This window comes from Trichosurus vulpecula, chromosome 1, assembly GCF_011100635.1.
Source record: "Trichosurus vulpecula isolate mTriVul1 chromosome 1, mTriVul1.pri, whole genome shotgun sequence".
Lineage (NCBI taxonomy): Eukaryota > Metazoa > Chordata > Mammalia > Diprotodontia > Phalangeridae > Trichosurus > Trichosurus vulpecula.
The window spans coordinates 36,199,484-36,322,958 of NC_050573.1; the positions used below are offsets into that span (position 1 = coordinate 36,199,484).

Consider the following 123,475-nt stretch of genomic DNA (forward strand, 5'->3'; position numbering starts at 1 on the left):
AGCCCGTCCCCAGGGCATCCCCCCCACCCCGCAGCCCAGGCCCTCGGGCCTCCGCCCCAGGCTGGGGGAGAGTAGGTGGGGGGGGGGTGGCCTTGGCTGGGGGGGGGGGTGTTGCAGCGCAGCTGCTGCGAGCGCCAGGGGGAGAGGAGAGTGGAGGAGGAGGAGGAGGAGGAGGAGGAAGGAGGAGGAGGGTGAGAGATTGGGTCGGGCTCCATAGCGGTGTATTGTGGGATGTGCGGGGACTGGGAGCCGAGCCGCTGCCGCCAGCCGCCTCCTCCAGCAGCGGCAGCAGCAGCAGCAGCCGCCGCCGCCGCAGCAGCAGCAGCAGCCTCAGCTAGCCCCCGGTCCGGCCGCCCCAGCCTCGGCTCCCGCGGGGAACACCATGTACAGGCTGGTCGCGCAGGGAGGCCGGCGCCCGGCGGGGATGTAAGCAGGGGCTCCCTATTTCCCCCTCCCCCCCCTTCCTCTCCCCTCCCTCCTTCCCCTCCCCTCCCCTTCCCTCCTTCTCTCCCTCCCCCCTCCCCGGGAGAGGCCAGCGGAGGCCGCGGCGGAGCCAGGCTGGGGGGGTGGCTGGGAGGAGGAGGAGCGGGAGCGGGCTGGTGGCGGCGGCGGCCCGCGACCCCCCAGCCCCGAGCCCCAGCGGCACCATGGCCTTCCGAGGGATCCGGGCCGGGGGGCGAGGGAGCAGCCACGCCGAAGATCATGGCAAAAAGCAGAGTTCAAGTGAGCTCCCCCCCTCCTGCCCCGGCCACCACCGCCACCGCCGCTCATCTCGGGCTGCTGCCGCTGCCGCCACTGCCTGCTCCTCAGCCCGGGATCGCTCCCGTCCGCCCGGGCAAGGGGGCAGCGGGCAGCCTGGTGGCTGGCGGGCGGGCGGACTGGCTGGCTGGCTGCTCTGCTCTCTTCTTTACAAAAATAATCACCCGGTTTTTTTGGAGACGGGGAAGGCTCGGGTGGGAGCGGGGTGGAGGTTGGGGGGGGGGGGCTATTTTCTTTTTTAATTTTTGAAAGCCGCCCTTGCCGCTGCGGGAGAGACACAACTTGGTGTCGGTCGTTTTTCAGGTTGGGTTAACGGCATGGAGAGCAGTAGCCACCACCACCACCAGCAGCCTGGACCGTCGGGGGAGAAGAGAAACCACCATTGGAGAAGTTACAAGTTGATTATTGACCCAGAGCTCAAGAAGGGGCAGCACAAACTCTACCGTTATGATGGACAGCATTTTAGCAAGGCTGTGAGTGGAGTGGGGGGGGGGTCTGTCTTTCCTTCCTTCCTTGCTGAAACATACATAGCACCCCCCCTTCTTCCTCCTGCTGTTTCCAGGGCCCAAAGAGCAAGAGGACCTGCCGGGACCTCCCCCCTCCCCTTTCGATGGGAAACGTCAGGGGGAAACCTTCAGTAGCCTTCCTCCCCCACCCCCCCAGATAGTGCTCAACTGTCAGGTTCCCAGCCCATCTCCTTAAGGTCCGGCTGGGTTGGTGTCCCCCCACCTTCTTTCAGCGCCTGACTTTTGACACATGGGGGAGGAGGGAGCATGGAGGGGAAGGGGCTGCTTCCTCTATCCACATTTCCCTGGAGTTATGTGTTTCCACCCCCAACCCCTTCAATCTCAGAACTCTATTTTTCTTTCCCTCCCTCCCCCCCAGACTCAGTGCTTTCTCTCGGTGAAAATCGAGGACCCGAGAGTCAGAAGGACATGGACAAAAACCAAGGAGTTGGAACTTCGTGTCCCCAAATTCAAGGTAGTGACCCCTCTCCCTAGCCAGGGAAGTTGGGACTTATGGGGGGGGGGGTTACCCCGAGTTCTAAAATACCGTTGGGAAAGACATGGCCCCTGTTCCCGCCTGTCTGTATGTGTGTATGGGGAGGTGGGGGGCAAACTGGTGTTTAGAGCACCCGGCTTCTGCTGTCAACATTGCAACAACCACCCAGATTGTAGACTAAGGAGGGAGGCTGGCTGTGGATACTCTGTCCCACTGGCCTGGAAGGGGTGTGTTTCCAGAGACATGCCCTGGGGGGGTGGTTCAGCTCTTAAGGTAGGGGGTGTCCCTGGCACCAGGGAACACCCCCCCCCCCCAGGGCTGTCCTCCCTTTCGATTTAAAGGGGGAAAGGCCCCTGAGCAGGGGGGGTGGGCAGTACGTCAGGGAAGCAGGGGGAGGGGAAGGAGAGAGAAACTGTTTCATATTCCCCCCTTCTTTTCGAACCCGAGGACTTCCACGTTCCAAACGATTTAATCCTCGGCTTTCTGTCCCCGCCCGCGTGCATTTAAAAAAAATGTATATATATTTATTTATTTTTTTAACTCCTTAAGGTTTGGGACAGGGGGGCACTGTGGTGGCATGGCTTGCAGGTATCAGCCTTCCTTTTGAATTTTAATTTTTTCGATCTCGATTGCTCTTCCTTCCCTCAAAATCCCCCCCACCCCCACCAGATCGATGAGTTCTACGTGGGCCCTGTGCCTCCCAAGCAGGTGACTTTTGCCAAACTGAATGACAACATCAGGGAAAACTTCCTGACCGACATGTGCAAGAAATATGGGGAGGTGGAGGAGGTGGAGATCCTTTACAACCCCAAGAACAAGAAACATTTGGGCATTGCCAAGGTGGTCTTTGCCACTGTAAAGGGGGCTCGGGAGGCCGTGCAGCATCTACACAACACCTCGGTCATGGGCAACATCATTCACGTGGAGCTGGACACTAAAGGTGGGTAAATCCTGGGGGAGCTAAGAGAAAGGTGAGGGAAAGCACTTGGAGGAAGCTGCTTCTCTTGATCGTTCATCTTTTCTCCTCAAACTGCTTCTCCTTCCCGCTTTTCTCACTTAGGGAATGTTGGGTTTTAGCTCCATTTTTTCCCCCTCTGAAACCTCCCCTTTTTTGCCCCCTCCCTCCCTAACCCTGGGCAGAATCACGTGGAGCCCAATGTGTTGTCTGTTGCTAGGAGACAAGCTGTAATTTACAAAATGCTCCAGCCCTTGGCCACCCCCCCTCCCCACCGGGACCACTCAGAAAATTAGCCCCAGTTGGGCTTACCCTGCTCCCCCAGCGCCTCCGTAGCTCCCCCCATCAACCTTTGTGTCTCGGTTTTAAATGGTCCCCTGTGCTATCGAGGCCCCCTTTTGTTTACTGGGGTGTTTATCTTTTGAAGGGGGGGATGATTTTACATGTTGGGAGTGACTAAGGGGTCCTTCGGTAAATAAAGTGATGCAGTGAAATTATGGTCTCTCCTGGAAGGGGAGCCAAGCTACCCCATTTCCCAGTAGCCAACTGGGGCAGCTATTTCATTGATAAATAGTGAATGATGAAGCCGGGCTGCTTCAGGATCCTGCACAGGGGTTGACAACTGAGTGTTTCTTTTCTCACTCCCTCTTAAAGGGATAGCAGCACTTCCTCTCTGCAGGAATCCCTCCACAGTGTGAAAAAAACATGCCTGTGCACTCCACCTCTAAAAACAGGAAAGAGGACAAACTGGGTGGGGGGGGGGCAACGGCTATGTGTTGCTTGTTTGCCCCCATTCTTTCTTCCTGGATCCTGGTGGCTATCCCTCTGGCAGGGATCCCTAATACCCCCTCTTCAAGATTTGTCAGTGAACTTTTGCAGAGAGTTTTAGTCCAAGTGGTATTTTCTTTTCCCTCTTCGGGGCTCTCATGTACCCAGCGGAATTCTGATCCAAATGGAAAATGCAGACTGAGTGTGCCTGCTTTCCTGTTAAGCCTCTCCTTCTGCCCCGAACCCAGGAGAGACTGGGCAGAGTTCCCGAGTGTTGAGCGGTTTCCTGGGTGGCACAAGTCTGGCTGGGTGTGAGATGGCTCGGCCTGGTGACTCGTAAGACAGGACTGGCCTTTCTAGTTTTCGGTGAAGACACCTGGAATAAGAAAAGAACAAGATGAAGAATCGAGGGGGAAAATCTTCTTTCCTCCCTCTAGTCTAGAATAGACTAGTCCTTGCTAGATTGCCAGAGAGTCCTTCCAGCTCTTAGATTCTGGGATTCCTCCCCCTCCATCAATTAACAAGTACTTAATGACCCAGTGCAAGGCACAGTGATAGGACCGGGGAAGCATAAAATGTCACTGGAGGTGGAGGGAGTGTCTCATCCTTCTTTCCAATTTCCATTGACTTTACAATTTGGAAGCTCTGGGTCCAGATCCAGCCCCATTTCTTCAGACGCAGTGGGCTAAGGGGTGGTCTCTTAGCAAGCCAAGAGAGTTCATATCCTGATCCCCATACACATACGTGCACTTTGTTAATTAAGCAACTCTGATTGCAAAGGTCCTAAAGATACCAGTAAATACACAGTTCGTATTTCAAGAAAAGAGGAAAGTTTACTGTAACTCAAGGAATGGAGGTGCTTTGCATATTTCAAGCCTGTCCTAGAGGGGTCATGGGTTACATAAATACTGATAATTAAGGTTTTACCATCCGGTCTGGGTTGTCTGCAGCTGTGAGGCTACATGGGCCAGTAATTCTGGCAGAAGGGGCTGATACCTTTCTAGCTTTAGGGATTGGGGTGAGGGGAGGGGTTGGCTCAGGCAGAGATGCTGGAATAGAGGGGAAGAAGGAAAGCCAGTGGGATCTTTGCAGATGTTAATAAATGAATGTTGGAATTTGGACATCTGCTCAGGTGTGGGTTGGCCTAGGTGACCTCTGAGGCTATGTCTAGTGTTTGACAGGCTTCGATTGGCAGCTTCATAGGACCTAGCTCAAACTAAGCAAGCCATTTCTCCAGGCCTTAGTTTCTCCATCTGTAAAATGAAGTCAGATGAGATGGCCTCTGAGGTTCTTTCCTAGTTTCCCTTTGTGATACTGTGGTTCCTTTTCCTACTGTGTGGTTCTAGTATATCTTAGCTCTCCCTTCCCCCCATACCCCTGAAAAAAACAAACAACGCACCTAGTAACGTATGTATGCTCCTGGCTTTTTGCCCTCGCCCCAGATTTCTTTTGAACAATATCTTCCAAGTCAAAGGGTTTAAAAAAATAGTCTGTTAGTCTGTGGGATTTAGACTGGTCTCACTCATTCTCATCTCTAGATCTGAGGCACCTGTGTTCATTATAAAGTCTTCCAATGGAATGCAACTCCCTTGGGGTCAAAGGCTGTTGCCTTTTGGGGACAGTTGCTTTGTCAGTCCCCCAACTATATGATTTTAAAAGCCCAGAGAGTAGGGTACTTGATCAGACACCCAACTTTTGTCGAGGGAAGAGGCATTGGGATGCCAAACTTAGCTTCTGAATGTCTGGAAGTGGGACGGGAAGGTAGCTGGAGAGAGTAACTGAGTTATCAAAGTTCGGGGTCACTGGGAGAAAGGCCATCTGCCCCAGCAAAGGGGGCACCTGTCTTGATCCCCACAGCTGCTTGGACCATAAGCCCTTCAAGGAAAGGGAGAATAAGGCTCACTCAAGGCATCAGGGTCAGGATGCCAGCCCTCAGAGCTCACTTAGACCTACCCTTTCATTTTGTTGTGATTTGTCCATTCTCAAAGAGGACCGTGACATCAGGAAGGTGATGCTATGCCTGGCAAGTGAATTGGATTTAAGTGAGGCAGGGCTGTGCAGAGTCACCGGCCTCGCTTTCTCCAGAGAAGGGTCCAGTAGCCAGATATAGATCAGAACGACTGGAGATGACCCCCTTTTCATTTTGAAAGGGAAGGCAATGACTCTCAGTCACCCATCCAGCTGATGCCTTCCCACTGCCTTTACAAACCCAGGTCACACAGCTGGTAAGTGTGTATCACTTGCAGTTGGGGTCAACAGAGAAAAAATAGGTATAGAGACTCTTTTCCCTTCCCTTTCCTATGCTGCTCCATGCCTCATGTCTACAGCTGTCCCTCTAGAGCCTGGGCTGCCCTGGGTAGTCCCTGGCAAGAAGGCATGCAGTGCAGAGGTAAGAGGCAGGGTCATCCTTGTTCACTTAATGAGATGTCTTCTCCCTGTGGTTTGCTCAGGAGAAACTCGGATGCGATTCTATGAGTTGCTGGTGAATGGCCTGTATACCCCCCAGACCCTCCCAGTGGGCCTCGAGCTGGACACTTCCCCAACAGTCAATAAAACTTTACAGGTGAGTTGGCGATTCCCCATGGGGGCCCTACGGTTCCCTTCCTTTCTCCCAATTTTCGTCAGCCTTAGCGGACCATTGTGGGGCTGGGGTGTCTGTGTCTGTGTGTCTGTGAGGGGTAGAAGAGAAAGTCATGAACAAAGTGGCTTTAGAGAGCTGGCCAGAAGGGCTGGACTTGGAGGGAGGAAGACCTGGATTCAGACACTGTGTGACTATTAGGCACAGTTTTCCCATCTATAGACTGAGAGCGCATTTAGGGTTCATACTACTTCTGTCCCTGTGATAGTTGTAGCATTCAGATAAGCGAATGTGTGTTTAAAACAGACTCTTCAGAACTAGTTCAAGGGGAAAGGCGACGGGTGGGGAAGGATTCCGCTCCATCCTTCCTGACTGTGGAGCTCCCATTCATCATGTGCTCTGGAAAGCAGTTCCAGCCTCGAGGGAGGGTGCTCCTTCCCCGGATCTCCAGTCAGCACCTGTGTGCCCCATCCCTGTGCTAGGCACTGTCCCCAGCGGGGAGGGGGGAGCTCACAGTCTGGGTGTTCCTAGTCAAACTCTTTGTTTTAGACTTGGGTAAACTGAGGCTCACAAGAAATGAGATTGCCCTGGTGCCCACAGGGGCAGGATGTGGCTGCTGAGCTTTCTGCTCCCAAAATCTCATCAACCCCCATTGTTAGGTTCTGAGCCACCTCACCCAAGACACAGGGATCCCCATGGAACCGGTCCAGGGACCCGCTCTCTCCCCTCTCCTCCCCCCTTTTTGAGGGGGAACGGCAGGGCAATTGAAGTTAAGTGACTGGCCCAAGGTCTCACAGCTAGTAAGTCTGTCAAGTGTCTGAGGCTGGATTTGAACTGGGGTCCTCCTGATTCGAGGGCCGGTGCTCTACTCACTGCACCACCTAGCTGCCCCCTCCCCTTTCTTTTTAGAAACTACTCACAAACAACGAGAAACTGTGCCACAGTGGGCTTTTCCCCATGGTCAGAGATCCCAGCTGAGCCTCGTGTCTTTCCAGCCTAGGAGGGTCCTATCCCCACTTCCCATAACCCCCTCCTTGGCCCAGCATGGAGGGCTCAGCTTCCCAGTAGGGCCTTTTTTGACCTGTAGCTTGGAGGTGCAGTGGATCGAGTGCCAGACCTGAAGTCAGGAAGCCATGAGTTCAGATCCAGCCTCCGATCTGTGCTAGCAGTATGACCCTGGGCACGTCACTTGACTACTGTCTGTCTCAGTTTCCTCAATTATAAAATGGGGAGAATACATCCTTCCTAGTGGTGTTGTGAGGATCAAATGAGGTAATTGTAAAGCTTAATAAATGCCTCTTCCTCTTTTCCCCCTTATTTCCCAAGAAACTTAACTAAAAGCCTCCAGGCTTGGAAGAAAAATTCCTTCCTCTGGGTGTTACCCTTTCCTCTGTCCCTTTAAGCACTGACCAATATCCCCCTCCAGCAGACGTGTCTGGAGCCTGGAATGGATCCATGGAGGGCCACTTATCTCAGCAAAATCTCTTTCCTCATCACCCCAGGGCTGTTAGAAGTCCTTAGGAACCCTCATGGGATCTGGCCGAGGTGCCTCTATTTCTGATGGTGTCCTGTCATTGGGGCCCAAGTGGTCTCATCCACCACCCTTCCAGTCTGCCTTTACCTCCTTGTGGGGGTGTTGGGGGGCTCCCAACTCTATCCCCATTCATGGACCCTGCCCTGTAGGAGGACCTGTGGTGGCGAAGAGGGAGCAGGACTAGAATTCTTCAGGTGCTCAAACCAGCCACCTACCTGCCTTTTTCTTTTTCTCACTAAATATTATCTGACTTCCCTCGAGGTCCTCCTCCACAACTTCTCTCCTTCCCTCTCCCCCCTCTTCTCTCTCTCTCTCTCCCCCTCTCTCTTCCCCTCCCCCCCCCACTTCTCTCTGTTTCTTGACATAATCTGGATTCTTTTTCTCCTTCCTCCCCCTCCCTCTCCCTCTCCCCAGTTCCTGGAAGTTAAAGGCACTCCTCCTTTTCCAGGCCGAATTAGTTGACAAGTGTGCCTCAGTTCACCCAGGAGTTGGGTTCAGGAAGGGCTCTCCTGTAAAGGAAATCCTTTTTTAAATATTTTGGGAAAAGGAATCTCTGCTTGAAACAAGTCTCAACTCTAGGGAATTTGGGTCAGAAGCCCTGAATGAATGAATGAACTCAAGTTTTAAGACAGAGAGAGAGAGAGAGTGCTGGAGAGCACCCACACTTGTGTGCACTTCCAGCTGGGGCAGCCTATGAAGGCCTCAGACTAGAGGATCCCACCCAGAGCCCCCACATGGGGGGTAGGGAGCAGCACCTCGAGAGGGACCCCAGACCCCTGTGCAGGAAAGTCTGTTCTCACCCCCAAATGCTGGCCTTTGCCTCCTCTGAGTTTTGTCTTTACCCCAGGCCTTCCACTCGCAACCTCAGTGGCCTTGGGTAAGTTATTTTCTCTCTGGGATTCAGTGTCCCCCTTCCCCTTTTAGCTCTAAATCAATGCTATTGGTAAGTCAGTAAATTAATTACTTCAATGGCTTGATCTCCTGGGGCCTCAGTTTCCTTTTCTGTAAAATGAGTAGGATTGGCTTTGCTGGCCTGTGGTGTTTCACCTCAAGATCCATGATTTCATAAGCCTGTTAAAGATCTATAGACATGAAGAGACCAAGCTGAAGTCCAGATTGTGTTCTTATTCCCTCTTAGAAAGGAGGGGTTGTATTTTCTTATTTCACTTTCCTGAGCCTTGGTTTTCTCAGCTGTGAAACGGGTGTAACAGTAATAATTGGGCCTTCTGACTTGGCAGGTTTGTTGTGAGAAAAGTGTTTTGTAAACACGAGGCCTGAGCTGTTACTGCTATCTTACTGCTTCTTGTCCAGCCTTTGCCAAGACTGGCATTGGTGGGCAGGGATGGGTAGGGGAGAAGATGACGTCCCAGACCTAGAGAGAGCTGCCTGAGCAGAGATTTGGGGAGCTGGGAATTGCTTGGAGAGTATTCTTATCTGATTTAGAACTGGGAGGGATGCCTCCTTGGCGGTACTCTGGTCCAGAGGAAGGTAGAGAGAGTCGAAGTGATTTGCTGCATATCTCACAGAGAGGCCATAGGAGAGATAGGCTTCAACAGTGGGTTTCTGGGCTCTGGACCTGCCCCTGAGGGATGGCAAATATTTCCCAAGTGCCTCCTCTGTGCCAGGGGCACCAAGAGAAGACAGTGCCTTCAAGAGGGGGCGATGACATGTACGTATAGCAATGTCTAAATGCACGTAACACATTGAGGGAGCTTGTTGGAGAAAGGTCTAGCAGACAGGTTGGAACTTCTTGTTCTGCACACTGTACCAAGACTTGGGAACCTGGCTGCCTCCCTGGCTCATGCTTCTTGTTCTCCTTCTCCTCCATCCAGTTAACGGATGCCTTGAAGCGCCTGAAGGATGGTAGCAGTAGCGCAGCCTCGGCGGGCTCCTCGGCATCGGTCACTCCCAACAGCAGCACGCCCTTCTCCCACGATACCGCCTATTCGAGCAGCCGCCTGGACACCCCCAACTCCTATGGCCAGTGCACGCCTCTCACACCCCGCCTGGGCACCCCCTTCTCCCAAGACTCCAGCTACTCCAGCCGCCAGCCCACGCCATCTTACCACTACAGCCAAGACTCGGGCTACAAGGCCCGCCGTCATGAGACCAAGTTCACCGACGCCTACAACCGCCGGCATGAGCACCACTATGTCCACAACTCGTCTGGGGCTTTCCGCTCCTCTGAGCACACATTTGGTGCTGTGGCCGCCTCTGGCAGCGGGAGTGGAGGAGGCGGAAGCAGCTCCTATAAGCCCCACCTACAGCCAGAGGCCCCCCAGTATTCCCATACTCCCCCCTCGGCCCCCCTGGGCCACACTAGCTCCAACTACAAGTCAGCCTTCTCCCCGTATCAGGCTCCGGCCCTGTTTGCCCCGCACCCCGAGGAGCCAGCCACTCTGCCAGCCTTTGCCCAGGGGGGCCGGGACAGTGGAGAGTACCGCCGGACACAGCCCCCGGCAGAGCCCCCGGCTGTTGTTGCTCCTCTGGCCAAAGAGAGACCCGAGACTCCTCCTGGGCCGCCGCCACCGCCACCACCCCCTGAGCTGAACAGCCTGGAGCCGGGTGGGGGCCCTAACTTTGGGTGGAGCCCTGAGCGTTGCAATAGCCCTGGGACACCGACCTTGGAATCATCCCCATCAACCTCAGAGAAGCCTCACGACAGCCTCGATTCCCGCATCGAGATGTTACTGAAGGAGCAGAGAACCAAACTACCTTTCCTGCGGGAGCATGATTCAGACACGGAGCTGCGCATGGAGGGCAGCCCCATCTCTTCCTCCTCCTCTCAGCTTTCCCCACTGCCTACCTTTGGCTCCAATTCCCAACCAGGCTTCCGAGGCCAGACCCCATCCTCCCGCCCCTCCAGCACAGGCCTGGAGGACATCAGCCCGACCCCCCTGCCAGACTCGGATGACGAGGAAGACCTGGGCTTGGCTCTGGGCCTGGGCCCCCGACCCCCACCTGAGCCAGGCCCCCCCGACCCAGCTGGTCTTCTGGGCCACGGGGCCGAGACAAGCAAGGAGATGTCTGGGGAGAGGACGCCCACTTCGGAAAAGATGGATGAGGTAAGTGTGACCGCCAGGAGGTGAGGAGGCGAGCACCTTTCACAGGCCAGAGCCCCTGGGGAGCCCGCTTAGGCTGCAATCTCTGGTGCTCTCTTACTCTTCAGCATAAGCAGGAGAGTAAGTCTCTAGGCCCTGAAACCTCCAGGAGACTTTAGGATCCTAGACCTGAGATGAGGCGACAGGCCAAAGGTCACATGGCTGGTTAATGATAGGCTTCCCTGTGGGAGGGTCTATGTGTCAGGTTGGACAAAGCTCAGTGGAGGAATCTCCTTAGCCTTCCTGCTTAGTTCCCTGGGATCTGGTCCAGATAGAGGAGTCAGATGGGGATGCCTTGACCTGGTTCTCTGGGTGGCCAGATCGCACCCCCAGCCCCTCTTCCTTGCTTGAGCTGTTCACAGCCTTTCTGCCTTTCACTCTGAATGTAGACCAGAGAGTGGGGATCCCGTCCCCTTCCGGGCCCCCTGCCTTGCCAGCCTTGCCAGCCTTGGCATCTAAGATTTCTTAAACAGAGAAGTTCAGAGATCCTGGGGGGGGGGGTCATTTCCTGGTTTCCTTCCCTCCTCCCCTTGTTGACAGAAGGGAGGGAAGAACAGCTGTGTTCCTTATTCAGCCCACCCCAGCTTGGGGGTGGGGGTGAAGGGCTCTCCCATCTCATGTGGTCACAGAAGAGGCTACGAGTAGAAAAGTTCAGCCAGAGGGCCCACCTGCTGACACTCTGTATACCTAGGGTACCTTGGCTGGGGTATCCATCCCTGGGCCCGAGCCAATCGAGGTGCTTCCAAAGTGGTGCATGGGAGATTGCTCCCGTGCTTCCGCTCTGGCCTCCCAACTTCCTGCTCCCCTTCCCTGTTGGGGCAGAGAGGAATGGACACAATGGCCCTGCCTCCTCAAGGTGGGAACATACCACCTTCCAGGCCATTTAAAAGACCTCTGGATCACAGAGTCCTGGCCGTCCCTGGAGAGCTGTCTCTGGTCCTGTCTGGCGAGAGGAAGGGAGGGCCAAAGGAGCAGGGGTCAGGTTTAATGGCTCTTCTTTTCCCTTTGGCCTCCCCTTTGCCCGCTATTTGGACCTTTCTTTTCCTCTTTGGACTATCTCTCCCCTTGTCCTGTTCCCAGCCGGGTTATCCCCTAGGGCCCACCAAGGAGACGGAGGTGTACCTTCTGGCTGGGATTTCCTCACGCACCCCTCAGCCATATCTGTTAGGTGTCCAGCCTCCTGGGAGTGGAGCCATGAACATCGAGGACCTGGGACGTCCCGTGGGAAGTTTCTGGTCTGTCTAGTCGGGTCTAGATTCTCACACTCCTGGGTCTGGAGCTGGAAGAGACCTGAGCCTCCTTGCCCCACTGCATTTTACTCATGAGGTCACTGATTAAGTGATCTTCGAAAGGTCCCCCAGATAGAAGAGGGCAGAGCCTGAGCCCCCTCCCAGAGGGGGGCCCTTCTGAATGCTGAGGTGGGTGGGATTCACTACCCCAGCCAGTCCCCTAGCACACTGCCATCCCAAAACAGACATCCCAGCCCTCTTGAGGCTAATGCTGTGCTCAATCAGGGCACCTACGGACACTGCAGAGGGTAAGCTCAGAGACTCTTGAGGCCGGCAGATCCAGCTGCTGCAGCAGGGGGTGGGGTGCTTTAAGGGACCCTCAAGGCAGGCTGCAGCAGGGGGTGGGATGCTTTAAGGGACCTCTTCCCTCCCTCCCCCATTCTCCTAAAAGAGGCAGGTGAGAGCGGGATGCCTGGTGCCCCCTCCCATCCCCACTCACTCATTCAGGGTTCTGGCCACCAAACAAGGCCTGGCCATCCATGTGCTGACTTATCTGGGTCTTATGGGCCCATTTGGAACAGGATGATAGGATGAGAGAGAATTTTCCTGACAGGCTTGAGTAGGAGGTCTGCCATCTCTCTGGGGCGCCAATAGAATAAGGCTCCCCTGGGGATGGGTGAAGGGAGTTGTCACTCTTGGGGACAGAGGAGGGTTTGTGGCTGGGTTTGGGGGGGGATTATCTGTGGATTTACGTTGTCCTGGCTTCTCCTCATCCTTCGTGCCTGAACGTCTCAAGCCCTCTAGTGCCCAGCAAGAGCACCGGTCCTTCACACCCCAGGGCCATCTGCCTGGGGGGCTAGGGGTGTGGGCAGTGTTTCAGACCCAAGGATGGGAGCACTGCGCTCCCTATGAGTGGGCTGCCGGCCTCAGGAGCCTTTGATTAAGGTCCCAGAGCTCCCACTGGGAAAGAACGCTGTGTCCTTTTTGGAACCACTAGAGAAGGGTTAGGGGCCCATATGCCCGGGTGGATCCTGCCTTAGGTTGGTACTTTGTGGTGTTCCCGCCCCCGCACCCCCACCCACAGGGTGTCTGTTTTGGGATGGCAGTCTGCTGGGGGACAGGAGCCTTGGACAGGGAAAGGGTTCCATCTTCTCCTCACCTAAGACTAGTCTGACCTGTTTCTTTCAGTGATATAGCCTAAAGGGTCTTAGGGTCTTTTACCCCCCCACCCCACCAGCTTATTGCCCAGGTGTGGGATAAGGGACCGGGTCTTACCCTGAGATAGGGAGGGGGAGAGTGGGAAGGAGATGGGCCATGTATAACCTCATGGGTGTATCTGGGTCAGTGGATAGAATGTGGCCCCTGTGGGACCCCCAGGGCAGTTTCCAGATGGACTTTGGGCCCCACCCCCCAGTTACATCCTGTGGGGCCTTGGGCTACCTCTGACAGCCAAACCTCCTGTTGTTCCAAAGGCCTTCCCCAAGCACCCCACGAGAGACAGAGTCAGGGCAACTTAGTCTCACTTTACAGATGTGGAACTGAGGCCCAGGGTCACCCCGGCTAGCGTGAGAGGATCTCAAAAGTACCTGACAGTCATAGAGTATCTTAAGGTTTCTAAAAGATCTGATGCATGGTGCTGGGGGGTGGAGACAGATGACCTGGGTGCAGATGCACCAACACTTATTACAGGCTGAGTGCCCTCTCTAGGCCACATCTTCCTCATGTAAAATAGAGCCCAGAGTCAAGAAGACCTGAGTTCAAATCCAGCCCCAGACACTTACTAGCTGTGTGACCCTGGGCAAGTCACTTAACTTGTCTGCCTCAGTTTCCTTATTTGTAAAATGGGAATCATAGCACCTGCCTCCCAGGGTTGTTGTTAGGATCAAATGAGATCATAGATGTAAAGTGCTTAGCACGGTGCCTGGCACATAGTAAGTTCGGTACAAACGTTGGCATTCTCGAAAGCCTAGAACAGGCGTGCTGAGCTTGGGTCAGAAACCCACTCGAGGCCCCAGGCAAAGATTTCAGGGCATCTGTGAGCCTGGTGGGAAACAAAAGGACATTTTTATTTCTGCTAACCTTTTGTTTCCTATGTAAGTTTATATATTTTAATCAGTAAGCATTTATTAAGCACCTTCTGTGTGAACACTGGAAGCATTTAAAGCCGCGGGGATGTCCATGACTGCCCGAGGGATCCAGGGCCCTCCCCAAAAGGTTAAGGACCCCTGGCCCAGCCACTTCCAGCTCACAGTCTGGGGTGCTCTGATCACATATGGTGCTGTGAGGTGGGCAGGGAGGTCTAGTGACTTGACAGTGGTCACACGGCCTAGTGAGGGTTGATGTCAGGATTCTCTCTCAGGCCCCAACTCCAAGGCCAGCAGTTTAGGCACAGTATTGACCTTCAGCTAGGATTGTGGAGATTCCTCCCAGCTTACAACTCCACTGGCCCCTAGATTCTGTGACTTAGTGTTGGGGGGTAGGGGTGCCCCCAGATACCTGGCTCTCCTCCCGTGACTGCCTGTGCCCTTAGGTGGTACATCAAGGGCAGGTAGCCAGACCTGGTTCTCCAGTGACTACTGGTGTGTCCTTGGGCAAACAGCCTGACCTGGACCTCACTTCTCTGCGATATTAGAAAACTGGACTTGGTGCCTGTGAGGTCTCTTCAGTTGTGACCTATCTGGGCCTCAGTTTCTCTGTTAAACCAGGCTCTTAGGCTCAATTTCTTATGAGATGCCTTCCAACCCCAGTTTTAGGATAGGACCTCCCTGGGCTTCAGTTTCCCCTTCTCTAAAACTAGGTCTTTGGACTTGATATTCTTGGTTGTCTGGTATTAGGGCTCAGGGGTGCCCTGGGTCCAGTTATGGGGGGGGGCGGGGCAGATTAGGCAGAAGTTTAGTGGTGAGGAGCGGGGATGGGGATGATGCTGACCTAGAGGTCAGGGAGTCTAGCCGGGGCTGGGGTGGGGTGAGGTTGGAAATGAGGAACTCTGAAGGTCCTCGTGCTGGCCTCAGAAAGGAAGCCCAACAATGCGATAAGGCCTGGCAAGCAAGGGTTTCCCTCACTCTCGCTTCTCAGTGGTTTGATTCGTGGCCAGGAAGAGGGAGGTCCAGGCCCACGTGCAGGCCCTGGGAGGCAGATACCTGTGTGGCCTCACTGCCTCAGGGTGCCTGAGGCCGGCTCTCCTCATCCTCCCTCTGCCCTCCGTCTGCCAATGGTGTCCCCAGGACAGAGGCCCAGGCAGACAGGGCCTTGCCCCTCTTTTTGCCAGCCTTTGGATGCAGACCTTCCCCTCAGAGGGGAAAATCAGATCCTACATAAATATAGAGCCAGCCCAGATCCAATCTTCTCTCTTCTCTCACTCTCCCCCCCCCCCTTTCTTTTCTTTCTCCCTCATTCTCTCTGTCTCTGTCGAGAGAGTTTGGGAGTTCAGCTGCTTCCTTCCTCCCACTCCCCATCTTCTGCTCCCTACTCCAAAGTAAAAAAGAAAAGGGCTTCCCTCCTCCTCCAGAGTGTCAGTAATAGGACTAGGCCCCTGGGACCCAGGGAGCCAACCTCTCTTCCAGGTTCCCTAAAGCATCCACTTCTCTTGGGGCCAGATCCCAGCACTCCCGGAGCTGGGCCAGGGGAGGGACCTGTCTGCAGGGCGTGCCCAGAACCTGCCAGGTGCCTAGAAGGGGCAAGGTTGTCTCCTCCCCCCTAATCACCCAGGCCTCATCGTCCCCTCCCCTTAACCAGGGTAATTAATGAGTCTATAATTAGTATGGGCTGGCTGTGAGCAGAGGAGGGGCCCCGGGAGAGGCTGGCGGAGATAAACAGGGTGGATGGAGGGTCAGCAAAAGACACTTTGGAGTTGGGGGGGCGGGGAGGGGGAGGTGTTGGCTCTCGGGCAGCTCAGGCCAGGTCAGAATACTAGGAAGGGGGCATTTGGAGGTTCTGACTTGGCTCACGTCATTCAAAGCCTCCCTGCCCAGCTGATAGATGTGGCTCAGGGGGGAGAGAGCGGGCCAAGTTGGGGGGGGGGTGCCGGTGTCTGGGAGCAAATCCACACACAGCGGGCCTTCCTGACTTCTACAACCATAGTCCCCGCCCAGTATCATACCCTGCCCTGCCTCCCCTGGGTCCGTGTATTTTAACAGAGTGATCTCCACAACCAAGGGCTCGTTGATCCTCATACCACCCCTGGGCTGGAGGCAGAGCAGGGGTTGTTGGCCCCATTTCACAGACGGGGTGACTGACTTTCTAGGGTGAAGTGGTTGGATGAAATGAGGAAGAAAAGGTGGGGGGAAAGAGAGAGAAGCAAGAGGAAGATGTGGGGAGGGAGGGAGCCTGGGAGAGCTTCCCGGCCCTGCCTCCACCGTCTGTAAGAATCTGTCCGTAGGCAGCTAGGGATGGAGAGACCGGACCCCCACGAGGCAGCTGGATTCTCTCCCTGCTACCTGCCTGTCTGACACCAGGTGCTCCTACTCCAGGACCTAATTAAAAAGCAACACCTGTGCCCCCTGTGTGCGTCTATGGGCCGGGAAAAGTGAGGGGCTGGGGACAGCTAGCTTTGGCCTCAAGCTCCCGTGGCATTGGAGACCTGCTTTGGCATGCACGTGCTGTTGGCTAGGAGTCAAGAGGCCAGAGGCCTGGGGAGTACGGCTGTCCGCTCCGTGTGTGGGTAGCCCCAAGGAGGGAACCTGCAGCTGTGCCCACATCCCGGCACCTGCAAGCCCGGGCGGCCCCAAGGACCTCCAGACTCCAGAGAAATGAGCAAGTTTCTTCAGGGATCCCTCAGATCAGCTGTGGGCTGGGGAGGAGAGGGTCGGGAGGGGGGATGGGGAGGAGGCGATACAAACACCCCACCCCCACCCCCCATGAGGCCTCTCCAGCAACCCCTTGTCCCCACTTGGGGAGGCAGGTCTTTCTAGGGGTATGGGGTAGCAGGGACATTCTCGTGAGCCTCAGCAACTGTGTGTGTGAGAGAGAAATGTATTTACTCACACACCTTCCCACTCTTCCAAGTGCTGCTGACTACAAATGGAGGATTTAAATAACCCAGCAGATTTCCACCCCCTTCCTGACATGCTTCCCAAGGCGGGAGCTAGCTGCATGTCTGTGGTGGGGGGGGCGGGGAACAGCATCAGCCAGAGGCAGGTTCTTGAATTCTCCTAGTGGATTGTACACTCAGGGCCCAGGGCCAGCTGTATGGAAAGGTCAGGGCATCCCTCATCCCGCATATCTGAGCCATCTCTGCCCATAATCCCTGTTTTTACCCAGAAGGCCACTGAGTGGGCAGGATGGGGGCAGCATTTCTAAACTCTTAACTTCAACTGTGTGAGGCATCCTGGTGTAGTAGATGGAGTGACAAGACCTAGAGTAGGAAGACTTTAGTTCCAATGTGACCTCAGATGCTTAGCTGTGTGACCCTGGGTGAGTAATCTAACCTCTCAGCCCATTTCCTCATCTGTACGATGGGGAGAGAATAATGCGCCCACCTCATGTGGTAGTTTTGAGAATCAGATGAGGTATTTGTAAAGCACTTTTCAGACCTTAAAGCATTATACAAAGTAGTCCTAATAATAAACCTCTCAGTACCCCCAGGCAGCTAATTCTCTATGACTTATCAGTAAGAGGGAATTCCCTTCCTAATATCCAGGTTCTCCTTGGTCACTTCTGGAGATGGGGGAGAGCCTCACTTAGACAGGTGGCCCATCCCATTTTGACAGTGCCCTGCTAAATAGACAGGCTGGTTCTGGCCTGTGGAGCTGGCACAGAAGTCCACTCCTAGCCCACTGGAAAGAGCCCTGGTTTTAGTGTTATGAAGGCTGCATTTAAATCCTTTCTCTTCCTCTTTGGTATCTTAGTGACCTTGACCGAGTCACTTCCCTCCCTAGGCATCGGTTTCTTCACCTATAAAAGGAAAGTGTTGGAGAGAGAGAGCCCTCTTAGGTTCCCCTCCCTCCCCCCATTCCCTCTTGGTCTCAGTCTGTGATCCAGTCAGCTAGGTGGGGGAATAGACAGAGCCATGGGCCTGGAGTCAGGAAGACCCAAGTTCAGATTCAGCCTCATGCTTTTTAGATGCATGACCCTAGGCAAGTCATTTTCCTCTGTAGGCTTTGGTTTCCTCACCTGTAAAATAAGGGTGTTAGGAAGGCCTCTTAGGTTCCTCCCTACCCTGGGTCTGAATCTATAATTCCATGATAAAATCACTGGTCTGGACCAAAAGAAACAGTAAGTTAGGTGGCCAGCTCCTCTGTCCCATACAAGTGCTTGGTTGCTAGTTACTCAGTAAGCGTCATACTCCTGGGATTCCTCTTGCTTTAGAACAAGCCCCAACACACTGAGAGCCAGCCCTCCAATTTACAAGCCAGACAATTTTTTTTATACTTTCCAGGAAATATTTTTTAAGGATGTTTGTGTGGTGGTCCCGGGTGGGTGAGTTGGGGAGTATTCTCGGGCCTCCAATCCAGGGAACCTGGGTCCAAGAAATAACTGAGCACATCTGCATTTCAGAGGGTCAGAGCTGGAAGGGGCCTCAGAGGCAGCCCAATCCAGTCAAGGAAACAGAGCCAGGGGAGGTTGTAAGTGACCAAAGCTGAATTTGAACCCAGATTGTCTTAACTTCAGATCCACTGGGACCTCCTGGTGGACTCATTTTCTGGTCTCCTCTCTAACCTCTACCTGACTTCTTCCCCCTCCCCCATTTACCCAAATCCCCCCTGTCTCACCTACTTGATTTCCCCCTCCCCTTTCTACCTGACTTCCCCTTCCCCCATCTACCTGACTCCCCTCTCCCCCATCTGCCTGACTTCCCCCTGAAGCCACAAAGGTCCGGCTGAAGAATGAGCTGGAATATTAGGGACCTCCCAGGTCCCTTCCACTGCTTTACTGAAGGGCGCCACCTAGTGGTTATCCAAGCTTTTTTTTTTAAGTGGTCTTGGTCTTATCCCTAGCTCTAGGGCCAGGAAAGGACCTTAGAGGTGGTCTGGTCCTACCCCTGATTTGACAGATAAGGACAATCTTAAATGAATTTCTGATAGAATGCTCCTTAAGAACAGGGATTGGTTCCTTTTTTGGGGGTCTAGCACGGTTCCCAACACACTGATGACCTAGAGACAAGCATAGCCCTGGACAGGGTCTGGGGGATGAGGGAGGGAGCTTGGGCTCCTGGGGAACCACTGACCCTGTCTTCTTTGTCTTCAGGGTCAGCAGTCCTCAGGTGAGGACATGGAGATCTCAGACGACGAGCTGCCCTCTGCACCAATCACTAGCGCTGACTGCCCCAAGCCCATCGTGGTGAACTCGTCAGTCACCACCCCGGCAGTGCTGGCGACAGCCATCCCCCTGCCACCCCCTGGCTTCCCGCCACCACTGCCGCCTCCGCCACCCCCTCCTCCCCAGCCTGGTTTCCCCATGCCGCCCCCATTGCCCCCACCGCCACCGCCACCTCCGCCCCCCACCCACCCGGCCGTAACGGTGCCACCCCCACCCTTGCCGGCGCCACCACCTCCCCCAGGGGTGCCCCCGCCCCACATCCTGCCCCCGCTACCTCCCTTCCATCCGGGCATGTTCCCCATGATGCAGGTGGACATGATGAACGTACTGGGTGGCCAGTGGGCTGGGATGCCCATGTCCTTCCAGATGCAGACACAGATGCTTAGCCGAATGATGCAGGGTCAGGGTGTGTGCCAGTACCCACCATTCATGGGTAGTGGTATGCAGTTTGTGAATCTACCCCCCTACCGGCCCTTCTCCATGGGTGCCACGGTGGGACGGGGCCAACAGTGGCCCCCGCTGCCAAAGTTTGACCCCTCGGTACCACCTCCGGGGTATATGCCCAAGAAGGAAGACCCACACAAGGCCACTGTGGATGGCGTGCTGTTGGTGATCGTCAAGGAGCTGAAGGCCATCATGAAGCGGGACCTGAACCGTAAGATGGTGGAGGTCGTAGCCTTCCGGGCTTTCGATGAATGGTGGGATAAGAAGGAACGGATGGCCAAGGTAAGGGGGCTGGGTGGGTACTGGGGCATGGGGGTGAGGGTGGGAATAAGAGGGGAAACAGGACGTGGGAAAAGGCCTCATCCCTGCCCTCCCAGGGCTCTCAGGCCAGCTTGGGACTGAGATCAGTGCCTCACCGTTCAGTATGAACGCCTTCTGTGCTTTGGCTCAGCGCTTCTTGCCATGGGCCCCTGAGCAGGGCGGGACAGGTAGTGTTCATCCCAATTTCAGAGAGGAGAAAATGGAGCCTCTGAGAGGAGGCCAGTAAGTGGTGAAATTGGAATTCACACTCAGGACGTCTAGCAGAGAGCCTTCCTCTGAGGCTGCATTTTTAGTCATTCAGTTGGTTATAGCCGATGCTTATTAGATCCCTGCTGTATACCGAGCATTGTGCTGGGTGCTAGGTGTTCAAAGGGAAATCAATTAGACAGTCCTTGCCTCCGAGGTGCCCTTAGTAAGTGACGGTCGAGGGCAGTCTGGTCCAAGTTCTGAAATGGAGGGGCCAGATAGTGAGCTTGGTGGCCTAGTGAGTAACCAGTTGGGCTTGGACCTGGGAAGACCCAAGTTTGGATCCTGCCTTGGCCACCTTCTAGTTCTGTGACCCCGAGCTTCAGCTTCCTTGTCTGTGAAATGGGATAATAGGAGCCCCCGCCTCACAGGGCTGTTGTAATGACCAAAGGAGATAGCACAAAAGTGCTTTGTAAACCTGGAAGTCTATGAGTGTTGGTTGCTGCTGTTATAATAATGATAACTATCATTATTTTGGGGGAGGGGGCAATTGGAGTTAAGTGACTTACCCAGGGTCACACAGCTAGGAAGTGTCAGAGGCTGGATTTTAACTCAGGTGCTCCTGCCTCCAGGGCCAGTGCTCCATCCAGTGCGCCACCTAACTGCCCCATGACTATTATTATTCAGAGATGGGGGGGGGTCAGTCATCAGACAAGGGTTTCACCAAGGCCATGGGATTAGTAAGCTCCATTGTTGGAGGTGGATACTGAGACCAGCTCCCAACCGGGGGGCATCCATAGTAGGGGTCACCTCCCTTTGCCCTGGGCCCCCCCCAGTGGTGCCCCTCTTGCACAGGAAGGGCAGGGGGCTAACAGACCAAGAGCTGGAAGGAACCTCAGAGGTCCACTAGTCTGACTCTGTAATGTTACAGACGAGGAAACTGAGTCCCAGAGGGGTCGAGCGACGTAATGAAACCGTAGCTGTTGACCCGGGAGGGATCTCAGTCTTCCAGTCCAACCCTCTTTCATTTTGCAGATGGTCCCAGAGAAGGGAAGTGAATTATCCAAGGTCACACAGCAGGTAGTAAGTGTCCCGGGGAACATTTGACCCCAGACCCCGTGATTCTGGAGCCAGGGTTTTCCCCCGGCTGTCCCCCACAAGTCTGCAGCTATCATTCTCTGGTCTCTCTGCCCTGTAGGCATCACTGACCCCTGTGAAATCAGGCGAGCATAAGGACGAGGAGAGGCCAAAGCCCAAAGATCGCCTCACATCCTGCCTGCTGGAGACTTGGAGCAAGGGCGAAGGGCTGGGATACGAGGGCATGGGGCTGGGCATCGGCCTTCGTGGGGCCATCAGGCTGCCCTCTTTCAAGGTGAGCCCCTCCACCCTGGGCCCATGGGGGGAGGAGGAGTGGACTGTGGGGTCTGGAGGCCAATGGTGGGAGGTGGGGCAGTCTGACTCCTCTTGAAAGGCCCCCTGCCCTCTCCATCCTCATCTCAGAGCCCTGGAGCTCCGTGGTCCCCTCTGAGGACAAGGACACAGTGGCATCTCCTCAGTTCACAGACGCTGGTATGGAGGAAGGCACAGATATGTTTCTCCCTGCCTCCAGCCTTCCCCCATACCCTGTACCAGTCAGCACTTTTATGTGCAGGTAAAGAGGAAGGAACCACCAGACCCAGCCTCTACTGGAGACCAGAAGAGATTGCGGCCCTCCACCTCTGTAGATGAGGAAGATGAAGGTTGGTTTTTTTCCCCCACGGAACTGATTCCCTTCTTCCTTCCCCAAACAAAGCCTTTCCCTTATACCTGTCTTTCCTTCTCTCACCTTCCGCCAGAGTCAGAGAGGGACAGAGACATATCTGACATCCCCTCAGACCTCACCAAGAAGGACCCCGATGGCGTCAGTATCCGGAGGCGGCCGGCCCGGCCCCTGGAGCTGGACAGCGAGGGGGAGGAAGAGGATGACAAGGAGGAGTCCTCTTCGTCATCCTCATCTTCGTCTTCATCATCGTCATCGTCCTCCTCTTCTTTGTCATCATCGTCATCGTCATCCTCAGAGAAAGAGGAGGATGAGGAGGACGGGCTAGCCAAGACCTCCTCTGACAAGGTGTGGGGTCAGTCGGTGCTCCGGGGGGTCCATCGGCCCACTCCCATTAAGGGCTGACTCGGTGCCAGGCCCCGTGCCGAGTGCCGGGCTAAGAAAGGGGCAAAAGCTGACCCGCTTCCTACCCTCAGGGCCACATTCTAAATGGGGGAGGTGTAGAGGGCCACATGCACCATCTCTACAGAGTAGATGGAAGTTATTCTCCAGGAGAAGGCGCTAGTGGCTGGGACAAGATGGGGACCGGAATAGGTGGGATCTGAACAGTGTCTTGGTGGAGATGAGGAAGCAGAGAATTCTAGGTGTGGATTCAGGAACAGCAATTCCTTGGTCATGGCACTCCAAGTAGGCCCATGGAGGTAGGTCTTGAGGCAGCTAGGTAAGCGATGGGCTTGGAGAGAGGATGACCCGAGTTCAAATGCAGCCTCAGAGACTTACAGGCTGTCACTTGGATGAGTCACTGAACTGCTGTTTGCCTCAGTTTTCTCTTTAAAATGGGATTAATAGCATCTCCCTGCCAGTAGCTGTTACTGTCAGAAGGCCAGCAAGGTAGGAAAGGACCAGGTTATAGAGTTGTTGTTTTTTTAATGAATTATTTGAGGGGGGCAGGGCAATAGAGGTTAAGTGACTTGCCTGAGGTCACACAGCTAGTAAGTGTGTCAAGTGTCTGAGATCGGATTTGAACTCCGGTCCTCCTGACTCCAGGGCCGGTGCTCTATTCCTTGTGCCACATAGCCGCCCCTGGTTATAGAGTTTAAATGCCAGACACCTTTCGATCTGATCCTGGCAGTATTAGGGAAGGCGCTGGGGCTCCTTGAGCCCCAGGGGTCCCCTGGTCAGACCTAATCTTTAGGAAAGTGACATTGGTGGCTGAGCAGAGAATGGATTGGAACAGGGAGAATAGTCGAGACGGGGACCCCAACCAGAAGGCCAGAGCCATAGTCCAGACACGAGGGGATGAGGGCCTGGGCCAGAGTGAGTGAAGGGCGTCTGTGTTAGAGATGACAAAATCTGGCGTGAGTGAGGGTAGAATGGAGGATACCAGCTGGGCCGAGAGGCTGGTTGGCGGTGCCCTCTACACTAACAAAGAAGATTGGAAGAATAGAGGGTTTTGAGACAATTGGAAAGGGAGCGAGGTTTAGGGGGCGAAAAGCGATGATTTCTGTTTTGAATTTGAGATGCCCGTACGACGTCCAGGTTAAAATGGCCGAGAGAGAGATATTGGGGATATGTGACTAGTTCATCTGAGAGACCAGGACTGGAAATACAGAACAGGGATGCCCTTGGGGACACAGCTAGATCTTGACCCCATTCTGTGCTTTCTTCTCTCTCCACCCCCAACTCAGGAGGAGGAGGAAGAGGAGGATGTCGATGAGGAAGAGGATGAGGAGGAGGAAGGGGATGAAGAGGAAGATGAAGAAGAAACAGCTGAGGTGGAAATTAGCGAGAAAGAGGAGGAGCTGGACTCTGAAGGAGGTAAATGTCTGTCTTTCCCAGGCAGGTAGAAACAGGGAAAACAGCTGGGGCCCCTGAGCCAGCACATTGGCCTTGCCTTGGCCGGATCAGCATCAGCCTAGCTGTAGTACCCATCAAGCCTCTAGTGTCTGTCATTTTAAGAAATTACTACATTTTATTTAGAAGGGGAGATAGTGTGATTTCAGCCTTAGAGCCAGGAAAACCTGGTTTGAAGCGCTGCCTCTGACATGTGCATAGTGGCTGTGTGATCCGGTCACTTAAACTCCACATGCTCTGGACAGTTCTCAAAATATGAGTTGGTAAGAAGGTGCCAACCTGCATTGGTAAAAATGAGTGTCCTCCTCCTCCAGGAGTCCCCTATTAAAATGAAATGCCACGTCTGCTCTCTGTCCCCCTTTCTGTGTGCGCATCTTTTCTTCTTAATCATCTTCTTGGTCAAATGTTTCGCTTCCACCCTCTGCAGTAACAACCACCAATATAATGAAAGTAAAAGGCAATCTGGTTGATTGACGAGCATCTCTTGGCACTTACTACGTGCTAAGAGCTGGCGAGACAAAGAAAAAGCAAAACCAATTCCTGCCCTCAAGGAGCTTTTGTTCTAGTTAGGAGAGAAACCATAATTGATGAGCGCAGTGTTATGTTCATTGCGTTCATGTCCCCTCAACTTGCAGCCGGCCCCAAATTGATGGGCATCTCTCTACTGGGTTTTTATTTTTTCTTTTCTACCTGAAAAAAAGGACTACACTGAATATTTTGATGCATATGGGACCTTTCTTATGGTTTTTGACCTCCTTGGGTTATATGGTTAGCTGTGGGATCTCCGGGTTAAAGGGGTTTGACACGTTAGTTCTAGTCTGTCTTGCCCTATCCTGCTCTCCCCTCCCAGTCCCCCACTCACGGCTCTACTTCTCCCCTCCCAGAGGATGTTGGAAGCATGACCTCTTCCAAAGCAGAGGCTGTGTCCTCCGAAGAAAGCGAGGACTCTTCAGATTATGAGTCCAGTTCAGAGTCTGAGGAGGAGGATGAGGAAGAGGAGGAAGAGGAAGAAGAGGAGGAGGAGGAGGCTGAGTCCGAGGAAGTAGTAGAGGAGACAGCAGCTGGGGAAGGCCAAGACCTGCCGGGAGCTGGGGAACCGGCCATGGAGGCAAGAGCGCTGGTCGAGGATGATGACGAGGTGGTGACCATCCTGGAGCTGACGCCGGTGGTGGATGAGCCAGACCTGCCCATCTTGGGGGCGGAGGAGACGGCAGGAGTCGGGGATGCCCCGGAGTTGCCGGGCCTCAAGCAGGTGGGAGAGATGTTGGCAGAGCTGCCTGCTTCAGCTGGTCCCCCAGAGCCACCAAGGCACCTTACCCCGTCACCTGTGGATGCTTCAGGTAAATATGGTGGTGCCGTCTGCCTTGGCTCTCCCCTTCCCAGGCCCCTGAGGTGGCTTGATGAGGCCTCCTTCCCTTCCCCTTCTTGTCTCTCCCCATTCCATATTTTCCTGGTGCATCCATCCCCAGACTAACGACAGCCTCCATGTGCCTGACCTTAACCTTCACCCCAAGAGGCCATCTGATGTGTGCAAGAGAGAGACCTGGGTTCAGATCCCAGCATCAGCGCTGACTCAGTGTTTAATCTTGGTCTGAGTCTTAGCTTCGTCATCCGTGAAATGAGGATGGCAACACTTGTACTCCCTACTCCACAAAGAGGTTCAGAAGAAATCACAGTAGAGACATCAGAATACTATGAAATGTGAACGCTCATCTTTCTCTCTCTCCCTCCCTCCCTCTCTCTCACCATCTCTTCCCTCTAACCCCCTTCCCCCTCTCCTTCCATCTGTTTCTCTCTGTCTCTGTCTTTCTCCCTCCCTTCCTCTTTTTCCCTCCCTCTCTCCCTCCCCTCCTTCCCTCCCCTTTGTTTCCTCTCTCTCTCCCTTCCTCTCTCTTTGCCTCCCACTCTCCCTCCATCTGTGCGTCTCTCTCTGTCTCTCTCCTTCCATCCATCCCTCTCTCCCACTACCCTCTTCCTTGTAGGGGAAGAGTTAGAGACGGACCTGGAACCTGCAGAGATCCCCAAGGAGACGTCTTTGCGGCAACTACAACGATTGCCCAGCCCGCCTGGCCTCCCCCCAGAGGCCACACCTCAGCAGGCCAGCTTCCTTCGGGAGGCTGAGGTGGAGGGCCGGCCCCACACCCTAGGCCCCAAGGTGGTCCTTCCTCTGGAGCCAGAGCCCCTTAGGCTTCAGCCTCTGTTTCCTGCCAGGCCTCCCCAGCCACTGCCTCTCCTGGAAGAGCCGCTACCTGAAGAACCACCGCCCCGGACGCCAGGCCGGGACCCTCTGGCAAAGTCCCAGAGCACAGAGACTGTGCCAGCCACACCGGGCAGTGATACTCCCCTCACTGCCAGCAGCCTGGCCCTCAGTTCCCCCCAGGTTCCCAGCAGCCCCTTCTCCTACCCGTCTCAGTCCCCAGGGCTCAGTGGCGGTGGCATCCCTCGGACGCCTGGGCGAGACTTTAGCTTCACACCTACTTTTCCGGAGCCTGTGGGGCCCCTACCGCTGTCTGTGTGCTCCCTTCCACCTGGCAAGAAGCTCCCTGGGGATGATCGGCCAGGGCCTGGTGCTCCAGCTTCTTCCAGTCCCCTAGAAACCAGTTTCCCCCTGCCCGTCTCTCTCCCGGTGCCACTTTCAGTACCAGTTCCTCTGCCAGTCCCTCTACCTCTTCCTCCAGGTCCACTGCTACCCCGCTCCTCCACCTTGCTACCTCTGCCCTTGACTTTGCCCCTGGCTCTTCCTCTGGCCCCTTCCCTACCAACCCCCTGTCCTCCTCCCACGAAAAGGAAGCCAGGGAGGCCCAAACGTTCCCCTCCAGCTGTGCTCACCCTGGACGTGCCTCCGGGAAGGCTCACCACTTTGCCTCCTGAGGCAGCGGGCCCCAAGCTGCTGCTGCTGGCAGGGCAGCCCCCTGCCGCTGCCTCCTTCCACGGGGCACCAGACCCCCGAGTTGTGACATTGGACTTTAGGAACGACGGGGGCCTCCCTCCCCCACTCCCGCCCCCACCGCCACCTCCACCCCCGCCCGATGAGGCCACCAAGCTCCCTTTCAAAGAGCTTGAGAATCAGTGGCTGGAGGAGCCACCTCCTCCCAGCCGAGGGCCAGAGGAGGAAGTGGAGAGTGGTGACGGAGGGGGCTTCAGCAAACCCAAATTGCCTTGGCGCCGACCTCCTAAGAAGCGGCACGAGGACATGGTTGTGCCCCCCCTGCCGCCACCTTCCCCCGACTTCTCGTCACCCCAGCGGCCCCTCTTCCGGCCCCGCTCGGAGTTTGAGGAGATGACCATCCTGTATGACATCTGGAACGGTGGAATCGATGAGGAAGACATCCGTTTCCTATGTGTCACCTATGACCGGCTCCTCCAGCAGGACAATGGCATGGACTGGCTCAATGACACGCTTTGGGTCTACCATCCCTATATCCTCCACCTGCCCTGGGGCCAGCATCCACCAGTCTGCTCAGTCAGTAGGCCCCTTTTTATATATGTGCCAGGCACTGTGCCAAGCACTGGGGCTACAAAAAAAGGCCAAAGACAGGCCCTGCTCTCGAGGAATTTACAGTTCACAGGGCTCCGGGAAACTTTGGGAAAGCAAGGCAGCTTCAGAGTCAGGGGATATAGGCTTGACGCATAGCCCAGACCCTTGTTAGCTTTTACTGGGTAAGCCATTTTGGGCATCTCAGGGTTCCTCATCTGTAAAATGAGGGGACGTATGATTTCTTTTCTGGTGCTGCATCTGTGATCCTAAGCCCCTCAGTCTCTCTGCATGCCTCAGTTTCCTGTTCCTAAATGAGAGATTGGACTAGATAATTCCCAGGGTTGTGGTAGCCTCCAAGTAATAACACCAATGGGTGGCAATTATGTAGCACTCTTAAGGAACTCTGAGACAGGGTAGGGGCTGTTATCCCCGCTTTACAGTTGGGAAAGCTGAGGCAGGCAGCAGTTAAGTGGCTTGTCCAGGATCACACAGCTAGGAAGTGTCTCAGGCTGGATTTGAACTCAGGGCTTCCTGACTCTAGGCTCAGTGATCTACCTGCTGCACCACTGAGCTGGGCTAAATCTATGACCCTGTGAGGTGAGGCAATAGATATTGGTAGAAATGTTATGAATTTGATAGTTTTTTCCTGTGAAGTATTTGGCACCAGGTGTATGTGGGTCTTGCCCTCCAGTGTGGGGGAGGGCAGGAGTGGCAGGGGAGTGTCCTTTAGTGTGTCTGGGTGTCCTTTTGCATTCCTGTGTCTGGTCCTTGACTTGTCCCCACCCACCAGCTTCTCTACTCCCAAGAAGAAAAAGCGAGAAGACGGCATTCGGGAGCACGTAACCGGCTGCGCCCGCAGTGAAGGTTACTACAAGATCGACAAGAAGGACAAATTAAAATACCTCAACAACAGCCGAGCCTTTGCCGAGGAGCCCCCAGCAGACACCCAGGTAAACCAGCTCTGCCCCAGGTGTTTGTATCCATGTTGCCCTCATCCTCTCTTAGCCTCACTGCTTCAGGGTCACAGGAGGCTTAAAAACATGAGCGTCCTGCCTCTCCACTCCTGCAGCATGCCCATCAGTGCATCTAACATGCTTATCAGTGTTAGTTTCTAGCAGGTCCTTTAGGATTTCTAGCAGGCCCTTCAGTGCTTCTCATATGCTCATCAATGTTTGTTTCTAACAGGCTCTTCAGGGTTTCCAGCATCTAACCTGCTCATCAGTGTTTGTTTCTAGCAGGTCCTTCAGGATTTCTAGCAGGCCCATCAGGGTTTCTAGCAGGCCTATCAGTGCATCTAGCCTGCTCATCAGTGTTTGTTTCTAGCAGGCCCTTCAGGATTTCTAGCCTATGCATCAGGATTTGTTTCTTCTCTCTCTCCCCCACTCCAGGGCATGAGCATCCCTGCCCAGCCACATGCCTCCACTCGGGCAGGCTCCGAACGCCGCTCGGAGCAACGGCGCCTTCTCTCCTCCTTCACGGGAAGTTGTGACAGCGACCTGCTCAAATTCAACCAATTAAAGGTAGAGGCACGGGAACCTCTGTCACCCTCTCCCCTTGGGGCAGCTTCATTTTCCTCTCATCACTGGGGGTCCTCATCCCCCATGTGTAAAGAAGAAAGGCTGGGACAACACAGAATGTCAGAGCTAGTGGAGAACTTGGAATATGGAATGTCAGAGTTGGAAGAGAACTTAGAATGTGGAGTGTCAGAACTTGAAGAAAACTCAGAACATTCAGAGCTGGGGGAGAATTTAGAATGTAGAATATCAGCTGGAAGAGAGTTTAGAATGTGAAATGTCTAGAGGAGAACTTAGAACATGGAAATGTCAGAACCGAAAGAGATCTTAGAATGTGGGAGTGTCAGCATTGGGAGGGCTTTTAGCGTACATATTGTCAGAGCTGGAAGGGACCTTGGAATGTAGACTATCAAAGTTGGAAGAGAACTTAGAACTTGGAATGTCAGAGCTGGAAGAGAACTTAGAACATAGACTGTCAGAAATGGGGGACAATTTAGAATGTGAAATGTCAGACCTGGGGGAGAATTTAGAACATGGGCTGTCAGAACTGGAAGAGAACTTAGAACATGGAGCTTCAGAACTGGAACAGAACTTAGAATATGGAATTTCAGAGCTTGAAGAGAACTTAATCTATACATAGACTGTCAGAGCTGGAAAAGAACTTAGAACATGAAATATCAGAGCTGGGGGAGAACTTAGAATATGGGCTGTCAGAACTGGAAGAGAACTTAGAACATGGAGCATCAGAACTGGGAGAGAACTTAGAACATGGATTGTCAGAGCTAGGGGAGAACTTAGAATGTGGACTGTCAGGCCTGGGGGAGAATTCAGAACGTAGACTATATGCTGGAAGAGAATTTAGATTGTGGAATGTCAGAGTTGGAGAAGAACTTAGAACATAGGGATGTCAAAGCTGAAAGGGATCTTAGAACATGGAGTGTCAGCATTGGGAGGGCCCTTGGAACACATTGATGCAGACTGTCCCAGGTGGGGAAGGACCATAGTTAAAGTAAAACCTCTCTGTTCTAGATAAGGACATCATAGCTCCGAATTATTCTAGGGCCGTCCCTCCATCCTGGCTTCAGGGTCAACAGTAAAATATAGACAAGGTTGGGGAACCTGTGGCCTTGAGGCCTGGTATAGGACACCTGGGTTTATTTTCTTGAGTGGGAAATAAACATGGTCATCATCACTCTACTCAGCAGCTATGGGGGACAAGCTAGCAAAACACAACTTAATTAAAGTCCCCCCTTCTCCCAAAAATAGTTATGTTTTTAAAGTGCACCTGCATCTGTGCTCCGCTCCCCTTGGGGTATCATCAGTATCACTTCTCCTCCCTGGCCTCTCCTCAAATATCCCTCAAACAATGGGCTAGGATGCCCACCTCTGTTGTTTGTTCTCATCCTTGTTTCATCAGCATACCTCAACTGAGTCCTGCACATGCCCAGTCTATGGACTCAGAGCTGACTCCTGGAGGGATTTGGGAGAGAGCTCCAGCGAATCCCTGTTGTCAAGCCTCCATCTTAGCTTTGCCCCCCCCCAACTCCTCTGTTGTCTTGGTAACCAAGGTGCCTTCCATCTTGGGGTTATCCTAACTGATCCCCCTCTAACTTGGCATTCCTGTGGCTCTGGTGAGGACAGACCTCTCTTGCTGATTATCCAGCAAATCTTGTTTGTGTCTCTGGTCCAAGGTTTCTGCGCTTCTACCTCATTCTTGAGCCAGGACGCTTGGTTAGGTCAACCTAAGTATAAGCCACGGCTTCTCACGTTGTTTCTAAAACTTGTAAAGGATCCATCCTTAGCCTTGGACCCAAAACCTCTCCCCCATCCACAAGGAAAACGTATGGGGGTGAGCCCTCTGGCCATCCTGGTCTCACCAGATTTCCAGGTTAAAGATCATCTGGTGCAACCCATACCTGAACAAGTGGTTATCCAGCTTTTTGAAGACCCTCAGTCAAGGCAGCCAGTCCCACTTTTGGGTCGCCCTACTGTGCTTTGCCACCTCCAGATGGACCCCAATGACTTTACCTTGTCTTTCACTCCACTTTGCCCTGTCCGGTCCTTCAGCCATCCCCTTCCTGGAGGGGAGGGGTCCCATAATCCTCTACTGCACCTCCCCTATTTCCCTCCTTGTGTTCCCCTCAGTGATTTTCTCAGAACCTTGTCTAGGTCAGAAGTTAACCTTTTTCTGTATCCCAGCCCTCTTTGGCAGTGAGTCTGGTAAAACCTATTGATATGTTCTGAGAATCGTGTTTTTAAGTGAATAAAATAAAAGACATAGGATTACAAAAGAATCTAAATATCGTTTTCCTCTCACCCAATTCACAGAGCCCCTGAAATCTAACCATGGAGCTTCAGGCTGAGAATGTTGGCCTAGGGGCTATTTGGCGGGAGTATCGTCCAGTATCCTATTAAGTGAGGGCCTACCTTTCTTCCCCTCCTTCCCTGTCCCACTCCTGCCGTTCATGCTCACCTGGGCTCAGCCCAGACTATGTCAGTAGGGCATCTCATGGTCCCTTGTCACGGTGGCATGACTTTCTCATCAAATACAAAAAGGAGCTCCTTGCTACTTGACATCCTTCCCATGATGCTTGGCATTCTCTCTGCATCAGTTGCTATTAGCCAGTGGCTGGTGCTACAATGTTTCCCAAGCCTTGCCTCTGACTCTGCCTGGGTAAACTGTCCCATAGGTCATCTGCCTTCAGGGAGCCTTCATTAGCTTGCGCTGAAGCCCAGCTTCCCTTGTGGTGGTTGCCGAGGGACCAACTACTTCTGTTAACCAGTCCAGCTTCTGATCCTGATTATCTCCTTCAGCTGTCAGCTGTTCCCTCTTTGTGATTTTCTGTTGACACCCCCAGCCCTCCCCGCTCCCACTCTGGACTACCCAAAGGACTCTTCTGTCTTGTAATCACAAAGGCCACAGTGTTAGCCAATAAACTTTGGAATTCCTCCTTACTCCCAGGAGCACTCTATCCTTTTCCCAAAGACAAGAATCCCCTGCCTGCCTTGTTAACCCTTCCAAGGCTCATGGTGATCTCCGTCTGTTTGCCATCAGAAACCCTTGCTGCTCACGTTAACTTCACGAGGTGTATCTTTACTGTAGAAATTTTAGTAACTTGCCAAGTCTTCTAAGTTCCTTCCAAACCCCCCATACCATCGACTTCCAACAGTCAGAGCACAGGGGAGCTGAGTTATAGTCCTGGCTTTGGGTGAGTCACTCTCTAAGCAGGCCTCAGTTTTCTTGTCTGTAAATGGGGGCAGGGGGGCAGACGAGACGGCCTCAGAGGTCATTTCCAGTTGTATATTTAGGATCATAGAAATACACCACGTTGTCGATGTTTTGTCATGGCTTCAGGTTCATAGAGGAAATCTAGATTTCGCCAGGTGGCTTATCAGCCCACTTGTGGTTCTGGCTACACATCGATTAACTGAAAATTCCCTTTTCTCTCAGAAGAGAAGCATTGTAGTGTGGTAGCCCTCAGGACCAGAAAACCTGGATAAAAGTCCGCCTCTTAACGGGTGTGTTTAACCTCGGGGCTCTAAGCAACTTTCTTACCACAGTAAACTGCAGAGAAAGTCCCTCTGGCAGTGACCTCACTGGTCCTAGACCCTGTGCCCTTTTCTCGGAATTTTTGTGTTCAGTAAAAGTGCATGTAGGCTTGTAGGCGGCTTCTCTCTCCCCAAACGCCACTCGAGCAGTGGTCCAGGATGATCTGCCTGTCTTCACTGTTTGGTTCTTACTTATTGCTTTGTCATGTCTGACTCTCCGTGACCCCATTTGGGGTTTTCTTGGCAGAGATACTGGAGGGGTTTGCCATTTCCTTCTCCAGCTCATTTTACAGATGAGGAAACTGAGGCCAACAGGGTCGAGTGACTTACCCAGGGCCGCACAGCCAGTAAGTGCCCGAGGCCAGATTTGAACTTAGGAAGAGGGATCTTCCTGATTCCAGGCCCAGAGCTCTATCCACTGGGCCGCCCAGCTGCCTTTTCTCCTCAGTCTAACATCACTAATATAATCTTCCGCATGCCCAGTATGAGCTCTGGAGAGCAGACTCCTTGGTTGTCCTGGCACATTATGAATTCAGTCCAACTCTATTCAGCACCTACTATGTGCTGGGGATTCAAAGACAAGAATGAAGTGGGCCCAGACCTCAGGGAGCTTGTAGGTACTGGTGGTTGGAGGTGGTGGAATATGACATGTAGACAAGGAGATACAATGTTTATACAAAAGACAGCCTACTAAGGAATGTAACCTATAAGCAAGTTAAGTCAGGGCAAATTACAAACAATGTAATTTCGGAAGGGAGAGAGCTGGGGAAGAGGGATCCGAAAAGGCCTTGGGTAGGAGGTGGGTGTGAGCTGTGTTTTGAAGGAGGTCGGGGATTCCCAAGAGGAAGAGATGGGGGGGAGAGAGGGCATTCCAGGCATGGAGCACAGCCTGGACAAAGGCCTGGAAGTAGGATATTGTGAACGGAGGCGAGCTGTCAGGCCAGAGGCAATGAAAGGTTGGAGGGAGCCAGATTGTGGAATGCTTTTAGGTATCTCTAACCTGGTCTGATCCCTTAACCTGCCCCTGGCCAGTGAATCTAGGTATCTGGTCCAAGGGCTGTCTGTCTGTGCCTGTACTTGAGATAAGACAGTTATAAAAACAAGGATGGGAAGTTCTGTATTGGCCAGCTGCAGCCACCAAGGGGGGTTCACAAGCCATAGGGTGCCACCCCGGGGGCTGTGGCAGCTGGGGCCTTCCTGGTGGCCCTGGGGGGTGGGAGTCGAGGGCCTAAGCCTCTTTCTTGTATAAAGCAGCAGGCTCAGCTATAGAGAGATTGGAACCAGGCTTCTCTAATTTCTTTGGCCAGAACCGTGACGATCGTCTTGTGTGGCTTTAGTATAGTAGAAAGACCCCCGGAATTGGAGTCAAAAGATGGCAGTTTAGGAAGGAGCTAGGTGGCCCAGTGAGTAGAGCAGGGGCCCTGGAGTCAAGAGGACCTGAGTTCAAATCCGGCCTCAGACACTTGACACACTTACTAGCTGTGTGACCTTGGGCGACTCACTTAACCCCAATTGCCCTGCCTTCTCCTCTCAAAACAACAAAAAAAAGATGGCGGTCTGAGCCCTCTCTCTTTTCCCTTGCGTGAACTTGGGCAAAGCTGTCCTGGATCTCAGTCAATGGAGTGGCTACACGTAGGTGGTCTCCAGTTCTCTCCCATTACAAATTTCATGGCCCTGTATGATCACTGGAGGCAGCTAGATGGCTCAGTGGATAGAGCTCGAGGCCTGGAGTCAGGAAGATCTGAGTTCAAATGTGGCTTCAGACACTAGCTGTGTGACTCTGGGCAAGTCACATAACCCTGTTTGCCTTGGTTTCCTCATCTGTAAAATAAGCTGGCAACCCACTCCAGGATCTCTGCCAAGAAAACCGCATGGACAGCATTGGCGTGCTGTGGTCTGCGGGGTCACAAAGAGTCGGACACAGCTGAACCCCTGAACAACAATAGAAGCATTGGCATAGAAGAGACTTCGTGCTCCAGTGAGAAGAATGAGGGGTTTGAGTTCAGAAATCCTAGCCCCTTTCTGAACCTCGGCTTTCCTATCTGTAAAATGGAGATAATCAGCCTCAGATCCCTTCCCTCCCAGGGAACTCTCTAAACCTTCACAGCACCAACAGCGTGCATTTATATGGCGCTCTAAGATTGAACTTTATATACGTCCTCTCATTTTAACCTCCCAGTCTAATGAGATTAAGTGATTTGCCCTCAGGTTACATGCAGAGCATAGCTTGTAAGTGTATTGAGGCTGGATTTGAACTCTGGCCTTCTTCAAACTCCAGGTCCACCATCTAGTACGCTATCTACAACCTTCTCTCAGCTTCTATGTCAGAAACACTATATCAATGTGAGCTGTTGTTGCTGTGTTCATTAAACAGCTCTCTGGGCCTCAGTTTCCCTCTTTGAAAATTGAGGGTGTTGAGTGCTGTGACCGCCCTCCTCCCCCCAATTCCCTAACCAACTCTTAACTCCTGATAGTCAATTCAGCTTTTACCATCTGGAGAGACAACAAGCAGCGGGTCAGCTAGCATTTATCAAGTGCCCACTGTGTGCCAGACGCTCCTGGGCACTGGGGGGCACAAAGACAAAAATGAAATCGTGCTTTCCCTCGAGGACCTTACCTTCTCCTTATCCGAAATCAACCTGCTTCTGCTCTTGTGCCCAGTTCCGGAAGAAAAAGCTGAAATTCTGCAAGAGTCACATCCACGATTGGGGCCTTTTCGCCATGGAGCCCATCGCAGCTGACGAAATGGTCATCGAGTACGTGGGACAGAACATCCGGCAGGTAGGACCCGACAGGCGGCCCGAGGCCTCGTCCCAGTGGGGGTGAGGGGGCAAGTTAGTGTTGGTTCTGGGAGGTTGGCTGCCTCTCTTTCCCCATAGGACAGACATGGAAATTAGGGCCATGAATTCTACTTCCCTTCCCTTCTCTCCACCCCCCCCCACCAGGTAATCGCAGACATGCGGGAGAAGCGCTATGAGGACGAGGGCATCGGGAGCAGCTACATGTTTCGGGTTGACCACGACACAATCATCGACGCGACAAAGTGTGGCAACTTTGCCAGGTTCATCAACCACAGCTGTAATGTAAGTGGCTGGGGTCAGAGGTCATTCCATTCATCACTCCCCCACCCACCTTGCCTCCTGCCAGAGGACATGCCACCACCACCCCCAGACAAGGTTTTAGAACAGAATTGAGCTGGGAGTTAGGAGGGGTGTGCTCCCTCTCTAGGCAGAGCAGGGAGGACCTGTGGGTCTCCTCAAGCAGCCTGAGTCATCCTTTCCCCACCAGATCCAATTTTAGGTAAGAATCTGCAATGCCAACCCAACCTCCAAGCTCTGGGCGTGATAGGGTATTGCAAAGGGCCCCCAGAGACCCCACATTCAAATCATCCCCCTTATACTTGGGTGACCCTAAGGCATACCCCTCAGTTTCTGCACTCAGTTTCCTCATTGGTAGAATGAGTGGGTTGGACTTGGGTGGCCCTGAGGTCCCTTGCAGAGTCCCCTCTGCTCCTCTGCCCCTGGCCTTACTGGGCCTCTCCATCTCTACAGCCAAACTGCTATGCCAAGGTCATCACCGTGGAGTCCCAGAAGAAGATTGTCATCTACTCCAAACAACATATCAACGTCAATGAAGAAATCACCTATGATTATAAATTCCCCATCGAGGATGTCAAGATCCCCTGTCTGTGTGGCTCTGAGAACTGCCGGGGGACCCTAAACTAGGATGCCAGGGAGCTGGGCGTGCTTTGCCAAAAAAGAAAAAGAAAGGGAAGAAAGGAAGGCCCCGCCAATCCAGCCCGGTCCAACGAGTTGCTTTGGGCACAGGCTCCTCCGAGCCCAGCTCTCCCTAGCCCATCTTCTGGTGCTGTCCCTCACCCCAGGCCCAGCTCGGGGCCACCCCAACACTACCCACCCTCCTGAATTCTCTCTTCCTCCTCTTCCTCCTCCCTGTGGGAAAAGATGCTCCCTCCCTCTCAGATTTTTGAATTATTATCTTTAATGAATTTTTTTAAAGTCACACATATTCCCTCACCCACAAATGCTGCTACATTTTTTTTTTCCTCCTCAAAAAAAACAAGGATAAAAAAAAGACATTTTTCACCATTCAAATGTGGAGCCAGAGATGGAGGGAGAAGTATTATGTTTTTTGGAAGAGAGGTTAGGGTGCAGAGTTTGGAGGAGGAGGAAGAACAGGGACCTTGGGTGCCGAGATGATGGCCGTTGGCTCCCTGTCCTTAGTATGTTTCGGGAGCCTTCCCTTCTCTGCCCACCCCCACCGATGTTCAGTTCTCTTAAGACCCTGCCCTGCCCTTCAGCCCTAACGTTAACCTTGGGGTGCCAGAGGAGGGAGCAGGGAGAGGGGCAAGGCCCTCCCTTCTCCATAACACTATTCCTCTGAGTGTCACCCAAGGCTTGGCTAGGAGGCCCTTGGTTAGGATGAAGTCTCTGGTAGGGGAAGGACCCTGGCCAAGTGGGCCCTTGTAGCCCTTGCTCCTCAGGATCCTGGACGTTCTCCGTCTCAGCCTTGGGGAGCAGAGACATACCGAAAGCCAATGATTAGTCTCCTGCCCCACCCCAATGTCCTTCCCTTTCTCCTACCCTGCCCCAGCCCCTCCCCTCCCCCCAGCTCCTCCATCTGTTGGGATGGCCTTCAGTGCTCACTCACTCTTCCCCTCCCTCACTGGGTCTGAGCTGGAGACCTGCAGCTATTCATGTGAGGTTGGGGAGGGTGGGGCTGGTCTGCTTGGCTTTTACTCTCTCTCTCTTTTTTCTTGATCTGTCTTCCTTCCCTGGTGCTGGGGAGCCGGGCAGGTGCTATGTATATGTTGGGAAGTGGGACAGAACTGGGCATGGGGGAGCCTGGCTTCTTGAGGTTCACCTTCTCAGACCGTGTTTCTTGCCCTTGCCTCCACCTCCCACCCCATGGCCACCCCTGGGAGCTAGCAGGGGACATGCCTGGATCTCTAAAATGTTTACTTTCTCATTCAGATGCCAGCAAGAAGGGGGTTAGACAGAGTGGTCAGGGTGAGGGTGAGCTTTCCCTCCCCTGAGCCGCCAGCCTGCCCCCCGATAGCCAGCAGCCAGGGCAGGGCCCTTTCGGTGCTGTGTGGTTTACTCCCCAAGAGCCTAGGGAAGGGGACTGGGCAGGGGCTCCCATGGGTGGGAGCCCCCCTAGTGCTTGGCTCGTCCAGGCTGGATCCTTCCCTGGCAGATACGGTGGAAACCCAGGGGAGAAGAGGCCCGAGGGCTACTCCCCAAGGCTAATGTGCTTCCTACCCTCTACCCTTTTCCCTACCTCTTCCTTTCTCTGCCATTACGGGTTGTCTTTTATGATAGGTGTTTCTCTTTCAGAAGACACACCACAAAACTTTCATCTGCTCTCTGCTGGGATCCCTGGGCCCGGGGACACCATTGGGCTTCCCTCACCTCATTCTGTCCATCCATCTATCCGTCCGTCCGTCTGTCCTACTTACCACCAGCCTGTCCACTTCCCTGTCTCTATCCAGGATCCCCAGGGTGGAACCAGGGAGGGACGGGAACCCATCTTGAAGATATTTATACTGAAAAAAAATGCAAACAGTTTCATTTTCTCCCGTGAGGAAGGAAAAAGAAAACGATTTTTTAATGTTGGACAGAAATCTCCAGTAGCTTTCAGTAGGTGTGTCCCCCATCCCCCGCACCCCAAAATCTTTCAAGATTCATTTCAATGCTTTTTGTGTATAGAACAGGAAAGACTAAAAGGACACATAAAAAAAGCCACAAGCGTTTTGGAGTAAAAATCAACGCCTCATCTGTACATAGGCCACTGGGATGACCTTCTCTTGGGAACATTGTTTCTTGTAGAAACACGTGGAAAAAAAAATTTTTTTTTTTGAGGATTTCTTTGTACTTAGGGGGGGAAAGCCCCGATAAACCCAACAACAGGGAAAAAAAAACAAGTGAGTTTGTAAATATGAAAAAAAGGAACTTAGTATAATTTGGACTCGTTTTTAGCAAGATGACAGCTTTCCCTCCGAGCCGCCCGCTGAAGCCCCAGCTCACGCGAGGAGCTGCTAGCATCTTTCTCGGCTTGTGTCAAGCTTCTTACTGTGTAAATTCTGTACAAAAGAACTTGGGTTTGGTTTGGGGGTTTGGGCTTTTTTTTTTGTTTTGATTTTTTTGGGGGGGTTCTTTTTGTGTGTGTGCCCTGATGTATGTGTGTGTGTGAGTGCGTGTCCAGTTAGACAAAATTAGCAGCATCTAAATGGAGGGGAAAATGCAGGCCAGCCATAGGCCTTCTGGCCTTGTCTGCCAACTTAAATGTGCAAGAGCAAGAAAAAAAAAGTATATATATTTATTTCACAGAAGGAAGACATGTACAGTGTGTGGAGAAGGGTCTATTTAAGCAAGTTCTGGATCCCACCCCGACTCCCCTAAGAGATGGTTCTCTCCCAAACTTTAGATTGGGGCAAGCACTAAGGGAGAAAAGGGGGCAGGCACAGGGTGGATTGGATGGGACCCGTCCTCCCCCAAATCCCTCACCCTCCCTTCACCAAGTTGGTTCCAAGAATGAAAGCAGGGAAGGGCCCCCTCCATCAGAGGAGGCGAGATGGTTTGAAATAACTAAGAAAATGCAGTCATTTTTTAGTTTGATTTGACTTGACAAATTCTTTGCCTTGAAGATTTCTGCCTCTAGGTATTCTTTTTGTTTCTTTTGGTTTGTTTTCTCCCCTCCCTCCCCCCTTAAAAAAAAGGCAATTGGATTTTTGGGCCATTTTGTGCATCTAGACCCCGCCCTCTGTACATCACCTGTTTTTGAAGAGAAATGTTTTTGTTGTGGGTGCATCTTGCTGTAAATATTTGTTCATATTTTTGTGAATTCAATACTATGTACCATTGTATTATAGTAACTTTTATAAAGCAAACCCTAAATATACTGACTTTTCTTACAGAAATCTGGCCTCTCTGGCTTTCTTCAGTCCAGCCTCTGGAGGGGGCCATCCCTGCTCCAAGAAGAGGCAGAGGGTGGGGTTAGGGCTCCCTAGGGGGCCATCCCTGCTCCAAGAAGAGGCAATGGGTAGGGTGAGGGCTCCCTGGTGGACCACGGAGTCCACAAGGAGATGAGCCTCTGTCAAATGGAAGCCAGGGGGAAGATCTGAGTGGTCAGGTTGGCTAGAGAGATGACTGAACTAAGATGAAATGGGTGTAGGGTCAAATGTCAAGTCTTACACATAGGATCACAAGTACAGGGTGAGATTAAATAGCATCCCCCTCCCCCCAAAAAAAAGATCTAGGGGTCTTAATGGACTACAGGTTCAATTCAATTGCCAGCACCTACTAATTAGTCTCTACCTTCAACTTTTCAATCTGGAGAGGGAGAGAAATACCTGGATATGGGAAATTAACACAAAATAGATACAAAGTAACCTCCCAGGGAGCCCGCGATATGAGAATCTAGTTCTTCCTGTAGGAAGTGGTCGGGAAAGGCAGCTTTGAATGGGGCTGGAGATCAGATGCCACCGACTGGGTCAGTTTGTCTGCGGTGTGTGCGTGAATAATAGCTATCGTTTACATAGAGCTTAGCTTAGATGATCGTGTGTGAGCCTTGCAACAACCCCGTGGGATTGGGCCATTATTATCCCCATTTTAAAGAGAGATAAACAGTTGCCCAACTCAGGCAGGATTTGAATTCAGGTCTTTAGTGACTACATCTGCTAAGCCACCAAGGCCTCTGTGATGGTAATGTGGTAAACCTGGAGGGAGAGAGACTGCCTGCAAATTGTGAAGGATTTTAAATACCCAATAGAATTTGTATTTTATCTTAGAAGTCATTGGGAGTTCACCGAACCTTCTTGAGCAGGGTAAGGATGTGATTAGATCTCTGAAGATGAATGGGGTACAGTAAGGTGGGAAGATGGATGTATGTGTGCAGTGGAGTTTAAGATGAAGCAGCAGTCTGATACGGAAACCACGAATGAAAGGTCTCAGTCTGCATTAAGAAAAGTGTGGTGTTCAAAATATTGGGAATATTGTGCATCACTCTGGGTGAATACCATGTTTTAGACAAGCTAGAGCACCAGCTCTCTTGAGTGTGGCCCAGGGGTCCCCAAGACCTTTCCAGGGTGTCCATGAGGTAAAAAAAAACCCAAACTTTTTATAATAAGACATTTTAATTTCTAATTTGGTAAATATTGATAGATATTTATATATAGCTCTTTGGAAGGGTCCTCAATCTTTTTTTGTTTGATTTTGTTTTTGAAGCAATCAAGGTTAAGTGACTTGCCCAGGGGCACACAGCTAGTAAGTGTCTGACGACACATTCCTGATTCCAGGGGCCGACCTGTGCTCTATCCTCTACACCACCTACCTGTGTTTTAAAATCATTTTTGAAGAATGTACAGGCATCCTGAGATACTTGAGAACCCCTGAGCTTGAGGGAAGCCAGAAGAGGGAGACTAGAGTGGTGAGGCCCAAAGAATTTCTAATGTGTCGCCTCAGGAGCCCCCATGGAGGAATGGGTAAAGCCATTTCCAGGGCTCGAAGGATGGCCACGTAAGTGAGGGATTCGCTTTATTTTGTTTGGTCTAGGAGAGCAGAACTAGGAACAAGGGTTGGGAAAGGGGGAGAATGGGAGAAATATACTTAGGCGTAGGGGGAAATCATCCTAACCCAAGTGGAAGGTGCTAATTATAGTGTACCATAAGAAGAAAAATATCACACCATGCCTCTTAAGACTGTATTATGGCAAAGGGCTGTTTAGAGAATCCTCTGACTTAGACAGCAGTATTGATTTGGAGTCAGAGGACCTGGGTTCAAATCCTGCTCCTAGCACACATCCCTGTATGACCTTGGGCCAAATCGCTTCTCTAGGACTCAGTTTTCTCATCCGTAAAATGAGAGTTGGACTTGACCTCTAAGGCCCCTTCCAGCTCTTCATCTTTGATCCTAATGAATAAGCACAAAGTCAATCAGTAATTATTAAGTGCCTACTGCATACCAGACACTGTTATGCTAAGGGAGGCGGGGCATTGTAAAGCTGCAGAAATTATGCAGGATACAGAGGCAGAGGACATTGGTTTGAATCCTCGTCCTGCTACTTGATATCTCTGTGCCTTTGGCCAAGAAATTTCACTTCTACAGTTTTCCCATCTGCCAAATGAAGGAATTAGATGGCTGTAGATCTATGCTAATTTGTAATTACTTTAAAGGAATGTTCAGTCATTTCAGTCATGTCTGACTCTTGTGATCCCTTTTGGAGTTTTCTTGGCAGAGATGGTGGAGTGGTTTGCCATTTCCTTCTCCAGCTCATTTTACAGGTAGGAAACTGAGGCAAACAGGGTGAAGTGACTTGCCTAAGGTCACACAGCCAGTAAGTGTCAGAGGCTGGATTTGAACTCAGGCCCTCCTGACTCTAGGACAGGGCTTCTTAAAAGGAAATTGGGGGGGCGGGGTTGAAGAGGGGGGGAAAATGAGGAAGGACTACATTGTGGCTGTGGGAGACAGTTTAGGGAAGGGCACCTAGGTGGGAGATGAACCACACACTAGAAGCAATTGGCTTGGTGTGACTAAAATGTACAGTGCATGAAGGAGAGTAATTATGAGTACATAACCTTGGAAATGTTGACCGAAGTCAGATGATAAAAGCCCAACAGGAGAGTGTGAATTTTTGTTCCAAGGGCAATAGGTATTGAAGTTTCTTAAGCAAGGGAATGATAGGATCCAAAATGTGCTTTAGTTGGGGCAGCTAGGTGGCGCAGTGAGTAGAGTGCCAGCCCTGGAGTCAGGAGGACCTGAGTTCAAATCCAGCCTCAGACACTTGACACACTAGCTGCGTGACCTTGGGCAAGTCACTTAACTCCAATTGCCCTGCCTTCCCCCCTCCAAAAAAAGAAAAAGAAAAAGAGAAACATGCTGTAGTCATGCGTGGTAGGCACCTAACAAATGAACAAAGAAAGTGAATCTGAGGATGTAAATGACTACTAGTCTAATCTTCCACAGTTAATAGATTGGATTAGAACTCAGATCCTTTGGTTCCTAATCCGAGGCTCTTGCCACAACATAACACTTGCTTCTTTAACCCAAGAGAAAAGGAAGCTTCCCGCATCATGGGGAGGAAGGCCACGGTTAGCTCTGCTCCAATTTCACTGAAGACTGGACGGAAGAAATGGGCTTGCATTTCTACATTGGGGAGGCTGACAGGAGTCAGCCTCAGGATTAGGCTGCTGAGGGAATTGATAGAATCCTTATCCTTTGGGTTTTGTTTTTGTTTAGAAGTTTCGTTTTTTGAATAGAAGATCCTCTCTCCTCAGTTATGGCTCTTGGTAAAGGTGTCCGGCTGGACTGGATTACCCTAGAGGCTCCCTCTGGGATTGAACTTGAATTCTAGTAACTGGCTGGTTTTCTCGGCTCTTTTCTCTTCCCTTCTCTGTATGTATATTGTACATTAATTAGTACTTAATTAATACTTCATTATTTACATGTCTCCCTCATTAGATTGTGAACTACTTGAGGGCAAAGACTATTGCTTTCCTGTGCATCTCCAGCACTTAGCCCAGTGCCTGGCACACAGTAAGGGCTTTATAAATGCTCATTGACTGACAACCTCCGGACCTAGAGAGAACAGAACCCAGGAGTCTGGGAATCATTGACTCTTCACTGGGAGGCAGGTTTTCCCAGAATGCCTTAGTCTTTCCCAGCCCACCTCCCCACCCCACCTGCTATGGAATTTTTCTAAGTCAAATTTTCTTTGAGCTCTAAACTCAAAGCTGTTTAAAGGAACCTTGCAGGCTGCCCTACCATAGAGTCATGCCAGCTCCTCGGAGATTTGCTTGTGCCCACACCTATTTTCATACAATGAAACTTTAAAGCAATGTGACCCCTAAATCCTCAGGATTCTAAATCTGAGAAACAGGCATCAGTGTTTGCCAGTACTTTTAGAATGAGAACAAAAGCTTAATGATTCCCTACAAACCTGTGGAGGTGACAGTGACCGATGGACCAAATGACCTACTGAGGCAGAGTGGGGAACAACAGGGCCCAGGAGTCAGGAGGGCCAAACCTGCTCCTCTCTTTCCATATACTGATCCCTACCACAACAGGCATTGTCACTGAATGTTGCCCATGGCTCATTAAAAAGAAATTATTAATGTTCTTTTTTTTTAAACCCTCACTGGTTGGTCACACTGACTTCCTCCTCACCTCTCAAAAAAAGGCTTATCATTTGTAACAAGCCCATTCAAGCCAAACAAATTAAAACATCAGTAATGTCTGAGAATGTGTGCCCCATTCTGCATGGCCAGTCCACCACCTCTGTCAAAAGGGAGGAAGCATGACTTATGAAGATATGATTGGTAACTCCCACGAATGCTTTTTGAGAAAAGGGAATGGATTTGGAACCTGGGGACCTGGGTTCAAATTCCAATCCTATTACTTGCTACATATAGCTGGGGCCAATTAATAACAGCTCAGGAGAACCTATTGTTAAATTTCTAACACGAGCATTGCCATCACTCATTGGGTAACGGCAAAAGCCAGAAATCAAGATTTGATTTATTGTTTTGTGGAGTGTCAAAATAAAAAAAGGGGGGACCAAACATTCAGAATGCAAATTACACTGAAAAACACCCTCTCCCAGAGATCCGGTTGTTAAACATTTACCAGCATACCCCTGTCCACATATTACTTTAGAGATGTCTCTTCACTATGAGAAAATGTACCTCCGACTCTTTTTTTTATCAATGTAGGAACACTTTCTGACTATAAGGTCAGACTCTGTTGCTATATCAGCGAGTTTTGCCTAAAATGTTCTTTTTCCCTATTTTCTGATGCTTACTACCCGCACAGCCTCTCTTGGGCAAGTCATATAGGCCTCAGTTTCCTCATCTATAAAATGAACAATTGCATTAGTAGGCCTCTAGGTCTCTTCTCTCTGTAAATCTTCCATGTGAGGATGGTGGGGGAAGAGGAAGATGTGGAACTGAAAGTAATATAAAAACAAAAGGTGTCCATTTTTTTTTCAGAAGCAAAGTCACTTCTGCCCTAGGCCTCAGGACAATCCTTGTATAAGATCAGGGAATTGGACTAGAGGACCTAGAAAACACTCTGGCCCTGACTAGGGCAAGGAGGTCCTGACTAACTGCACAGATGCTTGTTACTGGACCTGGAAGGTGGCCTTCCCACACATCTCTCCTCTATGGGGGAACCTTACAATTCCATCTTTAGCTGTCAATTGTTTGGGTCAACCGAAAACAGTGAGAATGAATAAGCGTTATCATCACTCTTGTTTATATAGTGCTTTCTGGTCTGCAGAGTGTTTTACAAACATTATCTTATTTTATTCTGAGTCATAGGTGCTATTATCATCCTCATTTTTACAGAAGAGGAAACTCAGACAGGTTAAGCGACTTACCCAGGGTCACTCTGCTAGTAAGTCTCTCAGGTCACATTTGAACTCAGATCTTCCTGATTCCAGGCCCAACACTCTATCCACTGCACCACCTACCTGGTAGAATCAGTCTTTCTCAGGGCATAGCTTAGCTGGAATTAAATTGGGGGGGGGGGGTGGTGTTTTGTAGGTGGGGCAGCATGCAAGGTGATCCTCCTCACCAGGAAGGTCATCTACCAGGTGATGAATTTTTTTTTAACCTCACTAAAGCACGAACCCAGAGGGGTTTCCATTAGTGAAGGGAGTAGCCATTTTGAAGAGATCCCATACTATTTGAAGTTTGAGTCTGGGGGCTGGGTTGGTACATTCTAGAACTAGTTTCAAAGAATTAGCCTGAGTAAAGAAACCTGAGCCAAGGCAGCAATGAGAGAATGTTGAGAGCCTTAGGGGAAGGGGTTATACAGTCAGGAGAAATGAGAGTGGAGATAGGAAACAGACCTCTGGTTTCATTGGCATAAGGAATTATTCAGAGAAGGAATTGCTGCTGTCATTGTACAGCTGAACCTTCTGACACTCAGAAAAGCAGCCAAAGCATAGAGAAGTGCAGTGGCTGGCCTGGAGTCAGACACAGCTAGTATGGGTCAGAGGTGGGACAGAGTTCTGCCCTTGGATTCAGACCTGGGTGATGCCTGGGATAGGGAGAGCTTGGAAAATGAATATAGAGGTTGCTGGAAAGTCAGGACTGAGAAGGGCCTTCGAATAAAGAATGTCAGGGCTGGGAGGGGCCTTAGAACAGGGGATGTCAGGGCTGGGAGGGGCCTTACAACAGGGGCTGTCAGGGCTGGGAGGGCCCTTAGAACCGGGGCTGTCAGGGTTGGGAGGCGAATTAAAGCAGGGAAGGTCAGAGCTGGGGAACAGTGAGTACCAGGTTTGGGAGGCACCTTAGAATAGAGTATGCAAGACATGGTCCTGGAATATGGCCAAATCACTTAGGCCTCAGTTTCTTCATTTGTTAAATGTACGCAGTAGGGCCTGAAGTACCTGCCTTTATAGTAAGGATCTACACAAATGCCCCTTCTCCATGAGTCCTTTCCCAATGCTGCCAGCTGCCAGGACTCTGTCCCTCCCCCAATCACTTTGTATCTAGATTTTGTAGGTAAGCAACATGTCCCCAAACTAGATGTGAGCTCCATGCGGGCAGGGAAAGGGTTGCTTTCACTTTTCTCTTAGTATCCCCAGCACCTGAGCCCCGTGCCTGGCAGATAGCAGGTACTTAATACATGCTTTTCAATAGATTGTTCACATAAACTTTTTAAAATGCAATATTAATGTCAGCTCATCTTACTAAGTGCTTGGAGCCCTTTCCAGCTCAGTGACTCACTTCCTTGTAAAGCATGCTGGCTTTGGGACGGGAGCTAGATTCTCCACCTGGCTCTGCCACCTTGGAGACGTTCTAGGATCACAGAGCCACAAGAGACCTCAGAACTTGTCTAATCGCCTCCTTTTGCAGGTCGGGAAACTGAGGCTTGGAGAGGAGAAGTAGGTATCACAGCACAGCTGGAGGAGAGCCGTGGAGTCAGAGGAGGTGGCACCAGTGATCACTACATTTCATCCTGTCTCTGACATTTTGTGTTTTAAGCCTGCCACCTCCCTTTGACATTCTCTGCTCTAAATTCCCTCCCAGCCCTGACATTCTGTGTTCTAAGGTTCTTTCTAGCTCTAACGTTTTATGTTCTGAGGTTCCTCGTGCTCTGACATCCTCTGAATCTGATAGAGATGACCTTTACTTTCCCGTGCCAGCGTTTACATGTAGGAAATCGGCAACACTCCACATTGGGGCTCCCTTGGTTTTTTTGATTGTCTGTCTTAAGAAATTGACGGAGGAAACGTTAATACTACAAACGAGACTTAGCAGTGCCAGAGAGCTGTTGGTAAACGTTTGCCCAGCGCAGAGCTACATCTCCTTCCGATCCTGTGGACTCATCATGTCTGTAGTCCTGTGGGTCTCAATTTAGGCCGGCCATGGGTGAGAAGGGGAGTTTCTGGCCTCACTGGATAGTTCTTCCAGGGTGGGAGCACCTTAGGGTGCTGCTCTGGGCGCACGTCAGCTTCCTCCGCCCCTCCCCTGCCGCCGCTGCCCAGTCCCCATCCACTTTCCCCAAGCCTCTGTCGGCCCAGAGCTGCCTTGTTCGAGGCTGACCTCTAGTGGTTCCGTGGTGCCCCTACACTGCCAGCCCATAGCGGTCTAGGGCACTGGGTCCAATACCTTTTCCCCCGCCCACACTACTTCCCAAGCCTGGTCGGATTGGCACTGAAGGCGGGGGGGGGGGCACATTTGGACGGTGGCGCAAAATCCAGACTCAGTTCTGAGACATCCCACGCTCTAATGCATTTTATTGCTTCCCCTAACCCCTGGCTGGCCCTGGTGCCTCCTGGCTCTTGGAGCGGAAGCTGTACCCTGGGCTGCCCCCAACTCGATGCCATCCAACCTCCTCGTCAGTGAGGGGATGATCATTGGCTCAGAGATTGGGATGAATCCACTAACAGGTAATTATTAAGCACCTAGTCTAGGTCAGTGCAGGGGGCACGGACAAGATGAATGAGTCCCTGCCCTCAGCACCCACTCCCTACATGGCAACGCCCAAACCATTGGGCGCCAGGTCTGTGAGGTTGCCCCGAAGGTTCTGCTCCTCTTCAAACGCCTTAAAGAGCGAATTGAAGTTGCCGGCACCGAAGCCCTTTAAGGGAAGGGGAGGAAGCAAGGAGGAGGGTAGTCAGCCCCTGGGAGGCAGAGGCTGCCCTGCCCCTCTAGTTGGGTCCTGTCCATTCCCCTCCCCTCCCTTGGCCAATCCTTTCTCGACTCCCTTCTCTTCTCCCAGCTCCTCTATTCCCGACTCCTCCCTTCTCTCCTCCAGATCACCTGGTGATTGTGTCTCTGGATAACCTCCAGGAAGACTGTGGGCCGGTCCTGAATGGGCTTGGTGAAAATCTGTAGCAAGTATCCTTTCTCGTCATAATCTACCAGAATCTTCAACTCCTGCCCCAGACAGAGCGGGGAATATGAGAGAGAGGAAAACTGTTTGGAAAACTCCTCTCCAAGTGGAGTAGGGAAGGGGATGGTGCTCTCTGAGCAATGGACTGGAGGATCTCCTCTGAGGCCAGACCCAGGCCTGGCCTTCTGCTTCCTGAGCCTTGTTTCCTGGGCTGCAGGAGCCCACTTACCTGCTCTGGAGCCCCTAGAAAGCCCCCTCCCCACACTATAGAGAACCTTCCCAAAGAATAGTCCCCCCTCCAGAAATCAGGGTGGGTCCATTGTCCTCTAGGAGGCTGGTTGGGGCCACAGTGACCCGGGCCTGAGTATGGAAGTCATAGAATCTTAAAACATAAAAGCTGGAGGCACCTTATAATCAAAAGAGCCTTGGATTCTTGACTTTATGCGTAACCTTGGGCAGGTTGTTAAATACCCCCAGGCCTCTGCTTCCCTCTCCATAAGATGAGTATGGTGAACAAGGTGTACTGTAAGGCCCTCACAGTGTAACTCCTGTGATCACCTAGTTTAACCCCATCATTTAGAAAAGGAGAGTGGAGGGGAAGGATGGCATTGAGAGGGAAGGCATTGAGAAGGGATCGCAAGTACCTTCCCATCCTGGCAGTAGGGCTATGGCCTTCTACAGAGGATCTTAGCCCTCCCTCACTCAAATCAAAGTCGACTGCAAGTCATGTCATCATTTCCCTGATGTCATGGTCCTCTTTGAGAATGAAGGATGAACACACAACAACAGAGGACCTCAGATCTAAGAGCTGGAAGTGACCTCTTAGGCCATAAATCCAATCCCCTCTTTTTACAGATAGGGACCTGAGGCCTAGACAGTTTAACATGACTTGCCCAAGGTCACGCATCTAGTGAGTGTCAGAGCTGGGATTTGAACTGCAAGCCCAGCATTCTTTTTACTTTGCCAAGATGCCTTTTTCCAGGGCAAGTTTCTTTCCCTTCCTTGTGCTGACCCCCAAGGTAGCCTCTTCTGAGGAAAGGCAGCCTTGTGGTCTCTTGAGGTGTGTTTTCTCCTCATGGCACCTTCTTCCTAGACCAACCCATTGGCCATAGTGTTGCCATTGGTCCCAGAAGCAAAAGTTGTCCATGATGGCTCTGCCTGCCAGGGATAGAAAGGGCTCCTGGCCAGAAAAGGCTGCACTGGGATGGTGGGAAGGAAACTGGAAGCCCAGAGGGTTCGAGAATCATTTACCTCCAACATGTCTATGCTCTCCTTCACTTGGATCTTGGCAGATTTGAGCCCCTCCCTAAGCTGCTTGTAGTAGGTGGAGGGGACACTCAGGAACTCCATGCCTCGAGCCCTCAGATGGGTAATCTGCCCAGGGAGAGTTTGAGATTAGGGATGCTGGCCTCACCTTCCCTTTTCCTTCCTCCACCTTTTCTTACCCCGAGCCCATAGCCACAACGTAGGGGCTCAGACAGGCCAAAGCCAAAGGATCAGAAACCTAGCGCTGGATGGGACCCCAGAGGCCATCAGACTCATCTTCCTCACTTTACACGTGATGAAGGCATGGGAGAAATGACAAAAATAAACCAAAGTAAAGAAAGCGTTAAGGTCAGAATTTGAACTCTGGGCCTCTGACTCTATAGCCAGTTCTCTGCCTACTGTTGTTATTCAGTTGATGTCCGACTTTTCTATTTGGGGTTTTCTTGGCAAAGATACTGGAATGTTTTGCCATTTTCTTCTCCAGCTCATTTTACAGATGAGGAAACTGAGGCAGAGTTAGGCGACTTGCCCAGGGTCACACAGCTAGTGTCTGAGGCTAGATTTGAACACATAAAGATGAATCTTCCTGACTCCGGGCCTGGCACTCGATCCACTGCGCCACCCAGCTATTTACTATACTAAGAGGCAACCTAGATCTAATTCCAACTCCTCCACCCTACCCTCAATCAGCTGGCTGTATCTCCCTCCCCTCTCCAGGCCTCATTATATTCCTCTGGGGATGGGGAGGGAAGGGAGAAGTAGTGTAGAGGTACAAAAGAACCAGCCCATGACCGAACTGGATCAACTGTTCCCTCCTATGTCTGAAAGCAGCCTGTACCCCTCACCCAAACCCCCGAATCCCCATCCTACCTCATGTCCCTGGGAGTCCCAGCCATCTGCCCCATCCTGATTACACCACTCATCCATGCCCACCAGCCGCAGGAAAATTCCCATCTGCCCTAAAAACTCTCTAAAATCCCACCAGACGATTAATAGAGAGGAGACCAGGCTGGCCAGCTCCTCACTCACCGCAGAGATGATATCAGGGGTTGACATGGCAATGTGCTGCACCCCAGCCCCGCCGTAATAGTCCACATATTCCTGGAGAGGGATAGAGAGAAGAAAGATGGCAGGTCCAAAGTCAGAGCCACAACTAGACTGAGGCGACCAGGGCTTGCTCCCAGAGGGGCTGAACTCTAGAGGTGCGCACTTCCCCTCCGTGTCTCTGAATCTCGCTTTGTTGTTGCCCACTCACCTGTACCATAGTGTGACACAAGTGGCCCCCCACTCCCCTAGCTACTGAATCGATAGTTGGACCATCCTCTCTACCACCCCAACTGCTTTCTTTGTATCTCAGAAAGATTTCTTAGCTATAGCTCTCTCCCAGGTCTAATGCAATCAGAGGCGGATCTAAATGTCCTTCCCATAATGATAACTGACACTCACATAGGGCTTTAAGGTTTGCATAGGGCTTTATAGACATTACCTCATTTTGGCAGCCCTGTGAGAGGGACATTATTACACCCGGGTCAGAGATGAATAAACTGAGACTCAGTGAGGTGAAGAGACCACCTCATAGACATACGGTTAGCAAGCGTCAGAGGTAGAATTCAAATCCAGATCTCCCTGTCTCTGAGTCCAGCCATTAAGCTAGCTACTGTGTCACAGATTCCAAAATCTGTACCTCTTATATACCTAGTGCCCTGTTGAGGTCAGCCGCCAAAGTTGTCTTTGGTCTTGTGCAAGGAGTCAGCCCCTCTGCTTGTTAAACATTGCTTCCATTGAGATAACACTTTAAGGTTTGCAGAATGCTCATCTGATTCCAGAAGCAACCTTGTGAGGTTCTATTAGACCCATTCGAAAGATAAGAAACTGAGGCTCAAGAAGACATGGTCGAGTACATAGAGGGCTGGACCTAAGAGTGAGGAAGATCTGAATTTGAATTCCATATCCCATGCCTGCTACATGTGTGACCCTGGGCAATCACTGAGCTTTTCTGAGCCTTAGTCAATCAACTAGCATTTATTAAGTGCCGACTGTATCCCAGGCACTATGCTAAGTGCTGAGGCTACAAAGAAAGGCAAAAGACAGTCCTTGCCCTCAGAGAGCTCACAGTCTAATGGGAAGAAAACCTGCAAACAACTATGTTTCTTTAAAATGCCACAAATAATATAAAAATAGAGACAAGCAACAGAGGGAAGTCATCTCCAGGAGGGAACCTACCTCTGGGTGAGAACTTCAGGTTCTATACATCAGTAAAATGGGAACAAAAATACCTAGAACACCTGCTTTCACAAGGTTGAAAGGCTGGAAGATCATACACATTGGCTCTTTGAAAACCTGTAACCCCATTTGAATGTTAGCTATTATTAATGTAGATGGGACTTTTAAGTGGCTTAACCTTGTTGGGTCCCAGTTTGTTCATCTGTAAAGCGATCAGGTTGGACTTGGAGGCAGCTCACGGATAGAGCACTAGGCTCAGAGTCAGGAAGACCTGAATTTGAATCCTTCCTTGGACCCACTTTAACCAGTCTGTGCTTCTTTGGACCCACTTTAACCAGTCTGTGCTTCTGTTTCCTCATTTGTTTGACTCAATGATCTCTAAGGTCCCTCCTAGCTACAAATCTTAGAATCCTATGACTTAGTCCGTCACACACTTAGTTAAGTGTCTGAGTCAGGATTTGAACCCAGGCCCACCTAACTCCAGGTCTACAGCTTGGCAAACGACATCATATTCCCTCACTTTCCCCCTCTGCCTCCAGTCCCTTCCATTGCTGGCTGACTCCTAGACACCTAGGGGGAGCTGGCTGGGTATCTCTGGGTATTACCTGAATCTGTGACTTCTTCCTGCCCATGGCAGGCTCATTGATGGGCATCTTGATGGTCTCTTCATAATTGGCCATCACGATGGATCGCAGGGAGCTGAACTCTGTGTGTACTTGCTTGTCGTCCACTGACCAGAAGCGGTGAAACATAAGGTTCTTCTTGTACCTGGGAAAGCCACCCAAGGGTGAGACAGCAGAACTCAGGTTCCCGAGCAGTCAATAAGTATTTATTGGAGAGAAACCAGAGGAGTACCTAGCAATTTTAATGCCCAGGGAGAGCAGCAGAAGATGAGCCCTCCATCAGCTTTAATGACAAAATCATTTGGGGTGTAGGATGGGACAGGAAGAGACCTTGAGATCTCACCCCATATCAGGGAGATAGTGACCCTGAAACAATAGGATCCCATGGGCAGAGGCTATGGGCTGGCCCAAGGCTGATGCTGGAGAGACCCCCTGCTGGGCAGGGCCAGAATGGGCAAGAGCTCACCTGGTGGGAGTTTTCCATCAGTGAAGACCTGCCTGCCATCTGCTGGCTTCCTATTTTTAGCTAATTATTCTTGCTAGCTAGGTGCTAAGTTCAGTTGTCTCCATGCTGTTAAAGGATTGTGAGTGTTATCCTTACCCTGGAAATGAGTTTATTAAGTATAGGCAGGGCCCTCTAAATTTTGGGATCCTGTGGCAAAGGCCCAGTCACCTCACCCTAATTAAGGTTCTATGAGCTATTTATTGATGCTGAACATCCATAGGTCCTTAGAAGAGGATTTTTAGAAGCTGGAAAGCCCCTTAGAACATAGAAGATCAGAACTGGGAGGGGCCTCAGAACAGGGGATGTCAGGGTTGGGAGGGGCCTGAGAACAGGGGATGTCAGAGCTGGGAGGGGCCTCAGAACAGGGGATGTCAGGGTTGGGAGGGGCCTGAGAACAAGGGATGTCAGAACTGGGAGGCGCCTTAGAACAGGGAATATCCCAGGAATGGGAGGAATCTTAGAACAGAGAATGTCAGTGTTGGGAGGGGTCTCAGAACAGGGAATGTCAGAGCTGGGAGGGGCCTCAGAACAGGGGATGTCAGAACTGGGAGGGGCCTCAGAACAGGGGATGTCAGAGCTGGGAGGGACCTCAGGACAGGGGATGTCAGGGCTGGGAGGGGCCTCAGAACAGGGAATGTCAGAGCTGGGAGGGGCCTCAGGACAGGGGATGTCAGAGCTGGGAGGGGCCTTAGAATGTGGAACATTGGAGCTTGAAGCAATTGTGGACAGAGGGCGGTGTGAGTCCCACCGCCCTTAGCCCGGTCAGATTACATCAGGACCAGCGTTGTACGCTCAGTTCTGGGTTGCCATAGTTTGGGAAGGATGCGGACAAACTGTAGACTGTCCAGAGAAGGGCAATAAGGGTGGCGAGGCACCGATTTCTTCCACTGTTCTTTATATCCATCTGCTCCCGCTGGTCGCTACCTCGGGAAAGTCACTTGACCTACCTTGGTGAGCCTCAGTTTCTTTATCTGTAAAGTGAGGGGGCCGGACTAAATGACCTCTGAAATCTGTTCTAGATTTAAATCTGTAATTCTTCAGTTAACAGGAAACTGAAGTCCAGAGAGATTATCCAAGTTGTTCAATTCACTGGAGTCAGTGGCAAAGTCAGAATTTGAACTCGGGTCTCCTGATCCAAATGCAGTGTCCTTTCCACCACACCAGCCCGCTGAATACTTTATCCTGTAAACCTTCTCTGACTTGCTTCTTCATACTCCATTTCCCCATGACCCTTCAGCCCTTCAAGGCTATTCTTGGGTCGCTTCCATGGTTGGATATGATTCATTTCCCCAACTCAGCTGTAATCTCCAAGAGTAGAGAAACTCTCTTTCCTTCTGGCTGCCCTCCTAGAGTGCCTGAGCTACAGCTATCTCTCTGTAATGGACTCTTATTTCGTATTAAGGTTTGGCTCAGTGACTGTTCTTTTGGTCCTGCCATTGACATTCCGGGGGCCTCTAAGTGGGACCTAGTTCTTGCCTAGAGAACCAGAGAGAGCTAGGTGCTATAAGGAGGAAAGATGCCCAGGTTAGAGGCTCAAGTGGGGTCAAGGTTCCTGAGAGGATGGGGGCTCTCTATCTCCAGGCACAAGGCCCTGAACATAGTAGGAATTCACTGATATTTGTTAACGGATGGATAGATGGAGGGATGGACAGATAAGTGGACAAGTGGATGGCTGGGTGGATGGCTGGATAGGTGGATGGGTAGATAGGTGGTTGGCAGATAGATGGATGGGTGGATGGGTGGATGGATGGATAGATGGATTGGCAGATAGATGGATGGTTGGATGGATAGATGAATGAATAGGTAGATGATGGATAGATGATTAGATAAATGGATGGATAGATGGATTGGTAGATAGATGGATGGGTAGATTCATAGATAGATTGACAGGTGGATGGATAGATGGATGGATGGATGGATAGGTGGATGGCTAGATAGATGGATGGCTGTATAGGTGAAAATAGATAGGTGATTGGCAGATGGATGGGTGGATAGATGAATGGATGGATAGGTAGATGGATGGATAGATGTATTGGCAGATAGATGGATGGTTGGATGGATGGATGGATGGATAGGTAGATGGATGGAGAGATGATTGTCAGATAGATGGATGGTTGGATGGTTGGATGGATGGATGGGTGGATAGGTAGATGGATGGATAGATGTATTGGCAGATAGATGGATGGTTGGATGGATGGATGGATGGATAGGTAGATGGATGGATAGATGTATTGGCAGATAGATGGATGGTTGGATAGATGGATGGATGGATTGGCAGATAGATGGATGGGTAGATTCATAGGTAGATTGGCTGGCAGAAAGGCAGATAGGTGGAGGAATGGATGGATAGCCAGCACACTATTTGGACTTTCATTTTCTCCACTTAAAATGTAGAGAAGATGGGCTGGAACAAAGGTTGGGGTCCTAGGCCTCTGCAAAGAAAGTCGTTACTATAGATGACAGGAAGTCAGGGGACCCACCCTACTTAACTACTCACCAGTCTGCTGTTGGCTCCATCTCCTGGTCAGGCTGATTCCCCACAACATGGTCAATCATAGCCAATTTGCAATCTGGCCTGGAAGAGGGAAGGGAAATCTGAGGGGTGTGGGGTAGGTACCCAGCCCCAACCTTTAGCCTTGGGAGTCAGGAAAACCTGGAATGTCAGAGTTGGAAGGGACCTCGAGATTATTTGGTTCAATTTCTTCATTTTACCAATGGGAAAACTGAGATCCAGATATTTCGATTCAATGAGCATTTATTCAATTGACCTCTGGACCTCCAGTGATCTCTCTCTCTGCTCCCCTCAGGTGGTTCTACTCAGTTCCTGGTTTGGAGAATGAATGAGTCCACTTTTACCTCAGCCCCTTCTCCCAAACCCCCTCCCCAGCTAGGCACCCCTTAGACCCTAAACCATCCAGTGAACTGGTGAGACACCAAGCCTACCCAGGCATGGCTATCTTCCCTGAAACCCATTTGTACACACCTAGGTGGCGCCACAGTGCACAGAGCCCTGGGCCTGGAGTCAGGAAAACTCATGTTCCTGAGTTCAAATCTAGCCTCAGACACTTACTAGCTGTGTGACCCTGGGCAAGTCACTTAACCCTGTTTGCTTCAGTTTCCTCACCTGAAAAACAAGCTGGAGAAGGAAATGGCAAACCACTCCAGTATCATCTTCAAGAAAACCCCGAAGAGTCAGAACATGACTGCAACAACTCAACAGCAACATGTCTGCCCCCCAACACACACACACACACACACACACCTCCTCTGCTTTTAGCTTTTTAACCTTGAGCAAAGTCACATCCCTTCTCTGGCCTATTTCCTCATCTGTAAAATGAGGGAGTTAGACTAGGCAGCCTCTGAGGCCCCTTCCAGTTCTAGACCCAGGATCCTAACATCAAATAAGGTAGGCTATGATTGTGTTTGCCCCTGTCACGGAGGGGAACTATGCAAGTCCAAGTTGTAGGTGAGAGGTTTTTGACCCTTTTGGTGTATGTGTTCTGGCCCCAACTGGCACTCTGCTGAAGCCAAAGGATTCTTTCCCAGAGTCATGATTTTAAGTACATAAAATAAAACATATAGGATGACAATGGAAATCAATTACAGTTACCCTTCCACATCCCAGGAATTAGGGGTGCAGCCCCCCACATCTGAAAAATCCAGAGAAGTCTGAATCATTATGGTATTAAAAGGTAAAATATATTAATATTATGTAATACTATACATATATTTTATGCATTTCTGAGTTTCTAAACTTTTTCTGTGTCAACTGATGGCTTTCTTGCATCCTCTGCAGCTTCTTCAAAATTCCCCCAAAATTCCCACTTAATTTATTATGCCAACCCACGATATATCGAAACTGCCCTGGCTGTGATGTGGCATTGAAATAATTATCAGAACATGAAAAAAAACCAAATTCCCAGACCCCAGTTTAAGAACCTGTGCTACCTGCCCCACCCCACCTCCCCGCTTCTCCCTTGGACCCTTTGTAAGGAAGAGTCTTGGCCCTGAGGGAGTGGGGCAGGGGCAGGGAGAGGGCTGGGGGCACTCACAGCTTCGGGAGCAAGGGGTCCTGGAATCGAGGGGCCTCAAAGCCAGGCAGGAAGGGTCCGGTATAATTCAGTTTTTCCACCAGGGTGTGTGTGGTGTCTCCGTACTGTGGGCACAGGAAAACACCCCACCCCCAACCCCACTGAGTTTAATCCCTCTGAAAGAAGTGATCCTGATTCTTTGACCTGGGCTCTCCTTTCTCCTCCTTGCCCCTAACTTTGATTTGATAGACTAAGGAAAGAAGAGGGCTGCTGGGCTCCCACCCAGAGCCTCCCAGTACCCCTCTGTGCTATGGTTAATGGAAGGAATCATGACCAGACACCCACCTTTACCCTTACACACAGAATAAGCAGGAAAAGGCAATAGGTGGTATTGAGGTCAGACATTAAGCAAAACTTTCTATCTATAAGATGGTAAAAGCAGAGTCCTACCGAAATAGGAATTTTTGTGCCAGGGACAAATGGCACAGAAGGTACCCTCAGTTGAGGGAGTAGAAACCCCTAAAAAACCCCCAGGATCTGGTTAATGCTGGGGAGTCAAGAGGAACAGAACAAAGTAAAGGGGGAATTTTATCGGGTGGAATAAATGCTCCTGAAGAGCATTTCACTTTTGGCTATGAATCCTACAGTGCCTAGCACACAGTAGGTGTTTAATCAGTGCTCGATTGATTTCATATAAGTGATTGACTCTCTTGTTTCTCTAGATGCTAAAGGATTCTATGTTCTCTCAGCACCCTCTAAATTTGTCACATTGGGACAAAGCCCCAGTTACCCTACCCTCATTATAGCTCTGGTTTAGGTCCTGGAATAAGGGTGAATGAAAGAGAATTTGGGAACCAATGCCACCTCCCCCACATCCCGATGGATTGAGAACAGTGAGGGGAGAGAAGGATTTCCTATTGGGTATCATGGGGTACAGGAAGGGTCTGATTGCCCAGTGGACAGGGCTCAGCATATACTCACCGTTTGCAGTACAGCAAATTTCACCCTTCCAAACTTGTCCTGTTCTATCCACGGCTCCTTCACGATAACCGCACCTCTTTCCCGGGCTTTCTGCATTGGAGAGGACAGCGCTCATCTTGAGAACATGACTTCTTCCTGACCTAACCCACAACCTGGCCTAGGACTAGCCCGGGAAGCTCACTTATGAAACCAAACAGCAGGCTCAGATGGGCTTTACTGGGGCAGAGCTGGGCCTCCATAATCCTGCCAGCTCACATACTGAACCTCATAGGAATGGCTGCTTCTCCCCACTCCCTAACATAACCCTGCTTGGGACGCCTGCCCCTCCACCCCAAGAGAAAGAGGCCCTTCTGGCCTAGAATAGAGGCATTGATTCAGAGAGAGCCACTCAACTCAGCTTAGGGCTCCAGCCCATCCCCAGAATGTTCCAAGGGTATAGGAAAACTAGAATAACATAGACATATAATATTGATAACTTACATTTATAACATTAATTACATATATTTACACTTTAAAATGTACCAAGAGCTCTACAGATGACATCTCATTGGAGCTTGATGACAACCTTGTGGTTAGGTATTGGCGGGGCGGGGTGGGATAGATGGATTGCGGGACTGACCTAGTGATTTCATTGGCATGAGAATCTCTCTAGGAGAAACTCTATTTACCATTGGAGGGCATTATTTTCTCTGAAACTTATAGTCTTTATATATAATATTTTATTTCTCTCCAATTATATGTTAAAACAATTTTTAACACTTCTTTTAAAATTTTGAGTTTCAAATCCACTCCCTCCCTCCTTCCTTCCCCACTCTCTTCTTTGAGACAGTAAGCAGCCCTATATAGACACTTACAATCTTTAGATAATTACCAAATTGCTGAATCCCCTATTATTTCCAAAGTCAAACATAAAATCCAATTTGATATTCAAAGCTCTTCAGAGCCTAGACCCTTCCTACCTTTCCCATCTTCTGACACTTTACTTGCCTCCATGCACTCAATGACTCAAAGACATTGGCCTGCTTTCTGTTCTTCACACGTTGACTCAATCTCCCACCTCCACACCATTGCCCTGGCTGTCCCCCTTATCTAGAATGCCACCCTTCTCATCTCCATCTCCTTGGTTTCCTTCAAGACTCAGCTCAGATCTCATCTTTTCCCATCTCTCTTTAATGTTACTATCCTTCCTCTGAGATTACCTTCTATCTAGTCCATATATATTTCATTGTTAATTGGTCACTTTACAGCCGTATCTAACTCTTTGCAACCCCATTTGGGATTTTTTTTTGGCAAAGAGACTGGAGTAGTTTGCCATTTCCTTCTCCAACTCATTTTACAGATGAGGAAACTGAGGCAAACAGGATGAAGCGACTTGCCCAGGGTCACACAGCTAATATGAGTCTGAGGCTGGATTTGAACTCATATCTTCCTGACTCCAGGCCCTGCACTCTATCCACTCTGCCACCTAACTACCTGTGTCTGTATCTTGCATGTACATAATTGTTTGTATGCTGTCTCCTCCATTACAAGGTGAGCTCCTTGAGAGCAATGTTTTGCCTTTCTCTGTATCTGCAGAACAGAACATAGCACTTAACCATTGCCTGTGGACTTACTGACTGGGGCATTGAGAGGTTGTGCCCAGAATCACACAACCAGCACGTGTCAGGCGCCAGAGGCCAGGGTGGAACCCAGAACTTTCTGACTCTATCCACTGTGCCACAATGTGAATGCCAGGTATTACTGTTCCCAGTTTAGAGATGCAGAAATTGAGGCTTAGGAAGTTTAAATGACCTGCCCAGGGTCACCCAGCTAATAAGGGTCAGAGGCCAGATTTGAACCCCATCTTCCTGAGCAGTCGAGTATTCTATCCATTCAAACACCCACTGTTAGCCAAATTGGTGCAGCTGTCACTCAGGGTCCAGATGAATGGAGTAAGAACACTGCTCTTGAAATGGAAGGATCTGGGTTCTGTCACTTACTATCTGTGTGATGCTGGACAGGTGATTTCTTGACTCTCGGCTCCTTCCTCTGTAAAGTCAGAGGTTTGGACTCAATGGACCTTAAGATTCTATCATTAGTTATTTAATTTCTCTGCAGTGACCTCCAGCAGATAGAGGTATCAATCAATCAGTCTATCTGTATTAAGTACTTTCTATGTATAGTAATACATAGTATGGTAATAAGGCCTGGGGATAGGAGAAAACAGTCACCACCCTCAAGGAGTTTACATTCTAATGGAAAAAGAAATATGTAAAGAATTAGGCACATAGAACAGGCCTGTATGCTCCATGCAATCTGAGCTGGCCTAGGGGACAGGGAAGGGGTCCCCACTTCCCCAGCCCCCCACTCACCTGAACGATGTAGTCACAGTCTTCCACCTCAAAGGAGATGTCCTTCACCCCATCGCCATGTTTTACCAGGTGGTCACCCATCTCTGTGGGAGGAGAGGGAGAGAACACCCACACCCTTCAGCCCTCATGATCCTAGACCTTCCTGGACTTCAGCCTCCTCCCTGGACCCTCAGCACATCCTCTGCCCACCCCTACTCCCTTCCGCCAAAGGACTCTGGTTTTGTTTTCACACAGCTTCCAAGGAGTGCCCTCACTTGGGAAGGCTTCAGGCTCAGGGCCCAGGACAATGGGACTCCCTCACCTTTGTTTCCAGGATTGAGAGCAGATGAAAAGATGAATATAATCTAGACAAAGGAAGAGAGAAAACAACAGTGTGGTTTCCTTATCAGACCTCTTCTTCCCTCACTGCCAAATGGGCATCAGAAGAATATTTGTTGTCTCCACCAACATTGCCTCCCCCGCCCAGGGGACTGTGGGCAAACACATCTCTCCATGTCCCCAAAGACCACCCAGAAGCTCTTCTCCCCAAACTTTGTCCTTCCCTCTGCAACAGACTTAGACACCCGGGGTCCTACACTCTTATGTCCTCAGGTCTGTATCAGGAGAGGGAGAAGAGATGTAGAAGACCATAAGAAATGACCCCAGTCTCTAAGGACCTTCCAGTCTAGTGAGACAGATTGAACAAACATTTTTAAGCACCTACAATGTGACAAGAATTGTGCTAGACTCTAGGTAGAAAAATCCAAAAGAAAACATTTGACCCAGGAGTTTACATTCTGCTGGGGATGGTGTATGTGGTGGTGGTAGTGGTGATGGTGATGTTGGTGATGGTGTTGGTGATGGTGTTGATGAAGCTGATGGTGGTGGTGGTGATGATGGTGGTGATGGTAATGGTGATAGTATTGGTAATGGTGGTGTTGGTGTTGGTGATGGTGGCGGTGATGGTGGTGATGATGGTGATGGTGGTGGTGATGGTGGTGATGGTGGTGATGATGGTGATAGTATTGGTAATGGTGTTGGTGTTGGTGATGGTGATGGTGGCAGTGATGGTGGTGATGATGGTGATGATGGTGGTGATGATGGTGGTGATGGTGGTAGTGGTGATGGTGGTGGTGGTGATAGTGATAGTATTGGTAATGGTGTTGGGAATGGGGATGGGGATGATGATGATGAAGGTAGGGGTGGTGATGATGGTGGTGATGGTGTTGGTGGTGGTGGTGGTGATGATGGTGGTGATGGTGGTGGTGGTGATGGTGGTAGTGATAGTGATAGAATTGGTAATGGTATTGGGGATGGGGATGGGGATGATGGTGGTAGGGGTGGTGATGGTGGTGGTGATGGTGGTGATGGTGGTGGTGATGGTGGTGGTGGTGACAGTGATAGTATTGGTAATGGTGTTGGGGATGGGGATGGGGATGGTGATGATGGTGGTAGGGGTGGTGATGATGGTGGTGATGGTGGTGGTGGTGATGGTGGTAGTGATAGTGATAGAATTGGTAATGGTATTGGGGATGGGGATGGGGATGATGGTGGTAGGGGTGGTGATGGTGGTGGTGATGGTGGTGGTGGTGATAGTGATAGTATTGGTAATGATGTTGGGGATGGGAATGGGGATGGTGATGATGGTGGTAGGGGTGGTGATGATGGTGGTGATGGTGTTGTTGTTGGTGGTGATGATGGTGGTGATGGTGGTGGTGGTGATGATGGTGATGATAGTGATAGAATTGGTAATGGTATTGGGGATGGGGATGGTGATGATGGTGGTAGGGGTGGTGATGATGGTGATAATGGCGGTGGTAGTGGTGAATGTGATGGTGAGGAAAATAAAAGCCTTAAAGGAATCTAAGAATTCCTTGTGCTAGGTGCTGGGGATACCAGTACAAAAGTGACATCTGACAGGGGGAACACAACATGTTCAAAGATAAGGATATGTAAGGTACTAGGCCTGGAGTCAGGAAGATCAGAGTTCAAATAGTTCATCAGACACTTCCTAGCTGTGTGAACCTGGGCCAGTCACTCAGCCTCTGTTTGCCTCAGTTTCTGTATCTATAAAATGGGGACAATGATAGTGCCTACCTCCTTGGGCTGTTGTGAGGATCAAACTACACAGTAACTGTAAAGTGCACACAGCTGGCACTATGTAAATGTTTGTTATTATTACTAATTTACAAAATGAATACCAAGTGATTGGGGGGAACTAGCAAATGGAACAATTAGAGAAGGCCTCTTCAAGAAGGTAATCCTGTGTCACGCATGTGGAGGAGCGGTCTGGATGAAATGCAGAATGCCATTGGCAAGGAGGGGGCAGGGAGCAATTGAAATCAATCTGGAAAGTTCAGGTCAACCACACTGCGAAAGGCTTTAAACACTTAAACAGAGGAATCTGTATTTAATCCCAGAGACCATAGGGAGCCACTTGGAGCTTCTTGGGCAGAGGGGTCAGACTTTAGGAAATCACTCTCACAGCTGAGTAGAGAATTAATAGAGAAGAGAAACTGGAGGCAAGGAATCGTACTGGTCCAAGGCCTAAACTAGGGTGGCGGCCGTGTGAGTGGTGAGAAGGTACCAATGCTCAACACATTGAGGAAGTAGAACCAACAAGACTTGGCAGCCAGTTAGCTGTGAGAGCAGGAGGTAAGGAAGAGGGAGGGGTTGAGAATGATTCCAATTTTTTTAATCTGGGCGACTGGAAGGATGCTGCTGCCCCTCTATGGAAACAGGAAATATGAAGGAGGGGCTGGTGGGTTTAGGAAGAAAGATAAGGAGTTCTGTTTGGGCACACAAAGTTGGAGAAGTCCACAGGGCACCAAGATGGTGCTCTCCACCAGGCAATTTGAAATACAGAACTGGATCTCAGGAGAGAGATATGGGCATTGGGGAATTATCTCTATAGACATGACTGAACCAAAGGGAGCTGATGAGATGAGAGAGAGAGACAGACAGACAGAGAGACGGAGACAGAAACAAAGGTAGAAAGAGAGAGGAGGGGGGAGACAGAGAGACAGAAAGACAGAGAGAAAGAGGAGGGAGGGAGGTGGGAAGAGAGAGAGAAGGGTGAGAGAGAGACAGAGAGACAGACAGAGAGGAGAGACAGAAACAGAGAGAGAGACAGAGAGACACAGAGACAGAGACAGAGACAAAGAAAGAGAGAGGAGGGGGAAGACAGAGAGACAGAAAGACAGAGAGAAAGAGAGGGAGATGGGGAAGGAGAGAGAGAGACAGAGACAGAGAGAGAGAGCAGAGGTCTCAGGAAAGCACCAGGGTTACATGCATACATAGTTGGATAGTTGGCATCTTGATCATTAAAACAAGTTAATAATCCAGGACAGCCAGTAAGTTAAGGGTCCAGAAAAAAGCCAGGAAGACTTCTTGGAGGAGGTGAGCTGGGCCTTAAAGGGTAGTTGCCTGTGAGTCAGCAGAGAGGACCCAGGAGTGTCAAACGATCATAGATGTAAAGTTTGACTAGGACCTTAGAAATCATCTGACCGATGGTAAGCTTCCTGAGGGCAGGAACTATTTCATTTTTGTATCTCCAGCACTTGGCACAGTGCCTAAACAGTAGGTGCTTAATAAATGCTTGTTGCTCAACTGATTGATCCACTCCTACCACCTCATTTTATTTCTGTTATACTAATAGCTTATATTTCATGACATATATTATCTTCATTTTAAGTACATTCTCATTAACATATGGAAACCAAGGTCCTGAAAAACGAGAGAATTGGCCCGAGGTCCCATGGGGGGTTGGAGTTTGGGAGGGTCCAACAGCCTTCCCTGGCCAGGCTGAGAGCACTCACCTTGCCTTGCTTTACCACATGGGATGCCACCTCCCTGGAGCCAGTCTCCAGACCTCGGTAGGCCAATGGGGAGAAGCCCATCTTGTTACAGTAGAAAGAAGCTGCCTGGGAAAGGCACAGGGGGATCAGCACTCAGGACCCAGGACCTTGGGTCAGAGCAGACATCACGGGCTCCCATTAGAGACACACTTCCATTTTCCTTAAGGGGGTGGGGCCCTGCTCAATGGGAGGAATTCTCCCATTTACCTTGTTTTGGGTTCTTGGAGCCTAGCGTCCCATGGATGGGCTGGACTAGGCAGGGGGCAGCTCCGCCAGCTGACCCTGACCCTGGCAGACAAACCATCCGATCCTAGGTCCAATTGCATAAGGCCTCTCCTTTCCCTCCCCCATGGGTTCAAATGACAGCCTGGCCTTCTCCACGTGCCTGCTCCTCCCTTCCCAGGAGCCTATCAGGAGCCTAGGCAGAGCTGTGCCCCTTGCTCCGGGGGCCAAGGTAGACCCCCTCCTTGTTCTCTGCCCTCCTCCTGCTATGCTTCACCCCCGCTTCCTCTTACACATACATACCTGTTTGGCATTTCCAACCCAGAAGGTGACTGAATGGAAGTGGAGGAACCGGCCTCTGGCAGGCTGTGTGGGAATAAGAACACAGGGACACAATTCAGGAGGGCTGTGAGTCTCCAGAACCCTGGAGAAGGGGCTTCTCTCCCTTGGCAGGCTGGAGGGGGAGAGAAGGAAAATCGGAGCTCTCCTACTTCAGAGAGCAAGCCACTCAGCCCTTTCTCTCTCAGAAGTAAAACTGCTCCAGAGATGAATAGTGCAGTTAGGTGGCCCATGAGATAGTACACCCTGGACCTGGAGTCAGGAAGACCTGAGTTCAAATCTGTCTTTGGACACTTACTAGCTGTGTGACCCTGGGTAAGTCACTGAACCCCTTTCTGTCTCAGTTTCTGCACCTGTAAAATGGGCATAGTATTAAGCCCTATCTGCTAGGATTGTGTGAGGATCAAATGAAATAATATTTGTAAAGGTTTGTCAGGTCACAGTGAGTTAATAAAAGGGCCAGGAATAGAATCCAGAACTCATGGCTTCATGTTCACTGCTTTTCCCATTAGACTAAGTAGTTTCTTTTTCCTTTTCTTTTTCTTTTTTTTTCGGAGGGGGGAAGCCAAGGCAATTGGGGTTAAGTGACTTGCCCACGGTCATGCAGCTAGTAAGTGTGTCAAGTGTCTGAGGCTAAATTTGAACTCAGGTCCTCCTGACTCCAGGGCTGGTACTCTATTCACTGTGCCACCTAGCTTCCCCATACTAAGTAGTTTCTTGATGGGAGCAGGGCTAAGCAGCCTGCTTTGGGGGGCCAGGGTAGGAAAGAGTGGGACAGAGCTAGGTAGAACTTCCAGGCCTCAGAGCCAGGGGAGTCAGAACTCCAAGATTAGACATCCCAAGGTAAAAGAGGGACTCCATTCTAGGGATCCATGAAGAGGTCTAGGAGAAAAAATGTAAGCCTCAGAATCAGAAAAGGTCTGAGTGTGAATCTGGCCTCTCAGGAACCTATTAGCTCTGTGCTAGGGTGATTCACTTACCTCTCTGAGTCTTCTATACCCTCTGTAAAACGGAGAGACCCAGGCTGCCTACCTTTCAGGATTATTTTGAGGCTCAGAGGACATAATATAGCTAGCATCATGGAAAGCCTGAAAGTCCTATGGAAATGTAGGCTATTATGAGACTCCTAAGTATTATCCATTCCCTTTCTATGACCCTGTAAGATCAGAAAACTATAGCACCTCCTCTCTGCACCCACCTGGAATCCCAGAATGCCCCGGTCTAACCAGAGTCCAGGCAGAGTCAGAGGCCAAATTCCCTTTGGAAAACACCTGCCCTTCACCGCCCCTCCCACCCCCTACTTCCTTGTTCTACATTGGCCGAAGGCAGTACAAAATAATGGTAATTCATGTTTTTATAATATTTCACATAATTTTTCTATATAATATTTCTAGAATATAATAATATGTATCTATAATGTAATAATTCTATATATTTCTATAATATTTGTGAATCGCTTTCCTCATGCCATCTGGGTGAAGCAGGCAGTACAACTATTACCCTGCCCGTGTTACAGAGACAGAAATTGAGACCCTCTAGAGGGTAAGTGACTTTCTCAAGATCACCTAGCCACTGCTGGAGTACGATTTGCGCTCCTGGTCTTCCTGGCGCAAATTCCGGTGCCCAATCTTCTATGCCCACAGCGTCTCTCCATAGAGAAAAATAGCCAAGAGGGATTAGGGTTAGGTGTTAAAAAAGACTTCTTAAAAGTGAAGGTTATGAGATGATGAAGTCAATATGTTGGTCAGGGATGCTGGACAAGTTTTTAGGGAAAAGGAAGTGAGTTTTCTAGAGGAATGGGTGGCAGGGAAGCTCTGCCCAGAGGCAGGGGCATGAACTTGAGGCTCCCTATGTAATAAGTCACTATAAATGAACCATTGGATTTGGACTGAGAAGACCTGGCTCTGTATGACTTTAGATCAATGGGTCCTGTCTGGACCTTAATCTCTTTCTCTATCAAAGAAGGGCATAGACTAGATGACCTTTAAGGGTCATCATTCTTACTTCCCCCTCTCCTCCAACTTATTGGAATCCTGTCATCTCCCCCTCCCTCTGGGTCACCCATATGATTCCCTTGTTTCCTGTACTCTCTGGTCAAGATAACACCTGGCGGAGATCTAGCCTGGCTTCCTTTGTGACCACAGGCACTGCAGAATTCTGCCTATCTCACTGGTGTGTGAAGTGCCCCACACGGTCCAGCCGTGGCACAACCCGGGTACGGGCCTGCCCAACTCCCCCCACGCCCTTCCCAGCTCTTTCTTACCTTCTCTCCTCGGTCTGTGTAACTTGTCTAAGGAGAAAGAAACAATTAGTCAGACTTGGTAGCCTCAACCCCACATCCCACTCCCTATCCCACCACTGGGGCTGATGTGGGGCTAGAGGCAGAGGAAAGGGATGCCCATGACTGCTGCCCCCTCCCCCCACCCTGCAGGCAGCCAGCCCTTCGAGGCAGTCACCATGATGGGAGAGCTCAGGAGGCCAGAGCAGGGGATGACTCTGTTCGTCTGCGTACACCAGGACTCTCCTCTCCCAGAGGCTCAGGGTGCAGAGGGGAGGCAGCCTAAGGTGTTTTAAGCAGAGCTTGCCCCTCCCCTGGTCCGCCCCCCCATCCACCCCACTGAGTTAGAGTTGGACTGTATGCCAAAGCCCCAGGGTCCAGGATTGGTTGTCATCATTTACAGATCAGGAGATTTGGATTGGCAGGGAGGAGAGAGAGGAGGGCCTGGGGCTAGAGATGTCATTTGGACAAGTCCCAGGCAACTGGAAACACCTGAGCCCAATGACCTCAGCCCCATGTCCCTGGGAGCATCTAACGCAGTTTCCTTAAGCCTACCTGGCTGTATCTGGGGAAAGAGAGATCTAGTAACTAACACCCTGCTTCCCTCCCTGAATCTCCTTCCTTCCTCCTCCCCCTCCTCTCTGGGCTGAACACTTCAAATATTATCTTGCTGGGTCCATACATTAACCCTTTTTTCTTTTCTTTTCTTTTCTTTTCTTTTCTTTTCTTTTCTTTTCTTTTCTTTTCTTTTCTTTTCTTTTCTTTTCTTTTCTTTTCTTTTCTTTTCTTTTCTCTTTTCTCTTCTTTTCTTTTCTTTTCTTTTTTTTTGGAGGGGGGAAGGCCAGGCAGGGCAATTGAGGTTAAATGACTTGCCCAAGGTCACACAGCTAGTAAGTGTGTCAAGTGTCTGAGGCTAGATTTGAACTCAGGTCCTATTATTTTACCCATTTTCCAGTTGAGGAAATGGAGACAGACAGGTAAGTGACTTACCCAGGATCACACAGCTTAGTAAGTATTTGAGGCTGGATTTGAATCCAAGGCTTCCCGACTAGGCTCAGGCAGACAGCCAGCCATCTTCCACTAATGCTCTAAAGCGAGGGATGAGAGGACAAACAATCGACTAGATACAGACAAGATCTCTATAGGATAAACCGGAGAGGAGATCACAGGGAAGGCATTGGTGTTGAGGGGTTGAGGAAGACTTCCTGTACAAGGTGGGACTTTAACTGGAACTTGAAGGAAGTCAGAGTGGTTTTTTAAAAAAAAAGTTTCTATCACTTTCTGAAATCCAGACAATCAACAAAACATACCAAGCCCTGATTTGTAGCATTTTGCTGGGTTGTTTCAGTGTCTTCATGACCCTGTTTGGGGATTTCTTGGCAAAGATTTTCTCCAGCTCATTTTACAGATGGGGAAACTGAGGCAAACAGGGTTAAGTGACTTGCCCAGGGTCACATAGCTAGTAAGTGTCTGAGGCCAGATTTGAACTCATGAAGATGAGGCTTCCTGATCCTAAGCCCAGGGCTCTATCCACTTCAATACCTGGCTGCTTTTGTAGCATTTGCTGAGGTGGAAACGCTCATACTGCAAGTTTAACAATCAACTCTCATACCAAACCAGTATGAGCTGTCACCAATACAGAACAGAGAGCCACCAAGGTCCCTCCCTCACTCAGATCTTCTATAACAGTGGTGCATGACTTCAGTGAATATACACATTCCTGGTTTTTCCTTATCTTGATATTAATAATCACAGAATCTGTAATAAAGTTCAACCAGGGGCTTAAGGTGGACAGAAGTAGGGGGACAGATTTAGGCTTGATGTCAGGGAAACCCTTCTGACATCCGAGATCTCCCAGAGTGCCTTGGCCTGGCTTAGGAGCCAATGGGTTCTCCCTCTCCCAGAGGTCTTTGAGCAAACTTTGGATGACCATCTGTCAAGGATATTGTGGAGGGAAGCACCAGTTGGCCTAGATGGCCTTTCTAATCAAAGCAAGCACAAACAAACTTGAGGCTTTTCACCTTTGGTGTCACTTTGGACAGGTCTGTGCCTACTTCAACAACATTGCTTAAAATTGGCTCCAGAGCCAGAGAGTTGGAGCCATACATGAAAGCCAATCTTATTACTTTGTTGGCATAGCCTCACTGTTGCACTGTTGCAAATGCCAGCTGAGCTGTACATACAGTAAGTACCAGGAATCCAGGGGTATGAAAGGTCATAGAGGCTGGGGAGGCGGGAGAGGGGGAAGATGGCCAGGGAAGGTAGTAGAGAGGAGGACCTTGAAGCAGAGAGGAAAGGAGAAGGGTGTTCCCAGAAGACCAAAGGTTGCCCTGCCAAGGCAAATGAGATTTGAGTCCCAGTCATTCGCTCCTCTTTAGGAACTTCTCATTCATAAGCTCTGGCTGTCTGAACAAAGGAATGAGAAAACTTATATGCATTATTTTTAGCAGACCCAGCAAGCCTGTGCTACCTCACTTTTATGATCCCCATGTATGTTTAACCATGATACAAGGAGAAGATTTTCCTCAATGGAATAGATTTGTAAATACAATAAGATAAGAGCGTTGACAAGGGTCAGTTGAAGTATATACCCGTAGAACATTAAGCGAGGTAGTCCCTCAGGATTAGGGTCTCATCCCCTAATGGTTAACAAGGGAAAGAATGTTCTTAGGTCAGCCGGATCTGGCCTTGTTGACAGAGAAAAGATGTTGTCTGAGCAAACTTGAGAGAACAAAGAAGCCCTTGTCCAGCTGATTGTTAATTCAGGCCCTGGCCCTAGATTGAAATCACAAAAATGATATAAAATGGTATAAACTGTTCCACATTTCCTCCTTTTGGTCAAAGGCAAACTGGAAGTTTCGCCTATAGACCAATTAAGGTATGGAAAAACCTCTATCTTCCTCAGGGTTGAGGTTCTAAAAATCCTTATCTAGGTGGATTCAGGTTTTTCCTTCCTGTGGTTGGACATCCCTAGAGATGGGCAGTAGTTGTAAACTAATTGTAGACAAGCAAGTTGCAAGGGGGATCAGGGTAGGGAGCATAATGGCTAAAGATACCAAAGACATAAGCAAATAGTCTTGGGAACACAAGGGACTCAGAAAGGGAGCTGTCCTTTGTACAGGTTCTGGTCCAGAGTCTCGGGAGGGCCTGCCTGCATCTGATGCAGGCTCTTTGAAACCGGAGAGCAAGGTCTCCTATGGGCTCAGATGTCCACTTGGGAGCAGGGGCAGTCCTCAGATGTGACAGAAGGATCAAGGAGTCCACATCCACAAGTTGGCAGCTATAGGAGTAGTCAGACCTGACAGGGGCTCCCAGAACACATATGATTCGATAATGGAGAGAAAAACAGCGCAACATAGGTCTCAGCCATGCAGGGCTAAGTTCAACCAGTGCAATAAATGGTTCGGTATCCCAGCCACACAGGGCTGAGTTTAGACAAATACAATAAAGTTCTTCTCATAATTCACAAAACTGCACAATTACATTAAGCACAGACCAAACCACTTAGATGGCTCACAATAGACTGGTATTGAGAGAGGGAAATTTACATGTCATGTGTTTTACATTTACACATTAGATAACCAAGAAAACTTAAACATGAACCATACAAAGTAATGCAATCATTATTAACAATGTTGACTAACATTAAATTCCTCGTATCATAAACTTTTAGTCATGCCATGTCTCTTTGATGGCATTTATAAAATAATCCACAAGCCATTCTTAACAAAACTTAAAATGCTTCTGATTTAATTCCAGCACTTAATTGCACAATTTCTATACAAAGTAACTTTAAATCCCAGTTACATATTCCCAATATCCATTTAAAGCAGCACTTTTTTTTTGAATCCCAGATGCCTGATTGTAGTTATCTGGTCCCTAGATAGTAAAAGAGAGTTCTGCTTCTCTGGTTCAGATCTAGAAATTCTCAGATAATTCTTACTTAATATAACTTAGTACAATCACTTAAATTTGGTTCTCCTTTTTTTCTTAAAACTTCCGAGTATTTCAGTTTATTTATCATCTGCTGTTTCTATCCTTAAACCTTTCAAATGTGAAGGTCCAACCATAAATTGAACTCATCTTCCTTTTAAAATTATCAGACAGATACCTTAATAAAGGAGATATAATTTCACTTGTACTACTATCTTATACAACTTTGAGCAAAAATCCACATTTAAGATCTTATTACCAAAACACACTTATTAGCTTGAATTTCCATGACTGATAAATTTTGGAGCCAATCATACATATCTGTATATAATTCTTAGGGGAATCAATCTGATCCTATGGCTTTTTCTCAAAATTTGCTATCCTTTTTTTTTTATTAGACATCTATCACATTACATCTTTGCCTTATTACTTTGTCTAATCATTTCCTCCTTTTGGAGGATGTTATCTCTATATTCTTTTAATCTTTATTTGGTCATGAACATAGGTTAAAATTGTAAGCTATTCATTCCTTAATCCTATTATAATAACTCAGAGGTATTCCAATATTCATCTATTATCTAATAGATTTAGCATTGTGCTTACAAAACTTCTTGATAATATAAATTTGCTATGAAAGAAAAGAGGGACAATGTCATATATCTTAACAGAAGGAAAGAACTTCCTTAGCTCTATTTGATTCCAGGCATGAGTCATATCTGTTAGGCAATCATGTAGTCACTAGGGGCTGAAAGCAAGGCTTAGGAGTAATAGGTGGGGATTTTCCCTTTTCAGAAAGGAAATAGCAGAATTGGGAAACAGAATCAAGAAGATCCTACCTAGGCTGTGTCCAAGGTCATCTTCAAAACTTTTTCCCAGGCACAGACATCCACCTTTAAAATTCTTAGCCTGTAATGCCTGCCATTCTAATACTGGCTTCATGTGACCTATCCCTGTAATCAGAGCTTAAAACAATATTAAATTGTAGTCCCATAAAATCTTAAATAGCAAATAAATATGCTTCAGATAGGACTGTCCCAAATTTCATTGAGCTAATAATTATCAAATCAAGATACATAACTTTTCTGTCTTCTAAAATACTTTCTCAACTTACTTAAACCATCTGAAACTAGTATTCTCTTGGGACAGAAGAGGCTTAGCTAACTCCCATATGTCCCCAAACTTTCTTATCTGCCTTTTGTATTTCCAATCAAACCTGTATTTACCTTTCCAAATCTCTCAAACCCATTATTCAGTCTTCCTTTACGTTTCAACCATAAGACAAGACAGCTCATAAGTTAATACTTTTTACTGACATAACTGTCTGTATTGGAATCCCATTCCAGCTTCTTAAACAAAACAAAGAGGTTAATGACTAACCTCACAGGTTGATGGATTTATGTCCCCTGTTTACTTATTCTGGAGGAAAGGGACACTTTAGGAATTAAATCTTATACACATTGATAAGCTCTAACTCTTGCTTAAAATCACAAAAATACTTTCTAAAACATTTCTAGAATCATTTCCCTTCCTTAAAACAGTTTAAAATTTATCCTGATGTTACAACATCTAGATTATAAGAGAAATTGTTTTTTCTCTATCAATATAGGTAATGCATTGTTAACCAAGTTGCATAATATAACAAATTTAGAAATATAAGTACACCACAAGCAATTATCATGTATTTAAAACTTGAAATAGAATCTATTAATTAACAGTCAGGTGACTATAACTTTGTTGGACGAGCAAATCAAATCTGAATTCATAATCACTAGTGGTAACATTTTTATTTCTAAGGACCAATACTGTTAGCACTGTAAAGAAAAGATTATTATCTATAATATCTATAATATTTTTCAATATTGCTGATACATCTGTTTGCCAAATTACACAATTCAGAAATGTAACAATGCCATAAACATAATTATGCATTTTAAAACTTGAAACAACCCATTTATCAATTTATTTGAACATATTTCTAAATCTCCTTACACAGAGAATCTTTCATCTCATCATTTGAAACTATAACTTTAAATCACCACATATATTCTCATAATAGAAAAGTTTTCACATGGAAAGTCTGTTCTCATGGTTAAATATCAGTATTATTAATTATTTACTTGTTATAACCACATATAACAGTTCTAAATCATCAAATTTCATCACATCCCTTTAAAAACCCAATTCACATATATCAAAATCAGATTAAAATTGCTATAATACCATTTCTTACCACACAACGGCCTTCTCAAATTTCACAATCTAAGAGAATTTTAGAAACAATGCAATTTTAGAAATACAGAAACAATAATTTTCAGATGACATCAATTGCATTTCCAGATTACCACATATAGAAATTATTCAACTTATTACTTTTGGAATTTAAAAACCACTTCAAAAGTTAACAATTACATTAAATTAGAGAGAGATAATAATAATGTTGTGTCTAACATATACCAGGCATTATGTTAAGCATTTTACAATCATTATCATTTTGATCCCATAACAACCATCATTATTATTTTCCCTTTACAAATCAGGAAACAGGTCAAACAGAGATTAAAATATAGTTTTGCAATTGGAACAAAGAAGTGTGGAGTTACCTAGAGCAGAAGCTGGTATCCCAGTGGTGACAATTCTTTTTTTTTTTTTTAGTGGTGACAATTCTAACCAAAGTCCAAATCCATCTACCTCACCCTTCCCCCGCAACTGCAGAAGTTACTGAGCCTAGAGCAGGTTTTGCAGCTGCTGGGTACAGAGTGGGCAGAATGCATAGGACCTGGATGACATTTCCAAGCTTTGCCAAAAAGGATGTGCTACAAAGGTACCCAGGGGCACAGGACTGTCAGAATACTGTCAGTCTGTGAATTTCTGCCCTTCTCCTCCTTTTGCCAGGTGGGAAGGGTGATTTAAGTTTTTCCTACAGTTCTCCTGCATTCTCTTTTCCTAATCTGATCTGGGAAGAGAGGAGTTTGTTTTAGCTGCTCTTTTACTGCAGCCCTGGCTCGGTCAGAGACAGGACAACAATGGTGAAAGATCTCAATGATTGTAACTCAAGTAAACTTCACCTTTTTCTCACTCCTTAGAACCTTTTTGCACTTAAATCTAAGGGAAAAGATTTCCTCTTAACTCTGGGGAGGGAGTGGGGAATGATAAGTGATCAGCATTGGGAGGAGGTGTTTCAGCAAGAGTGAGCTCCTGGAATGATTTTACAATTTCAGGAGTTCTCTCTCCCAAAATCCAACCAATCAATTTCTAAACTTTTAACGAACAATCAATCCCAGAATCTGCTAAAATGTTTCAGCTCTATTTTTGTTCTGTAAGTCCAGTTGGCCAGACCAGACATTACAAAAAAAAAAAAAGAGTCTCTGTTTCCCTAGCTGCAGCCTTAAAATTCTCTGGCTACCTGTGTTTCAGATTTTACACGGTATAGATGTAGAGCACACACTCTCACACAGACAATTAACGACAGTTAACAAAACAAATACAGAACAAATACAGACTGAGCTCAGAGTTTAAACAGCAGAGAATTAGAAGCTTTCAGGAGTTGGCTATTAGCACCCCTATGGTCTTTGGGGAAGCCTTGGCATTCCTGATTTTTCTGACTCTCCATGTCCTATCCCTTAGGAAGGGGGAAAGGGGAGATGGAGGAGGACTAAGACAGGTAAGGGAAGGCTAGGAGTAAGGATAAAATGCATTTATCCTCCCCATAATCAGAGCCTTTAAGGGAAGGAAGTAGGAATAGGGCAGAATGCAAAAACAGAGCCCTTAAGGGAAGGGGGAAAGGTGGGGAGGAGGAGAGAGAGGAGGCAATGGTAGCAGAACAGAGTTACCCCTCTCTGGTTAGAGTAGGTACTGGGAGGCAGAGGGGGAGGGGGTAACAGCAAAGTGCAGTTTTTCTCCCCAGGATCAGGGCCTCCAAGGGAAGGAAAGGAGGGAGGGGGGTGAGGAATAGGGTGGAGGGAGTGGAGGAATGGTTGGACTTCTAATTCTAGTTTTTGATTGATCCATAGCTAATTTTCTAGATTAATCAGTGTTTCCAGGGAATCTATGTGAGTTTGACCACAGATCTGTGTTTTACCACAGATTTGATCCCTGCCCCCAGAGATAGCTTAAAGGGAATTTTCAGACTTCAACCAATTCGTGGGAGTCCTTTTTGGAAGCTAGGAATGGAGACAACTTACCCCCACCTTGTCAAGGCCAAAATTCCAGGAAAAATTAATCCTGTGGCACCCAAAGCATTGGCAAGGTTGGGCTGCTTTGTCCCGTTTCCATCATTTCCATCCGAAGTTCACGGCACCATAACTGTTAAACCTGAAAGTTTGGTTGAAGAAGGCAAATAAGCTAGGTGATAGAAAAATCCATGTTGTTTATTATTTTCCCTTAAAGCATAGCTAAACTAACTTACTTGTACATACAAGGAGTCAGAGCATAAGCTCCGGCTGTCTGAACAAAGAAATGAGAAAACTTATATACGTTATTTTTAGCGGACTCAACAAGCCTGTGCTACCTCACTTTTATGATCCCCATGTATGTTTAACCATGATACAAGGAGAAGATTTTCCTCAATGGAATAGATTTGTAAATACAATAAGATAAGAGCGTTGACAAGGGTCAGTTGAAGTATATACCCGAAGAATATCAAGCGAGGTAGTCTCTCAGGATGAGGGTCTCGTCCCCTAATGGTTAACAAGGGAAAGAACGTTCTTAGGTCAGCCGGATCTGGCCTTGTCGACAGAGAAAAGATGTTGTCTGAGCAAACTTGAGAGAACAAAGAAGCCCTTGTCCAGCTGATCATTAATTCAGGCCCTGGCCCTAGATTGAAATCACGAAAATGATATAAAATGGTATAAAATGTTCCACAGTATATATCTATATTGATCTGTCTCAGCTTTTAAAAAAATGTCCAAATACATAAACCTCACAAATTCAGAAAAACAGAAATAGACTTTCTTGACCACGATATAGCAAAACTATCAATAAAGCACTTTTGAGTACAGGATTAAAATTAGTTTGAATGCAAAGTAAAGTAAGCAGAGCCAAGAAAACAATGTATGCAATGACTACAATAGAGTAAATAGAAAGAACAACCAGAAAACAATAAAAACAGTGTTTCAATTTTTTTTTTTAAATCTTGGACCCATAGAAAACGTATGAGAAGACAACTCCTTACTTGTCTTCAGAAGTCACGGTTTACAGGTATGGAACCCTGAATATAACATCAGAGTTTTTCCAATGTGTTAATCACTTTGGCTGATTTTTCCCTCTGACTTTAAAAAAATGTTATAAGGCATGGGAGGGGGAGGAGGAAAGATTCAGAGGCAAATCTTAGTGATATAAAAACAAGATATATCAATAAAAATCTATTTTGGAAAGTAATTGGATGCCAAATAATTTAACCACAAAAGCATGGTGGGTCAAAAGACAAATCATAGAAGCAGCAGACAATTTCATCAAATGAAATGACCATAAGGCTAAATAAACCAAAACTTTGGGGATGCAATTAAAACAATCTGTAGGGGCAAACTGATCTCTGAATGCTTTCATCAGTAAAAGAGAAAAAGAGCAAATCAATGAATTGGGCATGTGACTAAAAAAATAGAAAAGTAAAATAGAGAATCGCATTGGGTGACTGCTGTAACCAGAAGGGCCTTTGTTTTCTTTGAATGACTCAGCTTACCTCATTGAGCCTCTGGACACTGTGGCTTGCTCTTCCAGGGCAGGAAGCCCAAAGAGCATGCCAGGAAGCAGACAACCTCCTGTGTGATGAGTCATGGGGCTGGCTGAGGGGAGGTGTCAGCTCCAGAACCTGGTCTACGCTAGGGGGAGGGGCCAAGTCAAGAACCAATCGGCCCTGGTCATTCAGGCGGCGCTTGATGATGTCAAAAACTCTATAAGAGGGGAGAGGACAGCTTGAAGATCTCTCTTTCCTCTTCCGGTTGGTGTGGGAGCAGCGGCAAGCAAGCGTGACTCTGGGCCAGCCCTTGCTCTCGGGCCAAGCCCAGATGTTGGTAACTATGAATTGTGTTGGGTCTGTCTGTTGATATTTGTAATTTGTTTGTATTTTGGTTTTGAGGTTCGGGGTGCTGGTTTGTTTTTTCCCCCAAACTAAATGAATGTTTTGAACCTCAGGGTGCTGGTTTTTTTCCCTGAAGTAAGTCAATGAATCTGTATTTGGTCTGTCTCTTGATGCTTGTCTGTATGCTCCCCTGAACTAACTGAATGCTAACTGAATGCTGGCGTTTTCCCCCCCGAACTAAATGATTGTTGTCTGTATGCTAATTGAATGCTGGATTAAAGTAAGCTGGTCAACCCCTTCACCGTGCTTTCCTTGTTTAAGCAGATAAAAAGAACCTGTGCTTTCCTGGCAGCCCCCTGGGTCCCGGCAGCAGGGGAGGGATCTTATGCCCCCATCGAAGCTGCTAGCTGGGTTGTTAAAACAACTACCAAAGTCCTTTCCAGCCTTGAATCCTACCATCCTACGAGCCTACAAGCATCAACCCAAGGCAATATAATAATGGTCACAAAAGAGATGCACAAAATGTATTTTTTTGGCTGAAGGGAGCTAGAACTGTAATTTCATTGATATGGAGAATTCCTGATGGCAGCGTTCCCTCAACCATTGAAAGGTACCTGGAGCTGAGATGGAATTGAGATGTTAAATGATGTGCTCAAAGTCACATAGCCAGTACATGTCAAACACTGGGCCAGAACTCATGTATTCCTGACTTCAAGATCTACTCTCTATCTACTACAACATATCACCAGGAGCCTTTCCACTTGAACTCAAAAGACATCAAGCTGGTCAGAGAGGCTGAGGAGAAGCATCGGGGCTATGGGTAATGACAGATGATTGAAAGCTATAATCACTGGAGACACAATGAGCTGGAAGAAGCTTAGGGTGAAGCTATCTGCGGGCAGGTGAGTCCTGGTGCCAATGGATTGTTCCAGAATGTATGGAACAGGATACATTTATGTAACATCCTTCAGTCAATGAACCACAGATTCATTAACTCCTTGGCATGCTGGATGTCTTGATGGTTCCAGAACTTGACAACCAATCTCCCATCTCCCTACATCAACAGAAGCTGTCCCCTAAGCCTGGAACACACTCCTGCCTCTCAGAATCCTTGTCTTCCTTCACAGGCTTCCCAGATTTCCCTCTTTCCCATACCATCCAATTTTCAGTACTTTTTACCTCATAACATGCTGGATGTCATTTCCCTTGTCCAGTTTGAAGTTTTTTCCTAAGTAAAATGTGGAGTTTGGATGGGACGATTTCCAAGTCCCTTCTCTTTTGACTTCTAATCTTGAATCTCCAACTGCCTGTTAGCCATGTCAAATTCAGCGTTAAGTAGAACTCCTTATCTTCCCCCGTTTCCCATTCCAAACTTTCCTGCTACTTTCAAGGACACCATCATCCTCCCAGTTCCCCAGACACTGATGACTCTTCACGCTTTCTTACTTCTGATATAGACTCTGTGGCCAAAGCTTGTCAATTTTATCTTTGTAACACATTTCACATATGCCTCCTTCTCTCTTCTGACACTTCAATGTCCCTGGTGTGAGCTCTCATCACTTCATTCTTGCACTATTGCAATAGCTTGCTGGAGGGTCTGCTTGCCTTGTCTCTCCCCACTCCAGTCCATCCTCCACTCACCTGACAAAGTGACTTTCCTAAAGAGCAAGTCTGACCATGTCACCTCTATACCCAAGAAACTCCAGTGGCTCCTTATCACCTCCAGGATCAAATATAAAATCCTCTGTTTGTTATTTGAAGGCTTCATATATTAGCCCCCTTCTACCTTTCTAGTCATCTTACACTTTACATTGTGCCCCCCCTCCCTTGTTTGACACATAATCTTCAATCCAGTGGCACTGGTCTCCTTGCTATTTTTTGAATTAGATTCCTGACTCTGGGCATTTGTCTCCCATGCCTGGAATTCTCTCTTACCATCTCTGCCTTCCACCCCAGGCTTGCTTAGCTTCCTTCAGATCCCAACTAGAATCCTGCTTTCTACAGGAAGCCTTTCCCTAGCCTCCTTGATTCTAGCCTTCTCTCTGTTGATTACTTTCTAATTGTCCGGTACATCATCTTTCTTTGCTCGTCATATCCTCCCATTAGGCTGTAAGCTCCTTGAGGGCAGGGATTCTTTTGCCTTTTTGTATCGCCACAGTCAGAACATGCCTGGTACATAATATAGGCACTGTATAAATGTTTATCGACTAAGGGCCCTCCTGCCTCTGACGCTCAATATTCTAAAGTCTCTCCTAGCTCTAACATTCTGTATTTCAAAGTCCCTTTCAGCTCTGATATTCTCGGACATTCTCTGGTTTCTAAGACTCTCCTAGCTCTGCCAGTCTGTAATCCAATTAGATCTTTTTTGAGGCTCTACTCACTACTCAGTGTTTTATCTCAGACACTATGAGAGAAACAAGGAAGTATAAAATACATTCCTTACTGTCAAAGTATAAACAGTCTCACTGGGGAAGCATATTAAACAATTCATAACTAAAACAGGATCATTTATGCATACATTTGCACATAATATAATATTATAACAGATCAAAAGAGAAGAGAAAAAGGCGAGCATGAAGTGTGCCTCAATCTGCATTCATACTTCATAGTTCTTTCTCTGGATGTAGATAGCATTCTCCATCGTGAGTTCTTTGGAGTTGTGCCTGCACCTTGTGTTGCTGAGAAGAGTGAAGTCTGTCAGGGTTGGTCCTCACAGAATCCATACGTCTGTGGTTGTGTACAGTGTTCTCCTGGCTCCGCTCCACTCACTCAGCATTTTGTCATGTAGGTTTTTCCAGGTTGTCATGAAGTCCGTATCATCCCCATTTCTTATGGCACAATAATATTCCATTACCTTCATATACCACAGCTTGTTCAGCCATTCCCCAATTGATGGGCACCCCTTTGATTTCCAATTCTTGGCTACCACAAAAAGAGCCGCTATAAATATCCTTGTACATATGGGTCCTTTTCCCGCTTGTGTGATTTCTTTGGGATACAACCCTAGAAGTGGTATTGCTGGGTCAAAGCGTATGAACATTTTTATAGCCCTTTGGGCATAGTTCCAAATTGCTCTCCAAAATGGCTGGATCAGCTCACAACTCCACCAGCAATGTAACAATGTTCCAATTTTCCCACATTCTTTCCAGCATTTATCATTTTCCTGTTTTGTTATTTTAGCCAATCTGACAGGAGAGATGTGGTATCTAAGAGTAGTTTTGATTTGCATTTCTCTAATCAGTAGTGATTTAGAGCGTTTTTTCATATGCCTATAGATAGCTTTAATTTCTTCCTCTGAAAACTGCCTGTTCATATCCTTTGACCATTTCTCAATTGGGGAATGGCTTGTATTCCTATATATTTGGCTCAGTTCCCTGTGTATTTTAGAAATGAGGCCTTTATCAGAGATACTAGTTCCAAAGATTTCCTCCCAATTTTCTGCTTCCCTCCTAATTTTTGTTGCATTGGCTTTTTTTGTACAAAAACATTTCAATTTGACATAATCAAAATTATCCATTTTGCATTTTGTAATGCTCTCTATCTCTTGTTGGGTCATGAATTCTTTCCTTTTCCATAAATCTGATAAGTAAACTATTCCTTGCTCTCCCAAATTATTTATAGTATCAGCCTTTACTCCTAATTCATGAACCCATTTTGACTTTATTTTGGTATATGGTGTAAGATATTGGTCTATGCCCAGTTTCTGTCCTACCATTTTCCAATTTTCCCAACAGTTTTTGTGAAATAGTGAATTATTAGCCCAGAAGCTGGCCTCTTTGGGTTTATCAAAGAGTAGATTGCTATAGTTGTTGACTTCTCCATCTTGTATTCCTATCCTATTCCACTGATCCACACCTCTGTTTCTTAGCCAGTACCAGGTAGTTTTGATGACTGCTGCTCTGTAGTACAGTTTAATATCTGGTATGCCTAGGCCACCTTCTCTAGCATGTCTTTTCATTAATACCCTAGATATTCTAGGCCTCTTGTTTTTCCAGATGAATTTTGTTATAATTTTGTCCAGCTCAGTAAAATAATTTTTTGGTAGTTCGGTTGGTATGGCACTGAACAGATAGATTAATTTAGGTAAAATTGACATTTTTATTATATTAGCTTGGCCTAACCATGAGCAACTGATATTTTTCCATTTATTCAGATCTGACTTTATTCGCGTGAAAAGTGTTTCATAGTTATGTTCATATAGGCCCTGGGTTTGTCTTGGCAAATAGACTCCCAAATATTTTATAGGGTCTACAGTAACTTTGAATGGAATTTCTCTTTCTATCTCTTGCTGTTGGGCTTTGTTAGTAATGTATAGCAATGCTGAGGATTTATGTGGGTTTATTTTATATCCTGCAACTTTGCTAAAGTTGTTTATTATTGCAAGTAGTTTTTTACTTGATTCTCTAGGATTCTCTAAATAAATCGTCATATCATCTGCAAAAAGTGATAATTTAGTTTCTTCTTTTCCTAATCTAATTCCTTCAATTTTTCTTTTGTTTTTTTTTTTTGGTTCTGTTTGTTCTTTCTCATTATTCATTCCATTGGCCGTAATTCTTCTCTGCAACTTGACTAGTGTATAAATTAATTCAATGCGAAGTCATTCATGGTAGTTATATGAGATTCCATGCCGTCTTGGGGAGGGAGGGGGGAGGAAGGGGAGAAAATCTGGAACTCAAAATTATGTAGAACCATCTGTTGTAAACTAAAAATAAAAATAAATTTAAAAAATATTATAACAGATCATAGATCATATAAATTATAAATAATAGATATTAGATAATAGAGATATATATTATATAATAATAAATAATAGATTATATATAATAGATTATAATAGAGAATGGCTAATAATCCATTGTGTTTGGTTCTTCTGTTGATGAAGAGGATGTCCTTTAGAGATGAAACTCCTTGTGAAGGATGCACACATCCCAGTTAATCCAATTAATCCCAATCCAATAATACTTGCAGAGCAGGCATTATTAATATCATTTTTTGGAGAAGAAATTCACTTGTAGGTATTGACTAGGTGGTGTGGTGGATGAAGCATAGGGCCTGGAGTGATGAAGATCTGAGTTCAAATCCAGCCTCAGGTACTTAGTAGATATGTGACCTTGGGCCAGTCACTTAATTTCTGTTTGCCTCAGTTTCCTCAACTGTAAAATAGAGACAACAATAGCACCTACCTCCCGGAATTTGGGTGTGGATCAAATGAAATAAAAGTTGTGAAGTGCTTAGCACAGTGCTTGACACATAGTAGGCACTATATAAATGCTATTATTATTATTATTATTATTATTAATTACTGCCTTGTGATCCTGAGCCAGTCACTTTAGTACTCTGAATTTCCCCACTAAAAAATGAAGGGGCTGACCTAGATGACTTCTGAGACCAAATGAGATAATATTTATAGAAAGCACTTAGCTCGGTGCCTTGCACGTAGTAGGTGCTCCTATAAATGCTTTCCCCCTCCCTCTTCTTCCCCTTCCAGCTCTAAATTTATGATCTTATGATCCTAAATTAAGGCTCGGAGGAGTGACTTGCCCAAGGTCACACATCTAGTACCCGTGGTGGAATTTGGATCCAGACATCCTGACCTCAAGTCCAGTGTTCCTTCCCACCATGGAAGGCTGTGAAATAAGATGATACATAAATGTGTCCTGGTGGTGTGGAGAAATCTTTGGTGACCCCCTCCAAAGGGATGTATAATACTGCACCCATAGTTCTGGCACACCGATTCTTGTTGATGTTCTGGGTTTGAAGAGACGAGAACTTTAGGACAGAGATAATATATGGGGGGGGGTGACCTTTCATGGATGACCACCAATCAGAGTAAGTTCCCTGGAAGAGGAGAGCTCTGAAGTGTGTTTGTGTGTGTGTGTGTGTGTGTGTGTGTGTGTGTGTGTGTGTGTAGAGGGAAGCACATTCCACAAAATATCTTGCTTTTGTTCAGCATAGGTGCCACCCCTAGTTGGTAACCAATGATTCTTTTATCTCCATCCAAGGATCAAGGTCTATTCTTCTGAGAATGGGTTTGAATTCCTCCATGCGCATGTTTCTACCACAGGAAACACCATTCTTGCGTCTCTTCTCTCAGGGTCATGGGGCCCCAGGAGGGTCAATCGATGGAAAAGTCCAGGCGCAACATTGACCTTCAACTCTTGTGGGGTGGAGTGAGGAGAGTCAGTCAGTGATCTTCAAAGTGACCCTGGTTGGAAACAGTTGTTTGGGCAGTGGGTGAGCAGAGAGCTGAGCTGGTATTCTTCCTCCAGCATGTTCAATTTCTTCCTTATCCTTCTTCCTCTTCTTCTCTATCTCTTGCCTCATTGTTCTCCTCCTTGTCCTGCTTCTTCCATTCTTCTCCTCCTTTTCCTTCCTCTTGCTCTTCTTCTATCTCTCCTCTCTCCCTGTCCTCCTCTTTTTCCTACTTCCTATTCTCCTACTTCTCTTCCTCCTCCTTCTCCTTCCTTTTTCTTTCCCTCTTCTCCTCTTTGTCCTCCCTCCCTCTCCTCCTTTCATTCCTTCTTCCTCTTTCCCTCCTTCTCTTCTCCTCTTTCTTTTCTTCCTTCTCCTCTCTTCCTTTTCTTCCTCCTCTTCCTTTCCCTCCTTCTTCTTCTTTCCCTCCTTTTCTTCCTTCTCTTCCTCCTCCTCCTTTTCCTCCTCATCCTTAATTTCTTCTTCCTTTTCCTCATCCTTACAACCACAAGTTCACAAAACAAAATGTTTATAATAGAGGCTTGCATGCAGTTCCGTGTGCAAATCTCCTTTACTTGTCTACTATATCCACACAAATGCCCATTCTAATTGATGGCTATATTTAGATTAAAATTTAAATTAATATTTAAAAAAGGATCACAGAACCATAGAAGCATGTTACTGTCTTCCCTTCAAAACCATAATGTCAGGTATAATGGATAGAGCACTGGACTTAGAATTATGAAGACCTGAGTTCAAATCCTGCATCAGACACTTTCTATTTTTGTGACCCTCGGTAAGTCACATAACATCGCCCCATGACCCTGAGGTCACCATGAGGTGATGAGAAGGTCATGAGATGCACAAGTCTTCAGTAGTGACTGTTGCTGTTGTTTCTGACTCTATTCCTTCCAAGGACTCCTTGCCATATCTGGAAGTCTGTGCTTCCTCTTGCACTAAAGTCACCCGAAATTATAAACTTATCCTCTTTTGAAAAGGGAGAGCATTCCAGATACGAAGGGCAGTCACAGAGAATGCCCAGAGCTGTGAGGTGCTGTGTCTTGTTTGAGGATCACCCAGAAGGCCAGTGTCATGGCTTGGAGGGTACATGGTGGGGAGTAAGGTAGAAAGAAACTGGAAGTGTGTGGGGGAGGGGGGAGGGTAGCTTATGAAGGGTTCTGAATGCCAAACAGAGGATTTTGTATTTGATCCTCGAGGTGATGGAGAGCCACTGGAGTATGTTGAGAGTGTGTATGGGGATGATATGGCCAGTCCCGTACTTTAAAAAAATCACCTTTGTGACCGAATGGAGGATGGACAAACAAAAAGCTTAACAAGAAAGAAGTTAAGGATCTGAATAGAATTTTAGGAACGTTAGATATTGTTTGGTTGTTGCTCCTTGTTCTCAAAGAGGACCAAAACGACATCACTACGTCAGAGTCCAGTCACAGTGTGTCCAGCTGCGCCTGCTCAGACCAATGCGAGCTCAGAACGTTCTACCACAGATCAAGCACAAATAGTTCACACATTGGGGTGGATTCTCTAAATATGCACATCTCATGTTTCTTTGAGCTACTGCAATTCTGCTTTGCTCATAGAACACAGCACCTGCTCTGATGAGGGCATGCCATGTTGGGCGGTCCTGTGCCAGTGTCTCCCATGTCATGCAATTAATTCCAAGGTTCTTCAGAGCAACCTTGAGGCTGTCCCTGTATCACTTCTTCTGTCCTCTGTGTGAGTGCCTGCCTTGTGTAAGTTTTCCATAAGATAGTCTTTTAGGCAAATGTATGTTTAGCATTTGAACAACGTGCCAGCCTATCAGAGTTGCGCTCTCTTAGAGCTCTTAGTAGAGTTTGAATGCTTGGCAGTTTAGTTTGAGAAAGGACCTCAGTGTCTGGCACCTCATCCTGCCAGGTGATCTTCAGAATCTTCCTAAAACAATTCAAATGGAAGTGACTCAGTTTTCTGGCATGGTGCTGGTAGACTGTCCAGGTTTCACAAGCATACAGCGATGAGGTCAGCACAACAGCTCTGTACATTGTCAGTTTGGTAGGCGGCCTAATGCCTCTTCTCTCCCACACTTTCCTTTAGAGCTTCCCAAATACTGAACTAGCTCTGGCAATGCGTGCATAAACTTCAGCGTCAATGTGAACAAAATATCATCTGTAAAATAGAGACGTAATAGCATCTATCTCACAGAATTGTTGTGAGGATGACACAGGGCATTTATTAGACACTTCTGATGTGCTAGGCACTGGGAAGGGAAGGGAAGGGCCCCCAGCGGGGCAGCTCCTCTTTCTACTCAGAGAAGTTGTTGTTTGTCCTTTGTTCTTGAAGAAGACCGTGACATCAGGAAGGTGAAGCCTTGACTTACAAGTGAATTGGATTTAAGTGAGGCAGGGCTGTGCAAAGTCGCCAGCCTTGCTTTCTCCTCCAGAGCCATCTGGGTCCAATGGCAAGATATAGATCAGGATGACTGGAGATGGCCTCAATGCAGTGGGAGACCTTGGCCTTTTTAAGCTAAGGTCTTTCTCAGGTCTCAGTTTGTCTGAGGCAACACCCATTCAGTGATTAAGGCTAGGTAAGAAATCCTAGAGAGCTGAGTAGAACACTGGAGTTATGCACCTTGCCAAAGCTACATCCAATAAGTATTCAAAGCCAGACTCAAACCCAATTACTCTCCCTGGCTAGAGGCCAGCTCTCTACCCATTGTGTTGTCCAGTCTCCCTTTGTAACAAAGATTTAGAAAGAAAATTGGAAAACGCAAAACCAATCAAACCTCAAGCATGTCTAAGGCATATGTAATATTCCATACCCATAATCCCCCACTTCTTCAGTGAAAGAGAGAAAAACATTTTCTTCCCTCTTCTCTGGGGTCAAACCTAACTGTTACGATTGCATAACATTTAGATTCATTTGTTTTGGTCTTTCCACTGACATTCCATTGGCATTGTGCGTATTGTTTTCCTGATTTGCATTTACTTCACTCTTCATTGGTTTATCTAAATCTTCTCATGCTTCTCTGAATTCTTTACACTCATCTTTTCTTATGGCGAAGAAATATCTCATTACATTCATAGTCAAATTGTAATTGATGGGCTTCTACTTTGCTTATAATCAGTGCTTTGCTACTGCAAAAAGTGTTACTATGATTATTTTTTTTTACACAAAAATAGATTTTTATATATATATGTATATATTTATAACTGGTTACACGATGGACTTGTAATTCAGCATCACTGGTAGTTCCTGGCACAGTTTGTCTCTTAAACTCAGGTCATCTTCCATTTCGCCCTGCCCATTCCAAAGTACAAAAATCAAAGGCATTTCGTCTTCATGGGTGTTTTCTTACATACAGTCATGTCACTGGCAACACTATATACACAGATCGGCGGTGCCTCCTCGCCCTTCCTCCTTTGTCTCCTGGGTGAATAAGGGGTAGGGTTCAGGGGCAGAGACGCGGATCTGGGCAGAGGAGGTCAGTGTGGCCGGCTGCTGGACTCCGACGCCTGCCTCTTATGGGAGGGGGTGTAACCGTTGAGGCAGTTGTTGGTCTGGCGCTTGCTAAGTCCTCCATTGAGGGTGTCTTGGATGTGCTGCACGATGAGGTTGATGGCCACTATATTATCCACACCTCTGGGAATAATCACATCAGCATATTAATGTACTCAGATAAGATCTGTTCCAGGTCCCTCCCTCTTTCGCTGATGTCCCTTAACACTCTACGGGAGAGTCGAGTATCTGCATCCGTGTCCACAAAGAGCTTCATCTGGAAAAGGTCTCGCATCTGCTGGGAAGAGAAAGCCAGGATCCCTTCAAAGAGCACCACATCAGCAGGATACACAGTCACTGTCTCCTCTTTCCGGGAATGAGAGACGAAGTCGTACGCAGGAATCTGAACCGTCTTTCCTTCTGTAATTTCTTTAAGGGTTTTGAAGATAAGCTCATTGTCAAAGGCATCTGGGTGGTCAAAGTTAAACTGGCCCTTGAGGGCCTTGGCCTTCTGCTCCATGGTCAACACCCGGTAGAAGCTGTCCTGACTCAGGATCACCACCTGCTTCTGGTGATAATCCACCTCATTCTGGCCCAGCAGCTGCACAATTTTGGAGCACACTGAAGATTTGCCGCTGGCTGTGCCTCCGCTGACACCGATTAGAAAAGGCTCCCCTCCGTTGGTTTGCTGGTGGTTCTGAAGGGTCTGATCACTGTCTCCGGCCATGGCTCCAGCCAGTCCCTTCCTTCCTGCCCGCCTGACCGCTGCCTGGTTGCCTGCCTGGTTGCCCGACTGCCTCTCTCCCAGTCTGGATTCCTCCTATTCTCTCAGCCACCACTTGGTGTTAATTGGTGTTATTCTGCCGCTGCTGTGGCTGCCGCTGCTCCTGCTCCTCCTGCTCCTCCTGCTGCTCCTCCTCCTCCTCTTCCTACTATGATTATTTTGGTGAATATGGGACTTTCCTTTTTGTCTTTGACCTCTTTGGGGTATGTGTCTGAAAGCTGAGATCTCTGGGTCAGAGGAGTATAGATATTTTTGTCACCTCTTAAGCAAAATCCAGACTGGCTTCCAGGATATTTGCACAAATTCACAGCTCCACCAACAACATATTAGTGTACCTGTCTTCCTACAGCCCCTCCAACATTATCTACTCCCAACTTTTTTTTTCCTAGGGACAAAGTGAAACTTTGAGGTTGTTTTGATTTGCATTTCTCTTATTATTAGCATCATCATCGTTTCTGGGAATACCTCATCCTTTTCCAGCCCCCCCAAATTGAATCCTCTTTTGTGAAGATTCCTTTAGATTGTAAGTTCCTCGGGGACAGGGACTGTCTTTTGCCTCTTTTTGTATCTTCAGCACTTAGCACATTGCCTGGCACATAGTAGGTGCTTAATAAATGATTGATTGAAGATGTTTTATAGCATTGAAATTTCAGTTGTCATTAAAAATAACTATAATGGTGTAGCAGTATTTTTGACCTCATACTTTAAACTTCCTTTCATTGTCTAGAATCAGGGACCACATCAAGAGAGGTGACCCTCTTGTTTACCATGGACCTCATTGAAAGAGGGCCTGCTTTGGGTCTCTCTGCTCTGGGTCTGTTTCCCCATCTATAAAGCAAACTAATGAAGCTCTGCCATCTTTGTCTGATATTTTATGTTCAGTGTGGCTCAGGACTCCAGGGACTCTGTGTTTATGTGGTCTGAGGGCTAATAATCTTAGTGGTATCCCTCCCTCAAATCACTCTTTTTGGTTTGGTGAGACTGTCTTAGAACATAGCTTAAATATAGCTCATGTCTAGGTCTCTACAAATGTGGATGCCAGGGTTCCCAATTCCTATACAAGCACTCAAAGTAACAATGTATATCAAGTCTAGGACACATTTTATTTTTCTCCACAGAAAACACATAGGATACTTAGAGCAGGCTTGTAATTGACCAGATTCTCTTTCCTCTACAATGAATCTACCTTCCTTCCCTCTCAGGGTCCTGAAGAGCTCCCCAGATTCACAGCACCACCAGTTAGACTTGCTAGGGAGGCACCTTCATCTCATGCATGCCTTGACATTCTTGGGGGTCCAATCAGAGACTCATACAGGCTTCCAAGTTTATACTGTTATTCTAAAGATTTAGATTCCCCCAAGAAGGGAAATGCACATGGGGCTGCCACAGAAGCATTTAATTTTAACAATTGAATAACACAGTAATATTGAAGGGTTAAAAACAGAATTTTTTTTTCCCTCCTCCATATCATGGCGTTAGTCCCCTGCTGAAAGGGGCCTCCTGAATGATCCTCATTTCTTATATAGATTAACACTGTTCATTAGCTTCCTCTTCTGTCACTAAGAAACTTGAACTTGGGAGTCTTGGAGACACAACCAAGAATATGTCTGCTCAAGAATTTCCTTAGAGTGGAGGGATTTTTTTTTTTGTTCTTCTTTCTCGAAGGGGATCCGTGACATCACGGAGGTGATGCCATGACCTGCAAGTGAATTGGACTGAAGTGAGGCAGGGCTGTGCAAAGTCACCAGCCTCACTCTCTCAGAGCCATCTGAGTCCAGTGGCCAGATATTGATCAGGATGACTGGAGATGGCCCCAAAGAGTGGGGTGAAGAAGAGAGGTGAAGGAACAGCAAGGCATTATATCCGGAACATGAAGGAGAAAAAGAGCTGAGTTTTTCAGACCCTGAAGGGACCAAAAGGTAGGGAGGTGACAGGTATTCTTTAAGCTCTTACTATGTGCCAGACTCAGTGCTAAGGGCTCAAGATGCAAATACAAGCAAAAAGAAAAACTATTCCTGCCCTCAAGTTTACATTCTAATGGGGAAAGATAACATAGAAAAGGAAACTGGAGGAGAGATGAGGGTAAGGAGGGTAAGGATACCCAAATGGTGGCAAAGTCTGTAGAGGCAGAAGTACATCTGGGCATAGGAATGAAGTGTGGCAGACCTGGGTCTAACCCCAAAATGGAGGCCTGGAAAAGAACCCACCAATGGAAGAAGGGGCCGGAATGGCAAGTGGGTGTTTGAGGCTGAGAAAGCCCCAGACTCCAAGAAAAGTTCCAAGATGAGTAAGCATCCAAGTCATGGTGACAAAGTCCCTGGGATCAGAAATGCATCTGGGTAGGAAAGTATAGTGTGGCCAGCCTGGGCCTCTCCCCACAAAAGGAACTCATCAATGGGAGAAAGGGGCCAGCATGGCTGAGGAATATTCCAGAGTGAAAAGGGAAGGCTGTCTCTGTTACAAAGCCAAGTGCATTTCTCTTTTGGAAATGTGAGATCTCATTTACTACCATAAGGCTATAAGCCAATAATAGTCCCTGATGTGAAGGTGAGACTCACTGAAATGTCAGAAATAGTCTATTTATCAACTCCAAGTATGTTTCCTTTCTTTTTTAATCAAATTTATTTTTAGAGTTTCCTTATCTGAAATCACAATTACTACCCCTTCTTTTTCCTCCCAAGAGCTCATATTTTATTGGGAGGAACAATATTTACACGCATATATTTGATTTCCATGGTGTAATATTCAACAATCAACTTTCCTGGTATATATAGATATAGATAGACATACACACACATATGTGTGTATACATACATATACATACATACATACACACATATACATATGTGTGCATAGTGTGTACAGATATGATACCAGCTTAGGAGCTGATTATTAAATATTACACATGTATGTATGTGTGTAATATTATCTATATGTTAAATATTATGCCACAGAAATCAGTTAACATTACAAACTAGGACTTGTATTGGTTGTCTATTGGGGAACCTTTGGCCTTAAGGCCACATGTAACCTTCTAGGCCCTCAAGTGCAGCCTTTTAACTGAGTCAAGTTTTACAGAACAAATCCTGTTATTAAGAAGATTTGTTCTGGGAAGTTTGGGTTCAGTCAAAGGGCCACACTTGGGGACTGAGAGGACCACATGTAGCCTCAAGGCTGTAGGTTCCCCACCCCTTTGGCTGTAGACTTAAGAAAGTGATGGCAAAATTGTCATCAGTCCAGATGAAACTTAAAAAAGGATCTTGTGTTCTCAGAGAGTCAGTTGTGAAACATTTGCCAGCAGATCATTGTAGACAAAATGGGAGGTAATCTTAGAAGAAAGCATAAGAAATTGACTGCCCCTGCTTTCTTGAGTCCCTCTGTCCCAAGGCAGCCGTTATGGGTTCTGGTTCCTGAAGTGGGCTGGTGGAACTCTCTTGGACCTCTCCTGTGTGTCCCCCAAAAGGAAAAGAGGCGAAAAGGAGAGGGGGACTGACTTTATAATATAGGACCATAACTAGGACCTTTTGCACCTCAGGCGAGAATGATAATAATGCTGATGGCTAGAATTGATGTAGCTTTAAGGTTTGCAGAGTGATTTACATGAGGATCTCATCTGATCCTTACAGCAACCCTGGGAAATAGGGCTTCTGATTATTCCCTGTTTACAGATAAAGAACTGAGACACAAGGATGTGGAGAGACTTGCGTGGTGAGTGTCAGGCCAGGATTCAAACTCAGGTCTTCTTGTTTCTAAGTGTAGGGCTATATCCACTAGACCATGTATCAATCAGTATCTATTTAGCACCTACTATGTGTCAGGCATTGTGCTAAGAGCTGGAGATACAAAAAGAGGCAAAAGAAAGTCTCTTTCCCTAAGGAGCCCACAATCTAATGGGGGAGACAATATGCAAACCAAATAGATACAAACAAGTTTTATACAGGATAAACTGTGGTTGTAAATCTTTGTCCCACCTCAGTTTCCTCTTCTGGGAGATTGTAGAGTAGGCCTAAATGATCCCTAAGAAGCCCAAGGATCAGGATTTCTTAAAGGCCAAATGTGAAGAAAAAACTGGCCTTAAAACCTAGTTACCAAGAATAATTCATTTAAATAGGAAGCTGCCAAATGGCTGGCTTGGGTGCGGGTTGGGGTATCCTCTCCAGAAGCTGTCCTGTGGCATCCTGCAAATTCCACCTACAGGATCCTAGTGTCTCGGCTTCCACTTTCTCCATGCTGACTCTATTGCTCAAAGTGACAATTTTGATATTAAATTCCAAGGATCATTTCCAGAATCAAATACAAAATCCTTCAAAGCCCTTTCTTTGTTCTCGAAGATGACCATGACATCAGGGAAATGATGACATGATTTGCCATTGACTTTGATATGAGGGAGGGAGGGTTGTGCAAGGTCACCAGCCTCACTTTCTCCTCCAGAGCCACCTGGGTCCAGTGGCCAGATATTCACCAGGACCACGGCCCAGGATGCATTAGGAGACTCTGGCCCTTTCAGGCTAAGGTCTTTTCAGCTTCTCACTTTGAGTGAAGTAATGCTTATTTAGTGAATAGGCCTTTTTAAGAAGGGATGGCCCCTTTAATCGAAAATTAAAAAATAGCTGATTAGAGAAATGAAAATTAAATCATCTCTGAGGTACCACCTCACATCTATCCAAATGGCTAATATGACAAAAAAGGAAAATCATAAATGTTGAAGATGCAGGAAAATTGGAATACTAATACATTGTTGGTGGAGTTGTGAACTGATCCAACCATTCTGGAGAGCAATTTGGAACTATGCCCAAAGGGCTATAAAACTCAGCATACCCTTTGACCTAGTAATACCACTACTAGATCTGTATCTCAAAGAGATCATAAAAAGGGAAAAGGACCCACATGTACAAAAATATAGCAGCTCTTTTGTGGTGGCAAAGAATTGGAAATTGAGGAGATGCCCATCAATTGGGGAATGGCTGAACAAGTTGTGGTATATGAATGTAATGGAATACCACTGTGCTATAAGAAATGATGAACTGGCAGATTCCAGAAAAACCTGGAAAGACTTATATGAACTGATGCTGAGTGAAATGAGCAGAACCAGGAAAACATTGTACACAGTAACAGCAACACTGTGAGATTATCATCTTTCATAGACTTAGCTCTTCTCAGCATTGCAATGATGCAAGACAATTCCAAAAGATAGAAAATGCTATCCACATCCAGAGAAAGAACTATGGATTCTGAACGCATATTGAAGCAGACTATTTTCTTTTTTTTCCTCATGGTTTTCCCCTCTTGTTCTGATTCTTCTTTCAAAACATGATTAATGTGGAGATATGTTTAACATGATTGTGCATGTATAGCCTATATCAGATTGCATGCCTTCTGGGGGAGAGGGGAGGGAGGGAGAAAAAAAATTGGAACTCAAAATCTTATAAAAGTGAATGTTGAAAACTATCTTTACATGTAATTGGAAATATATAAAATACTATTAAGTGGGGGGGGAAAGAAGGTGGGATTTTGGTTGTCACTTAAAGGAAGCCAGGGAGATCAGCAGTTGAAGTGGAGGAGGGAGAACATTCCAGACAGGGGAGACAGCCAGAGAAAATACCCAGAGCTGAGAGATGGAGAGTCTTGTTCATGGAACAGCCAGGAGGCCAGTGTCACTGGATGGAAGAGGATGTGTTGGGGAAGACTGGAAATGTAGGAGGGGGCCAGGTTAGAAAGGGCTTTGAAGGCCAAACAGAGGATTTCGTATTTGATTCTGGAAATGATCCTTGGAATTTAATATCAAAACTGTCACTTTGAGCAATAGAGTCAGCATGGAGAAAGCAGAAGCCGAGACACTAGGATCCTGTAGGTGGAGTTTGCAGGATGCCACAGGACAGCTTCTGGAGAGGATACCCCAACCCGCACCCAAGCCAGCCATTTGGCAGCTTCCTATTTAAATGAATTATTCTTGGTAACTAGGTGTTAAGGCCAGTTTTTTCTTCACATTTGGCCTTTAAGAAATCCTGATCCTTGGGCTTCTTAGGGATCATTTAGGCCTATTCTACAATCTCACAGAAGGGGAAACTAAGGTGGGACAAAGAGTGACCTGCCCAGTCATACAAAAGGCTCACCCAACTCTTACTGAAACTGAGGCCAAGTTGAGTTAACATTCAATGGAACTGAAGGGTTCTAATCTCACAGACTATGAGAAATGGAAGGAGCCTTAGAGGCCTCCTAAGATAACCTGCAAAAAGAATATTTTGCAAACCTTAAAGCCCTCATATAAATGCTGAGTTAGGTGGTGCAGTGGTTAGAGCACTGGGCTTGGGGGCAGGAAGACTCATCTTCCTGACTTCAAATCTGGCCTCAGACACTTAGCCCTGTTTGCCTCAGTTTCCTCATCTGTAAAATGAGCTGGAGAAGGAAATGGCAAACCACTCCAGTCTCTCTGCCCAGAAAACCCTGAATGGGGTCACGAAAAGTCAGACATGACTGAAAATGACTAAACAACAAATGTTAACTAGGTAATTCTCATAGATAGTGTACTTAGGAAGACCTGAGTTCAAATCCCGACTCAGACACTTACTATCTGCATGACCACCCTATGCTCAGTTTCTTCATCTATGAAACAGAGGATAGTACATGGCACCTACACAAAAATTGAACATGTACTAGGGCATGAAAACCTCACAATCCGATGCAGAAAGGCAAAAATATTAAATGCATCCTTTTCAGATCATGGTGCAATAAAAATTATATGTCATAAGGGACCATGAAAAGATAGACTAAAAATCAATTAGAAACTAAATAATCTAATTCTAAAGAACAAGTGGGTCAAACAACAAATCATAGAAACAATTAATAACTTCATCCAAGAGAATGACAGTAATGAGACAACATACCAAAACTTATGGGATGCAGCAAAAGCAGTTCTTAGGGGAAGTTTTATATCTCCAAATGCTTACATGAATAAAACAGAGAAAGAGGAGACAGATGAATTGGGCATGTGACTGAAAAAGCTAGAAAAAGAACAAATTAAAAATCCCCAATCAAATACCAAAGTAGAAATACCGAAAATCAAAGGAGAGATTAATAAAATTGAAATTAAGAAAACTTGAATTAATAAATAAAACTAAGAGCTGGTTTTATTAAAAAAAAACAATAAAATAGATAAATCTTTGGTTAATTTGATTTAAAAAAGAAAGAAAACCAAATTATCAGTATCAAAAATGAAAAGGGTGAATTCACCACCAATGAAGAGGAAATTAAAACGATAATTAGGAACTATTTTGCCCAACTGTATGCCCATAAATATAAAATGGAGGATAATGATAGCACCTTCCTCATAGGGTTGTTGTGAGGATCAAATGAGAAGGTAAGCTTGGAGTGGTATATAAATGCTGGCTGTTATCTGAACACAGGACAAACAGCTGAGCAGGGAGGCAGGGAACCCATTTGGACTTTGAGGCATACTCTGGACCCAGGTTCACTTTTCTTCTCTGGTCAGCAAAACTTAGAAAGAAAGGACAAATCCCCATGACAGAGGGGCTGGCTCCCTTTCTTCTGTGGAACATTTTATACCATTTTGTATCATTTTTAATTTCAACCAGACTCAGAGCCTGAATTGATGAGTAACTGGAAGAAGATCCAGGACCTGGGCTTCTTTGTTCTCTAAAGTTTGCTCAGACAACATCTTTTCTCTGTCAACAAGGCCAGATCCGGCTGACCTAAGAACATTCTTTGCCTTGTTAACCATTAGGGGATGAGACCCTAATCCTGAGAGACTACCTCGCTTAATATTCTACGGGTATATACTTCAACTGACCCTTGTCAACACTTCCATTGAGGAAAATCTTCTTCTTGTATCATGGTTAAACATACATGGGGATCATAAAAGTGAGGTAGCACAGGCTTGCTGAGTCTGCTAAAAATAATGTATATAAGTTTTCTCATTTCTTTGTTCAGACAGCCAGAGCTTATGCTCTGACTCCTTGTACGTACAAGTAAGCTAGCTTAGCTATGCTTTAAGGGAAAATAATAAACAACATGGATTTTTCTATCACCTAGCTTGTTTGCCTCCTTCAACCAAACTTTCAGGTTTAACACTTCTCATACCCTCAATATTATACCCCGCCTCCAACGTGCTGAGAGGTAGGGGAGAATTCTCGAGGCAATATTTGGCCCCTGTTCAACCTGGTCCTTTAGTGCCACCCCTCCCCCTCCCTCCCCCTGTCCCCAGGTTTCTGGACCTGCCTTCCCTGGATTCCAGAAAATATAGGAGGTACAAGAGGAGGAAGGGGAGGTAGGCAGCTGCTTCATAGTCCTGCCTAGCAGCGACAATTACCAAGTGAGTGCTAGAGATAAAACGACAAGAAAGAAAATGTTCCTTATCCTCAAAGAGTTTACTAACGATGATTCTCATTCTGACTCTGAGCCAGGGCCAGTTGGATAAGGAAGTTAGCTCAGCTGTGTACTGCTGGAGGGAACAGGATATTGCCAGCCTCAGAGTCAGACTTTATTTAAATTTTCTATTCAAAATGGACTAAGCCTCCCCCCTCCCCCACTTACCCCCTTTCTCCGCCCCCCACCCCCACCCCGGCCTCTTTTTCTCTGGCTGGCTCTATTTGACAGGCAGCAGACAGATATCTTCCTGTCTTAGGCTGATTTTCTAAAAGTAAGATCTATCAGCCGTCAAGATTTGTATATATAACTCCAGGACAAAATTGACAGGGAGTGTCTTTGGTGGCCCCAATCTCTCCTTTAGTGTCCAGAAGGACCCACTCATCCAATAAGAGGTAAAATCAAAACCTGAGTTGGGTCTCACACTCCCAGGCCAGACCACATCCTTTCTCCTGGAATTATCAGCAAGTGTTATAAGTGGGAAGGACTCTGGGGATCACCTATCCCAGAAGCTCTTCACCTTCTTTGGGCCAGAGACCCCTCTGGCAGTCAGTCTGGTGAAACCAACACCCCTCTTCTCAGAGCAACATTTTCAAAATGTGTAAAATAAAATACTCAAGATTACAAAGGAAAGTAATTATATTGAAATGTAGTTATCAAAATATTAAAAACAAACAAGCAAATAAGTTCATGGATCCCAAGTTAGGAACTTTTGGTTTAGTTCTTTTATAGAAGGGGAAATTAAGGCCCAGTTAGGTGGATTGACTTGCCCATGGACACACAAGTAGGGGCAGAGCTTCAGAGGACATCCATTGAGTCAGTAACCAAGCTGAGCCAAGCAGTAGACTTTCAGAGCTTTAGGCCAACTCTCTTTCTATTGCCAGATGTTCAGTCATTTTTTGGTTGTGTCTGACTCTTCATGACCCCATTTGGGGTTTTCTTGGCAAAGATCGTGGAGTGGTTTGCCATTTCCTTCTCCAGCTCATTTTACAGATGAGATAAGTGAGGCAAACAGGGTTAAATGACTTGTCCAGGGTCACATGACTAGTAAGTGTCTCAGGTTAGATTTGAACTCAGGAAAATGACTCCAGGCCCAGCACTCTATCCACTGCACCACCCAGCTGCCCCTACTAGTAAGTCACTGTCTCTCATTTGGGGCAACTCATTAGCTGTGTGACACTGGGAAAGTCACACTGTCCAGTTGGGGTTTTTTTGACAGCTCTGTGGGGGGTGGGGCAAGAAGAAACTCAAAAAAGGGAGAGGATTGTTGTTTGGGTGGATGGGCTGTTGCTATCTGATAGCAATGAGAAGACTGAATTCTATTTTCTATTTTGCTGCTATTATCTCTTCCAGGGAGAATAATATTGCAAACAGGATGGATAGAACAAAACAATTAGCATGGAGAGAAAGCCCAAAAAAAGTTGGTTTTGGTTGTTCTGTGTCCTCAAAGACTAAAATGACATCACCACATCGGGATCATGGTGTGGTGTGTCTGACTTTGGCTGATCAGATACGAGCTCAGAAGGCACCAACACAGGTTGGGCGCAGATAGTCCATGTGAACACCTGGGGTGGATTCTCTAAATTTGGGCATCTCACATTTCTTTAGAGCTACTGCAATTCTGCTTTGCTCATAGAGCTCACCTTCTTTTATGTGAGCATGCCATGCTGGGAGGTCCTGTGCCAGTGTTTCCCATTTCATGAAATCGATTCCAAAAATCTTCAGAGATACCATAAGAGTATCCTTGTATCCCCTCTTTGCACCTCCATGTGAGTGTTTGCCTTGTGTAAGTTCTCCATAAAATAATCTTTTACCCAAATGTATGTTTGGCATTTGAGCACCGTGGCCTGCCCATTGGAGTTGGGCTCTCTCCCGTAGAGATTGAATGTTTGGCAGTTTAGTTTGAGAAAGGACCTCAGTGTCTGGTACCTTATCTTGCCAGGTGATCTGCAGAGTCTTCCAGAGACAATTCAAATGGAAGTGACTCAGTTTCCTGACATGGCACTTGTAGACTGTCCAGGTTTAACAGGCATACAACAATGAGGTCAGCACAACAGCTCCATAGACCTTCAGTTTGGTGGTCACATCCAGACGGTCCAGATCAATGAATATTGTGTACAGACCTCTGTTCTGCTTGTGGCATTTCTCCAGGAGTTGTCAGGCAACAAACACTGTATTGATCATTCCTCAGCCCCTTCTAAAGCCACACTGGATCTCAGGTAGATGATTGTCTTCCAGTTGAAGGATCAGTCTATTAAAGAGGACTCTGGCAAGAATCTTGCCAGCAATGACTAGGAAAGAGACACCACCCCCCCCCACACACACACCCCATGATTATCAAAGGACAATCTATTTCCTTTACCCTTATAGAGATGGACAATGGAGGTATCCTTAAACTCCTGGGAGATAACCTCTTCTTGGCATATAACTCAGAAGATTTCAGTCAGCTTTTGTATGAGCAGTGGACCCCTTGCCTTGTAAATCTCAGCTTGAATAGAATCAGCACCAAGTGCTTTGCCACATTAGAGGAGTCGAATGGAATTCCAAACTTCTTCAGTTGGAAATTCAACTGGAGAGGGATTGACTTCAACCTGAGATATAGTCAATGGCTTCAACATTGATTGATTGATGACAGTCTGCTGAGAACACTATGGAAGTGTTCAGCCCATCTTTCCAGGATCATGTCCTTACCATTAATCAATGTGGCTCCATCAGCACTAAGTAGATGAGATGCACCGTTGGTCTTTGTTCCATAAATAGCCTTCAGATCATCACAAAAAATGCTTTGGATTTTACTATCAGTGTAAAACTGAATTTTATCTGCCTTCTTACTGAGCCAAGAATCCTGCATCTTTCTAAACTTTGCTTGTACTTTACTTTTTAAAAATAATATTTTATTTTTTCCTAATTACATGTAACAACATTTTTTAACATTTATTATTGGTTTTTTTAAGTTTTATGTTCCAAATTCTATCTCTCCCTCCTCTTCCCCCCTCCCTGAGATGGTAAGCAATCTGAGATAGGTTATACATGTGCAGTCATGTAAAACATTTCCATATTAGTCATTGTGCAAAAAGACTTGAACAAAAAAAGAAAGAAGGAAGGAAGAAAAAAGAAAGAAAAAGAAAAAAGAAAAGAAAGAAGGAAAAAAGAAGGAAGGAAGGAAGAAAAGTAAGAAAGAAAAAGAAAGGAAGGAAGAGAGGAGGGAAGGAAGGAAGGATGGAAGGAAGGAAGGAAGTCAAAATAGTATGTCTTCAATCTGCATTCAGACAACATCAGTTCTTTCTCTGGAGGCAAATAGCATTTTTCATCTTGATTCCTTTTGGATTGTCTTGGATTATTCTGTTGCTGGTAACAGCTAACGCATTCACAATTCTTCATTGTACAATGTTACTATGTACAATTTTCTCCTGGTTCTTCTCACTTCACTTTGTATCAATTCATGTAAGTCTGAAGTTTTTCTGAAATCATCCTACTTGTTATTTCTTATAGCGCAATGATATTCCATTATAAGGATATACCACAACTTATTCAGCCCTTCCCCAATTGATGAGTGCCCCCTTGATTTCCAATTCTTTACCACCACAAAAAGAGCTGCTAGAAATATTTTTGTACAAATTGGTTCCTTACTCTTTCCTTTTAATTTCTTTGGGATACAGACCCAGTAGTGGTCTTACTGGGTCAAAGGGTATGCACAGTTCTATAGCCCTATGGGCATAGTTCCAAATTTGCACTTTACTTTTGATGGAATTAAATGCTGTCTTCTTAGAGATGGATGAACTATCCTGCTGGTAAACCCTGTGGGGTTCTCATTTTTGTTTAGCAGCTTCTGAATTTCCCCATAATTTTTGTCAAACCAGTCTTGAAGTTTGTGAATGTTTTGGCCCAGATGGGTAAATTCAGTACTGTACATCAAATCTCTGAAAGCTGCCCACTCCTTTTCTGCTCCATTGTTGCCAACTGTGTGTTGGCTCAGCTTTCCTTTCAAGTTATCAGTGAACCGTTCCAGCTCAGAAAATCACTCTAATCTATTGACATTAAGTCTTCTGGTAATCATTTTGCCTTGAGGTCTCCATTTTTGTTGAATGGAAGAATATTTAGCTTGGAGAGAATAAGTCTATGACCAGTCCAGCACTCTGTACCACTCTCACTTCATCACTCTCACATCCTATCTCTTCTCCTTACAATGACATAGTCTATTAAATGCCAATGTTTGCTGCAAGAGTGCATCCATGAGGTTTCACTGCATTTAGGTAAATGGAAGACAGTGTTGGTGATGAGAAGGTCATGAGATACACAAGTCTTCAGTAGCTATTGTTTCTGACTCCATTCCTCCCAAGGACTCTCTGCCATGTCTTGGATTACTCTTGGATTACTTGGATTACTACTCTTGAAAATTTTTCTTTGACATTATCAGGGTCCATCATGATGAGAACATATGACCCAAAGATGATGGCATGGCACTTTCCTGCATGTAGTAATCATATCGCTGTAAACCTATCATTCACTCCTTTTGGTTGGCATCCAAGCTTGTCAACTAAATTAGTTTTGATTGCAAAACCTACACCAGCTTCATGGCACCCCCCTTCACTGTGGCCACTCCAGAAAAAGGTGTATCTAGCTCTGACTTCAGTAAGCTGGCCTTCGTTTGCCAGCCTTGTTTCACTCAGGGCTGCTGCTATTTGGATGTTTTATCTACTGAATTCTCTTGCAATGAGAGCTGTTTGTCTTTCAGGTCTACTGGATTTTGTGTTGCCTATAAGTGTGCTCACATTCCACGTACTGATGGTGAATGGAATCATCTTTGAAAAGTTTTTTTTATTTTTTGGTGTGTGTTTCGACTGCAGAGTTGGATCCCCACCTGCCCTGGTAAGCAGGCCACGGTTGGGTGAAGCAGACAATTTTTAGGGCATCTTTTCTAGCCTTCCTCACATTAGGAGCTGAGGAGTGCAATCCTTAAAAGGCTGCTCAGACACCCAGTGGGTTCCAAATCCCACTGCTGCTTCCAGTGAGAAGATGACCCTATGGCCTGGGCCACCTGTATGCAGGGTTGTGGCCACAGGTCCCAGTGTATCCATACCTGCTGCTTCATCGTTTGCCCGTTGCTACAGGACTTTGAGATGGGTGTGATTGTAAAATGGTATGAGTGATGTCTTTCACACATAAATTGTATTTAAGTGAGGCAGAGTCACATGAAGTCATCAGCCTCACTCTCTCTTCCAGAGTCACTGGAGTCCATACCAAGACAAAGTCAAGGAGACTGGCTATGGTCCAAGAAGCAGTGGATGACCTTGGCATCTTCTATGTCTGGCCAAGTTCTAAGCGCTCCACAGCACCTGTTTCAGCTGCTTTATGGCTGTTGGAACAAATTATTCTCATCTGCCCATGCCCCTAGGGGAAGTCTTTGCATGCTTGGGCACCAACAGGCTGGAGACCCCTCAACCTGGTTTAGCTGGTGCCAAGGTGGTTTTTACCAGGGTGCAGCCACTGGGCTTAGAACCACAAGCAAGAGCTGGGTCAATCAGGTGGACACCAAAGATGGATGAGGAGCCCTGAAAAGGGCTCAGCAAGCCCTCACACCAGAGCTGCTAATACTTCCTAGACACACCCTGCACTTCCAAGAAAAGTACTGATACCAGCAACATCTGACTGTCCTCAAAGAGTCAACATCACCAGGCAGCAACTGCATCCTACATTTCTAAAAGGACCATCAGACCAGAGATTGATGTGCTTCCATTGGTGATCTCTGGAACCTCATTTACCTGCTATTACTTTTCTTTTGTTTTTTTTAAAATAAATTTTATTGATATATATTGTTTGTATTTCCCCCTTCCCTCTCCCAGAGAGCCATCCCTTATAACAATTTTTTTAAAAAGAGAAAGAAGAGAGAAAAATCAGTAAAACCAATTAATTCTTGGAAAAAAGCTGATAGCATATGCATTATCTCATACCCTTGAACTTTGGTCTCTCCCAATCTCTGCAAAATACATTTCTTCTTTGCGGCCAAATTTGTTCTTTGTAATTTCAGAACATTCATTTTTTATTGTTTTGTGTGTCTTTGTTCTTTCCATTTACAGTGTTGTAGTCATTTTGCATAATTCTTTCTTGGTTCTGCTTACTTCACTTTGCATCATTTCAGATAAGTCTTCTACGATTCTCTGTGTTCATTCATCGTGTTCATCATTTCTTTCAGCACAGTGACATTCCCTTACACTCTTACATTTATTTGGTATATGCTAATTAATACGTGTTTGTTGTCTCCCTCACAGAGTGTAAGTTCTTTGAGAGAAGGGATTGCTTTATTTTTTGTCCGGTGCCTGGCACAGGAGTTGGCATATGATTGTTGTCACTTTTGTTGTTCAGCCATTTCAGTCGTGTCTGATTCTCCGTGACCCCATTTGGAGGTTTTCTTGGCAAAGATACAAGAGTGGTTTGTCACCTTCTCCAGCTCATTTTACAGATGAGGAAACTGAGGCAAACAGGGTTAAGTGACTTGCCCAGGGTCACCCAGCTAGGAAGTGTCTGAGGGCAGATTTGAACTCACAAAGAGGAGTCTCCCTGACTTCAGGCCTGGCACTCTATCCACTCTACCACCTAGTTGCCCTTTGACCTATAGTAGGGGCTTCATAAATGCTTGTTGATTGATTTATCATGGAGAGAACTAGACTGATGTTCTACAGGACCAGAGGTGGACAAATATTTCCATTATCAAAAGCATAGGCCAATACGTGTGACATTCGAGAACCATTATTAAGACTCATTAGATAAGAGCTCTGGGCCTGGCTGGAGCCAGAAACACCTGAATACAAATTCTGGCCTCAGACACTTTCTAGCTGGGTGACCCTGGGCAAATAACTTAGCCTTTTTCTGCCTCAGTTTCCTCATCTGAAAAATGAGGATAAAAGTAGTATCTACCTCACAGAATTGTTGTGAGGACCAAATATGATCATATTTGTAAAGCGATTTGCTAACCTTAAAGCGCTATACAAATTATTATTAACTATATTTATTGTTTTATTATTAAATAGTTTGTATTATTATTACAGAGATGGGTTGTGAGCACTTGAGACAGTGATCAATGAAAGCCAACATGGCTTCATTAAGAAGATTAAGCTCGTTTCATCTTTGGACATAAGCAGACCTGAGGATCAGGTGACTGCTGTCGACTTACCATATTTATATTTCTATAAATTCACAGAATCTTTCTGAGTATATTTGTAGATGAGACAGATATGAGTTAGGTAATTCTGTAATTAGGCAAAATTTTCGCTAGTGAACTGGCTGTACCCAAGAATAGCCGTTAAAGGATCACTGGGAACTTGTACAGTAGGGATCTGTCCCTGACTCTTTGGTAGAACATTTTCATCAGATTTGGATGAAGGCCTAGATGGCAGGTTTGTTAGATTTGCAAATGATGAGGAAGCAGGAGGAATAGCTAACATGATGGATGTTCTGCCTAGAATGTTCTTCCTCCTTACCTCTGACTCCTAGCCTCTCTGACTTCAAGATTCTTCAAGATTCTGACCAAATTCCATCATTTGCAGAAGGCTCCCTCCCTTCCCCAACTCCTCCACTCTTGTGCCTTCTCTCAGAAACTGCCTTCTCGGCACACTGATTATATATCATGTCCTAACCTATTTACATGTTGTATCTGACATTCTATTGTGATGAGTTCATGGAGGGCAGAGACTATCTCTCTATGCTCAACTGAGTGCCTGGCACATAGTGGGAACTTTAAAATACTTGCTTGACTGCTCCTTTATGGATACTCTGCCCCTCCCTGTAGATTGGGAACACCTTTTGTTCAGCTTGTTTTCAAAATGCCACTCATTTTGAGCTGTTAGTCCACTAGATATTTTCACAAAACTATTTTCTAAGGGCAGCTAGGTGGCTCAGTGGATAGGGCACCAGCCCTGGGATCAGGAGGAGCTGAGTTTAAACTGAACCTCAGACACTTACAATGTGACCCTGGGCAAGTCACATAGCCTGAATTGCCTCCCAAAAAACCCAACAACTATTTTCTAGATGGGTGTCTCCTACCTTGGATTTGTGAAGTTGTTTTATTTAACCTGACCATAGAATTTTAGGACTGATCACTATTAGATTGCATCTCATTTGTTTCAGAACATCATCAGCCTGTAGAAAAATTTTTTTTTGGATCTGGATTCAATACTCTGTCCTGGTCAGCCACCATCAAGAGGATGGTGTTCAGACCACGGCATCACATTCCAGAAATCTATAAACAAATGGGGTGTGGACAGGTTAATAGGATGTACGTAAAGACCGGGAAGATATACCAGATAAGGAACGGCTTAAGAAATTTGGGTTTTTTACCTTGAATCGGGGGACCCTTAAGGGTGAGACTCTCTGGCATAAGTGTGGGCCTACTTTGGGCCCTGCGGGCAAGATAGGAAGCACCCAAGGGAAAGATTTAGATGTGCTAAAAGGAAGAAACTTTTATGCAAAAAACTCTATGGGCTGGCTTGGATGAGAATTTTTTTTCCCTCTTTGGAGATCTTCTGGGGAGGTGTAGATAACCTCTTTTGAGTACACTTATAGAAGATTTTCTTGGTCAAGTGAAGCTGGGACAAAATGTCCTTCTAAGTGTCCCAGCTTATTGTAATGTTAATATCAGCCAACTGAGTCAGTCTTCAAGCATTTATTAAGCACCTACTATGTGCCAGGCAGGGTGGCTAGATGGCACAATGGATAGACCACTGGGTCTGGAGTCAGGACAACTCACCTTCCTGAGTTCAAATCTGGCCTCAGACACTAACTGTGTGACCCTGGCAAGTCATTTAACCGTGTTTGCCTCAGTTTCCTCTCCTATAAAATGAGGCAGAGAAGGAAATGGCAAATGGTGATCATTAATGTCATTTAATATCATTTTTGTAACTTTCAGTAAGGGCCAGAGCCTTTTATTAATGATCAACTAGAAGGAGAGCTGAACCCAAGCTTCTTTGTTCTCTGAGTTTACCCAGAGAATACCCCTTCCTATGTCAACAAGGCCAGATCAGGCTGACTTAAGAACATTCTTTTCTCTGTTAGCCATTAAGGATGAGACCTTAACCCCAGACACTATCCTGAATAATGTGAGTTTTTCTTATCTTAATATTTTATGGGCATATACTATGTTATGGAATGCTAATGGTAAATTAAACACAGAGATCCTGGGTTGTAATTCCAATTGACACTTTGTCAACTATCCTGACTTACTGTATTTACAACCTATTCCATTAAGGAAAAACCTTTTCTTGGATCATGGTTAAACATACATGGGGATCATAAAAGTGAAGTAATGCAGGCATGCTGAGTCTACTAAAAATAACGTATATAAGCTTTCTCATTTCTTTGTTCAGGCAGTCAGACTTTGTCTGGCTCCATACATGTACGTCTGCTATGCTTTCAGGGAATAAACAATATGAATTTTCATATCACCTAGCTCTGTTTGCCTGCTTTAACTCAGGTCAGGTCAACACAAACCACCTCTAGTATCTCTGTCAAGAAAACCCCAAATGGGGTTTCGAAGGGTACTCCAAGGGTGAGCCCTGCCTCAATATTCTAATCTGCAACATGGGGATAATAATTATTCTCATTTTGGCGGCACTTTAATATTCACAGAGTCCTCTGCTCACCACCAAGCCCCAGGAGGTTGGGAGTGCTGCTTTTACTGACACCATTTTTCATGTGAGGAGACTGAGGCTCAGAGAGATGAGGGTCCAGGGGAGTTACACAGCTCAGAATGGCTAGGTTTCTCCCAATTCCAAGTGCAGTGTTTTGTTTTGTTTTGTTTTTTCTTCCATTACCCTATTTCATGGGGTCATTGTGAGTTAGTGGGTTATTCTTGCTTGAATCAATCACTGGCAGGAAACTAATCCAGAAGTGATTCTCTTCATCTCCCCCTCTGATCCTTCCCCTGGGCTAAGTCTGAAGCCTCAGGCTTCTTTTGAGAGCATCCTCAGGTACAATTTCATCAGTGTTAGCATGCTAGGTTTGGCGTCCAGAGAACCGGGTTTGAATTATGGCTCTTCTGGGTGACCTGTTCCCTGGATATCAGTTTTGATTCATCAAACACTTTTAAAGTATCTGCTGCGTGGGGCAGCTAGGTGGCACAGTGAGGAGAGCATTGGCTTTGGAATCAGGAGGACCTGAATTCAAATCTAGCCTCAGACATGTGACACACTTACTAGCTGTGTGACCTTGGGCAAGTCACTTAACTCCAATTGCCTTGCCTTCCTCCCTCAAAAAAAAAAGTGTCTGCTATGTGCCTGGTACTATGGTAGGTGATTCTGGGGGTTCAAAAACAAAAACAAAAGTTTCTGCCCAACATGAACTTGGAATTCTTTTCTTCCCTTTTTTGTGATGTCTTTTGTTTTTCATCACATTCATTTCTGAATAGATCTACTTCCCTGCTCCACTTTTAACAAAGATTTAAAAGAATAAAAAAAAATTCAGTTCTACAAAACCAATGGGCACATCTTCTGGGCTGACTTCACCTCCCACATCAAAGGGAGGTAAAATGCATTTTCTTTTTGCTTTTCATTATCTTTATTTCTTTTAAAAAAGTTTTAATGAGCAAAAACTTTGCCCTCTCTCCCTCTCACTTTCTCAATGAAGAGTGAAAGAAAAACAAAACCTTTTGTAACATGTTTGTTACAAGCAAATTTCTGCATTGACCACAACAAAAAGACTCATACACACGTCTCATTCTGCACTAAGTCTTTTCCCTCTCAATCAGGAGGTGGAAAGCATGCAGAGGTGCCCTAGTAAATGTTTAACAGCTGGGGGAGGGGTGAGGGGGAAGAAGTGTTCTCACTACACATTTTTAATTTTAATTTTCCTTATTTACATTTTGTTTATCACTTTCCTAAGTCTAGACAATCAGCAAAACGATAAATCAAGCTCTGATTTGTAAGTTTTCCAATGTCTGTTGTGTAAATGCTTCCTCCTGAAATTTAACAATTGATTCTCCAGAATTAGTTCAAGCTGATTCCAGCACAACCTTGCATGTTTCACCATGAGTCCCCTGGAATTGTGGTTGCTTGTTATGCTGATCAGCATTCCTCAGTCTCTTTTTTCTTTTTAAAATTTATATTTTAATTTTCAGTTCTACATTCTTTCCTTCCCTAAAGCCCCTCCCCCAACCACTGAGAAAGCAAGAAGACTGATGCCCATTTATACCTATACGGTCATGCAAAATATATTTCTACATTACTCATGTGGGGTGGGGGGAGACAAGAAAAATGGGGAAAATGCTTCAATCTGCACTCCATCGTTTCTCTATCTGGAGTTAGATAACGTATTTTTTCACGAGTCCTTTGGATTGGTGGTGGATCATGGTATTAATCAGTTACTAAGTATTTCAAAGTTTGTCTTTAAATATTGTTGTCATTGTAAAACTTGTTCTACTGCTCTGTTTACTTCAACCTGCTCCAGATTTCTGAGAAACCATTCCCTTGGTCATTCCTTACAGGTTTCATTTTAATGGAGTTCACATTTGAAATAGTTTTTCTTTTGTAAAATGAGAATCCAGAGAAAGAACCGATGGAGTCTGAATGCAGATCGAAGTATACTATTTTCACTTTATTTGGGTTTTTTTGTGGTTTTTTTCCCTTCTGTTCTGTTTCTTCTTTTGCAACATGCTGTCTTGGCAGGGGGTGGGGATGGGGGGGGAGTGGAGGGTGAGTGAAGAATTTGGAACTCAAAATCTTATGTTGAAAATTGTATTTACATATAATTGGAAAAAATAAAATGCTATTTGCATATTTTAAAAAGTAAAGTCAGTGGAGATTGGACTAGATATATTTAAAGTCTCTTCAAGGTCCAAATTTATGACTCTCAGCAATATGGAAAATGTGAGTTATTAATATTCTTTGACCCATCAATCCCACAGCTGGCATAAAGCTTAAAGACAGAAAGAGAAGTTCCATGTGAGAATAATTATAGCAAGACTTTTTGTGGTAGCAGGGAACTAGAGACATATCCAACAAGCGGAGGACTGGCCAAACAAATCGTGGTTCATTAATGTAATGGAATATTACTTTCCCTCAAGAAACAATGCATATTAACAATTCGGAGACGCCTTGGAGGACTTCAGAAGAAAGGGATGCCTTGAAGTGAACTGAACTGGGAAAACAATATACACAGGGGCTGCTCTCGAGTTTGTTAAGTGGAAAGATCAAAAAGCCGCCGAAAATGGATCCTTCGCGATTAGCATAACTAAACTGCACCCCCCCCCCCCAAGAAATAAGAGAATACATCTCCCTCCCTTTTTCGCGGAGGAGGAATATTGCTTACATTGTCAGACTTTGTCAGATTGATTTTTTCCCCCTCTTTTTAATCTTTCTTAACGCCGGATGATTCGCAAGGGAGGTAAGGGTGGAGGGAAACATTTGTAAATGAAGGTGACGTAAAACGATATATATTAACACAAAGCACGGGACAGAACACTCTGTCCCGACCGCATTCCAGCTGGGGCGGGGTTTGCTGCCCCCCCCCCCCCCCCGAACATAGCCACGCCCCCTGCCTGTTCGCTCCGCCCCTGCCTCCTCCCTCCTTCCAGGAGGCTCCCTCCCACACCCCTCCTGCCCTTCCCCGTCCCAGGTCGCGGGTAGAGGAGTTTTGGCCCCCGGGAGAAGCCGTAGTCGTCGCTCTTCCAGCTACGTCACGTCTCGAGCGGCGTTTCAGAGATGTCTGACAGGAGGGAGTCGGGAGACGAGAGGGCCGGGCCGGAGAGACCCCAGACGGCCCCGGTGACCATCAGCGACGTGCAGGAGCTGATGCGGCGGAAGGATGAGGTCGAGGCGCAGATCAAGGCCTACTATGACGTGCTGGAGGACGTGAGTGCGGCCGGGGCGGGGGAAGAGCCCGGAGGCCGGCCGGGCCCCGGACATTGGTGCCCTCGTGTCAAATGAGGCCCCTCCCAGCCCCAACATCCCCTGTTCTAAGGCCCCTCCTAGCCCTCACATCCCCTGTTCCGAGGCCCCTCCCAGCCCCGACGTCCTCTGTTCCGAGGCCCCTCCCAGCCCTGATATTCCCAATTCCAAGGCCCTCCCAGCCCTGTCATCCCCTGTTCTAAGGCCCCTCCCACCCCTGACATCCCCTGTTCTGAGGCCTCTCCACCGGCTCTGATATTCCCTGTTCTAAGGCCCCTCCCAGCCCAGACACTCCGTGTTCCCAGACCCCTCCCAGCCCCGACATCCCGTGTTCTGAGGCCTCTCCCACCCCTGACATCCCCTATTCTGAGGCCTCTCCCCCAGCTCTGACACCCCCTGTTCTAAGGGCCTCCCAGCTCTGACATTCTCTGTTCTAAGGCCCCTCCCACCCCTGACATCCCCTATTCTGAGGCCTCTCCCCCAGCTCTTACACCCCCCGTTCTAAGGGCCTCCCAGCTCTGACATTCTCTGTTCTAAGGCCCCTCCCAGCCCAGACACTCCCTGTTCCAAGACCCTTCCCAGCCCTGACATCCCCTGTTCTGAGGCCTCTCCCAGCTCTGACTTTCCCTGTTCTGAGGCCCCTGCTGACATTCTCTGTTCAGAACCAAGGCTGCACTGAAGTTACATGATGTTGCATGGGCAAGCACTTCCAGAAACACCTCAGATTCATTACATGTCTGATTTTTAATTAAGTTTTGATCATTGCACGTTCAGAAACCTTCTACTGTTGCCAAATTTTTCATATAGGGCCGCGATCCACAGTTTAAGACCACTCTTTAGTAGACTAAAGGCCCTGACCTTAGTAGACTACAAGTTCTTTATAGGCAGAGATTGTTTTGTTTTTGTATTCCCCCCTCCTAGCACTGTGCCTCTCACCTAGTAGGTTCTTACTACATATTTGTGGAACTAACCTGAATTCCCTGTTCTGAGGTCCTCCCCCAGCTCTGGCTTTCCTAATCTTACACCCTCCAAGTCTCCTCAGAGATGGTTAAGCACCCTTTCAGGCTTTCCCACTCCAGGCCACTCCCTTTTTGGGAGTCTGTAGATGGTTGACCATTGATTGTCAGGACCCTCTAGCCTGCTTGTAGCTCCTGTTTTTCCAGAGAGGTCGCCCATTGGTAGTGACCATGGGAGCTGGGACATCCTCCCTGCTCTTATGGCCTTCATTCCAGGACAGCCACCTTGCTGGATGAAGTTCCCATTTTTATATCACTTCAAAGTTTGCTTTCTTCAACTCTGTTTGACAGGTAGTATTGGTATTATTCTCCTTATTTTACAGATGGGACCGCTGCATTTCAGAGAGGTGTGGCTCACTGCATCGGTGGGTGATTGCTGAGGCTCTTTTAAAGCACTGACATTCTGTGAAACCCTCTCCTAGGCCCTGCCCAGCTCTTATTGTTTTAGGATCTCTCTTGCCGGGGCCCAAGGGTCCTTCCGTCCTCAGTTCCCCTGCCCCCTGGGAAAGGCAACTGAAGAGCGTTGTGTTATCACGAGAAATGAAAAGTTCTGGGCTTGGAGGCAGGACAGCTGCTTTCCCATCATGTCCCCAACATTTAGTAGCTGCATTATCCCGTGCAAGTCCATTTAATTTCTCAGATCGTCGGTAGCCTTATCGGTACATGAAGATTTGGGAAAGAAATATGCTTAACAAATTTTACAGTGCTCTCAGCACATGAGTTAAGATGTGTTTGGCCCTGTGCAGCGTACGTGGGAAAAGAGGCTTCGAAATTCCCATCCCTCGGGGCTGCTATTCCAGAGCAGTTCGGTTGTTCCCTGCTGCACTTTCCCCTCTCCCCAGCCCAGCATATGGCAAATGATTCTTGAACAAGAAGACAGCCTGATAACAGTGGGTTTGGGAATGGGAGCCCTGGTCTCAGATCCTGGCCCTGCCCCTTCTGGACTGCTCAGCCTAGGACAAGCTGTAGACCTCTGGGCCTGTGTTTCCTCGTTTGTAAAATGAAAGATTGGTCCAAATAAGCAATAAGGTCCCTTCCAGCTCTGAGTCCATGGGTTCCTTGATCACAGGGTTGTTGTAAGGAAAGAGCTTTCTGAACCATAATTATTATGGAAATATGAGTGAGTACTCTTATTGCTACTGTGCTGTGTTGCTCAGACTTCGGGGAGACTCTTCCAAGGATAGTCCTTGGTACTATAGAAAAGCCTCAAGAGGTGCTGGGACTAAATGTGGTAAATTACTGATTGGGGATTTTGGCTTGATTGGAGGGTGTTCCCTATCAAAGCAGTCCAGAAGTAGGATGGGTGACCTAGGGTGGGGTGTGGGGTAGGGAATGCTTTCTCTCCTAATTGCTTAAGTAGAGGCCACTGGTGTAGGATGTTGCAAGGGGGGAGTCTTTTCCTGTTCAGGAAGAGTTTAGACTTGGGAGTTCTCCTTGTCTTTACTCTTCTGAGAGCCTGTGGTTCCGGATGTGATGGACTCTCATGTCAGTAAGGCAATAAGCAGGTCGCATGGCCTATTAATGGGTGGGAAAGATCTTCAAACCTAAATTGCTATTACAACTGTATCCCAGGCTTTCCGCTCCTCTCCCTGTCTCTGACTTGGTGATTTCATCAGCTCCCGTGGAATTAATTACCCTCTCTGCTGACAATTCTCACATATACCTTTCTTGCCCCAGTCTCTCTGCTGGACTCCAATCTCACATCTCCAGCTGCCTTTCAGACCTTTGTGAGTGGATGTCCAGTAGGCATCTTAAATGTCCAAAATAGAGCTCGTTATCTTTCTCCCTCCCCCTCCTGCTTTCCCTATTACCGTAGAGGGCAGTACCATCCTCCAAGTCCCTCGGGCTCCCAATCTAGGAGGCATCCTGGACTCCTTCCTGTCTCTAACCCCTCATATTCAAGCTGTTGCCAAGGCTTGTTGATCTCACCTTTGTAACATATCTTGAATACACCCCCTTTTCTCCTCTGGTACTGCCCCGCCCCCCAGCCTTATCACCTCATGCCTGGATTATGGCACTCCACATTAGTCACATTGTGAAAGAAGGATCAGAACAAAAGGGAAAAACCACGAGAAAGAAAAAACAAAAAACAGTCTGCTTCGATCTGCATTCAGACGCCATAGTTCTTCTTCTGGCTGTGGATAGCATTTTCCATCATGAGTCCCTTGGAATTGCATTAGATCGTTGCATTGCTGAGAAGAGCTAAGTGTGTCAAGGTTGGTCATCACACAGTGTTGTTACTGTGTACAGTGTTCTCCTGGTTCTGCTCACTGCACTCAGCATTAGTTCATGTAAGTCTTTTCAGGTTTTTCTGAAATCCACTGAGCAGGCCACTTCTTGCCTGTGATCCTGTTTTCCCATGAATACCATGGGGTGATAATACCAGCACTTAGAAGAGGTGATGTGGTTTAGTGGATAGAGAGTTGGCTTTGGGGTCAAGCAGACAAGGCAGTCCCTGCCTCTCACACATACTGGCTTCATGAGCTTCAGGGAAATCCTGTACACTTTCAGCTCATTGTGACAAGAGGGATAGAAGATGCGGAGCTGCATCATTGGGGAGTTTCTTATATCTTCGCAGTCACAGGTCCAGCATCCCTGTCCCTGTCCCTAAGACTTACTTATCCAGCCTGTGTTTGCTGTGAGGATTAAGTGAGACAGTGTGTGTAAAAAGATTTGTAAATGTTACTGTGCTCTGTGTATGGGAGCAACTATTCTTGGAGTCTGCAGCTGCTTCTGAAAGATTCCTCCCCTGATGGCCAATGTGGCTGAAAGTGCTGCTGGGACCCAGACCCAGGAGCCTTATCAGTCTGGTGACTCAGCTTGTAGCCCCTGACTCTATTCAGGCTCCCTTTGGTTTCTGAGAGCCCACTCCTCACTACTAGGCAATGGACTCAGAGCACAGAGCCCCCTTTGGGAATGCATGGATTTGCTCTTTGTAGGATGGGGTACTTCATTTTTAAATTGATCACCCAACTGCTATAGGGAGACAAGGAAATTTGTACCCTTGAGGAGTTTATAAGATCAGGCAGGAAATTAATGATGATTAATTAGTCTGAAATTATTAAGTCCATGTGGTAAAGGATAGAACTGTGTACAGCCTAGAAGGGTCAAGGGGCCGAAGGGGAACTCAGGGCCATCGTGCTTGATCTGGTCCGTTTCCTGAGGTCTGGGAAAGCTATGTTTTGAACACAGTTTTGAAAGGGGAAACTAAAATAAAATGAGCCTAAGAATCAGGCCTCTTTACTGTGCTCAGGGGGTTCTTTTTGGATTTGCAGGACAGCATGTTTTTATTTTTCCTGTGTTATGTAGGAAGGAGGGTTTTAAGACATCTTTATGACACCCGTTTTTCAGAAGAGTAAAATTTCAATGGTTTTCTTCTCTGGAGGGTTTTCACTCTTGTCTGTCTTATCAGGTGGTTAACTCTTTGGAGCTGGGGGTGAGATTAAACTCCCGAATATGCCACACAAGGTACTTATTATTAGTAGCCTCATATCCACACTCCGTTCAACAGTTTAACTGAGCAAACATTTGCAAATATAAAGGGGCCTGCCCTCAAGAAGCTTGTTTTCTACTGGGAGTAACAGGAAGGGAAACACTATGTATTGAGAAGATTCTGTTTCATTTTTTATTGATCCTGCTTACAGTTAACTGATTTTATCCTGCAATTGATTTTGTCCTTGTAACTTCCTAAGTTCTCTGTCTTTAGACTTAGTTCAGAATTCAGCTGGCCTATACTAGGTTAAGTTTAGAAATCCAGCTTTCTTGCTAGTGACTGTTCTATTCTTGCCTCAAGGAATTCTGCTAACCTTGGGGGATTCCGCTTGCCATAAGGGAGTTGGGCTTAACATCTTTACACCACCGTGCTGCCCTTCAAGGAGGTCCGGTTTGCTGGGTCATTATCTTTGGCCTTGCGGGTGGACTCGAACAGTAAACTTTTGTTAGGCACAGAAGGAAAGGAGGAGGCTGTTGCTAGCCCCTCATTTCCAACTTCCAGCTAATCATATTGTTCCCCACACCTCAGCTATGTGACCAGTCACGTTGCCCTTAACCCCATGGTGTCACCTACTCTGTTCTGTTCTTTGTTCTGTACTCCCAAAAACCTATAAAAGGGGAGCTAGCCTTTTGCTTGGGTCTTTTGTTGGAAACTGAGGCAGCCATTGACCCATCTTATTCTCAGGTTTTATACCTGTGAATAAAATACTCTCTTGCTCAGAGAAATGTGCCTCAGTTTACCTTTTTGTGATACTTGTGGCAGTAAATAGATAAGTAGATACCAGGTAATTTGAGGCGGAAGAACAGTACCTGCAACCTAGGTGGGGGAGAGTCAGGAACAGGTCCCCAGTTTGTCCTTGAAGGAAGTCAAGCATTCTAGAGGTAGAGGTGAGGCAGGAGAACATTCCAGCAATGGGGGATACTCTGTGGGAACACCCAAAGGTGAGACTTGTTGTGTTTACATAATATAGGGAACAATTGATGGCTTGAACATAGAGTTTGTGAGGAGTAGTAATGTGAAATACATTTGCAAAAGTCATTTTGAGCTAAAATGGAGAAGGTCTTCAACCCCAGGCTGAAGGTAGAGGGCCAGCAAAGCTTTTGAGCAAAGAAGTGACATGTTCTGAATTGTACATGAGGAAAATTTAGAGAGGAAGGGAAGCTCATTAAAGGTGGCAGCATAGGAGGAAGCCATATGGCTAGGGTATATACCCTAGCTGTTTTCCAGTTAGTCCAACAACAATTGAGGAAGAACACCAGATTGAGGAGGTATCAGAAATCCAGGGGAAAACCAGTGAGTCCTTTTTTCTAGCCTAGGTGAGCATAGGAAGGTGGTCAGCAGCCTGTGAGCTTGTGGAGGGCACTGAGCATCTGTCACAGCACCAGACACAGAACCAATACAGACAAGCCCTGAAGCTGTGTGCCAGGCAAGGAACAGGAAGGAGTGAGAGCTAACCTAGGAGCAAAATCACACAAACTGACTGCACCTGAAGCTATGTATGATACAAGGAGCATGAACAGAATTGAGTAGCATCGAGTGGCTTTGACCCCATCCCAAGGTGTGACGTCATCCCACAAGCCTGGGCTGGCCCAGCAGCTGGTTAACCTGGCTTAAGAGAATAACCTTATACTAAGGACAGGCCTCCAGTTTTATAGTTCCAAACCTGCAGAACCTTCTCCCTAACTGATGGGGCTTGGGCCCAGCGGCAGTCCACTGGAGCAACAACAGGGCCAAGTCTGCCATTGTAAGGTTGGAATCTGGCAAAGCTCAGACCAGGAAGACATCAATCAGACTTTGCCCTAGATCAGAGCACTTAGAGAACACTGAATGTTTGCATGTCTTTGCCTCTAATGGCTCCTGAGGTCCTTGAAGAACATTGTACTCAAAACCTGAGAAAGCAGCAGCTGGACCCCAGAATATACAGATCAGGAACAAACAAAGCCCTGAACCAAGGCCAAACAAGTGCTCAAGGCTCCTGGCTCCTCTGGCTTCCTTTAGGTCCCAGCTGAAATCCTTTCTTTTTCAGGAAACCTGTAGAGATGGGGCAGCTAGATAGTGCATTGGATAGAGCACTGGGCCTGGAGTCAGGAAGACCTGAGTTCAAATCCAGCCTCAAACACTAGCTGTGTGACCCTGGTCAAGTCACTTAACTTCATTTGCCTCCATTTCCTCATCTGCAAAATGAGCTGGAGAAGGACATGGCAAACCATTTTAGTATCTTTGCCAAGAAAACCCCAAATGAGGTCAAGAAGAGTGGGACATCACTGAAATGACTGAAAAAAACAAGAATTTTTTCCTAATCTTCTTTAATGTACTTTCCCTCTGTTGGTTATCTTCAATTTATCACATAGCCTGTTTGTACACAGTTGTTTTCATGCTTTCTCTGGAGCACTGCCTGGAGGCTGGTATAGCTGGATTATAGCATTAGGGGAAGGTAGTAAAGTGCAAAAAGACAGAAAGGTCGGGGAGCACACCCCGAAATCAACTACATGTCAAGTGTGCACTTAACTGTCTGTCAGGCCTGGTTCCTGAGATCCTGGCCGAGGTGGTTCTAAGGTCATAAATCTGGAGTTGCAGGGGCTCTTACAAGCCATCCAGTCCAACTCCATCATTTTACAGAAACTGAGGTTGTATGTGCCAGAGCCTAGATTTGAACTCAGGTCCAGCACTCCACAAGCAGGATTCTTTCCCTTGGACCAGGTTGCCTGCCTTTCTGAGGCATTTGTCCTTAGGTCCTATGTATAGATTCTTTGTCCTATCATGATCTACACTTTCCCTTCTAAGTACCCATATTTCCCCCTTACAGATACAGAGAAAAATGCTTTGGGAAAAGAGAACGTGATGAGTTTATGTTAATGACATCTACTGACCTCATTTCTTCTCCCCAGCAAAAAGGAGTTGGAATGAATGAGCCTCTGGTCGACATCGAGGGATATCCTCGAGCAGATGTGGATGTGTACCAAGTCCGTACAGCAAGGCACAACATTATATGTGAGCATTGATGAGCGTAACTGCCCTCCTGTGAGCTTGGGAAACAAGAGCAGCTCTTAAATCCCTAGAACTCAGGTTCGGGTAATACCTTTGAGCCTCAGTTAGACTTTCTGGTAAAATGGTTGTGATTAATAGTCTCTAGGTTGGAGTCAGAAGACCTGGGTTCAAGACCCACCTTTGCCACTAACTGCCTTTTTGCATAAATAACTTAAGCTCTCCAAGCCTCAGTTTCTTCGTATGTAAAAAACAAGGGAGCTGGACTCAACTCTTGAAATCCCTTCCAGCTCTGAATCCATGATCTTAGGATTTTGCTGTGAGATTCCCACAGATGAAAGCCATTGCATTGGGTGGCTAACTTCACAATGACAGATGCCACTAAAACACGATGCCCTGGCCCGTCATTGTGCAGCACGGTTTTGGGGGGCACATTCAGAGATAGTTCTTAACTAATGATCTGCCCATTTTCCCTTGAGGGAACTGCCTGACTAAAAATGTGGGAGCGAAGATGTACACTGGCCTTGGTTTGGGGGCATGGCTTTCTTCCTTCTCTACCAGGAGTTTCTCTTGTAGGTCTGCAGAATGACCACAAAGCCCTGATGAAGCAGGTAGAAGAAGCCTTGCACCAGCTCCACGCCAGGGGGAAGGAGAAACAAGCAAGGGATGCAGCCGAGGCACAGAACGAGGCCTTGAACCAGGGCCAGGGCCCTAGCCAGAGCCAGAGTCAGAGTGCCCCTCGGCCCTTTGCTAAAGTGAACAACATCAGCCCAGGCTCTCCTGCCAGCACCTCGGTATGTTTGGCAGCTGCTACGGGGTCAGTGCGCAGGTCAGAACACTTATTGGGAAGGGAGATGGTGCAAGGCTCAGCCCGTGGGCAGCAGCTCTGTGTTCCAAGTCTGGCCTTTCTGCTGCCCACAGGCCTGGGGGACTCTGGGCCAAACCCTTGTCCTCTCAGTGCTTTTTTCACTGGAGTTTTCCTGGATGGTGGTTAGGATGGAATGAGAGTAAAGGTCATTGATGATTGTTCTTCCCTTCGAATTGGATTTCTCTGGAACAGCCCCATTAAGTGCTGAGGGCAGGAAATAGAGCCAGGGCTCCTGAGGGTGGTGAGAGCCAGTGGTTGGTTTTGTCCCGGAACCCACATGCAGGCCCCAGTGATAGCTGCACTTTTCACTGCAGAATGTTCCTTTAGTCCGATGGCCCTCAGAGGGTACCCAGAAGTGTCACAAGCAGCAGAAGCTTGTTAGTGATGTTCTTGCCAGGTCTGCTATGGAGCCAGCAGGAGGAAGTGGTTTCCACCCTCATTTCTAATCTTCAGGATTATTCCCTTAGGGAAAAAACAATTTACAATTTAGAATTCTTCCTGGATTTTTAGAGGGTTTTATGGATGTTTTTAAAAAGCATCACCAGTGACTCGTCTTCCTCACCTCCAATGCTGCCCCGGCTCCTGCAGGAGAAAGAGGACTGGATTTGGAGTAGACCCCGACCCTTGCTTTGGCCCTCATGACTACCTTTGGGACACTGCACAAATCACTCTTCTCTGGGTTTCACTATCTGTCAGATGATGACATTGGCCTAGACTGCAGGGCTTCTTAAACTTTTTTCGCTCACGACCCCTTTAGCACTTCTTAAACTGTGGGTCGCAACCTATGAGGTACTAATAAGTGCTAGACTAGAGGACCTCTGAAGTCCCTTGCGGCTCTAAATCCACGATCCTATGATTGGTTCTTTATAACCAAATACTGTTAATCAAAACACATTAACACCTTGGCCATCACTGGCCGTTGAAAGGCATTGGACAGCAGAAGTCTCATTAAAATCTCCCATATGTTTTTGGTCTCATCTTTCAAGGGTCTCCAAGTGGATGATGAGATCGTGGAGTTCGGCTCCGTAAATGCCCACAACTTCCAGAATCTTCAGAACATTGGAACAGTGGTCCAACACAGTGAAGGGGTGAGTTGGGTGGCCACATCCTCTCTTCTCTCATTCTGAGGTTGACCCCAGGCACGTCTCGGTGCCTTTTTCTTAATCAGTTATTTGTTGTTTATTCAGTACTTAGGATTAGTATGATACTTGAGGAATTGATTGCACTGTTGTGCATATACAGATCTTTTTATATAATATGGAAATTTACAACTACAGGGTGTTCAGCCTAAAGTCTGGACACATAGGCAAAAATGCATATTTTCAAGAAATGAAATGATTGAAATTTTCAACAACATTTTATTGGAATATTAACAAATAACGTCTTCAGTATCACTTCCATCATTTGTGATGCAAAGGTTGATGCGCTTTGCAAGATTCACGTGAACTCGATGCAATAACTCAGTAACTCCATATTGCCATCAATTTTAGCACATTCACCCTTGGAATATGAATATAAAATCATATGATGTTATTTGAAGTTGAATGTTATCTGTTAATATTCCAATTAAATAAAATGTTGTTGAAAATTTCAATCATTTCATTTCTTGAAAATATGCATTTTTGCCTATGTGTCCAGACTTTAGGAACACCCTGTATATACATACATACATACACACATATGTATGTACATGTGTGTATATATACATATATAGATAATACATACATACACACATACATATATACACATGTATGTACATAAATATGTGTATGTGTGTGTGTGTGTATAAATATGTGTGTGTGCGCACACACACACACACACAAAATCAAGTCCTCTGGAAAGGTGATACATGGGGCCATGCTGTAGAGCCCTAATGGAGGGGAGCACAAAAGTAATCAATGTATTAATAAAGTATTACTACTGTATGGTGTTTTGTATCCAGGAATGTTGTCTTCTGGACCTTCAGAAACCTGTAGCACCGGATACCAGGCAGATAGTTTATATGCTTGTGGGGCACTGGCTCTGCTCAACACCACCTACTGAGACTGTACAAGTCATATCCAGTATCATATGCAAACAATGGCAAGGTTTAGCAAATAATCACACTGTACTAATCCCCACTTCTAACTTTTGGAAGAGGTCAGAGTGCGTTCACAGGTTTTACGTTTCTGCTGTTCAGTCACTAATCAGAGGAAGGATTTGACATATTTGAAAAGTGCCTCATACATAACCCCTTAACTCTCATGTTCTCTTGATAGTAAAATGGCAGTACATTAAAAGGCTTTAAAATTGCAGCTCCTTCTGACTTCCCCAAAGAGTATCTGTGCTCTTCTTTAAGTGGCTCTTCTCCTCTGGATTCAAGTTTACCTTCATCACATCTGAAATGCCATTCTGCCCCAAGTCACATGGGACATCCTTATTAATGCCGTATAGGCCCTTAATCATGCTGGAAGTTGGATGCAGTCTCCTAAGATTCTTCATAAAGCTTTCTGCCATAGACAAGCCAGTGGCTCAGGAAGTGTGGCCCTTCATAAGCACTTTCAACCACGTGTTTATGAACATCTTTTCAGTTTTCTGAATCAGCATCAGTTTCCAAAACAAGATAGAGATTCTTCAGAGACACACCGGCAACATTCACACCACTCCACACAGGAACACTGTAGTCTCCATGTTCCCCAAGGACCCATCCATGACAGCTTGAAGAATGGACACCCAGCCTCACCCCCATTAGGCAATGGAAATGGGCAGAATCCAGATCTCAGCCACTTCCAATAGCACAGTTTTTAGGAAAGCCACTTAGTTTCCAGGCCACATATGTCAAAATATCCACTGGATTGGCAACAACAAGCAGCTTGCAATTAGGGCTCCATTTAACAGTATTGGGAATGATGAATTTAAAGATATTCACATTATACAGGACAAAAGTAAGACGACTTTCTCCCTCCTGTTGACGTGCCCCAGCCGTAACAACAACCAGCTTTGAGTCTGCAGTCATCCTGTGGTCTTTGCTGGAAACGGTCTTTGGCGTTTTGAGGAGAAGGCCACCATGTTGGAGACCCATCATCTCTCCCTTTAGTTTGTCCTCTATCACATCCACTGGGGCAAGTGCACTAGCCACACCCCTCGTTAAGATACTGATGGCGCATGCCACGCCAACCACACCAACCCCAACAGCAGCGACCTTGTTATGGGGAACCTGGCCTTCCTTTAGGACATTCACAGTCAGCTGATCCTTGATAGTAGATGCCATTTTGGGGGAGATTGAGGTTGCTGTGAGACTACTGCTCCCAGATTCACACCTTGGTGCCTTTTATTTTAGCCAAAACAGTCCTTCCTCCGAAAGCCCTATCTGGGTACTGACACTTCTGTGGAGAGACCCTCAGGCTCTTCCCAGTGCTGGGCCCTGCCTGGCACGGTGCCCAAGGGAGGCTCGGCTTCAGTGTGTTCCCAGCCCTTGGCACAGTACCTCAAACATAGCAGGTGCTGAAAATTGGCTGCTGAGTTGGATGGTCGTGAATTACAGTGGGTATTCCCTTGGTCTACAGGGCCTTCTGAAGACTTTACTTTTGGGGATGCCCAGCATCACGGTGTATTCTGGATTTGGAATCAGAGGACCTAGCTTCAAATCCCAGTTCTTCCACTTACTAACCTGTGTGACCTTAGGCAGGTCATTTAACCTCATTGGGCCTCAGTTTCCCCATCTGTTAAAATGAAAACTTTGAACTAGATGACTTTCAGAGATACCTTCTCAAGCTCTAAATCTACAATTCCATGATTCCATGAATACTTATTCTGATAGGTAAAAGATACTAGTAAAATACAGCACTGAAGTCTATTAATTAGGGAGAAAAAAACTCCTCAAGTTGGCTTGCAGAAAGCAGTGTGAATTATCCTTTCTTTCTTGCTGAAAGTCCGTTGTTGTTCCAGCCCAAACTAAAACCCTTTGGAACAACATTGAGTCCCCCAACTTGATCCTTGATGGGGGTGTTGAAGATCTCAAGAACATCCTCCACACTGGGGGCACTGGTTTGGCCCTCGGCTCATCCCCTCTCCTCCTGCCTGATGCTAACAGGGAGTTTGGTTTCCTTTAGGCCAAGTGTCTTTTCTCTGAGGGAAAGGGAAGTAAGAGCTGCTCAAATTTGCTCTTCAGAACTCTGTGGCATGGGTGGTTCCGGGCCAGAATCTCTTGGGCTTTGCCTCCACCTCTGCCTGCCTGTCCCAGCTCAAGCAGGCTGGTGTGGGCTTGGCAGTATCACTAGCAGAACTTGATTTCAGAAGCTTCTTCCAGTTTGACTGTCGCAGTGGCTGTTCCTTGTCTTTCAGCATCCGTTGAATGTGACAGTGCTTCGGAGAGGCGAGAGACTCCAGCTCAGACTCGTCCCCATGCGCTGGGCTGGGAAAGGACTGCTAGGGTAAGATGGAGTTGGAAAAGCAGCATACTCTTTGGTTTTTAAAAAAATTCCTCTTGTTTTCTCTTGCTTTGTATCACCTTCATTTCCAAATGTCTCTCCTAACCTTCTCTACTCAGTAAGTCACCTCTCATAACAAAAAAGAAATGGGGGGAAAAATGTGGTGCAGCAAAACTACTATCTTAACTGAATCTGGGAGCAGTATGGCCCTCCCTCCAAGGATCTCCCCCTCTCACCCCACAGGGCAATGAAGAGAAGGAAGGAGGCATGTTTTCTCCACTCTTCTCTGGGGCCAGGCTTAGTCATTAGGGCAGCAGCCGGCTTCATTTATTCTTTCTGTTCACATCATGTAGTCATCATATAGATTGTGGATGTTTTTATTCATTTATTTCTTGTTTTTAATGCCTTGATTTTCCCTCCTGCTCCTTCTGCTCATCAAAGAGCCATCATGATAATAAATGCTTGAAAAAAATCATCAATAGAACATCAAAAAAATCTGACCTTGTTTGCAGTGTTCCCCACTTGTAGACCCTGATCTCTGCCAAGGAGCAAGGGAAGGAAGAGGTCTTCTTATAGGCCTTCTTTGGGGCCAAGCTTGTTCTTTCTTAAAAAAAATCAATTTTTATTGCAACCTTTTGGTTTTACACCGTTCACAACATTCATTTTCAGCTGTTTCACTGTTTGGTTGGTTCATCCACAATGTTGTTGAGTCACGGTGGATGTCATTTTCCTAGCTTTGCTTTCTTCACTGAGAAGGAAACAAAGCCTGGTGTTCTTACAGAGCTCTGAATTCTTCATATTCCTTTTTCCTTACATTGTAGTGCTGAACCTCCATCACATTCAGGGGCCTGGATTATCCCAGGTGATGGGCAGCTGGAAAGGAAGCATGTTCTTATGTTAGTTTCGATTATTACTAGATTATGACAGGCTGCTTTGCACATAGCAGTTGCTTGTTGAGTCATATTAAACCCCTTCTCAAGCTGTAAATTGACCCAAGTAGAGGCCTGAAAATAAACTTGACCCCAATGTCGGCCATATTAAAAAGGGCTAGCATTTATAGAGCATATTAAGGATTTTGAAGTTCTTTACATACATCATCTCATTGGAGCCTCACAGTGAGCAGCCCTCTGAGGTAGGCACCAGGTTTTTTGCAGAAGAAGCAAGTTCATAAACTTTAAGACTTGTCCATGACCACACAGCTAATAAGTGTAAGAGCTAGGATTTTGACTCAGGTTTTCTGACTACAAGTCCAGTGCCCTGTCCACTGCGGCACACTGCCCCTCACCGTTCACTTCACTCCCCTTTTAGTAAACAGAAGGAGTGCTCTTTGAGCATATGCTTTTAAGATCAAGACACACAAAATGAAAGATTTAAAGCAAAAGAAGTAGGAAAGCATCTTCTGGATTTTCTTAATGGCATGTAAAACATAAACCTGAATCCCTTTTTATTTTGTGTTTCAGCTGCAATATTATTCCCTTGCAAAGATGATTGCCCTTTGGGACCTCCACAAAGACGACCTCCCCCTTCCTATCCCTTGGACCTGGAGGTGGCTTCGAATGTCTTCAGCTCCTGCTGGGACCTTAAGGATTTGCAATGGGTGGATGGGTGAACTCCCACTTGGGTGTCGGGGACGCACTTCCAGCAGGGGTTTTGACCAACAGTCTGCCTGGATTAAGGCGTGGTTAAAACTTCACATTTACTTAGTATCTCCTTCAAATTATGCCTTGGTCTTTAATGGAAATTACTTTTTGCTTATGGGTGAGTGGGTAGGAATTTAATTTGACAGTATTTTTACTCTTTTAGAGGTTGCTTTAATTTTTTTTTAATTTGGATAAAGAGATATGATTTTCAGTGTGCTGCTACATTGTCCTGGTATATATGTATATGATGTGTGTGTGTATGTATCTATACACACACACACGTACATGTATATATATATCTACACACACACACACACACACACACACATGATCCATTTAAACCAAAGTGTACAAGGTCAGAGCTGCCAGTGGAGATGAGCTGTCCAGGCATTTCTGAAGTTATAACTTGACTCTTATTTCCAAGGCATATCATCTCATATTAGGTTGGAGTATTGAGGGCAGAGTGTAATGATATTTAAGCTTAGGGGAGGTAACTTATTAGGAGCATGGATGGCTAGGTTGTGATATGGTAAATCTTATGTGTTTCTCTGCAACCTCAGAACGTTTGTGAACACAGACCACCACTGCAATTTTTGGGGAAGGTGCTGATCTGATTGGGAGATGCAAGTCTGCCTCCACAAGGGGGCAGCAAGGGCCCCTACTCCTGGAGTCTGGGTCAGAGGAACCCACTTTTTCCCCAACAATCATCTGTCTCATCTAGCACCCTTTTCTCAAGTTGTAAAATGGTAATTGTGAAAATGGACACCGACATTAACTGATGGGAACTTTAGAGTTTTTTTGGGTTGGATACTTTCTAAGTCTTTGAATTTTTTTTAACATGCACTCTAATAAATATCAGTGATTTTAAGTTACTGCCTGGCAACCTTGTACATATTCTGCCTCTTTTAGATGTCAGATTTAGAGATCTGTTTCCTACTGGAAGAAAAGACGGCTAAACTGAGATGCCCAGAGCCATTGTTCACCATAGGAGAATTTATTAGGTGGCTGAAATGTCATTCTTCAGTGCTGAAGTGGTGCAGACTCAGGGGTGGCGCTGGGTGGCACCATTTGAGTCCTCATACTCAAGC

The 123,475-nt window shown here is 47.1% G+C and overlaps 3 protein-coding genes and 1 pseudogene across 5 annotated transcripts; 2 read left to right on the forward strand and 2 right to left on the reverse strand.

Moving 5' to 3' along the window:
• The first annotated feature begins 218 nt into the window (after positions 1 to 218).
• On the forward strand, positions 219 to 39,225 carry SETD1B (SET domain containing 1B, histone lysine methyltransferase). Of its 2 annotated transcripts, none has more exons than XM_036765766.1 (18): positions 219 to 426; positions 1,063 to 1,232; positions 1,645 to 1,740; positions 2,431 to 2,701; positions 5,935 to 6,047; positions 9,429 to 10,661; positions 19,112 to 19,909; positions 21,333 to 21,506; positions 21,786 to 21,873; positions 21,970 to 22,241; positions 23,582 to 23,711; positions 24,632 to 25,087; positions 25,730 to 27,166; positions 28,009 to 28,175; positions 28,614 to 28,745; positions 34,950 to 35,069; positions 35,234 to 35,371; positions 35,840 to 39,225. In XM_036765766.1, exons 2-18 carry the CDS (start codon positions 1,077 to 1,079, stop codon positions 36,011 to 36,013), a joined length of 5,955 nt encoding a protein of 1,984 aa, XP_036621661.1. In that variant the 5' UTR covers positions 219 to 426; positions 1,063 to 1,076; the 3' UTR covers positions 36,014 to 39,225. The 2 variants fall into 2 exon arrangements, with proteins under 2 accessions (XP_036621661.1, XP_036621671.1); XM_036765776.1 differs by lacking the exon at positions 219 to 426 and adding an exon at positions 687 to 723.
• Positions 39,226 to 47,031: 7,806 nt separating this feature from the next.
• On the reverse strand, positions 47,032 to 66,579 carry HPD (4-hydroxyphenylpyruvate dioxygenase). The gene is made up of 14 exons (XM_036758923.1): positions 66,481 to 66,579; positions 66,288 to 66,314; positions 63,989 to 64,051; positions 63,425 to 63,529; positions 59,929 to 59,971; positions 59,628 to 59,710; positions 57,277 to 57,366; positions 56,317 to 56,420; positions 54,762 to 54,839; positions 51,742 to 51,904; positions 49,943 to 50,014; positions 48,899 to 49,021; positions 47,575 to 47,691; positions 47,032 to 47,392 (listed from the first exon to the last, which is right to left on the reverse strand). Exons 1-14 carry the CDS (start codon positions 66,481 to 66,483, stop codon positions 47,282 to 47,284), a joined length of 1,182 nt encoding a protein of 393 aa, XP_036614818.1. The 5' UTR covers positions 66,484 to 66,579; the 3' UTR covers positions 47,032 to 47,281.
• A 19,056-nt stretch (positions 66,580 to 85,635) lies between these two features.
• LOC118832290 lies at positions 85,636 to 86,782 on the reverse strand (annotated as a pseudogene).
• Positions 86,783 to 107,724: 20,942 nt separating this feature from the next.
• PSMD9 (proteasome 26S subunit, non-ATPase 9) lies at positions 107,725 to 123,260 on the forward strand. Of its 2 annotated transcripts, XM_036737932.1 has the most exons (7): positions 107,725 to 107,940; positions 109,316 to 109,357; positions 115,374 to 115,476; positions 116,047 to 116,264; positions 117,325 to 117,426; positions 120,662 to 120,750; positions 122,208 to 123,260. In XM_036737932.1, exons 1-7 carry the CDS (start codon positions 107,791 to 107,793, stop codon positions 122,233 to 122,235), a joined length of 732 nt encoding a protein of 243 aa, XP_036593827.1. In that variant the 5' UTR covers positions 107,725 to 107,790; the 3' UTR covers positions 122,236 to 123,260. The 2 variants fall into 2 exon arrangements, with proteins under 2 accessions (XP_036593827.1, XP_036593838.1); XM_036737943.1 differs by lacking the exon at positions 109,316 to 109,357 and having other exon boundaries at positions 107,727 to 107,940.
• Positions 123,261 to 123,475: the final 215 nt, after the last annotated feature.

What these genes read in the sequence shown, in the direction of transcription:
- SETD1B (XM_036765766.1), top strand. Translation starts at nt 1,077, where the DNA reads ATGGAGAGCAGTAGCCACCACCACCACCAGCAGCCTGGACCGTCGGGG. An exon ending in TGGGACAGAACATCCGGCAG is followed by an intron (nt 35,070 to 35,233) that starts GTAGGACCCGAC and finishes CCCCCCCACCAG; the next exon opens with GTAATCGCAGACATGCGGGA. An exon ending in TCATCAACCACAGCTGTAAT is followed by an intron (nt 35,372 to 35,839) that starts GTAAGTGGCTGG and finishes CCATCTCTACAG; the next exon opens with CCAAACTGCTATGCCAAGGT.
- HPD (XM_036758923.1), bottom strand. An exon ending in AATTTGCTGTACTGCAAACG is followed by an intron (nt 56,421 to 57,276) that starts GTGAGTATATGC and finishes CTGTGCCCACAG; the next exon opens with TACGGAGACACCACACACAC. An exon ending in GGAAGAAGTCACAGATTCAG is followed by an intron (nt 50,015 to 51,741) that starts GTAATACCCAGA and finishes ATCCCTCTCCAG; the next exon opens with GAATATGTGGACTATTACGG.
- PSMD9 (XM_036737932.1), top strand. Translation starts at nt 107,791, where the DNA reads ATGTCTGACAGGAGGGAGTCGGGAGACGAGAGGGCCGGGCCGGAGAGA. An exon ending in ACTATGACGTGCTGGAGGAC is followed by an intron (nt 107,941 to 109,315) that starts GTGAGTGCGGCC and finishes CTTATTTTACAG; the next exon opens with ATGGGACCGCTGCATTTCAG. An exon ending in TGGTCCAACACAGTGAAGGG is followed by an intron (nt 117,427 to 120,661) that starts GTGAGTTGGGTG and finishes CTTGTCTTTCAG; the next exon opens with CATCCGTTGAATGTGACAGT.